The sequence below is a fragment of the Elaeis guineensis genome, chromosome 6, assembly GCF_000442705.2.
Source record: "Elaeis guineensis isolate ETL-2024a chromosome 6, EG11, whole genome shotgun sequence".
NCBI lineage: Eukaryota > Viridiplantae > Streptophyta > Magnoliopsida > Arecales > Arecaceae > Elaeis > Elaeis guineensis.
The window spans coordinates 73,144,269-73,288,447 of NC_025998.2; positions in this window are offsets into that span (position 1 = coordinate 73,144,269).

Sequence of the window (144,179 nt, forward strand, 5' to 3'; positions counted from 1 at the left end):
TTCGTAAAAATGTTGGGAGAAACTTTAGACTAAAGTCCAAGTCTTTAGTATTGTTGGTGCAAAAATCCGCTTGCGCCGGAGAAGCTGGAGTCGCGGAAGTCGCGGTCGCCGTCGGGACCTGCAAAGGAAGTCTAAACTGGAGGTGGGGTTGCTCCGGCAAGACTCTCCGACGCTCAAGTCAGTTCTCTGCCTCAACAAGAATGGAGTGCTCGAACGGAGAATTTAGCAGAGTTTTTAGATGAAAGATGAAAGCTTATCGAATAACGTATCTGGAGCCTCCTTTTATAGGCGGAGGGGGCAGTAGCCTGATAGCGACATCTGTAACCGTCTGGCAGTGGGCTGCCCAGGGTCAGGCGGAGTTTGCTGCGAAGAGTAGTGGAGTGGACCCGTGGCTATCATCGGGGTGTGCCACGTGGAGTCTGCCGTGGGGAGTAGAGCGGCGTTTGTTGTCGTGACTCGCCAGCGGATGGAAGAATCGTGCGGTATCCATCGCAGGAAGTGGAGCAGGATCGTGGCCGTTATTGTGGCCTGCCAGGGAGTAGTGGAGCTGCGCGAGATCCGTCGTAGGAAGTGGAGCAGTGCTGTGCCGTTACTGCAGCCTATCAGGGAGTGATGGAGCTGCGCAGAATCCGCCGTAGGAAGTGGAGCAGGATCATGGCCGTTATTGTGGCCTGCCTGGGAGTGCAGATCCGTCGGCTGAAGTTCGGCAACGGTCGGAGCTGATGACGGAGTCTGGCTCCCGTAGGAGTCCGGGCGGAGTCCTCCTTGCGGTTGGAGTCGTGGGCAGAGCCCGGCTCCCGTGGGAGCCCGGGCGGAGTCCCCTGCAACTAAAGTCAGGTGCGAAGTCCGGCTCTCGAAGGAGTCCGGATGGATCTTACCGGCAGTCGAAGTTGGCGATGGAGCCCGGCTCCCGTAGGAGTTCGGGCGGAGTCTACTTGGGCAGTTGAAGTTGTCGGTGGAGTCCGGCTCCCGTAGGAGTCCGAACGAAGTCTGTCTGCAGCCGTTGGAGTCGAGGATGAAGCCCGGCTCCCGTAGGAGTCCGGGCGGAGTCTTCCTGCAATTAAAGTTAAAGGCGAAGTCCGGCTCTCGTAGGAGTCTGGACAAGGCTTACCGGCAGTTGATGTTGAGGACGGAGCCCGGCTCCCGTAGGAGTTTGGGCGGAGTCTACTTGCGGTTGAAGTTGTCGGTGGAGTCCGGCTCCCGTAGGAGTCCGGATGAAGTCTGTCTGCAGCCGTTGGAGTCGAGGATGAAGTCCGGCTCCCGTAGGAGTCCGGGCAGAGTCTTCCTGTAATTAAAGTTAAAGGCGAAGTCTGGCTCCCGTAGGAGTCCGGACAAGGCTTACCGACAGTTGATGTCGAGGATGGAGCCCGGCTCCCGTAAGAGTTTGGGCGGAGTCTACTTGCGGTTGAAGTTGTCGGCGGAGTCCGACTCCCGTAGGAGTCCGGACGAAGTCTGTCTGTAGCCGTTGGAGTCGAGGACGAAGCCCGACTCCCGTAGGAGTCCGGGCAGAGTCTTCCTGCAATTAAAGTTAATGGCGAAGTCTGGCTCCAGTAGGAGTCCGGACAAGGCTTACCGGCAGTTGATGTTGAGGACGGAGCCCGGCTCCCGTAGGAGTTCGGGTAGAGTCTACTTGCGGTTGAAGTTGTCGGTGGAGTTCGGCTCCCGTAGGAGTCCGGACGAAGTCTGTCTGCAGCCGTTGGAGTCGAGGATGAATCCCGGCTCCCGTAGGAGTCCGGGCGGAGTCTTCCTGCAATTAAAGTTAAAGGCGAAGTCCGGCTCTCGTAGGAGTCCGGACAAGGCTTACCGGTAGTTGATGTTGAGGACGGAGCCCGACTCCCGTAGGAGTTCGGGCGGAGTCTACTTGCGGTTGAAGTTGTCGGCGGAGTCTGCCTCCCATAGGAGTCCGGACGAAGTCTGTCTGCAGCCGTTGGAGTCGAGGACGAAGCCCGGCTCCCGTAGGAGTCCGGGCGGAGTCTTCCTGCAATTAAAGTTAAAGGCAAAGTCTGGCTCCCGTAGGAGTCTGGGCGAAGTCCCCCTTGGGGTTGATTCTACTGAGGACTTCGGCTGTGGGTATTTTATACCCAACACCAGTCCCCCTACTTTCGAGTTTGAATTTCGAATGAAGGAAGTACAGAGAGATGGGCACAGCCGAAATCATCCCCTCGAATCCAGCGCACTGCCGCCCCCAGATATTTTGGCATTAAATGTGCGCGTGCTGGAGTCTTTTCGGATCGGGGCGATATGAAGGGACCCTTCGAAATTTTCGCCGGTACACTGGTCCAGGTACGGTGCCATAATGGCCCTACTGATCCATCAGTCGCTTTTAGCCGCCTGCCGGGGGGAGTGGGACACGTGCCGGGTGTGGACTGGCTTGGGGAGATTCGTGATCATTATGGCATCGGATCTCAGGGTCTATTTAAACCCATCTCCCACCTTTAGGTGCCCTATTCTATTCCAGAGTTTCTATCAGTGTCTGCCTTCTCTTCGAGAGCCCTGTTTCAGTGGGCATCTTCTCGAGCCATAGGTGTCTTCCAAATCGTCCCTGTCTTCATCCCTCTGGTCCCTCAGACCGATATAGGTTAGTTCCAGCACCTTCAACCTTCTTCCCATCGCCTAGGGACTTCTTCTCTGTCATTATCTTTTGCATTCCTCCAAGTTAGTTTCCTGTGGCCTCTCGCCCCCCATCCTGTCCGTCTTCTTAGGGACCTTTAGAGCCCTCCTTCGAAACTACCTGAAATGTCGTCTGGCTCTTCCGCTCCCTGCAGTTTCGGGAGCTCTTCTGCCTCAAACCCCCAGGTCCCCTGCTCTGTAGACGAACCTGCATCTGGGGCTGGGCTCCGCCAGATTTTTGCACCGGGCGCCATTCCATGTTCCCTGACCTTAGAGGAACTCCTTCTGATAAGGGTTCAGTATGGAGTTCCTCCAGAGTATAACCTGGAGCTGCATGGCCCTTCTGACCGGACCAGCACTCCCCCATCTGGTCATTTTTGTCTGTACCAGGAAGTGTTCCGCACCGGACTCCGGCTTCTGCTTCCCTCCTTTGTTGTTGCCCTCTTCCGCTTCTTAGACATCTCCTTGGCTTCCGTGGCCCCGAATTCTTTTAGGTTTTTGATAGGATTTCTCTCCCTTTGTCACGTAGTCGAGGTCCAACCGTCCCTCTCCCTGTTTAGGCACTTCTATACTTTTAAGCGCCATCCTTCGGCGAAGGACTGGTGGTACTTCTCCCCCCAGTTCGACAAGAAGGGGTTGCTGAAAGGTGCCCCTTCTTCAATCTACAATTGGAAGGGAAAATATCTCTTCATCCACTGCCCGACCTTGAGACTGGGCCTGCCCCCTTGGGGCTCTCTTAGGGATTTTGTCCGTCGGGCCCCCAGCCTGGGGGAGGATGACCTCCAGGCTGCCCGGAAGCTTCTAGCTTACTCCGCTCCTTCCCTTCCCAACCTTCTGAGGGAGCAATTTCTTTTCAACATCGGCCTGAGTCTCCAGGATCCAGCGAGTATTCATCTTTTACCTTATCTTCTCTTTTCATGCCTTTCTCCTTTTCCTTTCTCTTTTTACCTCTTCTTCCTTTTCTCTCTTTTTTCCCTTCGTTTCTTTCTTTCCCTTCCTTCTCTTTCTTCTTTTTTTTTTTTTTTGACTCTTGATTGATTGGTTTGCTTCTTTTTCTTCTTTTCTTTTCTTTCTCTCTTTTTCTCTCTTTTTTTTTTTTTTTTTTTTTTTAGGAATGGATGCCGAAGCAGCGCGGATGCTTGCCAAGGGCCTTAGGGCCCACAAGAGAAAGGGTGCTGCGACCTCTGGATCGGCGAAGAGGGCCAGGGCGGAGGAGTCGAGCTTAGCTGCACCCGTCTAGGTGGCCCCGACCATCGACATTCCCTCGGATGCCGAGCCAACGGCTCCCCGGGCCTCCTCGAGGAGTCCACCGACTGGGGCCCCCATTTTGGGGGTCCGCCCCACGGAGGTGCCCATAGCCGAGAGGAAAAGAAGGAAATCAGTGGCCCGCAGGGAGAGTAGCCGCCGAACTGCTGCGGATGAGTCCCTCTGCTCCGAAGAGGGGTCGGAGAATCCCTTCAATGATAGGGACTTGATCAGGCGGTTGATCGACGGTTGCATTCTGCCTGACATCATTGAGAGGATCGACCGCGCCGATCCTGAGCAGCGGGCCTGGGACTCCTTGGGGTCCTTTCTTGAGGTAAGCGAATCTTCATCTTCATGGCTATTCGGCCTTTGTTCTAATTCCCTAGCCGCCCTTGCAGATTGGGCACCAGCTCCTCGCCTATATCGAGGCGGCGAGCCGTGCGAGGAGGGACGTCCTCCAGGTGGAGGAACACTGTCAGGCCGAGGTTGCTCGCCTCCAAGCAAAGACGGCCGAAGTAGTCGCCCTCCAGGAGGCCCTAGAAAGAGAGAAACGAGCCCGGGAGGAGGAGAGGCAGACCTTGGAGGAATCGGCGAGAAAGGCGGAGGCTGAGGTCACCAACTTGATCGAGCAAACTCTGGTCCTGGTCTCGGAGGCCAGAGTCCTTGCGGTAGAGGAATTCAAGGCCTCCGCGGAGATGAGGGACCTGAAGGTCCAATTTGGCCAGGAAGCATTCATAAAGGGGTTCGAGCTCTGCCAAGAAAAGGTGGCCAGAAAATTTCCAGAGCTCGACCTCAGCTTCCTAGGCGAGGAGTCTGAAGATGAGATCGGTCCCTCGCCAGCCGCCGCTGCTGTCGCAGCCCCCTTGCCGGGGACGCCGAGTTCTCCACCCCCCACACCCGAGGTCTGAGACCTCCGATCTTGTACCTTTATTTCGTCATAATTTTTCTTTTCTGTTTGTCTTCAAAAATCATCCAATCAATAAAGTTGAACTTCTTATTGCGAACGGCTTCTCCTCCCCCCTCCTTCTCTCTGTTCTCCTTCCAGCAATGAGTCGTGCTTTGACGCTTTTGCCTTCCGATGGCAGTGTCCTGCAGAAGCACTCCCCCTGCCCCTGGGGGTCCCGCTGAAATCGATGATCCAGTGGCTGAAGAAGGAAGTCCTTCACCTGACAAAGAAGTTAAAGAAGATGGAAGGCGAGCTCCGCAGATTGAGGGAAGGTCATTCTGAAGCCACCACTGAGGCCGCCCACTTTCGGAATCTCCACGTGAAGGGGATCATGGAGTATAGCCGGAGGAAGGAGGACTTCGCGAAGGAACTCGAGGAATGCAAGAAGAGTGCCAGCGATCGAATTTGGGCCCAGGCCGCCAGGATCAGTGCCCTCAAGGTGGAACTGTCAGCTGCAAAGGGGAAGATCGGCCAGCTGGAAGGAAATTCATCCTGGCTCTTGGCTCGGGTCGACGGTGACCAAGAGTGGTCGAAGAAGGTCTCCGACCTTCAGCAGCGGCTTCAGGACGCCGAGGTGAGCCACGACGTGCATCGGGCTAGCTGGCGCAGGCAGGTGGAAGAATATAAAGGGAGATTCAGGGCGGCGGCCGATGAAGTCATCCGTCTCCAGAGGCAGCTGGCTAGTAGGGCACAGCTTACTTCCGCCCAAGATTCTGATGAGCTCCAAACCCTAAGAGGCACCGTTGAGGGGATTTTTGTCTCCCTCGGGGAAAAGATGGCTGAGCTGCAACAACTGAAGATCCAACTGGCATATGAGCAGCGGACCGTCGCGGATGCGGAGGCAGAATCCGAGGTCTTGAGGAAGAGGCGTCGAGAGGTGGAGGTCGAGAGCCAGCGACTTCGTCGGGCGCTCCAGGATGCGCTGCAGAAAAGGGGAGAGCTAGAAGAAGAAATTGAAAATCTAAGGCAGTCCTGGTTAAGGGATGGAGTAGATAATTCTAGGTCGGAGGGAGCAGGGCCTCCTTAGAGCTCTTTTCATCTTTCTGTCTTTTCATGTATTTACTTTCCTTTTTGTCGTTTTGCCTTTCTTTCCTTGGCCTTCCGGGCTTTGTAGCGTGTATATCGGAAATGGAATGAAAAGGGCATTTTGTGTTACCTCGTCCGCGCGTTGCACTAAATTGTCGTTCGCCAAACTTTTCTTGTCGTTTGACTTGTCTGATGTAGATGTCGTTGGGGGGGCACCCGATCGTCGATGCGTTAGCTCGCCTTTCTCGTCGTACATGGCCGCAAGCCCGAGCTTGGCTGTTCGGGCTCCGCATTATTTCGGAGATGTCGTTGTCTTCCTAACCGGTGTCGGAAGTCTTTTTAGAGGCCGGGGGTGTTCGGTAGGAACTCCCCGTTTCAGTCGGGACCAAGCCCTTTAGGTCTTTTGGTGCGGTTCATCCTTCATCTGTTCCCGTCGTAGTTCGTCATCCTTCCTTTTTAATTTTCCTCCTCTTCTCAGAGTGAGGGCCCTCCTCCCGCTTTTCGCGGGGTTGCATAGAAGCGAGGAGGTGCCGCTGAGGGGCTTTTTCCTTTCGTCCGATCTTGTTGGGCGGTCGGGTTTCGCCGCCATCAATTTTTGCTGCAGAAGTCGCGGGTGGAGCCCGACTCCCGTAGGAGTCCGGGTGGGGTCTTCCTTGGCGTCGTGGATGGAGTCCGGCTCCCGTAGGAGTTCGGGTGGAGTCTTCCTTGGCGTCGTGGATGGAGCCCGGCTCCCATAGGAGTCTGGGTGGAGTCTTCCTTGGCATCGTGGATGGAGCCCGACTCCCATAGGAGTCCAGGTGGAGTCTTCCTTGGGGTCGTGGACGGAGTCCGACTCCCGTAGGAGTCCGGGTGGAGTCTTCCTTGGCGTCGTGGACAGAGCCCAGCTCCCGTAGGAGTCCGGGTGGAGTCTTCCTTGGCGTCGTGGATGGAGCCCAGCTCCCATAGGAGTCCGGGCCTTCCACTTTGCTCGAGCCAGGGCGAGGTTCTCCTCCCGTTCCCGGCTTGGCTGTGGGGGCGCGTTAGGGCACTGTAAGGCCTCTCCCCTCATCCGGTCTAAAAGAATCGGGCCTTTGACTTTGCTCATGTCAGGACGAGGTTCTCCTCCCATTCTCGGCTTGGCTGTGGGGGTGCGTTAGGGCGCTGTAAGGCCTCTCCCCCCATCCGGTCTAAAAGAACTGAGCCTTTGACTTTGCTCATGTCTGGACGAGGTTCTCCTCCTATTCCTGACATGGCTGTGGGGGCACATTAGGACGTTGTAAGGCCTCTCCCCCCATCCGATCTAAAAGAACCGGGCCTTTGACTTTGCTCATGTCAGGATGAGGTTGTCCTCCTGTTCCTGACATGGCTGTGGGGGCACATTAGGGCGTTGTAAGGCCTCTCCCCCCATCCGATCTAAAAGAACCGGGCCTTTGATTTTGCTCATGTCAGGACGAGGTTCTCCTCCTGTTCCTGACATGGCTGTGGGGGCACATTAGGGCATTATAAGGCCTCTCCCCCCATCCGGTCTAAAAGAATCAGGCCTTTGACTTTGCTCATGTCAGGATGAGGTTCTCCTCCTGTTCCTGACATGGCTGTGGGGGCACATTAGGGCACTGTAAGGCCTCTCCCCCCATCCGATCTAAAAGAATCGAGCCTTTGACTTTGCTTATGTCAGGACGAGGTTCTCCTCCTGTTCCTGACACGACTGTGGGGGCACATTAGGGCACTGTAAGGCCTCTCCCCCCATCCGATTTTGAAATAGTCGGACTTTCATTTTAGGTATGTTAGGACGGGGTTCTCCCCCGTTCCCAACATAACTTTGCTTCAAGCGTTTGGAGGGGTCATATCCAGTCGTAACAAATCCACGCCAGATGGAAAGAGTACGTCAAGTAGAAAGAAATTTAGATTCAAGGTGAAATCATAAGTGATACATTTACAGATTTTTCGAGTTCCACGGTCGCGGGTGGTCCGCTCCTCCTTGAGGCCCTTTGATGATGGAGTCGATGGTCCCGATGGGAGGCCAGTCCCCGGGTTGCTCCTCCCTTCTTGGCGGTTCAGGCTGCGGAAGGGCCCTTGGCCGATCTCCTCTACCCTCAGGCCTGCGTCGGATGAACCTGTCGAGTGGACCTCGCCGAATGAGCTCCTTGATCTCGTCCCGGAGCTGGATGCATTCCTTTGTGTCGTGGCCGTGGTCGCGGTGGTAGAGGCAGAACTTGTTGGGGTTGCACTTCCCGGGGTGTGTGCGCATCCTCTCCGGCCAAGGGAGCTGCTCCCTGACTTCCATCAATACCGGGCCTTCGAGATGTTGAGGGGGGCGTAGTTGCGAAATCTCCCTGGAGGAGAACCCCATCGAACTCCGCGATCCGGGCTTCTCTGCCTGCACGCCCGAGGTGGAGTATGGGCGCGCTTATGCCCGGGAGGGGATCGAGAACGCAGCCGGGCTTCCTTTGGCCTTTTTTCAATTGCGGGCTTACTCGAGTCTCCCGCTTGCCGCTCCCTCGCCATCTCTTCATCCTTCATTTTGAAGGCTTCTTCCGCTTGGGCGTATCCTTTGGCCTGGGCCAGCAAATCAGCAAAATCCCTGGGATACTTCTTCTCCAGGGAGAACAAAAGATCATTCTTCTGAAGGCCACCCTTCAGGGCGGTCATTGCGACTGATTGGTCCAAGTTCCGAACCTCCAGCGCCGCGATGTTGAAGCGGTTGATGTAGGCCCGAATGGACTCCCCTTCCCTCTGCTTGATGTTGATGAGGGACTCCGAACCCTTCCGGGGGCACCGGCTGCTGACAAAATGGGCCACAAATTGGTGGCTCATTTGATCGAAGGAAAAGATGGTACCCGGTTTCAAAGTCGAGTACCAGTTCCTTGCCACTCCCTTCAAGGTGGATGGGAAGGCCCGGCATAGAATGGCATCAGGAGCACCGTGAAGTAGCATCATCGTCCGGAAGGCCTCCAGATGATCAACCGGGTCCGAAGTCCCGTCGTAGCTTTCGAACTGGGGAAGCTTGAAGTTTGGCGGGATCGGTTCCTGTATGATCATTTGGGAGAAGGGAGGGTCAGTACAAATATCCTCACCATAAGCAGGAGGCGCATGGTGGAGTTCTTCGATCCGCCGGTTCATCTCCTGGAGCCTCCGATCCAGGAAATCCTCTCGACTTTGAGTCTCGAGGGTCCTCTGGCAGAATGGGGGCAGGGATCTTCTAGGGGTGGAGTCGTGGTCTGATTGAGGGCTCTCTACCCTCGGGTTCATTTTCCCAGGAAGGACGGGGCGGCTGGCCCAGGTGGCCCGCCCCGCCGTCGGATTCTGGTGTTTCGGGGATGCCCTTTCCGGGCGTACCGATGCCTGCGGCTGCTGCTGCTGCATAGCTTGCACAGCTTCGGTGAGGCCTCTGACCTGCTGCGCCAGCAGGTCAAACTGCTCCGCACTGACCGCCACCGTCGGAGGAGGAGGAGGAGGTTGAGAAACAGGAGGGGAGGTCGGAGCCTGGGATCTGGCCGCAGAGGCCGTGGACCGTCACGTGGACGCCTTGCGAGGAGGCATCAAGTATGGATCCCGTGGGGGAAACAAGGAGTGGGTGTCGGAGGAGACGATCGGGGGCGGCTCCGTTGAACGTTCCTTCAAGAATAAGGGTACTGCGAAGACACAGGCCCTTCCTCTAGTGCCAATCCTGTTGGTGCAAAAATCAACTTGCGTCGGAGAAGCTGGAGTCGCGAAAGTCGCAGAAGTCGCGGTCGCCACTGGGACCTGCAAAGGAAGTCTAAACCGGAGGTGGGGTTGCTCCGGCAAGACCCTCTGACACTCAAGTCAGTTCTCTGCCTCAACAAGAATGGAGTGCTCGAACGGAGAATTTAGCAGAGTTTTTAGATGAAAGATGAAAGCTTATTGAATAATGTATCTGGAGCCCCCTTTTATAGGCGAAGGGGGCAGTAGCCTGATAGCGACATCTGTAACCGTCTGGCAGTGGGCTGCCCAGGGTCAGGCGGAGTTTGCTGCGAAGAGTAGTGAAGTGGACCCGTGGCTATCACCGGGGTGTGCCCCGTGGAGTCTGCCGCGGGGAGTAGAGCGGCGTCTGTTGTCGTGACTCGCCAGCGGATGGGAGAATCGCGCGGTATCCGTCGCAGGAAGTGGAGCAGGATCGTGGCCGTTATTGTGGCCTGCCAGGGAGTAGTGGAGCTGCACGAGATCCATCGTAGGAAGTGGAGCAGTGCTGTGACCGTTACTGCGGCCTGTCAAGGAGTGATGGAGCTGCGCGAAATCTGCCGCAGGAAGTGGAGCAGGATCGTGGCCGTTATTATGGCCTGCCTGGGAGTGCAGATCCGTCGGCTGAAGTTCGACAGCGGTCGGAGCTGATGACGGAGTCTGGCTCCCGTAGGAGTCCGGGCGGAGTCCTCCTTGCGGTTGGAGTCATGGGCGAAGCCCGGCTCCCGTGGGAGCCCGGGCGGAGTCCCCTGCAACTAAAGTCAGGTGCGAAGTCCGGCTCTCGTAGGAGTCCGGATGGATCTTACCGGCAGTCGAAGTTGGCGACGGAGCCCGGCTCCCGTAGGAGTTCGGGCGGAGTCTACTTGCAGTTGAAGTTGTCAGCGGAGTCCGGCTCCCGTAGGAGTCCGGACGAAGTCTGTCTGCAGCCGTTGGAGTCGAGGATGAAGCCCGGCTCCCGTAGGAGTCCGGGCAGAGTCTTCCTGCAATTAAAGTTAAAGGCGAAGTTCGGCTCCTGTAGGAGTTCGGACAAGGCTTACCGACAGTTGATGTTGAGGACGGAGCCCGGCTCCCATAGGAGTTTGGGCGGAGTCTACTTGTGGTTGAAGTTGTCGGCGGAGTCCGGCTCCCGTAGGAGTCCGGACGAAGTCTGTCTGCAGCCGTTGGAGTCGAGGATGAAGCCCGGCTCCCGTAGGAGTCCGGGCGGAGTCTTCGTGCAATTAAAGTTAAAGGCGAAGTCTGGCTCCTGTAGGAGTCCGGACAAGGCTTACCGGCAGTTGATGTCGAGGATGGAGCCCGGCTCCCGTAGGAGTTTGGGCAGAGTCTACTTGCGGTTGAAGTTGTCGGCGGAGTCCGGCTCCCGTAAGAGTCCGGACGAAGTCTGTCTGCAGTCGTTGGAGTCGAGGACGAAGCCCGGCTCCCGTAGGAGTCTGGGCGGAGTCTTCCTACAATTAAAGTTAAAGGCGAAGTCTGGCTCCCGTAGGAGTCCGGACAAGGCTTACCAGCAGTTGATGTTGAGGACGGAGCCCGACTCCCGTAGGAGTTCGGGCGGAGTCTACTTGCGGTTGAAGTTATCGGCGGAGTCCGACTCCCGTAGGAGTCCGGACGAAGTCTGTCTGCAGCTGTTGGAGTCGAGGATGAAGCCCGGCTCCCGTAGGAGTCCTGGCGGAGTCTTCCTGCAATTAAAGTTAAAGGCGAAGTCTGGCTCCCGTAGGAGTCCGGACAAGGCTTACCGGCAGTTGATGTTGAGGACGGAGCCCGGCTCCCGTAGGAGTTCGGGCGGAGTCTACTTGCGGTTGAAGTTGTCGGCGGAGTCTGGCTCCCGTAGGAGTCCGGACGAAGTCTGTCTGCAGCCGTTGGAGTCGAGGACGAAGCCCGGCTCCCGTAGGAGTCCGGGCAGAGTCTTCCTGCAATTAAAGTTAAAGGCGAAGTCCGGCTCCCGTAGGAGTCCGGGCGAAGTCTCCCTTGGGGTTGATTCTGCTGAGGACTTCGGCTGTGGGTATTTTATACCCAACAAGTATTAATAATTTATATACTAATAGAGGTCTGTTTTTCTTTTATGCAGCTATGGCCACTACCCTGTCGCTCCGGTCATTATTAGATAATGACAAACTCATGAGACCTAATTTCGATAGTTGGTATCAAAAATTAAAAATCGTCCTTGAGCATGAGCGAATCCTTTATGTAGTAATGGATCCGGCATCCAAGGAGCCAGCCCCGAACACTAGAGGGACGGTCCGAGATACTTACCAAAAGTGGCTCAACGATCGCACCACCGTTCGATGCATAATGCTAGCGGCAATGAATGATGAGTTCAACCACAGGTTTGAGAACGCCCAGCCACAGGAGATGCTTCAAATATTGAGTGACTCCTTTGGCACGCCTGACGACATTGAAAGACACAAAACTAGTTGTGCCATTTTCAATGCTCGAATGAGGGATGGGGCCTCAGTCATTGATCATGTACTATACATGATCGAAATGATTGAGCACCTAAGTAAACTGGGCTTTCCCCTACACAAGCAGCTCGGTAAGGATGCGATCCTTAATTCTTTGCCCAAGTCCTTCCTCCCCTTCCTTACTCATTTTCGAATGACAAAGCCTGCAGTGAACTACCACGGCTTGTTGGGGTTACTGCAGAACTTTGAGAAGGACCACCAGCTCCATAAGGAGTCGGTGAATGTCGTGGGAGGGTCTTCTTCTGATCGTCGACCCTTTAAGAAAGGGAAGAAGAACAAGAAGAAGAAGAATAAGAAGGTGCAGCCGCATGCTGGGATGTCTGCACAGGATCGGACCAAGAAGTGCAAGCCCGACCAGAGCCAGGCAGAGTGCTTCTTTTGCAAGAAGCAGGGGCACGAGAAGAGGAACTGTCCTCTATACATTGCCTCCTTGGATCCTAACAGGCTGAAGAAGAAGCAAGGTCATTATATGATAACATCTTACAACTTTTTCATTTATGATACTACTGCCTGGGTATTGGATACTGGAAGTCCTTATCATATTTGCAATTCGATGTAGGGTCTGCAGGTCAGTAGGAGATTTGATGACGGCGAGAGGTTCCTGAACGTTGGAGATGGAAGCAAAGTTCTAGTTCTAGCTTTAGGAATCATGAACCTTGTAATCAATTCTCATAATGTAATTCTGAGTGAATGTCACTATTGTCCAAATTTTTTATTAAATATTATTTCTGTAGGCCTTTTGGCCATTACGGTTATGAATTTTTAATAAAAAAAAATATTTGCAATATCATTTTGAATGGTGTTACAATGTTTGTTGGACAACTAAATAATAAAATTTACTTACTATCACAGCCTGTTAATGTAGTTCAAACCTCCGGTAAATGCCTTAGAATAGATAATGTGTCAGAAGTCTATCTTTGGCACTGTAGGCTAGGTCATATCAATAAGAACAGGATAAACAGGTTGGCTCAAGAAGGAATTCTTAAAGTTAGTGATTGTGAATCACTTTCAACCTGTGAGTCCTGTCTTCTTGAAAAGATGACCAAGTCACCTTTTACTGAAAAAGGTGAGCGAGCCAGTGAACTCTTAGGTCTGGTACATTCTGATGTATGTGGACCCATGAGCTCAAGTGCAAGAGGTGGATATTTCTACTTCATAACCTTTACAGACGACTTATCGAGGTATGGGTATGTCTACTTAATGAAGCATAAGTTGGAGTCATTTGAAATGTTCAAACTATTCCAAAATGAGATAGAAAAATAAACTAAAAAATGTATTAAAACTCTTTGATCTGATAGAGGAGGTGAATACCTTTCCAATGATTTTCTGATATATCTTAGGGAGAATGGGATTCTCTCTTAGTGGACACCTCCTGGAACACCACAGCATAATGGTGTGTCTGAAAGGAGGAATCGGACCTTGTTGGACATGGTTCGATCCATGATTGGGTTTGCTGGTCTGCCGATCTCTCTCTGGGGATATGCGCTCGAATCGGCTTGTTACCTTCTAAATAGGGTTTCGAGTAAGTCTGTAACCAAAATGCCATATGAGATATGGATAGGACAAAGCCAGTACTCTCACACCTTAGGGTTTGGAGGTGTCCGATTTATGTTAAACATTTAATTACGGACAAGCTTGGACCTAGGTCTGACAAGTGTAATTTCATAGGGTACCCAAAAGAGATCAAAGGGTATTATTTCTACCTAGCTGATGAGCAAAAGGTCTTTGTCAGCCTTAAGGCAATCTTTTTGAAAAAGAAGTTCCTTGGTGAAGGGACTGTTGCCTCTAAGATCGAACTTGATGAAGTTCGGCAGGTGGAAAAATCGACACAAGTAGCTGAACCTGAACCAGATTTGGTTAGATCAGATCCAGAGCCCATTGTTCCTGTACCCTTAAGGCGATCTGGTAGAGTACCACGTCAACCGGACAGATACTATGGTTTCTTGATCTGAGATGGCGATCCTGTCAAACTTGATGAAAATGATGAAGATTCGATCACCTACATGGATGCAATGTAGAGACCTGACTTTGAAAAATGGCTAGAGGCCATGAAATCCGAAATGGAGTCTATGAAGATCAACGATGTGTGGACATTGGTTGACCCACCCGAAGGAGTAAAATCCATAAGGTGTAAATGGGTCTTCAAGAGGAAGAGGGGCACAGACAGAAAGGTGGAAACCTATAAAGCCCATCTGGTTACCAAGGGATATCATCAACGTTATGGTATAGACTATGACGAGATATTTTCTCCTATGGCAATGCTCAAATCTATTCGGATTATGCTTCCGATAGCTGCCCATCTGGACTATGAAATCTGGCAGATGGATGTGAAGACAGCTTTTCTAAATGGAGAGCTGGATGAAGAGGTGTATATGATACAACCTGAAGGGTTTACATTCACAGAAGAGTCTAAGATGTGCAGGCTATAGAGGTCCATTTATGGACTTAAGCAGGCATCTCAGAGTTGGAACATACGTTTTGATAAGATGATCAAGACGTATGGCTTCGTTAAGAATGGAGAAGAGTCCTGCATTTATAAGTGGGCTAATGGTCTAGTAGTGATATTTCTTGTTGATAGCCTATTTCGCAAGTGCACGAAATCGCTCAAGTAATATAATGATAAATAAGAGATCGTTTCCACGAGGACTGAGTTTAATTACCAAAAATGAATGCTAATTTTACTAATATCTAAACGATCGAAACTGAATGACAGTGGAAAATAAAATTAACTCTAAAGAACTCAATGAAAGCTGAATCAAAATTCGATTGATAAAGCACTAGGGTATATCTGATTTCACTTGGACCAATTATCAATTCCAGCTATTCCGATTAATAATCCAAATTTAATTATTAATGCAAGGATAAATAATCCTAAATTATTTAATAATCTTTCTCGAGTCTTATTAAATATACTAATTAAAATCTATAATCTATCTTCCAATAGTAAAATAGATTTTAATTAGTTCAATAAGCACAGTGATTATTTTCAAGATCCCACAAGTCAAATCTTCTGCTCCCGCTCCAATTATTATTCCGATGATGTTTGTTATTAACTCCAATTTATAATCTTCCTTCCCAGTACCAATTATAAATCAAAATCAATCAAGTACCAAAGATAATAATACTTAAAAGCATTAAGTGCAAATAACAAACAATTGCATTAACAAAGAAAATTAATACAAGATTCTGAAATTGAAATTAAATCCAAGCTACATCAGGTACCCTAGCTAGAAATTTAACTTTTCATCATATCAAAATCAAACTCAAGTTTACTTGAATAAAACTCCAAAATCATCCTAACAATGAGTTCTAGAAAATAAATGCAAAGTAAACAAGAGAAAGAATTAAAAACTCTGAAGGAATTGCAGAGCCGAATGAATCCTCTCTTCAAATCTTCCAGATACTCCAAACTCTCCTTGCTTGATTTCTAGCTTTCAAAGATGATTCTCCTCCCCTCCTGCTGGTGTTTTAGGATCCTTAAATAGGGCTAGGGCTAGGGTTAAGGTGGTATTTTTCCCATGATTTTATTCTATATATCATTCTTTTTATTTGGTATAGAATCTCTCCTCCTTTGGATAGGCTTTAAGCAACCACCAGCCATCTACTCCTTATGCTGCCCAAATTTTTTGATTTTATTATGATTTCCATAGTAAAAGAAGGAAAGAAGGCATGGTTAATTAGAGGAGAAGAATTTCTTCCTTTCTGGGTCCACAAAATCTGCAAAACAAGGTAAGGTTTCGGCTGCCCAAATCAAGTTTTCCAAGAATTAGTTTCAATTCTTTCTCAGTTTGCTCCTCATGCAGAATTAGTTTGGACTCTGATTTTCTTTCATTTAATTCTTTCCAAGATAGCTCTTTGCCACCCAAAATTAGTTGCCATATCAGATCTTTGTGCCAAGAAACACTAAGAAGAATCTGGGTGTATCGGGTGTTTCTTGTTGTGTCCAACATTGTTACCAACTTCAACCTACTGTAGCCACCTCATCTGGAATCCAAATTTAATTCTGTAAATTATGTTCCTTTCTTGCTTCTCTCAAAATTCTGTGGATCTAATCTTGCTCAATTTGGGGTCTTGTAGCTTGCCTTTTAGGGGTCCTCACACCAAAATATCCAGAATTTAGATTGGTTGACTAGATGGGAGAGATTAACTGCTTGATTTATTTTCTGCATCTCTAATTTCTTTTCTGGCTGATGATGCCAAAAAGGATAAGGTGTGGGGTCCATTGATATCTTGATTTGGTTATTCTGCTTTGAGGTGGACTCTGATTTTGATGCAAGACCTGATAACTCTGGATGACAAACCCTGCTGAATCGGACTCAACCAATTTCACTTAATTTGACCTTTAAAATATGGTTAAGCCCAATTAGGTGTGACCTGGCTCAATTACCTGCAATTGACATAAAACATATCAGGTTCTTACATTTATTTAGTTAATTATTATATCAATTTTATCAAAATCATTAAAACTAATAATAATAATTACTATAAAAATGCAATACATCAAATACCCCCAAACCTAAGTTTTTGGTTGTCCCCAAGCAAAAGAAAAGTCCAAATCAAAAATGGAGAATCTCAAAAAAAATTAATGCTAAAAACTTTATTTAACATTAATATACTCAAAATCCATCTAGACACAAAGGAGTAATACCCAAATGCCATGGCTTAACCACCCCAACTCAAAATCGAAAGGCAAACCCACAAGCTAACTATTCCAAACTCATTCATACTCAAACAAAATTACGCACAATCAATAGCTACCCTGCTTCCTTTAGGTTTTAATAAAATAATTCGGTTCAAACATCCAATCCTGAATGCAAAATCCTATCAGCCCATCTCCACTAGTGCAAACAACGTACTCAAGAGATCAATAGGACTTTTTCGGATAAAAAAAAATGGAAAGCAAGCAACAAGAATGATGGTTATGGTCACATAAGTGAAAATAAATTAACCACAATAAATCAGAGCATACTCAATTACTTATGCTTTACATCCCTTCCTTTATTTGTTTTATTTTATACTTTTAGAACAGCCTATACACTTTGGCACTCTTCCTTAAGTCATCATTTGCCTTTTTACGCGAATACCGACATTGGTGATGAAGGCACCCGGTTACTCAGCAAGTCATATACTCAAAGTGCTTTGCATACTCATAATTCAAGTCACTGTTTGACGTAAAAGCAAACATGGGGCTCATGAATGCTCCTAGTTACTAGGCAACTTGAAACAGCGGAGTAGATTGTGCTTTTTTTTTTTTTCTTCTTCTTCTTCTTTTTTTTTTTTTTTTTTTTTTGAAGGGAAGGAAAACTAAAAATTCAGTATGCTCTAACCATTATAATCAATTTATTCTCAAAAAATATGAACAGTAGATATGAGATAGGATGAAAAAAAATACAAGGGGTCAAAAAGGATATGCCAAAGGAATGCCTATATCATTTCTCCCAAGTAAATTGTCTACATTTTATTGCAACAAAGCTCACAAATAGGATTGGCGAAGCAAAGTAACTATCTCCTATACGAGATTTTATTTAAGTATTTACAAGTTTAAAATAGTCAATCTCTGAATTTGACTTCCAAATTTAAAGCTAAGATAGCCAAACAATAACACAAAAGTAAAATTGTCCCCCTCTATATCCTTACAAGTGATCAATGAATCAACATTCCATTTTTTTTTTTTTAAATTTTATTAAAAAATAAAGATAAAGATGCAAACATAATGGCAATCCTATATTATTAACACGAAATGCTCATGCAAATGCACCCCCAAATCTGAATTGGACATTGTGCTCAATGACAAGATCATCATCACAATACATATCATAGCAAGGCATTCTTAAAGGTTAGGGGTACTCCCCTTTGTAGCGTCCTATGCGCTTGTGTGAGTTTGCAACTCGTCCTCAGTCATTTCATCTCTCTTATCTTCTTCAATGTGCCTACAAAAAGTGAACAACGTCCATTCAAACCTTGAAAATATAGTGAGGATTAAAATTGACTCAAAAAAATAAAAAAAAAATTGCTTGGGTTGCCTCCCAAGAAGCGCTAGTTTATAGTCGTTAGCTTGACTATCCCAATGCATTATGTCAGTGCTATGGAGGTTTTTGGTTGCTCAAATCCTCCATCTATGTATTCCTTCAACCTTTGCCCATTGACTTTGAAGGTCCTATCACCACTCTTCAGCTCAACAGCTCCATGTGGAAAAACTTGTATAATCTCAAATGGACCTGACCACCTAGACCGGAGCTTGCCTGGAAATAGCTTTAGGCGAGAGTTATACAGCAACACCTTTTGTCCTGCATGGAATTCACGCCTCACAATATGTTTGTCATGCCATCTTTTCATTCTCTCCTTGTAAATTTTGCATTTTCATATGCATGGAGGCGGAACTCATCAAGTTCATTAAGCTGTAATAACTTTTCTCCCCAGCAGCTTCCATATTGAAATTTAGCAACCTAGTTGCCCAGTAAGCTCGATGCTCTAGCTCCACAGGTAAATGGCATGCTTTTCCATAAACTAGATGATACGGAGACATCCCAATTGGCATTTTGAATGCTGTTCTATATGCCCATAACGCATCATCTAATTTTAGGGACCAGTCCTTTCTTGATGAGTTGACAGTAGTCTCCAATATTCTTTTAATTTCACGGTTGGAGATCTCTACTTGTCCACTTGTTTGAGGATGATATGGTGTTCCTACATGATGAGTAACACCGTATTTTATCAATAGAGAATCCAAATAACGATTACAAAAATGCTTACCTCCATCCGTGATGATAGCTCTTGGAATACCAAAGTGTGTGAATATGTATTTCTTTAAGAACTTGAGCACACTCTTGGCATCATTAGAGGGAAGTGCTACTGCCTCAATCCATTTGGATACATAATCCACCGCCACTAGGATGTATTGATTTGAATGAGAAGGTGGAGGCCCCATAAAATCTAATCCCCACACATCGAACAGTTCTACTTCAAGGATATTGGTTAGTGGCATTTCCTGTCTAAAAGAAATATTTCCAGTTCTTTGACATCGGTCACAAGAAGAAACAAAAGCAATAGCATCTTTAAACAGGTTAGGCCAATAAAAACCACACTGTAATACTTTAGCAGCTGTTTTGTTGGGTCCAAAATGGCCTCCACACTCTAATGAATGGCAGTGTTTTAAAATATTTTTAATTTCATCATCAGGCACACATTTCCTAATAAGCTGATCTGGACAATACTTATATAAATATGGATCCTCCCAAAAATAATATTTTGCATCATGTAAAAATTTCTTTTTTTGCTGGTAATTAAATTTCAGAGGAATAATATCACATGCCTTAAAATTAACAATATCACATACCAGGGTGTACTAGATGTGAGTAATGCAAATAATTGCTGATCAGGGAATGACTCATTAATGGGTACCTCAGTGTTCTCAATTTCTTTACTTAACTCTAACCGAGACAAGTGATCTGCTACAAGATTTTCTGCTCCTTTCTTATCCCTAATCTCCAAGTCAAATTCCTGCAATAAGAGCACCCAACGAATTAGTCTCAGTTTCGCATCCTTCTTTTCAAGTAAATATTTAATTGCTGAGTGATCAGTATAAACTATTGTTTTTGCTCCTATAAGATATGGCCTAAATTTATCAAAAGCAAAAACAATGGCGAGCAACTCTTTCTCTGTGGTGGCATAGTTCAACTGTGCATTATTCAGTGTTCGACTCGCATAGTACACCACATGAAGTCTATTCTCCTTTCTTTGTCCCAAGACTGCTCCTATAGCATAGTCGCTTGCATCACACATGAGTTCAAATGGTAGATTCCAGTCAGGTGCAGTGATGATAGGAGCTGAGATTAATTCTCTCTTTAATCTGTTAAAAGCAACCAAACACTCATCAGTAATTTTAAAAGGTGCATCCTTGATCAATAAATTACAAAGAGGTTTGGTAATTTTAGAGAAGTCTTTTATAAATCTTCTATAGAAGCCACATGCCCTAAGAAACTCCTCACTCCTTTAACAGATGTTGGTGGTGGTAATTTTTCAATGACCTCCACCTTTGCTTTGTCTACTTCTATCCCTCTAGATGAAATCTTATGGCCTAAAACTACTCCTTCCTGCATCATAAAATGATATTTCTCCCAGTTCAACACAAGATTAGTTTCTTCACAACGCTGTAGAACTTGGAAGAGGTTAGTCAAACACATATCAAAAGAAGGACCAAAATCTAAAAAATCATCCATAAAGATTTCAATAAATTTTTCAACCATATCAGAGAATATAGACATCATACATCTTTGAAAAGTTGCAGGTGCATTACATAACCCAAATGGCATTCTCTTATATGCAAATGTTCCATATGGACAAGTAAATGTAGTTTTTTCTTGATCCTCAAGTACATTAGGAATTTAAAAATATCCTGAATAACCATCTAAAAAATAGTAGAAGGGATATCCGGACAATCTCTCAAGCATCTGGTCAATAAAAGGCCAAGGAAAATGGTCCTTTCATTTGGCTTTGTTTAACTTCCTATAATCAATACACACACGCCAACCAGTGACTGTTCTAGTGGGTATCAGCTCATTTTTATTATTTGTAATAACAGTCATCCCCCCTTTCTTAGGAACTACTTGAACAGGACTCACCCAACTACTATCAGAAATAGGGTAGATAATTCCTGCATCAAGTAACTTCATTACTTCAGCTCTAACTACTTCCTTCATATTAGGATTTAACCTACGTTGATGCTCAATTGAAGGTTTGTAGTTTTCTTCCATTAAAATTTTATGCATGCATATACTGGGACTAATTCTTTAATATCATCAATAGACCAGCCTAATGCTCTCTTATGCTTTTTCAACACATGCAACAATTTTTTCTCTTGTTCAGTAGACAAATGAGCAGATATAATGACAGGAAAAATAGATGAGTCTCCCAAGAATGCATATCTTAAGTGAGAAGGGAGCTGCTTAAGCTCAAGCTTGGGGTTTGGCTTAGCCTCTACTGAATCCTGTATTTTCTCAACATCATTTAATACATCAACATGTGTTTATTTTTAACACCATCAATCAAGTCATATTCAGAATTGTCAATTATTTCACTAACAAATTTATTAATCATATCTAATCTAAAATATTCATCATTCTCAAGAGGATATTTAGAAGAATTAAGCATGTTAAAAATTACCTCTTCTTGTCCCACTCTTAAAGTAAGCTTACCCTCATGGACATCTATAAGTGCCTTGCCAGTTGCAAGGAATGGACGCCCCAATATCAAAGGAACCTCTCTATCTTCCTCCATATCCAAGACAATGAAATCCACTGGGAAGATAAATTTGTCCACCTTGACTAATACATCCTCCACTATGCCTTTAGGATATGTCACCGATCGATCAGCTAGTTGTAATGAGACACTGGTCGGTTTCACATCCCCTAGTCCAAGCTTCCTGAAAACAGATAAAGGCATTAAGTTAATGCTAGCACCTAAATCGCACAATGCTTTAGTGAATTCGATATTGCCAATATTGCATGGAATTGTAAAACTCCCTGGATCCTTTAATTTTGATGGCAACTTGTTCTGAATGATTGCACTGCACTCTTCGGTGAGCATGACTATCTCATGGTCCTCTAGCCTTCTCTTTTTGGAAAGGATGTCCTTCAAGAATTTGGCATAGCTAGGCATCTGAGCTAATGCCTCTGCAAATGGAATATTTATGTGTAGTTTCTTGAAGACCTCCAAAAACTTCAGAAAGTTCTTGTCATCCTTACTTTGCTTGAGTCTTTGAGGAAAAGGAACTGGTGGATTGTAGGGCTTTACTGGCTCTTCTTTTTCTCTTTTAGCTTCTCTTTGACCATAGTCTCTTCTTGAGTTTGTTCCTTTACTTGTTCTTTAACAGGCTCTTTCCCTTGTTGTTCCCCTAGTTGTTTTCCACTCCTCAAGGTAATTGTCTTCACATGCTCCTTCGGGTTCGTTTCAGTATTGCTAGGCAATGACCCTTGAGTTCTGTTAGCTACCATGTTGGCCAACTGTCCCATTTGTATTTCCAAGTTTTTAATAGCAGCTTGCTGGTTTTGAAAGTTTGCCTTAGTCTTACCCATGAAATTAGTAGTGGCCTTAGTGAGAGTTGCAACCAATTCTTCCAGATTAGACTTCTTTTCTTGCTGTGGAAAACCAGGTGGTCCTCTATTCTGATAATTTTGTTGTTGCTGTTGATTTCCCTAGAAAAAATTTGGATGGTTCTTCCAGGCAGGCGTGTAGGTGTTTGAGTATGGATTGTTCTGTTGCCTTCCTTGGTTTGCCACATATTGCACTTGTTCTTATACTGGAGGCATGAATGAGCTGTCAATCGGGCAATCTCGAGTAGCATGTTGCCCAGTACACATCTCACAAGTCTGCACACAAGTATTGACAGCATTAATAGATAAATGATCTAATTTTTTGAAAAGAGTGTCTACTTTTGCATTGAGTGCAGTAATAGCGTCTATCTCATGAACCCCAGCAGGTCTCCTCGCCATGTTTCTCTCATTGGGCCATTGATAATTGTTGTTGGCCATTTCCTCCAAAAGATCATAGGCCTCATCAAGCGACTTCCCCATCAATGAACCTCCAGCAGCAGCATCAATATTAATTCTGGTATGGTTGTTCAGCCCATTGTAGACGGTTTGCACAACCAACCATTTAGGCAGCCCGTGGTGTGGACACCTCCTAAGCAGATCCTTGAACCTTTCCCAGGCTTCATATAAGGTCTCCATGTCAAATTGCATGAAGGTTTGGATATCAGTCCTCAACTTGGCAGTCTTAGCAGGTGGAAAGAATTTTGCCAAAAATTTTTGTGCTAAGTCATTCCATGTGGTGATCGAGCCAGCAGGAAGAGACTGCAACCATGCTTTAGCTTTGTCTCTAAGTGAAAACGGGAACAATCTTAGCCGAATTGCATCATCTGACACTCCATTATGCTTAAGGGTATCACATATCTCCAAGAAGTTTGCAATGTGTGCATTAGGGTCATCATTGGGCAATCCTCCAAACTGAACTACTGTCTGGATCATTTGGATCAAAGCAGGCTTGATCTCAAAGTTGTTTGCTTGCACAGGTGGTCTTGTGATGCTAGATGAAGCTCCATTCACGGTAGGCATGGCATAATCCCGTAGTGCCCTGGGGTTTGCCTCTCTAGCAACCTCATTATTTCCTACTAGGATTACTTCTCTCCTTGGATCTTCAGCCATTTCTGGATCTACTTTTGCCTCAAATTTCTTCCCTTCTCTGACTGCTTTAATATTTTGTTTACAAGTGCGTTCAATTTTTTGACTTGAAATGGGGTTTGATTCAATTCTCACAAGTTGACTCGATTCTCTTTTCCAAATTGTAATTTTGAAAGATTATTATCTTTTTTTTTTTTTTTTAAGAAGAGAGAAGAGGAAAGAGAGAGAAATGAGTGCTAGAAATGAGTCCTAAGGAGTCCAAAATCTAGAGATGAAAGAGAAGAGTGTTTTAATTAGGTTTAAATTTTAATGGCAAACAAGTTAGCACAAAATGGACTTTCTATCCTAGGGTTAACCTAGATCTAGACAGCTCCTAACTGTTCCAAGATCGCCTTCAAGCACTCCAAGCCCAAAACTGACTAATTGTCTCAGCCAGGTAAGTGTAAGATGTGGGAGGTCCCCTGCTTGTTGCTTTCCTTAGACACCAACTGAGTTGGCCAGGTCAGACAACGGAACCAATTGAAAACCACCTTCTTAAACCACTTGCCTTAGACACCGAGCAATTAATCAATTCGAACCCGGTCTAACTTTAGGGCTTTCTTGTCCTATTAAGCTCGAATATCCTAGGACCAACGTTTAATTGATTTTAGATTAAGGTCTAGGTTATGCAGGATGAAGGATGTGATTTTTGGGCTAAGGAAGGGTGATCAAATCCCCACCTTATCTGATTAATGGGTTAAGTGCCCTTAAAGTTAATTATGGAGATGCAATGCAAAGAAACAAGATGTCCAATCAAGTTTGATTTTTTTTTTTTAATATTTTTGGTTATACTATATTAGTTAAGCGTTATGAAATGTCAGTGATTTTTTTTTTTAAATATCTAAAAAAATAAAATATCTAGATTACTAGTAAAATCAACTATTTTTGATATTAAAGCACCAGTCCCCGGCAACGGCGCCAAAAATTTGATAGCCTATTTCGCAAGTGCACGAAATCGCTCAAGTAATATAATGATAAATAAGAGATCATTTCCATGAGGACTGAGTTTAATTACCAAAAATGAATGCTAATTTTACTAATATCTAAATGATCGAAACTGAATGACAGTGGAAAATAAAATTAACTCTAAAGAACTCAATGAAAGCTGAATCAAAATTCGATTGATAAAGCACTAGGGTATATCTGATTTCACTTGGACCAATTATCAATTCCAGCTATTTCGATTAATAATCCAAATTTAATTATTAATACAAGGATAAATAATCCTAAATTATTTAATAATCTCTCCCGAGTCTTATTAAATATACTAATTAAAATCTATAATCTATCTTCCAATAGTAAAATAGATTTTAATTAGTTCAATAAGCACAGTGATTATTTTCAAGATCCCACAGGTCAAATCTTCTGCTCCCGCTCCAATTATTATTCCGATGATGTTTGTTATTAACTCCAATTTATAATCTTCCTTCCCAGTACCAATTATAAATCGAAATCAATCAAGTACCAAAGATAATAATACTTAAAAGCATTAAGTACAAATAACAAACAATTGCATTAACAAAGAAAATTAATACAAGATTCTGGAATTGAAATTAAATCCAAGCTACATCAGGTACCCTAGCTAGAAATTTAACTTTTCATCATATCAAAATCAAACTCAAGTTTACTTGAATAAAACTCCAAAATCATCCTAACAATGAGTTTTAGAAAATAAATGCAAAGTAAACAAGAGAAAGAATTAAAAACTCTGAACGAATTGCAGAGCCGAATGAATCCTCTCTTCAAATCTTCCAGATACTCCAAACTCTCCTTGCTTGATTTCTAGCTTTCAAAGATGATTCTCCTCCCCTCCTGCTGGTGTTTTAGGATCCTTAAATAGGGCTAGGGCTAGAGTTAAGGTGGTATTTTTCCCATGATTTTATTCTATATATCATTCTTTTTATTTGGTATAGAATCTCTCCTCCTTTGGATAGGCTTTAAGCAACCACCAGCCATCTACTCCTTATGCTGCCCAAATTTTTTGATTTTATTATGATTTCCATAGTAAAAGAAGGAAAGGAGGCATGGTTAATTAGAGGAGAAGAATTTCTTCCTTTCTGGGTCCACAAAATCTGTAAAACAAGGTAAGATTTCGGCTGCCCAAATCAAGTTTTCCAAGAATTAGTTTCAATTCTTTCTCAGTTTGCTCCTCATGCAGAATTAGTTTGGACTCTGATTTTCTACCATTTAATTCTTTCCAAGATAGCTCTTTGCCACCCAAAATTAGTTGCCATATCAGATCTTTGTGCCAAGAAACACTAAGAAGAATCTGGGTGTATCGGGTGTTTCTTGTTGTGTCCAACATTGTTACCAACTTCAACCTACTGTAGCCACCTCATCTGAAATCCAAATTTAATTATGTAAATTATGTTCCTTTCTTGCTTCTCTCAAAATTTTGTAGGATCTAATCTTGCTCAATTTGGGATTCTGTAGCTTGCCTTTTAGGGGTCCTCACACCAAAATATCCAGAATTTAGATTGGTTGACTAGATGGGAGAGATTAACTGCTTGATTTATTTTCTGCATCTCTAATTTCTTTTCTGGCTGATGATGCCAAAAAGGATAAGGTGTGGGGTCCATTGATATCTTGATTTGGTTATTCTGCTTTGAGGTGGACTCTGATTTTGATGCAAGACCTGATAACTCTGGATGACAAACCCTGCTGAATCGGACTCAACCAATTTCACTTAATTTGACCTTTAAAATATGGTTAAGTCCAATTAGGTGTGACCTGGCTCAATTACCTGCAATTGACATAAAACATATTAGGTTCTTACATTTATTTAGTTAATTATTATATCAATTTCATCAAAATCATTAAAACTAATAATAATAATTACTATAAAAATGCAATACATCACTTGTATTGTATGTGGATGACATTCTTTTAATTGGAAATGATGTCCCTGCATTATAGGGAATAAAGATTTGACTGTCGTCATAATTCTCCATGAAGGATCTCGGAAAAGCTTCTTACATCCTAGGGATGAGGATCTATAGGGATAGATCTAAAAGGTTGCTTGGCTTATCCCAGTCCATGTACATTGATACTATGCTGAAAAGGTTCAGCATGGAGAATTCCAAGAAAGGCTATCTACCAATAGGCCATGGAATTTCTCTCTCGAAGAGGGATTGTCCGACAACACCTCAAGAGAGAGAGCGTATGGGTAGAATTTTATATGCTTCGACAGTGGGATCTATCATGTACGTCATGACATGTACATGACCAGATGTAGCATACTCACTAGGAGTAGTGAGTAGATACCAATCTGATCTAGGGGAGAATCACTGGAAGGTTGTTAAAACCATCCTGAAGTATTTAAGAAATACTAAGGACCAGTGGCTTGTTTATGGTGAATTGGACTTGAGACTTATAGGGTTTACAGACTCTAGTTTTCAGTCTGATCACGATGACAGCAAGAGTGTGTTGGGATTTATTTTTACCCTTAATGGTGGGGCTATCTACTAAAAAAGTTTCAAGCAGCACACTGTGGCTGATTCAGTTTGTGAGGCGGAGTATGTCGCTGCATCAGATATTGCCAAAGAAGTGGTATGACTGAGAAAATTCATTATCGATCTCGGAGTAGCACCCTCCCTTATTGGTCCAGTTCTGTTCTACTGTGATAGCTCTGGAGCCATTGCTCAGGCGAAGGAACCAAAGGCACACCAGCGAACGAAGCATATTCTGCGCCGCTACCATCTCATCCGAAAAATCATGGATCGAGGTGACGTCGACCTTCAGAAGATCGATGGAAAGGAGAATCTGGCCGACCCATTCACTAAAGCCATTGCGGTGAAGGAGTTCGACGACTTCAAGTCGAAGATGGGTATTAGATACTGCACCGATTGGCTTTAGGCCAAGTAGGAGATTGTTGGGAATAGTGTCCCAAAGCCAATCGTCAGTCTGTTGACGGTTGTGCTTCTTTTTATATTAGTATATAAATTATAAATAAATAAAAATTATTTTGGTATTTTTCATCACAAATTATTTCATCTTCTAATGAACTCCTGTGTTGTGGTGAAGTTCTTAGGACTATTTAGACTCGACAAAGGCGGATTTATCGTTTAGTCCTTAAACCTGTTTGCGACCAAATGATACATTGTTACCAAGGACAACAACGTTTATCAAGCATAGGTCATTGTGTGCCATATGGGTTGGTTGTCCTCTTAACCAAGGAGTGTGGAGACACTGGTATGGCATATAGGTGAGATGTAAGGGTACATCTGCACTGAACGTGACCGACTCCGGAGCTATTTCTGCTATCAAGATTTGCTCTGATGGGATATAGGTATAACTGTCCCTCCGACCTGAGACCGCCACGGTGACTTGCAAGCAACTCACTGCACTTAGGCACTGGACTACCTGAATTTCTAATTTAGTGACGGAAGGATGCTGGGTGTAGTCAAGTACTTGACTTATTGGTGCATGTGTCAAGAAGGGATTGACCACTCCAGTTCAGGAGCTATGTACAGTCGTGTTTCAATTTAGCAAAATCTTGGCCAAGATAGTCCTAGTGAGGAGTCACAGGACTGTTTGAGTTGAGCACGATTCGGATGATCTAATCAGGGTTGACAGTTTAACCCTGAGTCATCCTAAACACATGGGTCAAAAGAAATGAATTATACAGTAACCATATTCATGTAGATTCTGAGTATTATAATTGTGACTATTCAACCTATCCGGACGTCGGATACCATTGCTAGATGGTCACTTCGATTAGTACAGGAATTGGTTCCTGTGCTACCGGCTTAGGTTCGAACCTGCGGGGTCACACACATTAGAGGTTCCTATCTGATCTGATAGCTGGTGAAGAGTCCTACATGTCTGAGATTCTGTGATCGAGAATCAAGATTCTTTGATCATGAGTTCCATACATTTTGGGTATCAGGGTCAAGAGTCCCACTGGTTTGGGACTTTTCGATCAGGATTTCATATCGATGAATTCTGATGCTCGATTGCCCATCAGATTTGGACTCAGTATTTATGAGAGGTTTAATTAGTGATTTGATCACTGATTAACTCAATTTGATTGAGTAATTATTTTTAGATCAAATCCAATTGAATTGGATTCAGTTGAGTTTGACCCGATTAGGTTAAGAGTTGACCTAATCGTCAGATGGTTTGGTCCCTAATTTGATCAGGGGTTGGATTTAGTCAATTCCTAATTTGATTAGAATTTTATTGAGCCTAATTAAGCCTAATTAAGTTGAGTTTAAATTAGTCTAATTGGACCTAGCTTATTTTAATTAAATTGGTTCAATTAGGTTAGTTTAAAATGAGAAACCACCTTGACCCAAACTCCCTGCGCCACCTCACTTCTTCTGCGCCCATTTGAATTCACGAGAAGGAACTTCTCATGAATTTTCTCCCACATAAAGGCCATCCCACACCCATCCTTTCTGCACCAAATGGATAGATAAAGATGATTTGTTGGCCATTCAAATTCAAATGAAGTTTGAATTTGAATGGGCAACCAACCAACTCCATGCGCCCCCTCTTATCTTGTGCGCCACTTTATTTACACAAGAAAGATTTTCTCATGTAAACTCTCCATGCACAAATAAAGCCACGCCCCTTCTCTTCTCATGCCCAAGTGGATAGGGATGAGTTGGTTTGCATTTGAATTCAAATTCGATTTGAATTCAAATGTGCAACCACTTATCTTTATCCTCTCACGCGGATAAGACACGTCTTGCGTTGTTTTAAAAAGAGGAGAAAGGTGGGGCGTTGTTGCCCAGCTATGCAACCCAAGAGGGGGGGTGAATTGGGTTTCTAAAAATTTTAAGCCCAACAGATAACTTATGAAGAACAAAACAATGGCTTTAAATCAATATTAATTAACTAAAGCAGTATTGCAAGGATATAATAAAGAAATAAGATAAAGCGATAAAGCACACCACAAACACAAGGATTTATAGTGGTTCGGTGCTAACCTTGCACCTACGTCCACTCCCCAAGATCCCACTTGGGAATTTTAATCCACTATCCTTTGTATTCAACCCGAATACAAAACGTCGGAAACTCCGACACTAGCTATCCCAAGCTAGAATACAAGACGTCGGAAACTCCGACCCTAGCTATCCCAAGCTAGAATACTTGTTTCCCGGGTACAAGCAAACCCAAAACACTCCGATTTCAGGTTCGGATCAACCTTTCCTTGTTTTGGAAATCCTCCAAAAACAAGAGCAAAAACTCACAAAGAGTAAGAATATTTAGAGCACAGATGAATACAATAACAGCTCCTTAAATGAGCAAATATAACAATAAAAGCTTTACTCAAATGAAGAACCCCTTTTTCAGATTTTCTCAAGATGAATGAACGGTTGAACGCTTGAGAAGAGGTTGATTGTTGATTGAAGATCTCTTGAAAGCTTTGAACGATCTCTAGATCAAGGTTGAAAACAATCGACTTGAAAGATTCTCTCTTTGAATGCTCTTGCTTTTCTTTTTCACAAACTCTCTTGAATATTGTGGATCCTCTCTCTTCTTCTTGAATATTTCGTTGATCTCAGATTTAGGATCCTCTCTTCTCTTTTGATCTCACGTTTGATCTCCCGATTTCCACACTTTTTCTTTGCAATTTGATCTGCTATTTAATCTGCAATTTCCTTTCACCATTTTAAGCATTTTATGGCATTAGTAGCAAGAGAAAACAATTTAGGCAGATAAAGAGCCGTTAGAGGATTTTTAGGAAGCATAAATGGCAATTAAAACGGGCAAAAAATTAGCCGTTGCTGACATTTCCCGTCGCAGGGGTCGACTCATGAGTCGACTCATGCATCAGGAGTCGACTCATGAGTCGACTTCTGTTGCAAAGACCAGAAACTTGGATTTCTGGATTTTTTGGCCCAAATCAGCAGAGGTCGACTCATGAGTCGACTCATGCCTTGTGGGTCGACTCATGAGTCGACTCACAGGTCGTGCCAAGCCAAAAATCCAGTGTGCCATGGGAATTTTTGCGTGCCATTCAGCTCATAGTGCCATGAGTTGACTCATGAGTCGACTCATGCACTTCAAACCTTCATAACTTCAAAAATATAAGTCCAAACACAATGAAATTTTCACCAATAGATTTCAAATCATTTGTTCTACCAAATGGTACTATCAAATCAGGATTTTAGTGAAATTACAATTTTGCCCTTGAAGAGCATAAGGACTTTTTCAATTGTTTGTATCCCTTCAATCTGCTTTGTAATCATCAAAATCAATCTAGGAGCAACAATCTCCCCCTTTTTGATGATGACAAAACATATGAACAAAAATGTTTATGTTAATGCATTAATTTCAAAAGAATCCATTATGGGTGTATATGCTTGAAAAGATTATGATTCTTTTGGCATGTAATATAAATGCAAAAATAGTTTGTCCATTTTCTTAAAGATTTGAAAAGGGTATTAGATCATTTTGAGTTCAAGATATTTCAGAGCAAGAGAAGATAAATAACTTTTTCTATGTATTAGAGCAAAAATAATTTTTACAATGATATCAGAAAAGATTTTATAATGTATCAGAGCAAGAAAATTTTTAATGTATCAGAGAAAATTTCATACAGTATCAGAGCAAATGTTATAATATTTTAGAGAAACCTTCACACTGTATCGGATCAAATGTTATCATGTATCAGATCAAGTTGAAAGAAATTGTAGGATGTATCAGAGTAAAACAAATTTCTTATTGATGTCTCAAGGTGAGTAAAATTTCAAAAGCAAGTTTGAATATCAGAGCATATATATAAAAAATACTTATTTGCATTGTACTCATGATTTTGCTTTTGATGGATTAAAGTTCTGTCTGATACCAAATTTCTCTGTCTGATACCAAATTTCGATACCAAAATTTCTCAAAGTTTTGTTTAATCTTTCAATCCTTGTTTTTGTCTAATTTCTCCAATATTTGTTTAATTTCTTCAATATTTGTTTTAATTTAATTTCTCTCCCTTTTTCTCATAATTTAGGGTTTTGCTTTTTGTTTAATTTCAATTTTTGTTTAATTTTAATTTCTCCCCCTTTTTGACATCATCAAACATAGTTAACTCTTTCTTTTCCTTTTCTAAAAATATTCTTTAATTTCTTCCTCTTTAGAGTTTTTCACAGATGTTTGCTCCCCCTTAATATAGCAATTATTAATAGCAAACAATAATAAGGAGAAGATAATATTTCAACAGATGTATCGGAGATTGAAATATAACCAAAATATAATCATTACAAAGAGGTAGAAATATAGGTAAAAGATGATTCCATTAATATCATAATTGTTTCAAAATATAAAATTCAACCAGCTAAATGGCCCCATGGTATAGATCTTAGAACAAGATACTGACTCCTAAGATCTAGATAAGTCAATGATCAGAGTCATCAGATATAGTATGAGAAGATGATGGATCAGAAGTGCGTCCTCTACCCCGTCTGCCTCTGCCACGAGCAGGAGAACGAGATGAACTGGGTGGCTGAGAACGCTGAGATGCTAGGGACTGAACAGAAAGGGTGAGTCTAATAGAATCAAGTACGTTTAGTGCTCTGGAAACAGATTGAAGTAGAGCAGTGAACTGGGTGGTAGCATGCTCACTCGATCCTCTGATCTCTTTCCTCAGTAGCTCATATCCACCTTCTAGTGCTCCTCTGAGCCTGCCAGCCTCTGCAGTGAGGTCTGTGATCTCAATGGTAGACTCCTGTGGCTGGGGATGGGCCAATGCAAGGACTTGCCCCTGCAAGTCAAGAACTCTGCCAGTAAGTCTCCAGACTATATCCTCAAGCTGCTGTATCCTGACGGACTGATCTGAAATCATCTGAAATATAGTGGAGATGTGGGGAGTAATGGTCTGATCAGAAGAAGTAGCTCCAGGTGCAAAAGAAGTACTACTCCACTGGCTAGACAACAAAGAAGCCACACGCTGAGATATATGCTCGATCTGATCGTCAGCCAGTCTGAACTCTGAATGAGGTGCTCTGCCCTCTGGCTGATACACTGGTGTGGGCATCCTAGTAAACTCAGAAGGGCCAGCCTCAGTATCATGAATGAACTGGGTATCTGGTGAAGCTGCCCTGAAATCATGTACAGGAGAAGATGGACCTTCTTCTTCTACTCTGCCTTCAGTTCTGTCTTCAGCTCTTTCCTCAGCTCTCTCCTCAGCTCTTTCTTCAGAGCCCTTGATCCAACCACCAACAGTCTTTGTAATTCCCATTCGGTGCAGGCTGTGTTGGTTGAAAGTGTCCACATGTGAGAGCTTGGTAGGTGTCTCCCCCTCACAGCTAACTCCAAACCTCCTAAAAACTCTAGTAAGGGCCATACCATAAGGCAAGTGTGCCTTGGATCTGTTCAAAGTTTCTCTCATGGCCTCTATCATAAGTGTAGGGAGGTTTAGGGGGGTCTGAGTGATGATATGAAACATGACACATACATCTCTGCCAGATAGTAAGTCATGTCTACCACTCCTAGGAAAGAATAGTTTTGTCACAATCTGATGCAGGACCCTCATCTCAATGGACAGTAGCTTTGCTTCCAATTTGTTTAAACTTCCTGAAAAATCTTCTCCTAAGATAATTCTGATCCCTTCTTCTTTAATTGGGAGTTCCATATATGAGTATCCTTCACTAGGCAACTGAAGTATCTCTCCCAATATCCTAGAATCCAAACAGATGTCAATCTCCTTTACAGTTGAAGTCACAGACCCGTTTCCATAATTTAGGTTCTGGTAGAACTCTCTGACTAGATCAACATAGGTGACTTCCTTAAGAGAGCAATAAAGTTCCCATCCTTGATTTTTGATCTTGGTAGCAAAAGTAAAGCCTTCTTTCTCAAAGAACCGAAAATCTATATTTTTCCCGGTTTCTACTTTTCTATCAGAAAGAAGATTTACACTGGGGCTTATGGAGGGTTGAGAGGGACCTTGAGCAGGTACTGAAACTGGATTGGGAACAGTGGAAGACTGAGCATGCCTTTTCTTTCGGACAATTTCCTCAGGCTCTCGGATTGATTTTCTTCTTTGGGGAAGTTTTATCTTTGGAGCCATATCCAATAAGGTAGCAGACAAGAAGACTTGAATTCAGTGGAGGAGGGATCACAAAAGAGTAAAGAAGAATTTTGGTGGAGAAAAGAAGTGGATTTTGAATGAACGGTGAAGTTCTAGGGCACGTTCCACCCGCGCCTAACACTGCGAGAAAACACAGAAAAATCCTTTTCAAGGAGGCAATTTTTGGTGGAGAGGAGGAGGGAGAATTGCCTCAGAATTGATCCTTGGATTTGGAGCAAAAAGAGTTGGAGAGGATGGCTTTCGGAAGGAAGACGACGAGAAGATGAGTCGTCTCATAAACAAGGTTTCCCGTTTTAAAAACAATGAACCCGATGGAAGTTGGTGGGATTTACAAGTTTGCCATTGAGTCGACTCATGGGGGTCGACTCATGAAGTTCAGAAAATCAGGAAAAATGCAAATAAATTCCAGAAAAATTCAAAATTTTGGGAGAAAGAATTTTGCTCAATGATAAGTTTTTAGAGTGATAAAACTGAGCTTTTGGAACCAGGATAGTTGTTGGAAATTGAGCTCTAAGAATATTTGATAATAATTAAGAGAAGTTTAGGCAAATGGATCTAGAATTCCTAGATTTCTCCTAATTTCACAGAATCTATCCTCACTAAGGGCCTTTGTAAAGATATCGGCTAATTGATTTTCAGTGCAAACATATTCAAGAATTATATTTTTGTTTTGAACATGTTCTCTTATGAAATGATGTCTTATCTCAATATGTTTAGATCTTGAGTGTTGTATTGGATTTTTAGATAGATTTATAGCACTTGTATTATCACATTTTATTGGTGTTTCATTAAGTTTGATTCCAAAATCTTCGAGTTGTTGCTTAATCCACAAGATTTGAGCACAACAACTTCCGGCTGCAATGTATTCGGCCTCAGCCGTAGACAGTGCCACCGAATTTTGTTTCTTGCTAAACCATGAGATTAGGTTAACTCCAAGAAATTGGCAAGTTCCACTTGTGCTTTTTCTATCTAATTTACATCCAGCAAAATCAGCATCAGAATATCCTAACAAATTAATTTGTGAGTCCTTAGAGTACCATAACCCTATAGTTTGTGTACCATTTAAGTATCTAAGGATTCTTTTAACAGCATTCAAATGAGATTCCTTAGGATTAGATTGATATCTTGCACATAAGCAAACACTAAACATGATATCAGGCCTACTTGCAGTTAAATATAATAATGAGCCAATCATACCTCTATAGTATTTTAAGTCTACGCTTTTACCTTCATCATCCTTGTCAAGCTTACTTGAGGGACTCATTGGTGTGCCAATAGGTTTGCAGTTCTCCATTCCAAATCTTTTGAGTAGTTCCTTGGTGTACTGGCTTTGGGTGATGGAGATTCCCTCTTTTGATTGTTTGATTTGGAGTCCGAGAAAGAAAGTGAGTTCTCCCATCATGCTCATCTCGAACTCTCCCTGCATAAGCTTAGCAAAGTCTTGACAAAGGGATTCATTAGTAGACCCAAAAATTATGTCATCAACATAAATTTGTATAATTAGCATATCATTTTGGTTTCTTCTAATAAATAGGGTTGTGTCTACATTGCCTCTTGAGAAACCATTATTTAGTAAAAATTTGCTTAGCCTTTCATACCATGCTCTAGGTGCTTGTTTTAGACCATATAAAGCTTTATTTAATCTAAAGACATGATTGAGAAAAGCATGATTTTCAAATCCAGGGGGTTGTTCTACATATACTTCTTCAGAAATATATCCATTTAAAAATGCACTTTTAACATCCATTTGAAATAGTTTGAATTTCATAAAGCAAGCATAAGCAAGTAGAAGTCTAATGGCTTCTAATTTAGCAACAGGTGCAAAGGTTTCATCAAAATCAATTCCTTCTTCTTGATTATATCCCTTAGCAACCAGTCTTGCTTTATTTCTAATTACATTTCCATGCTCATCTAATTTGTTTCTAAAGACCCATTTTGTGCCAATTATTGAATAATCTTTAGGTCTTTTCACTAAGGTCCAAACATTATTTCTTTCAAATTGACTGAGTTCTTCTTGCATAGCATTAATCCAGTTATGATCATTTTCAGCTTCTTCAAAAGTTTTAGGTTCAAGTTGAGATACAAAAGCACAATGATTAAGTACATCTCTAAGTGAAGAACGTGTTTTTACCCCATGCATAGGATCACCGATAATTAATTCCTTAGGGTGGTTGTGAACATACCTCCATTCCTTGGGTAAGTCATTTGTACCTTGAGGTTGTTCTTGAATTTCTTCACCTTTCTCATTTTGTTCATCTTCTTGATCCTTGTCTTCTGGAGTTGCTGAATCTTTTAGAGTGATCTCCTTCATACCTTCTATTAGTGGATCTGCATCATCAACACCCTCATTCTTCCTTGAAGGAAGATCGTTAGATTCATCAAAGACAACATGTATGGACTCCTCAACTACTAAGGTTCTTTTGTTGAACACTCTAAATGCTTTACTAGTGGAGGAGTAACCTAGAAGGATTGCTTCATCTGATTTTGCATCAAATTTACCAAGTTTTTCTTTGCCATTATTTAATACAAAACATCGGCAACCAAAAATATGAAAATAGGCAATATTTGGTTTTCTTCCTTTCCAAAGTTCATAGGGGGTTTTCTTTAAAAATTGTCTTATTAAAGCACGATTTAAAATGTAACATGCTGTGTTAATAGCTTCCGCCCAAAAATATTTTGGAAGGTTGCTTTCACAGAGCATGGTACGGGCCATTTCTTCTAAGGTTCTATTTTTCCTTTCAACTACCCCATTCTGTTGGGGTGTCCTAGGAGCAGAGAAGTTGTGGTCAATTCCATTTTCATCACAAAAATTTTCAAAGTCATGATTTTCAAATTCTGTTCCATGATCACTTCTAATATTTTGAATTGAAAACCCTTTTTCATTAGTGACTTTTCGATGAAATTTCGTGAAAATTTGAAAAGTTTCATTTTTGTGAGCTAAAAAGAAAATCCAAGTAAAACGAGAGTAATCATCAATTAATACAAATCCATATCGTTTTCCTCCTAGACTAGTGGTTTTAGTTGGTCCAAATAAATCCATATGTAAGAGCTCTAAAGGTCTAGAAGTTGAAATAGTGTTTTTGGATTTAAATGATACTCTAGTTTGTTTACCTAATTGGCATGCATCACAAATTCTATCCTTTTCAAAATTCAATTTTGGCAAACCGAGAACTAAATCCTTTTTGATTAATTTTGAAAGAGAATGCATGCTAATATGTGCAAGTCTACGATGCCACAGCCAACTAGTCTCATTTATTTTAGCATTTAAGGAAACTAGGCATTGCATGTCTAATTTAGTTAAATCATTCAAGTCTACCATATAAACATTGCCATGCCTATGTCCTATAAATTTAATGTCATCGTTAATAGGACTCGTCACAATGCATACAGATGATTCAAAACTTACTTTATACCCTTTATCACAGAATTGACTAATGCTAAGTAAGTTATGCTTTAAACCTTTAACAAGTAAAACATTCTCAATGTATTTGGAGGGAGTGATACCAATGTTACCTATCCCGATGATCTTTCCTTTGCCATTATCTCCAAAGGTGACCATCCCTCCATCCTTAGCATCAAGCGTGATGAATTGTGATTCATCACCAGTCATGTGTCTCGAGCATCCGCTGTCAAGATACCATTTCCTGTTTCCTTCTTGGGATGCTAGACACACCTGCAAGCACAGATCAAGTTTCTGTCTTAGGTACCCAAGCTTTCTTGGGTCCTTTCAGGTTAGTCAGAATGGTTCCTTTTGGAACCCATATTTTCTTTGTGTTTGCATATTTGTTAATAAGATATGTGTATGATTTATGTCCTATTCTTCCACATTTAAAACAAGTAATATTTGTAGGCTTTTTGCTTGAATAATTTGCATAAATATCCTTCAAAAATTTTTGTTTCTTCAGGGGTTTATAACCAAGTCCAGCCTTATCATATATAGCTTTCTGATTATCAAGGATCATATTTAGCTTGTTTGAACTTAAGGTGAACTTATCTACTATAGATTTCAGCCTGTTAATTTTATCCTTAAAGTTTTGATTTTCTTGAATCAATGTGAATTTTTCAATTGAAAGAATTTCAGCTTGTTTCACTAAGGACTGATTTTTCAATTTCAGCTCTTTGTTTTTCTTCCCTAGTTTCTTTAATTCATCAATTGAATCATAGAAAGCTTCATGCAATTCTTCAAAAGTAAATTCACTAGTGGATTCAGAAGTTACCTCATTTTCATGTGCCATCAGGCACAGATTGGCTTGTTCGGTTGAGGTTTCCTCGTCGGAGCTTGAGTCATCACTCGCACTCCAGGTCGCCATCATTGCCTTCTTTTTGAATTTCTTTGGACCTTTCTTCAATTGAGGACATTCGGATCTGAAATGTCCTGGCTTCTTGCACTCGTAGCATATAGGGGTTTGATCTTTCTCCTTTTCTATGCTTTGATCCCCTTTTGTAAATTTCTTTCTCATCCCCTGTTTCTTTTTTCTTAGAAACTTCTTGAATTTTCGGGTGATGAGAGCCATCTCCTCATCCTGATCTTCATCTTCAGAGTCATCTGTTTCATAATCAGGTGAAGTTGTGGATTTGAGGGCAATGGTTCTTTTCTTTTTGATTTCATCCTCTTGATGTTGCATCATGCTAAGTTCATGAGTCATCAAGGATCCAAGAAGCTCTTCTAGAGGTAGAGTGTTCAAGTCCTTTGCTTCTTGGATGGCAGTCACCTTGGCTTCCCAAGTTCTTGGCAGTGACCTGAGAATCTTCCTTACAAGTTCACTGTTAGTATAAGATTTGCCAAGACTCTTTAAACCATTGATTATATCAGTAAAGCGAGTAAACATAGCAGTTATGGACTCATCATGCTCTATTTTGAACAATTCATATTTATGTACAAGCATGTTTATTTTAGACTCTTTTACTTGATTTGTTCCCTCATGGGTGACTTCTAACCTATTCCATATTTCTTTAGCAGATGCACAAGTAGAAATGCGATTAAATTCACTAGCATCTAGTGCACAATAAAGAACATTCATAGCTTTGTCATTTAATTGTGCCAATTTCTTGTCAACCTCATCCCATTCTTTCTCGGGTTTGGTTGACTCCTCACCATCTATAATCTTGGTGGGTGTGTGAGGACCATTCACTATGATACTCCACATATCATAGTCGAGTGCTTGTATGAAAATCTTCATCCGAGCTTTCCAATAGGTGTAATTAGACCCATTGAAAAGTGGAGGTCGGTTTGTTGATTGCCCCTCAGCTAGAGAAGTTCCAACATGGGTTGCCATAGATCTTTGGCTCTTTGATTGTTAGATCAAAGAAGGGCTAGAGCACTGGCTCTGATACCACTTGTTGCCCAGCTATGCAACCCAAGAGGGGGGGTGAATTGGGTTTCTAAAAATTTTAAGCCCAACAGATAACTTATGAAGAACAAAACAATGGCTTTAAATCAATATTAATTAACTAAAGCAGTATTGCAAGGATATAATAAAGAAATAAGATAAAGTGATAAAGCACACCACAAACACAAGGATTTATAGTGGTTCGGTGCTAACCTTGCACCTACGTCCACTCCCCAAGATCCCACTTGGGAATTTTAATCCACTATCCTTTGTATTCAACCCGAATACAAAACGTCGGAAACTCCGACACTAGCTATCCCAAGCTAGAATACAAGACGTCGGAAACTCCGACCCTAGCTATCCCAAGCTAGAACACTTGTTTCCCGGGTACAAGCAAACCCAAAACACTCCGATTTCAGGTTCGGATCAACCTTTCCTTGTTTTGGAAATCCTCCAAAAACAAGAGCAAAAACTCACAAAGAGTAAAAATATTTAGAGCACAGATGAATACAATAACAGCTCCTTAAATGAGCAAATATAACAATAAAAGCTTTACTCAAATGAAGAACCCCTTTTTCAGATTTTCTCAAGATGAATGAACGGTTGAACGCTTGAGAAGAGGTTGATTGTTGATTGAAGATCTCTTGAAAGCTTTGAACGATCTCTAGATCAAGGTTGAAAACAATCGACTTGAAAGATTCTCTCTTTGAATGCTCTTGCTTTTCTTTTTCACAAACTCTTTTGAATATTGTGGATCCTCTCTCTTCTTCTTGAATATTTCGTTGATCTCAGATTTAGGATCCTCTCTTCTCTTTTGATCTCACGTTTGATCTCCCGATTTCCACACTTTTTCTTTGCAATTTGATCTGCTATTTAATCTGCAATTTTCTTTCACCATTTTAAGCATTTTATGGCATTAGTAGCAAGAGAAAACAATTTAGGCAGATAAAGAGCCGTTAGAGGATTTTTAGGAAGCATAAATGGCAATTAAAATGGGCAAAAAAATAGCCATTGCTGACATTTCCCGTCGCAGGGGTCGACTCATGAGTCGACTCATGCATCAGGAGTCGACTCATGAGTCGACTTCTGTTGCAAAGACCAGAAACTTGGATTTCTGGATTTTTTGGCCCAAATCAGCAGAGGTCGACTCATGAGTCGACTCATGCCTTGTGGGTCGACTCATGAGTCGACTCACAGGTCATGCCAAGCCAAAAATCCAGCGTGCCATGAGAATTTTTGCGTGCCATTCAGCTCATAGTGCCATGAGTTGACTCATGAGTCGACTCATGCACTTCAAACCTTCATAACTTCAAAAATATAAGTCCAAACACAATGAAATTTTCACCAATAGATTTCAAATCATTTGTTCTACCAAATGGTACTATCAAATCAGGATTTTAGTGAAATTACAATTTTGCCCTTGAAGAGCATAAGGACTTTTTCAATTGTTTGTATCCCTTCAATCTGCTTTGTAATCATCAAAATCAATCTAGGAGCAACAGGCGTGCATAAGAGAATTTTTTGGAGAGAAAGCCTGGGGCATGAGGAAGCCTTGTGCGTGAGGTGAAGGTCCAAAACCTTTCAAGAGAAAAAGAAAGAAAAGAAAGTAAAGTGGGCGTAGGGTTTTCAGTGAGTTCCCTAGGGTTTCAGCCTGGGGTTCGGGAAGTGAGAAGGTAAGCTACAAGTGTCGTGAGCCTACCAAATTTTAGAGAAAGCTTTATCAACCTCTCAAGCATACTTGCTAATAATCCAGAGCATCCAAAGAGTTGACAAACATCGATCGAAGGAGTTCGATCAGCATCGATCGTCGAAAGGACTCTACAACGAGCTAGCACTCGTGAGGAGCCGATCAGATCAGGAGCTTCGTGTGGATGATCCACAGAGGCCAGACATACTATGTGGCTATATTGTGATGATCAGATCCTTTCGACGGTGATCAGATTGCGGTGATCGACTACCCGCACAAAGGTATTGTGTTCTGAACACAGAACAGTAAATTATTTACTGTTCAAATTTGAATTTCAAATTTAAATGCATGCATGCTGTATATCATATTTAGATCCTAGTATAGGATAAATACATGTTAATTAATTAGATTAATTAATAATTTTCACTGTAAAATAGTGATTTTGAAAAAAAATAAAATTACCATTTTACCCCTGCACTAAAATTTCACTTCACATTCATCACAGTAACACCATTCATAATGATATCACAATAACTATTTTTTATTAAAATTTCATATCCATGTATAGCCAAAAGGCCTACAGAAATTATATTCAATAAGAACACGGACAATAGTGACATAATGATATCACAATAACTATTCTTTATTGAAATTTCATATCCATTTATGGCCAAAAGGCCTATAGAAATTACATTCAATAAGAACGATGGACAACAGTGTCAATCGCTTAATACAATGATAAAAGAATTGAAAATAAGCTTGATAATTCCTAAAGTTAGAACTAGAATTGATCTTCCACCTCCAACATTTAAAAATCTCTCATCATCCCCAAATCTTCTACTGACCTGAAGTCTCTTGACCAGCAACCACTTGCTTCTTTGCCTTACTTGGCTTGTTCGAATCAAGAGAACCAATGTACTGAGGATAATTTCTCTTTCAGTGATCCTACTTCTTACAGTAAAAATACTCTATCTGACTCTGATCAAACTTGAACTTCCTGATCTGACCGGGCTTAGATGCCCTAGCATGCTACACCTTTTTATTTTTATTCTTCATTTTTTCTTTCTTAAAGGGATGATGCCCTACTGAAGAAGATCCTCCCACTATATTCATCGGCTCCTTGTGGAGTCGATGATCCTTCTCAAAAGTCTACAACAACCTCAGTAAATCGTGGTAGTTGACCGCATGCTTACTCATTCTATAATGATTAAAGAAGGGGAGGTAAGACTTTGGCAGAGAATTCAGTATTGCATTTTTCTCCAGCTGCTCATGTAGGAAAAAATCGAGCTTGCTTAGGCGCTCGATCTGCTCGATTATACATAATACATAATCGATGACCGATGCCCCCTCCCTCATTTGAGCATTAAAAATGGCACAAGATGTTTTGGGTCTTTCAACGTCATCGAGAGTATCGAAGAAATCATTCAACACTTGTAACATCTCCTTCAGTTGAGCATCTTCGAACTTGCAGCTAAACTCATCATTCATGGCCACCCACATGATACAATGAACCATGGTTCGGTTGTTGAGCCACTTCTAGTAAGTATTTCGGGCCACACCATGGGCATTCGGAATGGGCTCCTCAGGTGTTGGATCTATAAGTACATACAAGATCCACTCATATTTCAGAATGATCTTTAATTTTCAATACCAACTATCAAAATTAGATCTCATTAGTTTATCACTATCCAATAGTGATCGGAGTGATAATGTAGTGGCCATAACTGAAAAGAAAATATGGATCAATTAGTATATGAATTAATTAAGCCTAAAGTTTGGACTTTAGTTTAAAAGTTCTCCCACTATTTTATACAAATTGATAGCCTCTACCTCCAATTCGAAGAATTATCTTAATTCCTTAAAGGGTACTAGAATCTACACAAACTGCACACGGGCCTGAGTGTGGCTCGATCAACTCTTGTGTACCTATGAGTAGGTTCTTAACTAATTATTTCACCAAACAACTTCTAGTATTAATTTCACCCCAGGTACCTCTTCAGCAGGTATGTGGCACCTCCACTGAAAGTCCTGACTAGGTCCAACCATTAACATGATAAAGTTTAGTGTATCTGACTAATGAATGATCAGACCTAAGTGTGGCTCACCAACTAGACCACCTATTAGAAAGTACAATTGAATCATCATATTAAATTTCAATAGTAGATAAGCACAAGGCGTGTGGCGACTCTAATGATTATCAAACTATCAGATCAATTATCATCTATTTTAATGGTAGGCTATGACTTTGTTATCTCCATAACATTATCATTTTAAAGACCTAATAATTTAGAGAATTTAGTTAATTATTTTAAAAAAGAGAAGAGATTAACCAGCAATCAAAAATTCTCTCACTGACTTTACCAAGTTATAAAGAGAATTAAAGATAGGCTGGTTCAAGGACATCTAGATCAATCATACTGATCAATCTTAATAGCATGGGTCAACTTGAATCACTAAGCGATCTAATCAAAACATAATTCATCAAGTTGGCCAGGTAAGTGAGATCAATGGGAGGGTCTACCAAGTTTGCCTTAGACACTATCGAAATGGTCAAGTAAGTGGATGCCAATTAAAAATCATCAATCAGAACTATTGGACATATTTTAGACACCAACTGATTAATTAGTTTTGATTTAATCAGCCTAATAACTCGAGCTCGACTGCTGAGCTATAAGTAGGTCCATTTAGTCTAATCAAAGACATTAACTTGACCAACTACAACTATTATATTTAATCTAAAAAAATTTTAATTTAATCTAATTCAACTTTTGATTAGATTTAATCAATTTTTTTAATTAATCCATATGACATTTGATTCTAATCCTAGGTCTAACCCAGTTAAAAGATCTGACTTAAGCTAACCCATTGCCCATGATTTATGAAATATCTTAGATCTTTGATTCTTAAATCTCGATCTCTTAATTTTTATAACTTAATTCTTAATTAAGTGTATAAACATTAGAAATTGAAATAGTTTCATAATATGAAATCCTTTTTAGATCTAATCTAAACATGATTTTACATAGAATAATTTCAGATTTGAACCTAAATTTTTATATCATATAAAACATTAATTTTAGATCCAAGAATTCATGAATTTTTTTTTCAAAAACATAGATCTGAATGTGAATAAAAATCTGGTTTTAAACTAATCTAAAATTTTATAAAAATTCTGTTCAAAATAGAATAAAAAATCATGCTTAAACAGATCTAAAATCTGTTCAAAAAATTTTTGCAAAATCTATTCGAAATAAATCTAAGACACATAAAATATTTTTTTAAAATAAATCTAAAAATCTGTTCAAAAAATAGATCAAAAATGAATGAAAAATTTAATCAAAATCGATTTATGATTTCAGATTTCAGTATAAAAAATCAGCACGTGTGATCAACAATTGATTAGATCTAAGATAGCTTATATCAGATCATGTGATGATTGATCGATTAATTTCAAATCTAATGTATCAAATATTAGATCTAAATTAATCTAAAATTATTTTACTATTTTTTTTTATGGGATATAATCACACGGTACCCCAACACGGTATAAGAGAACTCCATCGAATGAGAAGAGTGGGTCTTTAAACCCTATTTACTCTTATGACTAGAGACCTAGTGATCAACCCAATCTGAGTATTTGGCTACTCAAACATGTAATCTAACATGTCATATATGAAAGAAATTAAATTTTAGATCTAATATATATATAAATCATATCATAACGAACCTAGGCTCTGATACCATTGAAGGAAATGGGCAGGCATTTCAAGCATGCATTTAAAATTTTTTTGATGAAAGTAAACTAGATTAAGCAATTTAATCTACAAATCATGCTTTAGATCATATCTAAAAACACCTATGCTAGGATCTACGATATGATATATATAGCATATAAAATTTGAAATCTAAAATCAACAAGCATCGAACAAAATAATCCAGCAGTAGATCAAATCTACAATATCATCATTGAGTTCAAAACCTGATACCTGAGTGCAGATAGCTGATCACCATAACTAAAAATTATAGTAAAAAGGTCTTTTTAATTGCTCATAGCTGTACAGGATGTCCGACCTCTACAGAACGTCCACACGAAGTCTTGACGCTGATCGATTTCCTCAAGAGTGCTAGCTCTCGCATGAAAACTTTCTTGATTGCTGATCTCATTTCTTCTTCGATTCTCTCAGACACTTCCAGGAATAAGAAGGATACTTAGGATAAGGTAAGGTGGTGGAAGAAGAAGAGGAGAAGACTGTCTTAACTTTCTTTTCTCTCTTCCCATAAAACCCTAAATAGAACCCTAGGGTACCCACACTAGAAACTCACACCCAAGAGAAACCAGCTTTCCTCTGTTTCATGCACAGAAGACCCACCGCACTACCTCATGCCCCACCAAATTTTTCATGATGAAATTTGATATCTCACATAAAAAAAGTCAGCCCTTTAAAATTTGGACAAAGGGAGAGGTGGTTTGGATGAGATAGAGTTAGTTTGATTCAAAATCAAACCTAATTCAAAGTTGAATTCAAAATTCAATCTGAATCAAATTTGAACTAAGATAATCCCAACCACTTGGGCCTTATCCAAGGTGGGCAACCAGCATTTGAAAGGCATTCAAACCCTCATGCCAACTTCAAATCAGCGAGAGGAATGGCATGGGTTTGGGCGGTTGGCATAATGAGCAAGTCCAATCCATTTGGACTCAAGCTTGATCTAATTAGGTTCTCATCCAAATCTAATTTAGTTAGACCTAATTAAATAAGAGAACCTAATCCAATTAAGCACTCAACTAACTTAATTAAATCCTAATCTAATTAGAAGTTAATCAAGCTCAAGTCTTGATCAAATCAGGAATCAAACTCCCATAGAGATTAGGTTATCTTATAATCTAATCGGGTCAAACCTAATTGAATCCGATTCAATTAGACTTGATCCAAATCTTATTGCTTAATCAAATTGAGCTAATTGATAATTTAATTATTAATTAATCTTCTTATAATTTAATAATTATTTTACTATAACTTTTGCATAAGGTTAATCATCAATCATATTGATGATGATATCCTTGAATGATTCTCAATCATCGATCAGTCATTTGATCAGACAGAAATTTCTTTAGTGTATAACTCCATTGGTTCTAACCTAAGCTAGTAGTATAAGAATAAATTTTTATATTAATCAAAGTGACCATCTTGCAATGATACCCGATGTCCAGATAGGCCGAATGATTGTAAAGCAACATTTAAGAACCCTTGGCATATGGTTATCGTATAATTCATCCCTTTGACCCTCAGTGCCCAAGATGACTTTAGAGTTAAACTGTCAACCCTTAATTAGTATATCCATAATGTGTCTCAACTTCATAAATCTTGTGACTCCTCACAAAGACTATCCCGACCAAGATTTTGTTGAATTGAAACACAATGTAGCACTAACTCTAGAAACTAGGAGTGGTCAATCCTATCTCGACTCACATACTAACTTCATAAGTACTTATTGTGTTCAGAACCCTTCCATCATTAAATTATAAATTTAGATAGTCTAGTACCAAAGCACAGTGAGCTACTTATAAGTCATTATGGTGATCTTAGATCGGAGGGACACTTATATCTATATCCTTTGCGAGCAACTCTTGACAATAGAGTGCTCCACAGTTGGATCACGTTCAGAGAGTTGTACTCCTACATCTCACCTGCATGCCATATCAGTATCTCCACACTCTTTGGTTACGAGGATAACCAATCCATATGGTACATAATGACTTACACTTAATAAACGTTATCATCTTAGCTATAACGTATCGTTTGGTCACGAACAAGTTTAAGAACTATACGATAAATTTTTCTTTATCGATTGAAAAATAGTTTTAAAGATTTCATCATAACATAAGAGTTCAATAAAAAACATGCACAATTTATGATAAAAAATTAAATAATTTTTATTAATCAATAATTCATATACAATTTACAATGAGCCCAATCATCAATAGATTGCTGATTGGCTTAAGGATATATTTTTCAATAGCATGAGGCACGGTCACCATGTGATCCATGTGTCGTGCACACACAGTCCATGGCATGGAAGCATGGTGCAGGTGTTTCGCATAGTCTAGGAGGTATTTTGCATGGTCCAGGAGGTATTTCATATGGTCCACATGTAGGTGTGTGCAATCAGACAACTGCGAGCATATGTGGGGTTGATCTAGCAGCCAGAAGGATTTGAAGTCCTAACAGGAGTCGATTTTAGGACTTTTTAAGGGGGCCTAATGGCCTATGGGCAAGTAGTAATGGCTTAAAGCATGAGTAGGGGGTGTAGCCATAGCCAGAGAGTCTTTTTTGGAGGTTTTGAGAGCATTGTAAGGGTTTTTGTGCTTCTTATTAAGAGAGAGATTGATGTTTGAGGGTTGAGAGGATGTGATCTCCTCTTATATTTATTCTTTCTTTCATAGTAAAGCTTGCATGCCCCATGGAGGTAAGCCTTGGGCTGATCCGCATATTTGATCATGTCTTTATACATCTCTCTTTTTCCTTCCTATTGCGGTATCGACATTATCATCGATATTTGCAATCTTGAGTGGGGGATCCATGTTTCGTACTCGTGAGAGATCCTTAGACATTTTAGATATTATCATAAGATATGATGTTCAAAACAAATACCATGAATAAACATAAGAATATATATTTCATGTTAATTAATGCAAAATAAATCTTTCAAATATTCATATATACATACATAATCATAAATTTGATTTGAAACAAAATACATATAACTCAATAGCCTTAACCATAACCATAGTTATTTCTATGATAGGGCCCAGAATAGAGTGCCAACATATAATCCTCATTAGCAGGATCCAAAAATCAATGCACAGCCCCTATTGGTAGGGCCCAAAAACCAACATATAATCTCCACTGGCAGGGTCAAAACCCAACATATAATCCCTATTGGTAGGGTCAAAAAATCAAAGCATAACCCCTATTGGTAAGATCAGAATATAGTTAAGCTGAGAGCACAAAATTTAATCCGTATCAAACCACTTTTCCAACATAACATATAGATAGTGTTGGGGGTGATTTCATACTAGCTGAAGATATGAGGCATACGAGAACACGAAGGAAAGGTTGAGCTTTAGCCTCCATGCAGATCCTCAAATCCTATGACCATCAGGAATACATGATGATGAGCGGATAAAAAATAAATAATAAATAAATCTCTCCAGATGAGGAAAGAATAATAGTTGAATCTCATCAGATAAAGTAAGACTAACCACCTAATCCTTATTCCTTCTCACGGCTCTTCAGCCTCGCCTATGAATAAAAGTCTATAGGGGACCTCCAAGATATGAAATCTCTTCTCTCCCAAAATGTTTGCTCCTCTCTATTCTCTAGATTTCTGACTTGAGCATTGGAAGGTCCCCGTCGGACCCAACTTCGATCGAAGACTTATCTTACATGTCTTGTGACCACCGTCCTACCATCACTAGTTGACTCCAGCCAATCTGATCTAAGAATGGATTTCTATCACAACATATTGGCATTAGTGGAAAGCCTCGAGCCCATTTACAGGAAGGAGTGAGTATTTAATGAGAGGAGCTTACCAGATTTGATCATCCGTAGATCGGCTAGAAGCAAACCAAGACTGACCATATGCAAATCAGCCAACATCGATCAGGTTTGATTGCCTTCAAATCAACCAAATGCCGACTAGATTTGATCATCTCCATATTGGCCATACATCGATCAGATCAAATTAGATCAATTAATGCCCTCCAGGCTATCCTAATCAGGTTTAAAACTGGGGGGCTCCAGATAGGGAAGGAGGTCGTAACATCCAAAGAAGATTACAAAAATTCCTTGATTTTTGAATCATTTTTGTTTCCTTATCTATATTCAAAATTTAATTTGAGTTCTTAGTAGGATCTAAACAAGGAAGGAGATCGTGACATCCAAATCATGATCCAAACGACGAAGGATATCACAATATCTAGATAGAAAAGGATGATCTAAACAAGAAGGAATGCCACAGGATCCAGATAAGAAATAAAATTATAAAAATCACTTCGTCATGATAGATTTATGCTTTCTCATCCATGTTTTAGAAATTTTGGCTGGATCCTAATAAAAAAAATTATGATGGATTAAAATTCAAACAGAATCTGTCTCTTGAGATGACTAAAATCTTTCAAATTCTGCTCCTTAAATTGTGAGGGATCCATGTTTCCTCATCTTCAAAGACCTTCTAGAAGGACAAGCTCAAAGCGGGAGAGACTCCCACGACTCAGGACTCTCATGGTAAGAGGCTTTCGAGTTCCCATCCACTATTTTATTTTCTTTCCTCCTCGTAAAAAAATTATGTCTAAGCCAAGGTAAAAAAAAAATTCAATCAAAGCAAAGATCATACAAAGCCGATCCAAAGTCCAAATCAAAGTAGATTTAAAGACAAAATCAAGGCCAATCTAAAGCACAAATCAGGCCGATCTAAAGTCAAAAACAAGTTTGATCTAAAGTCAGAATTAAAGCAAATCTGAAGTCCAAATCGAAGCAAATCCAAAGGCAAAATCAGGGCCAATCTAAAGACCAAATTAGGCCAATCTAAAGTCAAAAATAAGTCTGATCTGAAGTTAGAGTTATAGCTGATCTGAAGTCCAAATCAAAGCAGATCCGAAGGCAAAATCAAAGCCAATCTAAAACCCAAATCAAGCTAATTCAAAGTCAAAAATAAGTCTGATCCAAAGTCAGAATTAAAGCTGATCCAAAGTCCAAATCAAAGCAGATCTGAAGGCTAAATCAATGTCAATTTGAAGCCAAAATTAGGCTGATCCAAAGTCAAAAACAAGTCTGATCCGAAGTTAGAATTAAAGCTGATTTGATGTCCCAGTCAAAGTAGATCTGAAGGTAAAATCAAGGCCAATCTGAAGTCCAAACAGGCTGATCCAAAGTCAAAAACAAGTCTAATCCAAAGTCAAAATTAAAACTGATCTGAGATCCAAATAAAAGTAGATCCAGAAGCAAAATCAAGGCCAATTTGAAGCCCAAATTAGATCAATCCGAAATCAAAAATAAGTTTGATTCGAAGTTAGAATCAAAGTCGATCCGAAGTTAGAATCAAAGCAGATCCAAAGGCAAAATTGAGGCCAATTTGAAGTCTAGATCCAGCCCAATCTAAAATCAGAATTAAAGGTCAATCTGAAGTCAAAATCAAGGCAGAACTAAGTTACAGAATAAGGCAAAATTGAAGCAAAAACATGTAGGATTCGATGAACACAATGGAAGCAATATGGATTGAAGGAAAGCAAGGGTAGTTCATGCATAAATTTTAAAAAATTTTCATATAGTAGAAGCAACTAGATTAAACTGTTTAATTAACCATGTGCTAGATCTGATCTACAACTACCTAAGCATGGATCTTATGACATAAAACATGCATGCATAATCTGAAAATAACATTAGAAAATTAGATCTAATCTAATTGTGATAGAATATGATTTCTATACCTGTGTGTGGGTTAAAATCTTTGCAATTGAATACTGAAGGTTTGTATGTTGCTTTTAGCCACACACGTATCTAACCTCTACAGGTATCCACATGAAGCATGATCAGATCGACATCTTTGGAGTGCTAGCTCCTTATAGAGGTCCTTTGTGGCTGATCAATAGAAGAAGAAGAGGTTAGTGGAAGAAGGCAAGGGAGAACTCCTATCTTGATTTTTCTCTCACCCAAACCCCAACTCCAAGGAAAAGGAACCCACACCCAAGAGACGAGACCTTCTCCTCTAATTTTCTTATGCTAAAACCCAGAGGAAACATCCCATAATTTTTTTTTTGATCACATCACAAAACCAGGCACCCCATTACCATCCTTTAAATAGGTGAGTTGGTTAGGGTTTGAAGAGTCCAAGAAGGATTGGACTCTAACATGAATTGCCTCCCCACCCTTCAACAGCACGCCTCTACATAACCTCACACCCCACTTATTTTTAATGGTGAGAAATCAGATTTCTCATGATGATTTCCTCCTTATTGTCGCACAAAAGAAGGGTCCAATAAGATAGGCGTGTAAGGAAGTAGGATGGGATGAAATCTTATCAAATAAGGAATGTAGTTTGAATCAAATTCAAAACTTCCATAACTAACCTATCCTAAGGGGCATAAAGAGGAGATTATCATGGATGGAGCATGCGTGAAGGGTGAGGGCATGAAAATATTTCATGCAAAGAAGTGGTGGGCGGCTTTCTTATGAGGTGGGGTAGTTGGCTCTAGGGATAGAAAGAGAATCCCAATCAAACTGGGAACTCTCTTGAATGCTTAATTAAATCCTAACTAATTTAGAATTTAGATGCACCCAAGAATAAATAAATTTCTAATCTAATTAGAAACTCAATTAGATCCTAATCTAATTAAAAAATAATTGAACCTGGGTCTTGATCAAATCAAGAATTGATCTCCCTTAGCGATTAGGTTATCTAATAACTTAATTGGATTAGACTTAATTGAATCCAATTCAACTAGCCTTGATCCAAACTTAATCACTCAATCAAATTGAGCTATGATGAACACATAATTTATAATAATAAAAGCACTAAATATTATAATATTTAATAATTATTAAATAAAATTTGATGCTTCTTGATATATTTTGCAGGTAATTAAGAGATTTGGCACATACAATCAAAGAGGACATAATTTGGCTCAAGATTGGAGTGAACAAAGCAAAAATCAAGTACCAAAGGGATAGCAACTAAAGCATTACATCAAGCCAAATAAATTTCAATTAAAGTCCAAATTTAATTCTAAGGAAGTGGGCCACATAAGCAGATAGCGGTCCATAAAGGCCCACAAAGGAAGGAAAGGAGGCCTGTCCATATGGCCATCTACAGGGTCGTCATGCGGCTTATAGGGCATGGCTCATAGAGGGCTTGAGAATGCAAAACTCGACGTGTTCCCCAGAAGTATTTAAGAGGCATCTTGGTGGTTCATAGGCCTCTTTATTCTTTTCTATGGAGAGAAAGGAGGGGGGCTGCCTCCTTTTCTTAGGTGTGGGTATCTCATATGGGGCATGAAGAAAACATGGTATATGGGGTTTAGGTGATTATGAGTTGGCTAAGTCCTATTCCAAATAGGACTCATGATTCTTGATCCAACTCTAACTAATTCTTGGATCCAATCCTAACCAACTTAGGAATTAGTTATAACAAACTAACTAATTAGGTCCTAGCCCAATTAGAAAATCAATTAGGCCCTAATCCATTTAGAAAATTAGTTAAATTAAGACCCCATCTGTGGGAAGCATTTTTTATTCAATAGAGCTTGATCCAATCAAGCCTATTATCCAATAAGATTTGATCTAATCAAATCTAAATCAAATTAAATTGAATCTTTTTCCACTAAATCTGATTTGCATCTCTAAGGTCAATTGGAAGAAACCCTGTTATCTATTAGGGCTTGATCCAATCAATCCAAAACAGATCTAATTGAATCCAATTCAATTAGATTTAATCTAATCTCCATTACTTAATCAAATTAAGTCAATTAATAATCAAATTATTAATTAATTATTTCTCTAATTTACCAACCATTAGTAAATAATTTATTACAATCTTTACATAGATTTAATCATCCATCATATTGATAATTAAATCCTTCAATGATTCATAATCATCGATCAGTCATTTGATCAGAAAGATACCTCTATGTGTGTGACCTCATAGATTCAAACCAAGCTGGTAGTATAAGACTATACTAATCGATGTAACCATCTAGTAATAAAACCTGATGTCTGGATAGGCCAAATATATACTCAGCAATACTCTAGAACCTACGTAGATATAGTTATCATATAATTCATCCCTTTGACTCTCGATGCTCAAGGATGACTTAGGATTAAACTGTTAATCCTAGATTAATGGTCCACATGGTATCTCAATCTTAAAAACCTGTGACTCCTCACTAAGACTACTTTGACTAGAGTTTTACTGAATTGAAACACAGTAATGCATCATCTCCAATTTTACTTGGAGCGATCAATCCTATCTTGACTTGCACTTAGACTTCACAAGTTCTTGACTGTACCCAAAAATTTTCAATCACCAAATTAAAAATTCGTATAGTCCGACATCAAAGTACAGTGAGTTGCTTGTAAGTCATCGAGGCAGTCTTAGATCAGAGTGACACTTATATCTATATCCCATCAGAGTAACTCTTGATACTAGAGTGCTCCAAAGTTGGTCATGCTTAGTAAAATATACTCGTATATTTTATCCATATACTATATCTGTGTCACTACACACCTTAGCTAAGAGCACAACCAACTAATATGGCATACAATGATTTACACTCAATACAATTATCATCCTTGTAACAATTATATTATTTGGTCGTGAGCAGAATTTAAGAACTATATGATAAATTCTTTTTTATCTTTTTAGAAGTAGCTCTCAGGGCTTTATCATAACACATGAGTTTTTTTTAAGAAGTTGTATTCCTTATTCTGAATCTGCTAGATATTTATCATTTTATAATTCATATACATGTATGGAGTACAATCATCTACAACTTAGATGATTGGTTTTAAAATATACTTTTCAACAACTCCTACTTTGACTAAAGCCAATCAGATTGGTATCAAATATCTATCTTCTATTTATGATCATCGAACTTCTTAGATCTGATTGCTCTAGTCAATGGATCAACCAAGTGAAGAAAAAATCGGCTTTTTTCTTGTAGGATCTTCTAGATCTAATGAGATCTGGGAAAAAATATTTCAAAAAAATTATCTTATGATATTTTAGATCTAATACCTATTATCTAATATTAAATCTAAAATTAAATCTAAAATTATGAGGAATAGAGAAATACCTCTAGGATAACTAGATTATCCAGTAGATGATCACAGCAATGCCCGAGGTTCTAAAATAGCCATGCAGTCATCTGACCTCTACTAGTATCCACTCAAGCAAGATCTGGATTGTCTTCTCCTCGCAAATCTTTACTCCAAAAATTAGATCTGAATCTGATCTGAAAGATCTTCAAAAGATATTCTGAAGCTGGAGCAGCAGCTTCTCGATAAATCTCTGCAGCCTTCTAATCAAAGAGCCACCACGCCTTGGGCAAACACCAGATGGATGCCCAACCTCTTGGATGTAAAGAGGGGAGAGAGAGGAGTAGAGGGGGTATAAAGAAGTGGAGAGGATTTAGGCTTTTGCTGGTTATTGAGCAGAGTCACTAAACCCTAAGCGCAGACAGGGTTTAAATACACCCTACTGCGCCATGCAGTGCCATATCATTCGACCTATCAAAAAATTCTAATTAATTCTGAAAAAAATTTGATTGGTGGAGTGATGTCATCTGATCATATCAAATAAGAATCCCCATGATTCCTCCTACTGTTGGCACCAACACTAGATAAGCACAGTGAGATTGGTGCCCCACAGTCCAAGTTGATCAAGGGATCAGAGTCCTCATCTCATGGGACTCTATCCTTATCCACTTGGGGCGCACGCCATATCTGATTATGGTACCCACTTTGAGGCCCAATTTAGTAGGTGGACACTTCACAAAAAATCTCCAATGACCTCTTGCCAAGTGGCCTTTAGTCCAAGATCCATGGATCAATGTTTGACCAATGTCCTAAAATGAAAATGGCAGGTGATAGGAATTAGCAGGTGTTGTCTTAAATTCATCTCATAAATTAAGACAAGTCCTTTCTGAGTTGGACTAGCTCCAGTCAGACTGTGAGAAACTTTCTCAAGATTCTCTGGGTGAGTCAAATCACATTGGACTCAGTCGAGATAGAAAAGATTACATGAGGAGAAAGTTAGGCTCAATCGTGTGCTAGCATGATTTTCTTAAACCTAATTGGATCTAATCCAAATCAATCGAACTGAGCTAGCTCAATTGATGACATCCAGACCCTAACTCTTGTTTGTGTGACCCAGTTAGGTTTATTTTCATATGGTAATGAGACATGTCGTGATCTCATCATCGACATCATCGAAACTCCTTTCGATAGACCAGAACTCTTCTGATTCAGACAATTAGAATGATCGATCATCAAGATCATTCTAATTGCTCTCAAAATCCATCAATGACACCTAGCAGTATATGATGGCAACCCATCAGAAATGAAGACGAACCTCTTGATGCAGCTACCTGTGTGATTGAGTTCTTCTATCATGAGTCTCGACTAAATTAGGGTTAAGGTGAACTCATCAAATCCAACATCAGTCATATGAATCAATCGATCGATCCAAGTCTGATGTGAAACCTTAATGGAAAACTCTTTTCTATTATTTCACTCTGCCATGGCCATGGGCTTAAGGACTCAATCTTTCGATCATCATAGGACTACTCTTATCTACCGAGGTTGATAGATCCCATCTTGGTGCAATCTGGTTCCTACAATGAATATGCTACAGCCAACATACACCTCAGGGTTTTGAATGGCTAGGAGACTGAGTTATGATGTAGTCAAACTATAACACACTCAAGATGAACTGTCGATGTACCTCAGATCAAAGAACTAGACACACAGCTGCAGCATCGAGCTAGTCATCGACGAGAAGGTAGACTTCCTTATGACTGCTCGAGGTGGTCACGCTCAGTACTCTCGTTCTCAATGAATACATGTACTCTTGCTTCGGTGTCTCCACATCGTAGACTCAAGATACATCTATAATAAAAAAATAATCATACACCAACCTTTTGGATCGATCACCATCCTCGTGATGATCCTATGGTCAGGAGCTGTTTATGAGTTAGTTATGTAAATTCATGCCTTAAATTTCTAACTCTTAAAAATATGAATTAACATTCCTACTAACTCAAAAGATGTATCACAGACATAATGTACACAATGTGATAGTAGAATAACCCTTTTATTCATTTATAGTCAAAATTATAAATTTGCCCTTACATTTGTACAGGAATATGTCAGCCAATCTAGCATCTAGGGCACATATCTAACAAACTCCCACTTGATCTAATGCCAATTGGCTACATATCTAAGTCCCATCTTCTCAAGGTGGGCTTTGATCTTCTGCTGGCTTAATGGCTTTGTCAATGGGTCTGCCACATTGTCTGTGGAGTCGATTCTTTTAATCTCGACATCACCTTTTTTGAGGTAATCACAGATCAGATAGAATCATCGCTCGATATGCTTGAACTTCTGGTGAGATCTTGGCTCCTTAGCTAGAGCTATGACGCCATTATTATCGCAGTAAAAAGGGATGGCATCTGATGACATCACTCCAGGCTCTGCGATAAACTTTTTGTATCAGAATGCCTCCTTCACATCTTCCAATGCAGCAATATACTCTCCCTTTATGGCGGAATCAGCAATCACCATCTGCTTGAAACTCTTCCAGCTAACAGCACCACCATTACAAATGAACAGACTCCCAAATGTCGACTTTCGATCATCTATATCAGACATAAAGTCTGAGTCTGTAAATTCCTAAACCTGGAGTTCTCCATTTCCAAAGACTAGAAACATATCCTTAGTGCTCTTCGCCTGGATTCGACTGATATCTGCTTGTGACACTCATAGCATGGGCTATATCAGGTCGTGTACATAGCATGGCATACATGAGGCTTCCTATTGTCGAAGCATAAGGGATCTTGTTCATGCGTTCAATCTCCTCAGGTGTGCTAGGGCACATCTTCTTGGACAGATGAATGCCATGTCTAAAAGGTACTAAACCTCTTTTGGAGTTTTTCATGCTAAACCTTTTTAGCACCTCCACTATGTACATCTTCTATGAAAGTCCAAGCATCCTATTTGGTCATATCTCTATAGACCTTAATACCCAGTATAAAGGATGCCTCTCCTAGATCTTTCATAGAGAACTCCTTAAACAACCATATTTTGACTGAGGTCAGCATGAAAATATCATTCTCAATCAGGAGGATGTCATCTACGTACAGTACGAGGAAGATAACTGCGCTCCCACTGACCTTCTTGAATACACATGGTTTTTCCTCATTCTTGATGAAACCAAACATTTTGATCACATCATTGAAACAAGTATTCCAGCTCTGAGATGCTTGCTTAAGTCCATAAATGGACCTTTGCAGCTTGCAGATCTTGTGATCATCATCACTAGATGTGAAACCAAGTAGCTGTTCCATATAGATATCTTCCTCAAGATATCCATTTAAGAATGCTGTTTTTACGTCCATCTACCATATTTCATAATCGAAATAGGCTGCAACAGCAAGCAATGTATGGATGGTTTTTAGCATGGCTATGGGCGAAAAGGTATCCTGATAGTCAATACCTTCGCACTAATTATAACCTTTCGCTATGAGCCTAGCCTTGAATATCTCCACATTCTCATCTGCACCTATCTTTCTCTTGAAGATCCATTTACACCTAATAGGTACAATACCTTCAGGTAGATCTACCAAGGTTCAGACTTGGTTTGAGTGCATCGAATCAATTTCTGATCTCATTGCCTCTAACCATTTCTCGGAGTTGATATCTGATATTGCCTCGTCATAGGTCTTGGGGTCATCACCATGAGCCCCATTTTTTGTGAGGAATATTTTCTCTACTTTCTCTTGTATAGTACCTAAGTACCTTTCAGAAGGATGGAAAATCCTAATCGATCTACTAGGTGGAAGAGGTTGTGTTAGGACTGGTTCTAATTGATTAGGTTCCTCAGGTTCTTTAGCTCGTTGCTCTTGGGAGACATTCTCCTTAAGCTTAATTATTCTTCCGATGCCACCATCTTGAATAAACTATTTTTCAAAAAAAATAGCATGTCGATTCACAATCATATTGTGATCTTCCGAAATATAGAAATAGTATCCTAATGACTCTTTAGGATATCCTATGAACCGAGCTCTAAAAGACCTGAACTCTAACTTGTCCGCCTGGTGTCTCTTGACATGAGCCGGACAACCCTAAATTCTGAGATGACTCAGACTTGGCTTCTTACCATGCTATATCTCATACGGTGTGGTAGGAACAGTTTTAGAGGGAACCCTATTTAATACATATATTGCTGTCATGAGACAATATCCCCAAAGAAACTCAGGGAGGTCCGTGAAGCTCATCAAGGAACGGACCATATCTAATAGGGTTCGGTTCCTCCGTTTTGAAATCCCATTGAGTTGTGACGTTCCAGGTGGAGTCCATTGAGAGACTATGCCATTATCCTTAAGATAGTCTAGGAACTCCTGACTAAGGTATTCACCTCCTCGATTTGATCGAAGAACATTAATGGGCTTTCCTGTTTGTTTTTCTACCTCATGTCTGAATTCTTTGAACTTTTCAAAGGCTTCAAACTTATGTTTCATTAGAAATACATATCCGTACCTAGACATATCATTGGTGAAGGTAATGAAGTAGATATAGTTGCCTCTAGCCAGCACATCAAATGGGCCGCATACATCTGTATGTACTAGGGCAAGTAGGTCTGTGGCCCCTTCCCCATGTCATTTAAAAGAGAGCTTGGTCATTTTGCCTTGAAGGTATGATTCACAAACTGGATATGACTCGAAAGTCAACAGACTCAATAGTCCAGATTTCTCTAATTTGTTAACCCTGTCTTCCGCTATATGACCTAGCCTTAGGTGCCACAGATACCTATCATTTAGACTATCCCTAGGCCTTTTAATTCCCATGGCATTCACATTTTGCTCGATATGAAATACAGATACATCAATATATAGCTGATAGAAACCATTAATAAGAAAATCATTTGCAACTTTATTATTTTCATAAAATATGTTACAATGGTTCTTGTAAAAGCTAATCACATAGCCTTCTTGTGCTAAACATGAAATAGAAATCAAATTCCTGCTTGCTGCAGGCATATAATAACAATCTCTAAGAACTAAATCTAATCCTAATGGTAATCACAGAGGGTAGGTTCCTACGGTCACAGCAGCAACTCTTGCTTCGTTCTCGATGCATAGGATCATATTCCCATCCCTCAGCCTCCTGCTCTCCTCAAGACCCTGCATAGAAGTGCACAAATGAGCACTAGAACCAGAGTCAAGTACCTAACTGGATGCAGAGGAAACTATAAGATTAGATTCTATAACGAGCATTCCTCCAGAAGGACCATTCTTCTTGTTCTTCAGGATGGCCAGGTACTGAGGATAGTTCTGCTTCCAAAGGCCGTCTGAATTGTAGTGGAAATATTTTTTCTTTTCAGCAGCCTTCTTCTTCGATTCCATCTTCTTCTTCTTCCCATCCACCTTCTGCTTCTTTGCAGACTTCTTCTTCTTTCCAAAAGGCTTTCTCTTGGAAGAATTCCACTCTATAGTAAGGACTGAGCCTTTTGAACCCTTCAAAGAAAGCTCAGCCGTAACCAACATGTTCATTAACTCAGCCAAGGTACACTGCATCTTATGCATATGGAAGTTCATGATGAACTAACCATATGCATCAGACAAGGATTGAAGGATCACATCAATCTGAAAATCTCTGTCTAAGATGACACCGAGCTTCTTAAGCTCCTCAAGGTCCTTGATCATTGTCAAATAATGATTTTGGACTGACTGCCCATCATGAATTTTAGTCTTAAAAAGCCTTTGGCAGACATGATACTTGGCTGCGCGACTTTGTTCACCAAACAACTCTTGTAGGTGAGCCAACATTTGGTGGGTAGTCATAATGTTCTCATGCTGGCGCTGCAAGTCATCAGACATGGCACCCAACATGTAGTACCTGACTTTGTTATCATCATCCGTCCACTTTTCTAGAGATGCTCTATGTTCAGTAGTCGGACGTGCTGGCATGGCAGGTGGGTCTTGGTCCAAGACATGAGTTAGTTTTTCAAAATCTAGAATAATTCTATAGTTCCTCAACCAGTCCTTGAAATTAGGTCCAGTCAATCTGTGGGTATCTAGTATTTTGGTCAAGGGTTTGGATGCAGACATGTTTCCTATAGAGAGTCAAGAGTTTCTAGTTAGATTTTGTAATCAGACTTAACCAATTTATTTAGGAGTTTTATTTTTAAATAAATTAAGCTCTCACTATTTTCTCAGATCCCTACACTCCCTAGGTAGAGATGTGAAAATCTCCCTGATTAGTGATTTTTAGTGGGTGGTGCGGTCTCACCGACTGGCTCACCACCTCACCTAACAGTTATTGGTGATGGGTCAACCGATGAGTGGACAACTCTTGTCCAATGATTCTCTAATCATGGTGCATCCAAAACTTGATCTCTAATTCATGAAGCTCACCGTGCTCGAAATATTGCTCCAATCCTTAGTTAAGTCAGACCCACCATTTGCATGAATTAGATTCCTGATTGGGTCCCTCACCATATCCAAAATATTGAGCACAACCCATCCTCTAATCCATAGCATCCAATGCCTAATAGACATGGTTGCATCATCCCGATGCAACTGAGCCACTGTAACTAGTCGAGAACAATCAACCCCAGGAAGGGCTTGCACATCCACAATGGTGGAAGACCTTAAAGTTAATATTTTCTTAGGAAGATTTGATTTAGGTCTCATTAAACTTGACTTGACATAGTCATAACAATTATGACTAACCTAGTGGCATAGATTAGCTCAAATTGTTAGCCACCTCAAATCAGAACTGGGTTGACACATATGGCCAGGTAAGTGAGATCGGTGGGAGGGATATGCCACTAACTTGACAAGAATGCATTCGAGTCGAGTAGCTCCCAATTAAAAATTGATTGGTCACATCTGCCCAACTTACCTTAGACACCAAATTATCGAACCAGAACTAATTGGGTTAACCTACAATCCAGGCTCTAACCACTGAGCTAAATTAGGTCTTAACTTGATCGAGTCACATATGAATGTGATTCAACCTTGACCTAGACTTAATCCTATTAGGCTGGTCAATTATTAGCTTTTATGATCCCACCTAACCAATTTTTGATTTAGTTTGATCAACCGCTAGACCTAATTGAGCTACCCAAGCCCGAACCTAATTTTATGAAAATAGTTTATATCTAAAATTCTCAATTTTAGACCTAATTTGATTTCATAGGCTTAATTTATTAATTAAGTCTTGGGTTCATAAACAAAACATGTAAAATAAATTCTAAGATTTCTGGATCTAGGATTTTGCAGAAAAGTAAATTTTGATTTCTGATTAAGGATGAACACGTAGCACCCCTACATGCCATAAGAACACCCCATTAAATAGAAGGAGAGGGTCTTAAACCCTACTTTGTTCTTATGACCGGACGGCCATGAGGAACACCTTAATCAAAAATATTAATTTAACTACAAAACTAGTTAGATCTAAGTTACATATCACATATATAATTTCAGATCTAACTTATACATGCTTTGCATGCATCTCATGTATTAAAATCTGATCTAATTAGCATGCTTTCAGATCTGATACATCACATATAACATCTGAAAAATAAGATTTAAATTAAACTATTCAATATAAAATCTATTCTAGACAGTTATTAGAATAATTCTATAACTAGTCTAGGCATGCAACAGATCAATCTTTTGTATTAATTAAATTTTTATTTTTTATTTTCTGATCTCAATATAATATTTATAATATCAAAAAATTAAAGAATAAATTAGATCAAATTTATATTTTAATCATATTAAAATATAAAACTATAAGACTATTCATAGATTAAACTACTCCTAGTCTACTAGTCATGTATCTCATACATGTTAGATCTACTTAGATTTAGTTTTAAATTTTTTTTTGATTTCAGATCTTATCACATCTGATGTGATATCTAAAATTCATTAATATCAGATAAATAAAAATAAAAATTAGATCTGAAATAGAGCCATCAACCTGACTCTAATACCAGTTGAAGGAAAAACTGGCTTTTTCCTTGTAGGATCTTCCAGATCTAATGAGATCTGGGGTGGAATATTTCAAAAAATTATTCTACAATATTTTAGATCTAAGATCTATTAGATCTAATTCCTATTATCTGATATTAAATCTATAATTAAATCTAAAATCATGAGGAATAGAGAAATACCTCTAGGGTAACTAGATTACCCTGTAGATGATCGTAGCAATGCCCGAGGTTCTAAAATAGCTATGTAGTTGTCTGGCCTCTACTGATATCCACTCAAATAGAATCTGGATCATCTTCTTTTCATGAATCTTTACTCCAAAAATCAGATCTGGATCTGATCTGAAAGATCTTCAAAGATCTTCTGAAGCTGGAGCAGCAGCTTCTCGACAAATCTCTGTAGCCTTCTAATCAAAGAGCCACCACACCTTGGACAAACACCAGATGAATGCCAAACCTCTTGGACATGAAGAGGGGAGGGAGAGGAGTAGAGGGGGCATGGAGACGTGGAGAGGATTTAGGCTTTTTCTGGTTATTGAGTAGAGTCACTAAACCATAGGTGCAGACAGGGTTTAAATAGACCCTGCTGCGCCATGCAGTGCCACATCATTCGATCAATCAAAAAATTTTAATTAATTCTAAAAAAAATTTGATTGGTAGAGTGATGTCATCTGATCATATCAGATAAGAATCCCCATAATTCCTCCTACTGTTGGTGCCAACACTGGATAAGCATAGTGAGATTGGTGCTCCACAGTCCAAGTTGATCAAGGGATCAGAGTCGTCATCTCATGGGACTCTATCCTTATTCACGTGGGGCGCATGCCATATCTGATTATGGCACCCACTTTGAGACCCAATTTAGCAAGTGGACACTCCACAAAAAATCTCCAAAGACCTCTTGCCAAGTGGCCTTCAGTTCAAGGTCCATGGGTCAACGTTTGACCAATGTCCTAAAATGGAAATGGCAGGTGATAGGAATTAGCAGGTGTTGTCTTAAATTTATCTCATGAATTAAGACAAGTCCTTTTTGAGCTGGACTGACTCCAGTCAGACTGTGAGAAATCTTCTCAAGATTCTCTAGGTTAGTCAAATCACATTTGGCTTAGTCGAGATAGAAAAGATTATACGAGGAGAAAGTTAGGCTCAATCATGTGCTAGCACGATTTTTTTGAACCTAATTGGATCTAATCCAAATTAATCGAACTGGGCTAGCTTAATTGATGACATCCAGACCTTAACTCTTGTTTGTGTGACCCAGTTAGGCTCATTTTTGTAGGGTAATGAGACATGTCATGATCTCATCATCGACATCACCGAAACTCCTTTCGATGGATCAGAACTCTTCTGATTCAGACAATTAGAATGATCGATCATCAAGATTATTCTAATTGCTCCCAAAATCCATCAGTGACACCTAGCAGTATATGGTGGCAACCCATCAGAAATGAAGACAAACCTCTTGGTGTAGCTACCTGTGTAATTGAGTTTTTCTATCATGAGTCCCGACTGAATTAGGGTTAAGGTGAACTCGCCAAATCCAATATCAATCATATGAATCAATCGATCGATCCAAGTCCGATGTGAAATCTTAATGGAAATTTTTTTTTTCATTATTTCACTCTGCCATGGCCATGGGCTTAAGGACTCAATCTTTCAATCATCATAGGACTACTCCTCTTATCTATCGAGGTTGATAGATCCCATCTTGGTGCAATCTGGTTCCTACAATGAATATGCTACAGCCAACATATACCTCAGAATTTTGAATGGCTAGGAGATCGAGTTATGGTGTAGTCAAACTATAACACGTTCAAGGTAAACTGTTGATGTACCTCAGGTCAAAGAACTAGACACACAGCTGCATCATCGAGCTAGTCATCGATGAGAAGGTAGACTTCCTTATGACTGCTCGAGGTGGTCACGCTCAGTACTCTCGTTCTAATGAATACCTGTACTCTCGCTTCAGTGTCTCCACACTGTAGACTCAAGACACATCTATCCTAAAAAAATGATCGTACATCAATCTTTCAGATCGATCACCATCCTCGTGATGATCCTATGGTCAGGAGCTGTTTATGAGTTAGTTATGTAAATTTATGCCTTAAATTTTCAACTCTTAAAAATATGAATTAACATTCCTACGAACTCAAAGGATATATCATAGATATAATGTACACAATATGATAGTAGAATAATCCTTTTATTCATTTATAGTCAAAATTATAAATTTGCCCTTACATTTTACATGACTGTGTCAGCCAATCTGGCATCTAGGGCACACATCTAACACCAAGTTCTCCTTTCAGATGATCTTCCTAAGGTCGACTTTACCTCAATCTTTTTAGATAAGATGATTATAGTGCAGAAAGTATTTAGTTCTTAGATGGAACATCAGTTCTTCAGCTTGAGCTATAGCTCCAGTACTATTGTTATTATAGAAAGATTGGACCATCAACGAAGGATGCCACTCCAAGCTCACTGATGAACTTTCATAACAAACAACTTCTTTACTAGCATCAAATGTTACAAAGAACTTTGTATCGCAAATAAAATTGGCTACTGAATACTGCATGAACCTTTCCAATATGTCGCTCTTCCTTTTAGCATAAAAATATAATCTGACATAATTTATCATTTCAATCCGACTAAAAATTAGAATCAATATTCTATAAGTTTTAAGTTAGATTCTGTTAGAAAGCATTGGTTTCGTATATGTAGTTTAAAAATTTTATAAATACTTTGTGTAGTGGAAGTGAATAAATTAAAATTTTCTTAATTTGATACATGTACCAGATCAGATCTGAAAACCATACTTAGGATCTTGATATGAACATGTGATCTTGATCCGAATTTTGAAAAAAATAAATAAATCATCAGTAAAAGAAAATCGAAGATCTAATCTTCATACCTTTGGATCTTACGGATGTCAGGGGTTCTAATCGTAGCTGCACACATATCCGACCTCTATTGGTATTCATAAAGAGATCTTTAATCAGAGTATCGAGATCACTGATATGCTAACACCTTTCTCGCTCCTCAACCTTGGATTTGAATCCTCTTCCTACACTCAAAGAAGATGAAGGCTACACAAACTCTTTTATACAGATCTGACGGGATCTGAACTAGATCACCAAAAAGAAAAGAAGAAGCTTTCTTCTTCTCTCTCTCTCTCTCTCTCTCTTTCTCTCCTTAGATCCGATCATATCAGATTTTTTTGGTGTTGGGGTGAAGCAAGAAGGAAGAAGGAAGAAGAGGCATTAAGGACCACATGCATGACAAGAAAGGAGTGCTTGATATATCTTACATGCACACCCTCTCCCTCACATTTTATTTTTGTCACACAAAACAATAATCCCATGCCCAACCACTCCCTAATGCCCTAATAGATTTGATCTAATCTGACCTTGGGCGTTAATATCAAAAGGAAGGGATAGGACGCGTTGAGATAGGAGAAGTGGCAAGGAGGTTATCTCACGCACAACTTAGCGCGCGCCCTCTTTTCTCAAAATTTTTGTCACACAAAATTAATATTTCGCACCCAAAACTAATCCTCATCTTATATATTTCTCCTTTTAAATCATATTCAAAAGGAAGGATGAGTCAAAGGGGAGAGAATCCTAGATAAGGTGGGCCACCAACTATTGGCATTTCCTTATCTTTCACGCATGCAAAAAGAAAAGGGAGAGCATCTCCACGTGCGCCCTCTCTCTTTCTACATGAGATTTGGAGAGAGAGTCTTAAAAAAATCTGGACTCTATGAGTCATAGTTGATTTGATTCAAATTGGATCTTAATTGGGTTCAAAATTGAATCTGAATCGAATCGAATTTGGAAAGCTTATTGGGAAATGTGTCCCAAAACCAATCATTAGATGATTGTGCTCATCTTGTAAATTATATATAAATTTTTATTAATAAAAATTATTTGATATTTTTATTACAAATTATTCATCTTTGAACTCTTGTGTTGTAATGAAGTCTTTAGGACTATGATTAATCGACAAAGAAGGATTTATCATTAAGTCCTTAAAAATATTCACGATCAAACGATACGCTATTATTAGGATAATAGCGATATCAAGTGTAGATCATTGTGTGCCATATGAGTTAGTTATCCTCTTAATCAAGAAGTATAAAAATACTATTATAGCATACAGATAGAATATTGGAGTACATTTGCATCGAATATAATCATGTACCGAGCACTCTATTGTCAAGAGTAGCTCATGAAGGGTATGGGTATAAGTATCCTTCCGATCTGAGACCACCACGATGACTTGTAAGTAACTTACTATATTTTAGTATCAGACCATCTAAGTTTCTAACTCAGTGATAAAAGATTATTGGGTGTAGTCAAGTACTTATCAAATCGGTGTGTGAGTCAAGATGGAATTGATCCCTCTAAATTAGTAGGAGATATGTATCAGTGTATTTCAATTTAGCAAACCCTTAGCCAGGATAATCTATGAGATAGATTTGAAAGATTGATATACAATGTGATTGATTAAATTAGAGTTGACAGTGAAACTCAAGGTCGCCTTGAGTATTTGGATCGAAGGGATAAATTATACAGTAACTATACGCTAGTAGGTTTTAGAAGGTTGCTTTGCAATACTTTGACCTATCCAATCATCGGGTCATCATTGCTAGATGGTTACATCGATTGGTATAGAAAGTTATTTCTATACTATCAACTTAGGTTCGAATCTATGGAGACACATGCATTAGAATATTTGGTTAGATCTGATAGCTGAAGAGTCCAATTAGATTGTGACTCTGGTGAAGAGTCCTACTCGGACTAGGACTCCAGGGGAGAGTCCTACTAGGATTGAGACTCTATTTTTTTTAGAGAATTAATTAGTAATTAGATTATTAATTGACTTAATTTAATTGAGTAAAAAGCTTTAGATTAAGTCTAATTGAATTATATTCAGTTCGACTCTGATTGGGTTTGATATAATCGAGCCCGATTACAAGGGAACTTTGATCCTGATTCGATCAGAGTTTTGACTCAGCTAATTCCTAATTGAGTTAGAAATTTGATGAGATATTCAGATGTTTAATTGGATTAGATTCATTTCTATTAATGGGTTCAATCCAAATTTGATTTGGATTAGAATCAAAATTGAAAATGAAGAGTCCTTATCAACTAGGACTCTATCCTTATCTTTTGCACCACACTTGGATCCATACCAATTTCTCCATGCCTAATTAGATTTGGGTTGTGATTTTTGGCATAATGATAGAGGGTCCAAGAAGAGTGGGCGGCAATAGCTGATGAGTCATAATATTATCTCTTGCCTAATTCAAATGCGATCCAGATTAGAGATAAGAGGTAAATTAGGAAAAAGATTTTTCATACAAGAAAATTTGTTGGTGCTATATTGATTTTTTTCTATTTTTTTTGGAGAGTTTTTAGGTGTGTGAGATACTAGATCTCCCTCCCCATGCCAACTCTTTAATTTAGAAATTTTTGGATGCCCAAAAAGGTTTGTGGCATGGTGTATATGTTGCCCTTCCTTGGATGAAACCCTAATTCCAAGTCTATATAAAGGGGTCTTCTCTCCTTTGGTATGATGCATGATCATTCCCTTGGTGTTTTTTATTTCTAGAGCCTCTTCTCTTCCTCCTCTATTCCTTCTCTTAATCTTCTCTTGCTTTGGAGTGTCTAAGATACTTGAAGAAGAAGGAACAAATCAGCTGTCGAAGTTGCTTGCAGGCTAACACCTCCAAGTCGCTGATCTATGCCTGTCTTCATGTGGATCTTTCTATAGAGGCCAGACAACTCCGTGTGGCTGTGACTGATCTAAAGAATATCTTCTCCAATCATTGGATCAGAGAAGATCAAGATCAAATTTGTTTGACAGTGATCTCTAACTTATTTTGATTTCTATGGTAGATCTAATAGTTAGATCTAGAATTTCAGCATCGATGAGATCAATGCAATTTTTATTTTCAAATCTAAAGTACATATTTTCATATCAAAGATCATGATGTGGTAGTCTAAGATAGAATATTATATATGTAAATAAGATTAAATCATTTAATCTATTATTTTTACTACATAAAATTTTAAAATTACATGTACTTGACTATCGTATATTTCCTTCAACTGGTATCAAAGCCGTGTTGTTTTGATGTGAATTAATATGATTTTATATCTATTTTTTTATTCTTTTATCTGATTATTTATGATTTAAATTAGATATAAATTAGTTTATTTTTAGATCTGATTATTATTTATTTAGATTAGATATTTTGAGTAGCAAAGTACTCGGATTAGGTAACCACCAGACCGTCCGATCATAGGAACAAGTAGAGTTTTATGACCCTCTCCTCTCATTCAATGGGGTGCTCTTTATGATGTATAGGGGTACCATTATGAGGTCCCATATAGAAGAAAGTAAAAAGAGAAAACTTACTTTCTTGCAAAACCTTAGATCTTGAAACCTCTAGGTGTTGTTGTATGTGATGCAAGTTACGAAGATGGTTAGTTACATCTAATCTTGATTAATCAAAATTATTTTGATTTAAAATAAAAAAAATATATTTGATTTTAAAAATTTTATGATTTGATGTAAAAAATTTACATGAAAAAATTATTTTCAAAATTTTAACCATGTTAATGCAAAATTTAATTAAGAATTAAGTGTTAAATCCAATAGATCTAGAATTGTGATTTAGACTTTGCATAAAATATGGGGCATGGATTAGCTCAAATCAGGTCCTTCTCTTTAATTGGGTTGGACCTAAGATTAGAATCAAAGAATTGATTGACCATGTAGAGAAATTGATTAAGTCGAACCAAATGTTGAATTAGATTAATTAGGGTTTCTCTAATATAATAGTTGTAGATGGTCAAGTCCATGTCTTTGATTAGACCAAATGGACCTTGATTGTGGCTCAATGGTTGAACCCGAATCATTAGGTTGGTCAAATCAAAATTAATTAACCAATTGGTGTCTAAGATAAGTTTGGCATTTCGACCGATGGTTTTTAATTGGGAGTGGCTTTTCTGGCCATTTTGATGGTGTCTAAGGCAAGCTTAGCAGATCCTCCCATCGATCTCACTTACTTGACCAATTTGGTGAATTAGATTTTGATTAGATCGCTAGGTGATTTGAGTTAGCCCATGCTATTAAGATTGATTAGTGTGACTGATATAGGTGCCAGTTCAATCAGCATGACCTAATCCGATTCAATGACTTGATGAAGTCAGTGGGAGGATTGTGGTCTACCGATTGATCTTTTCTTCTCTCTTTCTCTCTAAACTGACTAAATTCTCTAAATTATTAAGTCTCTAAAATGAGCTAGTTATGGTGATAACTAGATCATAGCCTCCTATTAAGGTGAATGGTAATGTGTCCATTATTTATAATTGACATTACAGGCACCATCCGTCTAGTGTTCACTTTGAATAATAAAATTATCATTCATCATATGATGACTCTTTGAACTATCTAATGATGGTTGGGTTGATCGAGCCATCCTCAGACCTGATCACTCATTAGGTAGAATCACTGAGTAGGTTCATGTTAATGGTTTGACCTAACAAAAATTTTCAGTGGAGGTCCATCGCCTATTGAAATAAAATCTGAGGCTAAATTAAATACTAGAAGTTGTTTGAAAAAATAATTAGTTAAAAACCTACCCATAGGTGCATATGGGTTGATCGAGCCACCCTCGAGCTTCTATGTAGTCTGTGCAAATTTTAGTACCCATTAAAGAATTAACATAATTTCTTGAATTAGAGGTAGAGGCTACTAATTCGTATAAAATAGTGAAAAAACCTTTAAACTAAAGTCCATATCTTTAAGATCAACAAATTTATATACTAACTAGATTTTGTGTTTTCTTTGTATATGCAGATATAGCCTCAAACTTGTCGCTTCGATCACTGTGGGACAGTGAGAAGCTTATCGGATCGAATTTTGATAATTGATATAAAAAATTAAAGATAGTTTTGGAGCATGAGAGGATCATTTATGTGATAACGGATCTGACACCTGAGGAGCCTGCTCTCAATGCCTGAGGTATAGTCTGAGATACTTATTTGAAGTGGCTCAACAATCACACCATGATTCGTTGTATTATGCGGGCCTCTATGAATGATGAGTTCAGTCGAAAATTTGAAGAGGCTCAATCAGAGAAAATGCTTCAAGTATTGAGGGATTCCTTTGGTACTCCTGACGATGTTGAGTGGCATAAGACTAGTTGCATCATTTTCAATACCTAGATGAGGGAGGGTGCATCTGTCACCGATCATGTATCGTACATGATCGAGCAGATTGAAAAACTAAGAAAACTTGGCTTTCTCTTACATGAACATTTGGCAAAAGATATGATCCTGAACTCCCTACCCAAGTCTTACATGCCATTTCTTAGTCATTTCAGAATGATGAAGCCTGTAGTCAACTACTATAGTCTGTTGGGGTTGCTACAGACTTTTGAGAAAGATCACCAGCTCTACAAAGAGACGGTGAATCTAGCGAGAGGATCTTCTTTGGATAGTCATCATCCCTTTAAGAAAAAAAAAGAAGAAGAATAAGAATAAGAAGGTGTCTAGTGCAGGGAGTCAGTTCCAAAAATCTAAGTTCAAGCTGATCAAAGTCAGGTAGAGTACTTCTTTTGCAAGAAGCAGGATCATTGAAAGAGGAATTGTCTTCAATATATTGCTTTCCTTAATGTAAATAGGCCAAAGAAGAAGAAGCAATCAGTTGCTGGACAAGGTACTTATGTGATAACACCTTGTAACTTCTCTTTTTTTGATACAATGACCTGGGTATTGGATACCGACAGCCCTATTCACATTTGCAATTCATTATAGGGTTTTCAGGTCACTAAGAGATTTGGAGATGGTGAGAGATTCCTGAATATTGGAGATGGAAGATCAGTTCTAGTTCTAGCTTTAGAAATCATCAAGCTTGTATTCGAGTCTCAATACATTGTTCTTAATGAGTGTCACTATTGTCCTAGTTTTCTTTTAAATGTTATTTCTATAGGCCTTTTGGCTAATTTTAATTATGAAATATCAATAAAGAAAAACTTTTGTGATATCATTATGAATGGTGTTACAATTTTGCATGGACAGTTGAACAATGGTATCTATATTGTATTTAGGCCTAATGTAATATACATTTTAAATAAACGTCTTAAAATAAATGATGTCATGGATGCCTACCTTTGGCATTGTAGGCTAAGTCATATCAACAAGAACAGGATGAATAGGTTAGCTCAAGAAGAAATTTTTGATAAAAATAATTATGAATCGTTATCTATCTGTGAGTCTTATTTGCTTGGAAAGATGATCAAATCACCTTTTACTAGAAAAGGTGAACGAGCCAGTGATGTGCTGGGTCTGATACATACTGATGTATGTGGATCCATGACCACATATGCTAGAGAAGGATATAGTTATTTCATTACATTCACAGATGACCTATCTAGGTTTGAGTATGTCTACTTGATGAAACACAAGTTGAAATCATTTCAAATGTTCAAATGATTTCATAATAAAGTAAAAAAATAAACTAAAAAAAATATTAAAACTCTTCAGTCTGATCGAAGAGATGAATATCTCTCTAGTAAATTTCTGACATATCTAGGAGAGAATAGAATTCTCTCCCAATGGACCCCTCTAGGGACACCACAGCATAATGACATCTCAAAAAGGAGGAATCAAATCTTGTTGGACATGATTCAATCTATGATGAGATTTTTGTTGGAAATTATGTCTCAAAGCCAATCGTCAGTCTTTTGATGATTGTACTTATCATTATAATTATATATAAATTATTGAATTAATAAATATTATTTAAATTTCTCATCACTGTGTACATCTCATTTTGAACTCTTATTATATGATGAAGTCTTTAGGACTATTTGATTTGATATATATATCGTTTAGTCCTTAAATCTTAAGTTCATGACCAAATGATATACTATTATTAAGATGATAGCTATATCAAGTATAGGTCATTGTGTGCCATGTACGTTGGTTGTCCTCTTAATCAAGGAGTATGGAGACACTGGCATATCATGCAAGTGAGACGTAGAAGTACATTCCACTGAACGTGACCAATTGCTGAGCACTCTGCTATCAAGAGGAGCTTGCGAAGGATATGGGTATAAGTTTTCCTCCGACCTGAGATCACCATGGTGACTTACCAGCAACTCACTATGCTTTGGTGCTGAACTATCTAAATTTTTAATTCAGTGATGAAAGATTTTTGGATATAGTCAAATACTTGCAAAGTTAGTGTGTGAGTCAAGATGAAATTGATCCCTCCGAATAAGTAGGAGTTAATATATCAGTATTTCAATCCAGTAAAATCTTAGCTGAGGTAATCCTTGTGATAGATTTTGAAAATTAAAATATAATGTGGATGACCATATCAGGGTTGGTAGTTAAACTCTAGGTCATCTTGAGCATTTGAGTCAAAAAAATGAATTATACGGTAACCATATGCCAATAGGTTCTTGAATGATGCTTTGCAATCTTTCGACCTATCCGGACGTCGAGTATCATTTCTAGATGGTCACTTTGATTGGTATAGAAAAATTATTTTTATACTACTAGCTTAGGTTCAAACTTATAGGATCACACCCAAAACAAGTTTCTGACTGATCATATGGCTGATCAATGATTAAAAATTATTTCAGGATAAAACAATCAATTCGATTGATGATTATCCCTATGCAAAAGTTGCAATAAATCAATTTGCTAATTATTAGTGAATTATAGGAGAATTGATTAGTAATTAGATTGCTAATTTACTCAATTTGATTGAACATTGAGGTTTGGATTGAATCTAATTGAATTAGATTCAATTTAGTTTGACTCAATTAGGTTATGAGATAACCTAATCGCTAAGGGTGTTCGATTCTTGATTTGATCAGGACTTGAGCTTGATTAATTTTTAATTTGATTAAAATTTGATCAAAGCTATTTTCTATCTAATTAAATTAGATTTAATGGTCAAATTAGGTTTAACCTAATTTGGTTGGGTTAAGATCTAATTGGATGAGAAAAATAATTCAAATTCAAATTCCTTGCACCTCCTTTATCAGTGCCCTCTTATTCTTCACATGAGAAATATTTTATGTGATTTTTTTATACTTAAAAGCCTTTTTTATATCCTTATCTGATTTCTTTTAAACTAAAAATTGGTTGGTTTAAATTTGAGTTGAAATTGATTTGAATTTGAATGAAAATCTAGAGTCCAAATTGAGTTGGACTCTCCTCTTCATGCCACCACATTTCTCCATGCATAAAGTATTTTTGTATGAGATTTTTTGCACCATTCTGATATTGGTCAACCCCTCTATAAGTTTATAAGATAAAGATAAAGTTTATTTTAAAATTTAATTCAAATTTGATATGAATTGGTGATAAGGATCAACCAACATTTGAATTTGAACCGAAACTACCTTATTCTTATCCTTATCTTCCATGGGATGCCAACCTTAAAAGGGGATCAATTTTATGTGAGATTAGAAGTGATTTTTGGCATGAGAAATCTAAGAGAAAAAATGTAAAAGGTTGAGAGTGGGTTTGGCTTTCGTGCATGAGAAACAGAGGAAGTGTTCTTCCTCTAGGGCATGTGCTGTGGGTTCTAGGGTTTCATCTCTAGGCTTTGTGAGAAGAAAAATATAAGAGTGAGTCTTGTCTAATCTTCCACACCACCATCTCCTCATAAAACTTCATCTTCTAATCCAGAAGTATCCAGGAGATCCGAAGAAAGGAGCTTGGATCGGCCATCCAGAGCCTTTAACGTGAGCTAGCACTCTTGCGAAGGAAGATTCAATCAGAGCTTTGAGTGAACGATCTGTAGAGGTCGGACAACCTATGTAGCTGCTCGATATTAGTGAGAGCTTCATACCATTGCTTACCAGTAGCAGAGATCATCGACCCATGAAAAGGTGATGAGTTCTGAACTTTAATGACATAATCTAAAAGTTAGATCAGATTCAGGGCATTGATGTGATCGCTGCGGTTTTCTATTTTATATCAAATTTGATATGTAAATTTTTTATGTCATAGATCCTTAATGGTAGTTTAGATCTAATCTAAGGTATGTTTAGAAGATTAAAATATTTATTTTTTTATTATTTTATCATAAAATTTTAAAAATGCATGCTTTGAACTACTCATTTTATTTCAGATGGTATCAGAGCAAGGTTTCTTATGACATAAATTTTTTGTATATAATCTAATTTTAATTATTTAGATTAGATCTAAATAGTTAATTTTGAATCTGAGTAGTATAGTAATCTAATTGGATAGATCCTCGTAGCCATCCAATCATAGGAGAAATCAGGATTTCACTATCTTATTTATCCATTCAATGGGATCTCCTATGGTGTGTAGGGATACTGTGTGGTTTTTTCCATGATGATGAATAATGAAAAAAATTTTAAAATTTTATTTTAGATCTAAAATAATATATATTAGATCTAAAATTAGAGTCTTGATCATTAGATGATTGATTATAAAAATATTTTATAAAATTAAAAACTATTTTTGAACACCAAACTTGAACCTATATCCATCTAAAACTTAATTAAGAATTAAGTGATCTAGATTCGAGAATCAAAGATCTAAGGCATTAATTTCATAATTCATAGGTTAATGGGTTAGTTTGAGTCAAATCCATTTAATTGGGTTAGATCTAGGGTTAGAAATCATTGATAATGGACCATGTTAGTAATTGATCAAATCTAATTAAAAGTTAATTCTGATTGGCTCAATTTCTTCTCTTGATCAATTTCAATAGATGTAGTTGATCCAGTTCATATCTTTGATTAGACCAATATGGACTTTGATCGTAGCTCTGTGGTCAATTCCAAGTCTATAAGTTGATCAAATTAAAAATAACTAACCAGTTGGTGTCTAAGGTAAGTATGGCAGTTTTGATCAGTGGTCATTAATTGAGAGCTACTCGCATAGATTGAGTCTATATCGAGTTAATGGCATATCCCACCCATCGATCTTACTTACCTTGCCAACATGATGAGTTTGCTTCTCTAATGTTTGTCTTCTTTTAGATTTTAGATCATGGTAGCATATTCATGTCAAGATCCTTACTATAATTTTCAAATCAGATCTGGTATGTAAATAAATTAAAATATTTTAATATTTTTATTTTTACTGCTTAATATCTAGAAAAAAATTTTAAACGATATGTATGAAACTATAGTAATTTTTTAATAGTGGTATCAGAGCTAGATTCTAATACAATCATGAAAACCCCTCAGATCTGAAATTTGATTTATAAAAATCTGATCTGAAGGTTAGTTTGATGATCTACTCTTTCTGAATAAGGTTACTCTGGCATAACCCTGTTATACTAAACGATTATCTTAGAACAATGTAGAACATCGATTAAGATTAGATCTGAATTTTCTACATACTGTAATATGATTATAAGATTATTTTGAATCTAAAATTATTTAAGATCTGAAATAAATCATGAGTTATTTAGATCTAAAATTAGTTTTAGATCTGAATATATTAGATAAGATTTAATTTGGATCTAGTATGATTGTTGAAATTTTTTTTACATGCATAGATTCAAAATTATTATTCATATGTTTGACATGTGAAAGATAATTAGATCTGATTTTTAATTGATTACATATGTGATATATAAGATTAATCTCTTAATAGCTTAGTAGTCAAATTGGGATAATCACCATGGCCGTCCGATCATAAAATGATGAAGAGATTAAAGTCCCTCTCTTACCCATTCGATAAGTTCTCTCTTATGATGCGTAGGAATGCCGACTGTGATGTTTCCCATGAAGATGAACAATGAATGAAAAAGTTTATATGATACATGTCTTGGATTTAAATCAGATTATGCATGTATTTTTATATATTTTAGATCACTAAAATATTATATTTGATATATTGCTTCGACACATGATTTAAAACTTGATTTCTGCAAAACACTAGATCCAAAATCCTAGGTTCTGTTTGCATGAAAATATGAAACTGTGACTGGTATGCTTGTGGAGTCGACTCGATTCTCAATTGGGTCGACTCAAGTGGTTGATGAGTTGACTCATTTTTGTTGGAGTTGACTCATGATCCTGGTGTTGGGAAATGTGTCCCAAAAAGCCAATCGTCAAGCTGTTGACAGTTGAGCAACCAAGTATTGTAATTGATTTGTTAATAAATAAAATATATTTGGCATTTTCATCATAAGCTTTCATCTTCCAATGAACTCCGTTGTTATGATGAAGTCCTTAGGACTATTTAAGTTTGATAAAGAGAGGATTTATCGATTAGTCCTTAAAACTGTTCACGACCAAATGATAGGCTGTTAATAAGGACGACAACTTCTATCGAGCATAGGTCGCTGTAGGCCATATGGGTTGGTTGTCCTCTTAACCAAGGAGTGTGGAGACACTGATATGGCATACAGGTGAGATGTAAGGGTACATCGTCATTGAACGTGACCAACTCCAGAGTATTCTGCTGTCAAGAATATCTCTGATGGAATATAGGTATAAGTGTCCCTTAGACTTGAGATCGCCTCATTGACTTGCAAGCAACTCAGTGTGCTTTGGTACTGGACTAACTGAATTTCTAATTCAGGGATGGAAGGCTTCTAGGCATAGTCAAGTACTTGCAAAGTCAGAATGTGATCGAGATGGGATTGACCACTCCAAGAGTTGGAGAAGAATGAGTCACTGTATTTCAATTTAACAAAACCTTGGCCAGGGTAATCCATCAGATGGATTTGATATTTTGAAATACAATGTGGACAACCTGATCAGAGTTGACAGTTGAACTTTGGGGTGTCCTATGATCATTTTGGTCAAGGGGATGAATTATATGAAAACTATATCCGCATGGGTTCTAAGGATGTTGTTCTACACATTCGACCTATCCGGTCGTCGGGTACCATTGCTAGATGGTTACTTCGATTGGTATAAAAATTTATTCCTGTGCTACCGGCTTAGGTTCGGACTTATGAGATCACACACATTAGAGTTCATGATCCAATCAGATGGTTGATCAACGATTAAGAATCGTTCTAGAGTTAAATGATCAATACGATTGACATTTAACCCAGTGTAAGTATTGCAGGAGGATCGATTAGCAATTCGATTGCTAATTGGCTTAATTTGATTAAGCCAATGGGCTGAGATTAAGTCTAATTAAATATAATTTAATTAAATTTATTTTGGGCTTGATTGGATCAAGTCCAATTGGTTTATTGGATAAGCCAAGTGCAAGGAAAAACTAGTCCTAGTTCAACTAGGACTTGGGTCAATCTAATTTTTAATTTGATTAGAAAATTAAATCAGATTTAAATCTAATTTAATCTGATTAAATTAAGTTTTTAATTGGGTTAAGATCTATTTTAATTAGGTTGATCAAATTTTGATTTGATTTGGTTTGGAAAACCAAATTAAAACAAGTCATAAGATAGAATCCTAGTAAGACTAGGATTCCACCTTACGCCACATAAGCCTTCCCCATGCCCTCTCTCTTATTCAACGCCAATCTCCACTTATTTTGTGCGATAAAAGCCCTCTCCTAGGTCTCTCACATATTCACAAAAGGTTTTCTCTCTTCTTTCTTACATGGAAGGTGGTTTGGATCAAATCAAAAAGGAATAAGTTTGGATTTCGAATTCTATGAGATAGAGTTTTAGAAATCCAAAACTCTTTCAATTTTGCACCGAATTTATCCAAATTTTTTTTGTAATTTTTGTGACTTTTAGGATACATATTGTGTACCCTTTTCTGGTGATCCATGCATGAAAATATGGAGGAGGTGCTCAAGAGTTGGGTGCCCCTTAACTTGCCATGTTTGGATAAGCCTTGACTAGGTATTTGACCTAGATAAGGACTCTATCATATCTCTCTGTATAAAACGAATTTATTCATGAAATTTTAGACGTAGATAGATATTTAAGAGACCTTTGTTCCATCTAAAAATTAGAGAGAAAAACTTTTGGATCGTGGAGATATAAAAGATGCAAGTTAGGGTGTCTAGAGAGAAAAACGTGAAGAAGAAGAGGATCTTCTTCTAGGGTTTTTTGTTTTCATATCTTTCCTCCCTCCATCTTGAGTTTCCTGAGAATGTCTCAGATCTGAAACTCTTCCTTTTACTTTCCATCTTTAGAAGAGTCCAAATCAAGAAGAAGGAGGCACCTGATCAACCATCAAAGAAGGATCAGCGCAGTACTAGCATACTGTGATGATTTCCTGAAGCAGGACTTCTGATCGAGATTCGTGGGCTCGTGTGGATGACTCCTAGAGGCCGGACGCGTGTGCGGCTTGCAACATCATCTTTAAGCCCGGATCAGTGAGGTTAGAGCATCTAACTTGCAAGGTAATAAATCTGATCTATTGTTTAATACATACATTAGATGTGGTATAGAAACATGTTGATATGATCAACATGTAGTTCATGCTATATTTATATATTTTAATTTTTGATTAATGCTATGTAATAATCATATAATAATATCTTAGATCTAAGGATTCTCTAGTTTTAAAAAATAAATTTTGATTTATTTTAGTCTTCCGCTGTATGATCTTGAAAAAGTTTCAAGATCTAACCCTGAAACCCTAGATCTGGTTCCAACAATTGGTATCAGAGCCTAGGTTCTTTATTACATGATTATTTATACACGCTTAGATTATTTCTTAGATTAGATCTAATTTATAATCTGATTATTAAATCTAAAATTAAAATTTTAGATCAATCACGAACTGCAAGGTTGTCCTACTGTAAGGTTTACCCCTTACAGTGCAAAGGTTGTCCTAGTTTGTGTAGATCTATCTTTAATCATAAATTTGTTAGATATAATCTAGATTAAATTTATGATTTATTAGATTTAAAAGATGTTTAAATCTAAAATAAAATCTCTTTGTTTATAATTTTTGTACAAAGAAATTGTTTAAAGTTGAAATTGTTTCAATTACATGAACCTGTTTAGATTAGATTTAAAGTAGTTTCATGTTTATTTCACTTGTATCTTGATTATGAATCAAACATGCAATATCGTTGGTAGAATCATATTATAAAATTATTTTATAAATATGAAAATTATTTTTTGAAAAGCCAAACCCAACCCTCAGCCCAAAACTTAATTAAGAATTAAGAATTTATTTGATTAGGTTCTAGGATTGTGAATTGAAGAACCTAAGACACAAATCATAACACATTGGGTTAATGGGTTAGTGGGAATTAGGTCCATTAATTGGGTTAGACCTATGGTTAGATTAAAGATGGACTTAATTAGAGAATTGACTAAATCTAATCAATTATTGTCTTAGATTAGGTCAAGGATTCTCTAGATCAATTACAATAGTTGTAGTTGGTCAAGTCCATGTCTTTAACGAGAACCAAATGAACTTGATTCTTGGCTAAGCGGTCTAGCACGAACTGTTAGGTTGATCTAATCGAAACTAATTAAACCAGTTGGTGTCTAAGGTAAACCAGATCGATGGTTTTTAATTGGGAGCCCGCTTACCTGGCCATTTTTGATGGTGTCTAAGGCAAGCTTTAGCAGACCCTCCCACTGATCGAACTTACCTGGCCTCTTGGTGAAATTATGTTTTGATCGGATCACTTGACTATTCGAGCTGACCCATGTCAGCTAGGTAAATCAGTGTGACTGATTTAGGTGCTCCTAGACCAGCCCTTTTAATGGTCTCCCTTAAGCTGGCTTGGTGAAGCTAGTCGGAGGATCATGATAAGCTGGTTCATCTGACCTCATCCTCTACATTATTTAAATCCTCTAAAATTATTAGGTCCTTAAAATGATAAAGTTATGGAGATAACTGAGTCATAGCCTCCCATTAAGGTGTTTGATAATGAGTCCATTAACTCAATAATCATTGCAGACCCAAAGGCCTGGTGCTTGTTGACTAATGGAATTATCACTCATCATATGACGACTTGGAAGTGTCTCTCTAATGGTGGTTAGGTGAGCCAACCAAAGTTGGGCTTAATCATTTGTTGGTTAGATACACCAAGTATGATCATGTTAATGGTTGGACCTAACCGATCCTTACAGCGGAGGCCAAAGCCTACTGATTAGGTTTCTGGAGCAAAATTAAAATTACTAGAAATTATTTAGAGAAACAATTGGTTATGAACCTACCCTTAGATGTACATGGGTTGGCCAACCAAAGTTGGGCTTGTGTACAGTCTAAGTAGATTCTAGTACCCACTAAGGAATTAGGGTAATTCCTCGAATTGGAGGTAGAGGCTATCAATTCGAATAAAATAGTGGGAGAAACCTTTTGATTAAAGTCCAAATCTTTAGATTTAATGAATCAATTACTAATTAGGTTATGGTTCTCCTTTGTGCAAATATGGCCACTTTCCTAATGCTCCGATCATTGTTGGACAATGATAAGTTGGTCGGACCCAACTTCGGTAGCTGGTACCGAAAGTTGAAGATAGTCCTGGAGCATGAACAGATCCTATATGTGATAATGGATCCTGCACCTGAGGAGTCAACTGTGAATGCACGTGGAACAGTCAGAGATACTTACCAGAAGTGGCTCAGTGACTGGACCACGGTGTGCTGTATCATGCTGGCTGCCATGAGCGACGAGTTCAGTTGCAGATTCGAGATGGCTCAGCCAAAGGACATGCTTCAAGTGTTGGAGGATGCCTTTGGCACACCCGATGACGTAGAGAGGCACAAGACTAGTTGTGCCATCTTCAATGCCAAAATGTGGGATGGTGCCTCTGTCACTGATCATGTATTGTACATGATCGAGCTGATGGAACGATTGAGCAAGCTCGGCTTTCCCTTGCATGAGCAGCTTGGAAAAGATGCAATACTGAACTCGCTGCCCAAGTCTTATCTCCCATTCCTCACTCATTATAGAATGACAAAACCTGAAGTAAACTACCACGGGTTACTGGGGTTGCTTCAGAACTTTAAGAAGGATCACCAGCTCCTCAAGGAGTCGGTGAACTTAGTGGGAGGTTCATCTTCTGGTTCTCGACCTTTTGAGAAAGGGAAGAAGAACAAGAAGAAGAAAGTGAAGAAGGTGAAAGTTCAGGCTGGGACATCAGTGCAGAGCCAGACCAAAAAGATTAAGCCCGATAAGAGTCTATTCAACTGGCAAGCACCCTAGATTAGATAGTGTGTCAGATATCTACTTATGGCATTGTAGGCTAGGTCATATAAACAAGAACAAAATAAACAGGTTGACTCAAGAGGAAATCCTCGAAGTCAGTGATTGTGAATCACTTCCAACCTGTGAGTTCTGTCTTCTTGGTAAAATGACCAAGTCATCTTTTATTGGAAAAGGTGAGAGAGCTACTAAGCTCTTGGGCTAGTACATACTGATGTATGTGGGCCCATGAGCACCAGTGCTAGAGGTGGATATTTTTACTTCATAATTTTTATGGATGACCTATCCCGATATGGATATGTCTATCTGATAAACTTAAGTCGGATTCATTTGAAATGTTCAAACGATTCCGAAGTTAAGTAGAAAAATAAACTGGAAAGAGTATTAAAACTCTTCGATCTAATCGAGGAGGAGAATACCTTTCTAGTGAGTTTCTCACATATCGAAGAGAGAATGGGATTCTCTCCCAATGGACTCCTCCAGGAACACCACAGCATAATGGTGTGTCTGAAAGGAGGAATCGGACTCTGTTAGACATGGTCCGATCCATGATGGGTTTTGCTAGATTACTGATATCTTTCTGAGGATATGCACTCGAATCGGCCTGTTATCTGTTAAATAGGGTTCCAAATAAGTCTGTAATTAAGACTGCATATGAGATATGGACGGGACGTAAGCCAGCACTTTCACACCTTAGGGTTTGGGGGTGCCCGACCTATGTCAAACGATTAGTCACAGACAAACTTGGACCTAGGTCTGACAAATGCTCATTCATAGGGTACCCCAAAGAGACAAAAGGATATTTTTTCTACCATGTTGATGAACAAAAGGAGTTCGTCAGCCTTAAGGAAATCTTTTTAGAAAAGGAGTTCCTTGGTGAAGGACCGTTGCCTCTAAGGTTGAACTTGATGAAGTTCAACAGGTAGAAGGACCGACACCAATAGCTGAACCTGAGTCGGATATGATTAGATCAGATCCAGAGCCCAATATACCTGCACCATTAAGGCGATCCGGTAGAGTACCGCGTCAGCCAGACAGATACTACGGTTTCTTGGTCCGGGATGGTGATCCCATCGAACTTGATAAGAATAATGAGGATCCGATCACCTATATGGATGCAATGCAGAGACCTGATTTCGAGAAATGGCTTGAAGTCATGAAATCCAAAATGGAGTCCATGAAGGTCAATGATGTATGGACATTGGTTGACCCACCTGAAGGGGTTAAACCCATTGGGTGTAAATGGGTCTTCAAATGGAAGAGGGGTGCAGACGGAAAGGTGGAGACCTATAAAGCCCGTCTAATCGCCAAGGGGTATCATCAACGTTATGGTATTGACTATGACACGAGATATTTTCTCCTGTGGCAATGCTCAAATCCATTCGGATAATGCTTGCAATAGCTGCCCATCTGGATTATGAGATCTGGTAGATGGATGTAAAGACAGCTTTCCTGAATGGAGAGCTGACTGAAGAGGTGTATATGATACAACCTGAGGGGTTTACATCCACAGATGAGTCCAAGGTGTGCAAGCTTCAGAGATCCATTTATGGACTGAAGCAAGCTTCTTGGAGTTGAAACATGCGTTTTGATAAGGTGATCAAAACGTATGGCTTCATTAAGAATGGAGAAGAGCCCTACATCTATAAATGGGCAAATGGTCCAGTTGTGGTATTCCTTGTCTTGTATGTGGATGACATTCTCTTAATCGGGAATGACATCCCCGCATTACAGGGAATAAAAGTTTGGTTGTCATCACAGTTCTCCATGAAGGACTTGGGTGAAGCATCCTACATCCTAGGGATGAAGATCTATAGGGATAGATCTAAAAGGATGCTTGGGTTATCCCAGTCCATGTACATAAGATACTGTGCTGAAGAGGTTCAGCATGGAGAATTTCAAGAAGGGCTATCTACCGATAGGCCGTGGAATTTCTCTCTCTAAGAAGGATTGTCCGACAACTCCTGAAGAGAGAGAGCGTATGAGTAGAGTCCCATATGCTTCAGCCGTGGGATCTATCATGTACGCCATGACATGTACAAGACTAGATGTGGCATACTCACTAGGAGTAGTGAGTAGATACCAATCTAATCCTGGAGAAAATCACTGGAAAGTGGTTAAAGCCATTCTTAAGTATTTGAGAAATACTAAGGACCAATGGTTGGTTTATGGCGAGTCAGATCTGAAACTTGTGGGGTTCACAGACTCTAGCTTTCAATCTGACCATGATGACAGCAGGAGCGTGTCGGGTTATATCTTTACTCTGAATGATGGAGCCATCTGCTGGAAGAGTTTCAAGCAGCATACTGTGGCAGACTCTGTTTGTGAAGCGGAGTACATCACAGCATCGGATGCCGCGAAGGAAGCTGTGTGGCTGAGAAAATTCATCAACGAGCTTGGAGTAGCACCCTCCCTCCATGGTCCGGTCCTGCTCTACTGTGACAGCACTGGTGCCATAGCTCAGGCGAAGGAACCCAAAGCACATCAGCAGACGAAGCACATCTTGCGCCGCTTCCACCTGGTCCAGGAGATCGTGGATCGAGCTGACGTCGACCTTCAGAAGATCGATGGAAAGGAGAACCTAGCCGACCCCTTCACTAAAGCCCTGGTGATAAAGGAGTTCGACAACCACAAGTCGAAGATGGGTATTAGATACTGTGCCGAGTGGCTTTAGGACAAGTGAGAGTTGTTGGAAAATGTATCCCAAAAAGCCAATCGTCAAGCTGTTGACGGTTGAGCAACCAAGTGTTATAATTGATTTGTTAATAAATAAAATATATTTGGCATCTTCATCATAAGCTTTCATCTTCTAATGAACTCCGTTGTTATGATGAAGTCCTTAGGACTATTTAAGTTCGATAAAGAGAGGATTTATCGATTAGTCCTTAAAACTGTTCACGACCAAATGATAGGCTGTTAATAAGGACGACAGCTTCTATCGAGCATAGGTCACTGTAAGCCATATGGGTTGGTTGTCCTCTTAACCAAAGAGTGTGGAGACACTGGTATGGCATACAGGTGAGATGTAAGGGTACATCGTCATTGAACGTGACCAACTCCAGAGTATTCTGCTGTCGAGAATGTCTCTGATGGGATATAGGTATAAGTGTCCCTTAGACTTGAGATCGCCTCAGTGACTTGCAAACAACTCACTGTGCTTTGGTACTGGACTAACTGAATTTCTAATTCAGAGATGGAAGGCTTCTGGGCACAGTCAAGTACTTGCGAAGTCAGAGTGTGATCGAGATGGGATTGACCACTCCAAGAGTTGAGAAGAATGAGTCGTTGTATTTCAATTTAGCAAAACCTTGGCCAGGGTAATCCATCAGATGGATTTGATATTTTGAAATACAATATGGACAACCTGATCAAAATTGACAGTTGAACTCTGGGGTGTCCTATGATCATTTTGGTCAAGGGGATGAATTATATGAAAACTATATCCGCATGGGTTCTAAGGATGTTGTTCTACACATTCAACCTATCCGGTCGTCGGATACCATTGCTAGATAGTTACTTCGATTGGTACAGAAATTTATTCTTGTGCTACCGACTTAGGTTCGGACCTATGAGGTCACACATATTAGAGTTCATGATCCGATCGGATAGTTGATCAACAATTAAGAATCGTTCTAGGGTTAAATGATCAATACGATTGACATTTAACCCAGTGCAAGTATTGCAGGAGGATCGATTAGCAATTCGATTGCTAATTGGCTTAATTTGATTAAGCCAATGGGCTGAGATTAAGTCTAATTAAATATGATTTAATTAGATTTATTTTGGGCTTGATTGGATCAAGTCCAATTGGTTTATTGGATAAGCCAAGTGCAAGGAAAAACTAGTCCTAGTTCAACGAGGACTTGGGTCAATCTAATTTCTAATTTGATTAGAAAATTAAATAAGATTTAAATTTAATTTAATCTGATTAAATTAGGTTCTTAATTGGGTTAAGACCTATTTTAATTAGGTTGATCTAATTTTGGTTTGATTTGGTTTGGAAAATCAAATTAAAACAAGTCATAAGATAGAATCCTAGTAAGACTAGGATTCCACCTTGCGCCACATAAGCCTTCCCCACGTCCTCTCTCTCATTCAATGCCAATCTCCACTTATTTTGTATGACAAAAGCCCTCTCCCAGAACTCTCCCACGTTCACAAAAGATTTTCTCTCTTCTTTCTTACATGGAAGGTGGTTTGGATCAAATCAAAAAGGAATAAGTTTGGATTTCGAATTCTATGAGATAGAGTTTTAGAAATCCAAAACTCTTTCAATTTTGCACCAAATTTATCCAAATTTTTTTTGGAATTTTTATGGATTTTAGGGTACATATTTTGCACCCTTTGTTGGTGATCCATGCACAAAAATATGGAGGAGGTGCTCAAGAGTTGGGCGCCCCTTAACTTGCCATGTTTGGATAAGCCTTGACTTGGTATTTGACCTAGATAAGGACTCTATCATATCTCTCTGTATAAAATGAGTTTATTTGTGAACTTTTAGGAGTAGATATAGATTTTAGAGTCCTTTGTGTCATCCAAAAATCAGAGAGAAAATCTTTTGGATTGTGGAGATATAAAAGATGCAAGTTAGGGTGTCTAGAGAGAAAAATGTGAAGAAGAAGAGGGTCTTCTTCTAGGGTTTTTTGTTTTCATATCTTTCCTCCCTCCATCTTGAGTTTCCTGAGAGCATCTCAGATTTAAAACTCCTCTTTTTACTTTCCATCTTTAGAAGAGTCCAAATCAAGAAGGAAAAGGCACCTGATCAACCATCAAAGAAGGATCAGCGCAGTACTAGCATACTGTGCTGATTTCCTGAAGCAGGACTTCTGATCGAGATTCGTGAGCTCGTGTGGATGACTCCTAGAGGTCGGATGCATGTGCGGCTTGCAACATCATCCTTAAGCTCGGATCAGCAAGGTTAGAGCATCTAACTTGCAAGGTAATAGATCTAATCTATTGTTTAATACATACATTAGATGTGGTATAGAAACATGTTGATATGATCAACATGTAGTTCATGCTATATTTATATATTTTAATTTCTAATTTAATGTTATGTAATAATCATGTAATAGGATCTTAGATCTAGAAATTCTCTGATTTTAAAAAATAAATTTTGATTTATTTTAGTCTTCCACTGTATGATCTTGAAAAAGTTTCAAGATCTAACCCTGAAACCCTAGATCTGGTTCCAACACCTGGTAGGTCAGCTCATTTGCTGATGAGCCGACTCAATTGTGCAGGCTGAATCTACAGGTTTCTATTTGTCTCAATGTGTGCCTACTCACTATGACAAGTCGATTAGTGTACCAGAGTGAATCAACTCGATTTTGCAAACAGTGATATTGTATGAGATACAATAAAATAGTTTTGATTAGAAATTATTTTGAGATCTAAATTTAAATCCATGTACATAATACACTTAATTGAGAATTAAGATTCAAAATTATAAGATCTAAAATTACAAATTTAAGATCTAACTTTTAATGCATAAAATATGATCTTTGGGTATGGGTTGAACAAATTAGGTTTAGAGACTAAACTACAACTAGGGTCATTGATTAGATCAGGTTGGAACCCTTTTCGATTTTGAGCAACTTCGAACCTAATCAAGAGTTGATTGGAATTAGGTCAAAGGGGCTCAAAATTGAATTTAGTTGTAGTTGGTCAAATTGATTCACATGTGATGTGAATTGATTAAGTCAAGATCGAATTTGGCTTAGTGGTTTGAGTCCGGATCTATAGGTTAACCTAATTAATTCTAATCAACCAACTTGGTGTCTAAGGCAAGTCTTAGATTGTGGTTCTTTATTTGGTTCCGTTGTCTGACCTGACTAATTTATTGATGTCTAAGAAAAATAATGAAGGGACCCCCACTCATCTTCACATACCTAATCATTTTGGAAGATTATGTTTTGTATTAGGTTACTTGTTGATCTGAGTTCACCCATACCGACTAGGTTGGTTAGACATAAAATATGCTGATCCAAACTAGATTAGTCATTATATTAAACATATGTGACTAATTAGAAGAGACCTGAACCCAAATCTTCTCACTAAATATTAAGTCTACTAGTCTTCCATCGTTGTAGAGATGTGGGTGCATTTTTTGACATTGATTGTTCTCAACTAGTTACAGTGGTTCGGTTGCATCAAAAAGGCACAATCACTCTATTGGCATTAGATGCTCAAGGTAAAGATGGGGTTGGATCCAATAACTATTAGGTGAGGGACCCAATGATGGCTTTGCACTCACTGGTGAATGATGGTTTGGATCTAAGTAGGAAATATGCCAATAATTGTTAGGTGAGGCCACAGGACTTAGAGACCATTCGCTGCAACATGCTTGGAGAAGCATCTGGATAAAGAGTTATCCATACATTGATATATGTATCACCAATAACTGTTAGGTGAGGTACCGTACATCGATGGACCACAGCATCTACTAGAACCACTTATCACATTAGGGTTTCTGTTTCTCCACTTGAGGAGTGTGAGAGACTCAAAAAATTAAAAGAATAGTGCTCTACAAGCCAATCACATAGAGATGCGATGAGACATTTCTTTATTATCTTTCTGCTTATTTGCATGATATTAGTTATTTTATCTATATGAGGTATTATATTTTATCATTTGCTGCATCATTTTTATATGATCATAATAAATCTCATAGATTAGGGCAATGATTTTAGGTCCATGATAAGATCATACCAATGAGATCTAAAATCTTGATAGCCCTACTCTAAAATATTTTCAGTCGTTGGATCATCTAGTCGGAGATCAATGACTTCAATAGGACTGGTACATCCTATGTATGCTCATGGAGATAGTTGTTGATCTCACAACCACTTGTGTAGTGACACTAATACAAGAATGTAGGTGATCATTAGAGAATGAGTTCACTAAACTGACCCATAAAATAACATCTGATGGAGCCTTACAGCATGTCAATGATGGTTCTTCAGTGGGAGTGGTCCTGTGATCCTTTGACTTAAGATCACCATGATACCTTGTGTACATGGATCCTTACTTTAGTTTATTCTCTAGCACACCACTTTGAGATGTGTGTGAGATATTCTGGGTATCACAAAAATATGCATGGAGGTTGTGAGTGGTCAATAAAAAATCAATCACTCTTTGTAGGAGGAGAGAACATCCTATGTGCTCTCATAGGATGGTGACTCTGAGAGTCTCTGGCCAAAGCAGAGATGAACAGTAGAAATAATTTCTATTGATTCATCAATTGAGTCATCATCATCAGATTGAGATACATATGATTAGATATTTGGATTTGACATATTTCTATATCCATGGCCTTTTCGGGATGTTGTATGATCGAAAGATTGAATTGCACGGTAACTCACCACGGAAGGATAATTTTGATATTTTTATCAAATTTTAAATCTTTTGGATAGTCATGACACATTACTAGATGTCAATCTAGACTTGTGAACTCTTCAAAATCAAAAAAATTTAATTTAAGAATCAATTAAAAAGAGTCCCAGTTGATTGAGACTCTCAAGCTGACCTAATCCAATCAGATTAAGATTTCGTCGAGTTCTGGATCCACTGCTGGCTATATTTGGAACACAATAGATCACACACAGTAGAGATTTTATCTTGATCTAATCAATTTAAATTTATTATAAATTCAAAGGGTTAATTAAATTATTAGCACATGAATTAACCCAAGTTTCTAATTGAGTTCAGTGCAAAGATATTTGTGCAAACCTAATCTTGTTGCCTTGACCTAATGTGATTAGGTTTGAACCATTTAATTTATGAGATAGTTTTATCTGATTTTATGGAAGTGTTCCACGTGGAATCAGCCTCCTCCACGTCAAAAACCACACACATAAAAATTGTTGGCATCATATTTATTTTTGGTGTTAAGGAGAGGAGACCTTCTCTTCCACTCTTCTTAATTATCTTACATGTTCCATGCATTCCTTATTTTTGTGCACCATCAGATGGTGCCTTGGGATGTGGGATGTGGAAGAGGAGAGGGAGTCCTTCTCTTGGAAGGAACTTCATGCCAAAAATAATAAGAGATGCCCCATTTATGGCATTGAAATGGAGGAGTCCATTTCAATGTGGACTCTTGTTTCCTTCCATTAAATTTCTATGCATTTATTAATTCCACGAAACATCAGATGTCTCTTGAGATTATGGGTGCAGAAGCAAAAGAAGAGTCCTTCTTTTGGAAGAAGTTTGATTGCCATATGATAATGGGGTGCCACATTTTTTGATGTATATATAAGAGTCCTTTATGTTTTGGACTCTTGACTTTCCCATGCCAATCCATCTCCCACGGCCATTTTATGGCATTCACATTTTGTTTGGCAGAGGAAGAGTCCTTCTACAGATGAAAGACTTCATTTTCCACATCTTAACTCAGGGATTCTATGCTGAAAATTACTTGATGAAGTGTAATAATTAAGGGACGCCAAGAGTTGGCGTCCCATGGGATGCCCCCTTATTCCCTATATAAAGGGGGCGCTATTCCTTGTTTGGACATCTCTTTTTGGATGGTTTAGGTGTGAAAATGAGAGGATAAAGACAAGGAAAAAGTTTAGAAAAAATGTAAGAAGAAAAAGAGAGAAAATGGAAAGGAAGGGAGAAAAAAATTGGAAAGCATGTGATGCTTGTCCAAAAATTAGGTTGTTCAAGTGTTCAACATCTGATTTATTTTTGTGTGGTGTGATACTTTGGAAAAGAATTCTTAAAGTGGTTTTAGTGGAGGTCATGAAGACACATAAGCAATGGTGCATAGTATTCTTGCGAAAGATAATCGGCAGCGCACTTGCGAAGAAGGCTGCAGCACCATGACGAGTTGGGAATAGCCCTGATCAAATTTGTGTGGATCACCGTTGGAGGGCTTCTGCTTTGGAGTCTCATGAAAATATCAAAATCATTAGTTCATGGTCTTTATGGTGGTATATGACTTTTGATCTTCTCCTCATATGCTTTATTTTGTGGTTTGATTGTAATCATCAAGGGGTTCTTAGGATTTCTGAGTTCTGGTGGTTGTATTTAATTGTTAAATCTTATTTTCAAATATTAAATGCATAATAAAATTTTTGAAATCAATATTTTGCTGCATCATCGAAACCCAATAGTGATATCAGAGCCACCTTTGATTGATTCAATCAAAAGTTTATGTTATTTTTGTGATATGGATTTGATCCAGTTCAAACTTTGTTAAAATCAATTTTTTTGATTGATGTTTAGTTGATGGTTTTGATGCATTTTTATAAATGATAAAGTATTATCAATTCATGATCAAACTTTGAACATAAAATTTTATGGTTTATAAACTTGTGTGACAAGTTTAATTTAGATCCTATGATCTATTTTTTGATGGAATTGAAATCCAGTGCATGTGATGCGTGGGGGCCTTGGAATGCTGCATATGGATGTACATTGCCATGGATTAAGATTTATACATTTCATGCATTTACTTAAGATCTAAGGGCCGACCACCATGCTATTAGGCACTCATCTTTGTGGGTCGACCATCTTGATTTTTACCCGAGGCATGCGTGGGGCCAAAAAATTTTTATCATGGATAAGATGCATCAGATATCGATTAGAATTTTTGCCGATGGATTTATTTAACTATAATTCATTGTTCTAATGTGATTAGAGTTTAATGATTATAGATTAAATCAATATCATAGTTTTAACTTGATTAGAAGTTATGTTTAATTTTGGTTAATCAAATTTATCATTTGCCTAATCGGATTAGAGTTTGAGTTATGGATGATCGAATCTGAGTTAACCTAATTGAATTAGGTTTAACCTAAGAATTGATCAACTCAACTTAAATGAATGAAAATTGATTAACATAAAAGTTAATATTTGGGTCAAGTGTTGACCCTAAATTAAAAACCCTAGATAGATCATATGCCCATAATTTTGAATATCTTTATTGACATGAGTTTGAATGATATCGCAATTGAAATAACATATGTTATAATATTTTATAATTGTTATAAAATGCTATGTTGATTTGTCATGGACTATAGAACATCCATATGATGGATATATGCATGAATGCTTACATGCTAGTTAATTATATAATGCATTTGCAAGAGTTGCAATTAGGGCTGGATGTCCCTGATGTATTATTAGCTAAACCTCTCTTTTCTATATTTCTAACTGTTGATTAAAATTTTTACATAATGATGTAAAATTATAAAAAAAAAATTATTTGAGAATAGATTAAAATTGTTTCATTCTATTTTCAAATAAAGATCAAGCATTCATGGTTGTCTTCATGGTAATGAAGACTGAACTACCAGGCTTCTGGTGAGCATAGGCGCATTAAGATTGACCATGAGATGGTTCAATCTATGATGCACCTAGGGTTAGACCCTTAGATCATCCTATAGCTCGGATGATTTTTCAAAGTCCATAACTATTTATTTTTCTTGATCTGCTCATATATGCTGGTAGTTAGTATTTGAATTTTCATAGCATATGATGCATGATTAAATGTTTAGGATGTGCATGAGACCTAAGTCTCTCATGTAAATTATATTAAGTCATAATGGTGAAGTGTTAAGAATACTACCTATGCCTTCCTTCATGCTAAGTCACTATTATGTCAAGAACCATAGTAGGCTTGTTGTGCTATCCACAAGACTTGCTGTTGGGACTGACTTAATACTGTCTTAGTGCATAATGAAGCTAATGATATTTAGCTCATACTAGGTCAATAGAGTATGTTAAGAACTGTAGTGAGTTTGTTGTGCTATCCACAAGGCTTGCTATAGTGATTGGTATGATGTTGACTTAGTGGTGCTTATGGAATATTCTAGTAGTGTTGTCTTGTTGTGCTATCCATAAGGATAGTATTATTCAGGTATGACCATATAAGATTGAAGGGTATGACTTGACTAAAATACTATAGTTTGTTGTGCTATCCACAAAGCTATAAGTATTTTAGAGGTAAAAGTTATGTTGAGAGTTGTATAAGATGAAATTAGTAAAGAGTTACTTGTCCTTGAACTCATAGGAGCTTGTTGTGCTATCCACAAGACTTTTTATGAGGTATTAAAATCTCAATCCCACTAAGAAAGTTTATGATAATGTTCCTCGATTTAATACTTGAGAGCTATGAAATTCGTTAAAATAGTGAGAGACACAATTAGATAAAATCTTCGTCTAACTTGTGCATGTCATCATGAGTAGTTCCTTTTATATTCTTATATTCACATTTGCATCTTTACATTCACTACTTAGGATATTTTTAAATTTGACTGAATGTCATCGTATGGTTGAGGAAAAGAAGGTGAAGATTATCTTCACTAAGGATATCTATATCGTTATAGCATCGATAAGCAATAAATTGTAAGAATTATCTTGCAAATGTGAAGTAGTAGCCGGATGCAAAAGTTGCATCTGCTAATTGTTTGTATGTGATACAAATTAATAATTCATTGAGTATTTTAGCTTTAAAATTTTTAAGGTATATGATACCTTATATAGGTTCTGCTTATGCAAAGTGTTGCAAGACCTATAAAGCTGAAGTGAGGTAACTACTTACTTTTGACACTAATAGATAGTCCATTGATGCTAAGGTTGTAGAAACCTATTTATTTAGAAACTAGTAGACCATTATTTATTAGAAATATTATTTCAATCCCTATGTTATTGTAACATAGATTTGAAATTAATGTTAAGAGTAAAAGTTACTCTTCCTTTGATAAATTTTATGGTTATGCTCTTATATTTCTGTCACTCAATGATATTCTTCATGTTGATGAGAATAAGAAATAAGTATGTGATGGTCACATATCTTAGGGCAAGGAAGGTATTAAGTTTTGAACATATGGATGTTCGAAGGCTAATAATATCTCAATCCAGAGATGGACACTTCATATATGATATAATATATTCACTAAAATGCTTCACAAAATATTATTATCTCTTTCTGGAGGTATATCTCAAAAATTGCTGTATGAATTAGATACTATAAAAATTTGTTACGAGCACTCCATATGAGATATGAAAAAGGCAAAAGGCAGGTTACCCAACTTATGTGAAAAGGGTTGATGTATATAAGTTTGTGCTAGAATAGATTTTTATAAGTATATAGGTTATTTTAAAAGAATAGTATGTGATACTATATCTACCATCCTATTTGACAAAAGGTGTTTTGTCAGGAGGTATGCTACCTTTTAGGAAAAAATTTTTTTCTAAAAGTGGATTGTGGGAGGATAATTGAACTTAAGAAGTTCAAGACCTATAAACTATCCTATCTTAACCTGTGGAGTGTCCACAAGTTAATCCTCAACCAGATGTGCCCAGTGATAAGGCACAACCATGATACATGCCTCCTCACCGAAAGGTCAATCCGAGTGAGTAATGTACGACTCAAAATATGGGTTTGTCATTGTGAATGGCAGTACACCATACATCATTGTGAATGATATTTTACTTGACCCATTTAAAGATTATTATGAGTAGAGACTCTAACAACTGCCCTGAAATCTTATCATCTAAAATGGACTCCCTGAACATCAACCAAGTATGGACTATGATTGAAGCACCTATAGGTATGACCCAATAGGTTGCTGTCAAGGATATCTATTTGGATTTTTGCTATTGCTATGCACCATCTAGAGAAGTTGTCTCTAGTGGGAGGGCAAATGCTTTTATGAATTCAGGTAGTTTATGAGGAGTAGATACATCTATTTTTTATGGGATAGTCAAAATATTTGACTTTATCAAATATAGATAAACCATATGTGTGTGCAAAAAGACAAGTGAGAGTTCCACTAACTTCTTGGTTAAGTATGTGGGTGACATATAGTATATTGGGAAGGCAGTCCTGATATTGTACTCGATCAATGGTTTGCTTATCACAGATGTTTTCATAGAATAGACTTAGATTAAGCATTTAATATACTTGGCATCTATAAAGATAGTGTTGCCCAGCTATGCAACCCAAGAGGGGGGGGGGTGAATTGGGTTTCTAAAAATTTTAAGCTTAACTTATGACTTATGAAAAATATTTGGCAATAGCTAAATGAATATGGAGAGTTAAATTAATTCAGGACTAATGGCTAAAAGCAAGAATGCAAGAAAATAATGAAGAGTTAAAGGGAAGCAAATATGCACACCACAAACAAAAGGATTTATAGTGGTTCGGTGCCAACCTTGCACCTACATCCACTCCCCAAGCTCCTACTTGGGAATTTCAATCCACTAATCTTGTATTCAACCCGAATACAAACATCGAAAACTCCGACTCTAGCTATTCCAAGCTAGACCACTTATTTTTCGGATATAAGCCAACCCAATACACTCCGATTCTAGGTTCGGATCAACCTTCCCTTGTTTTGGAACCCCTCCAAAACAAAAACAATCACTCAAACTGAGTAAAATAATTTATAGCACAAGCAAGTACAGAGAAAGCTCCTTTAATGAGTGAATGTAACTTTAAATACACCTTACTCAAGAGAAGAAGACCCTTTTCGGATTTTCTCAAAGTGGTTGGAGACTTGAATGTGCACTTGAGGAGTTGGTGAGCTTGATTTAAAGGCTTCTTCAAAGCTTTGAATGAACTCTTGATTAGGGCTGAAAAGTTGGCTTGAAAAATCCTTTTTCAAAATCTCTCTTTTGAATGCTCTTGAATGGTCTCTTGAATGCTCTTCTTAACTCTTCCAAAACTTCTTTTGTTTCCCACCTTTTGGATCCTTTTATAGCTTTAAGAAATAGAGGAAAACATTCTAGGCTGAAAAAGAGCCGTTAGACCACATTAAATGAGCATTAAAAGCACTTAAAACGGGTTAAAAACTAACCGTTGCGGAGAAATCCTGTCACAGGGGTCGACTCATGGGTCGACTCATGCCTGGGGGTCGACTCATGGGTCGACCTCTGTGGAAAAACGTCACAGAAGGGAACAGGATTCATTGTTCTGTAAAACTGGCAAAAAGACCCGCAGAGGTCGACTCATGAGTCGACTCATGCCTTGGGGGTCGACTCATGGGTCGACTCACAGGATTTGCCAAGTCTGTGCCGGCCAAAAAATTCAGCGTGCCAGTCATCTCATGTGCCATGAGTCGACTCATGGGTCGACTCATGAATTTCAATCATGCATATCTTTCAACATACAAGTCCAAAATTAATAAATTTTTCACCATTGGATCACAAATCTTTTATTCTATCATTTGATATCATCAAATCAGGGTTTTGGTAAAATTACCATTTTGCCCTTGAGGAGCAAAAAAGGCTTTTTTTAAGTGAGAAATATTCGTACCCCTTTAACCGCTTTGTAATCATCAAAATCAATCTAGGGAACAACAATCTCCCCCTTTTTGATGATGACAAAACATTTGAACAAAAGTATTTATGAATCAATGAGCATAAATTTTCAAAGGAATGAAATGCATTGTAGGTAGTTTTGAAGATAAAAAGGAAATTTACTACTAACTAATAAGTCCATTTGCTTGAAAAGAAGATTGATTTTTTTGGAATGTGAAACATGTGCTCATTAGCATAAGTAACTTGCCCATTGCTTAATGATTTGAAAATTTGCTCATTTGATTATGTGATTTAGGTGTTAGAGAGAAAATTTATTTTTGTTATCAGAGCAAGTTGTATCTTGAAAAATTTTCTCATTCTTATTTGATTATTTAGTTTTAGTATTAGAGCAAGTTTAATAATTACGTGTACCAATGCATGTCTAAGAATTGATTGTTCAGTATATCAGAGCATGTCAAATTTTAAGATGTATCAGAGCAAGTCTAATTTTAACGCATATCAGAGCATGTCTAGGAAGTATTTTAAAGGTTGCTCATTTGCATTGTACTTAGCAATTTACTCATTGTATTTGTAAGTCATTTAATAATTTTGCTTTTGATATTGTTCTTTAATTTCTCCCCAATTCATTCATTTTATTTTCAAGTCTTTTAATAATTTATAATTTTGCTTTTGATATGTTTCTTTTTCTTTAATTTCTTCCCAATTCATTCATTTTATTTTCAAGTCTTTTAATAATTTATAATTTTGCTTTTGATATGTTTCTTTTTCTTTAATTTCTCTCCCTTTTTGACATCATCAAACATTGTTAGCTCCCCCTCTTTCTCTGAATACGTTTTCTCTTTACTGTTTCTTCAAACTTCTTGTGCTAATCATTAATGTTTGCTCCCCCTGAATACTGCAATCATTAACCAAAAAATGCCATAGATTACCATAGATATGAATTATTAACAAAGAGAAGACATATAATCAAGAGATGATTGACATCATAACAAAGAGTAGATATATAATTAAAAGATAATTGATACCATAGTTGTTTCAATACATATTCCATAAAAGTCAACCAGTTAATATCATTACATGGCCTAAAAGATAGATCCTAGAAAGAACAACACTTAGGATCTAGTAAAGATCATGACTAGATGGATCGGAGTCATCAGAGATAGGGTGAGGAGATGATGGATCTCGACCAAGAGCACGTCGTCTACCCCGTCTGCCTCTGCCACGAGTGGAGGTGCTGGCACGAGCAGGTGAGCGAGATGAACTAGGAGGCTGAGAACGTTGAGAGGCCAAAGACTGGACTGAAAGAGTGAGTCTAATGGAATCAAGAACGTTCAGTGCTCTCGAAACAGACTGAAGCAGAGCAGTGAACTGAGTAGATGCATGCTCACTCGAGCCTCTGATCTCTCTCCTCAATAACTCATAACCACCCTCCAATGCACCTCTGAGCCTGCCAGCCTCTGCAGTAAGGTCTGTGACCTCAATAGTGCTCTCCTGTGGCTGAGGATGGGCCAAAGCTAAGACTTGCCCCTGCAAGTCAAGAACTCTCCCAATCAGTCTCAAAATGCTGTCCTCGAGCTGCTGAATCCGAATAGACTGATCTGAGATCAACTGAAATACAGTGAAGATATGGGGGATCAAGGTCTGATCAGATGAATCTAATGATGTGGATCCCGGTGCAAATGTAAAAGTGCTCCACTGACGAGAAAGCAAGGAAGCCACATGCTGAGAAATCTGCTCGATCTGATCATCAGCCAATCTGAACTCTGAAGGAGGTGCTCTGCTGTCTGGCTGCTGAACTGGTGTGTACCTCCTGGCAGAATCTGAAGGGCCAACCTCTGGATCTGAAACAAACTGGATATCTGGAGATGCTGCCCTGAAGTCATGGAGAGGAGATGAGGGACCTTCTTCCTCAGCTCTGTCTTCTACTCTGTCCTCAGCTCTTTCCTCAGAACCCTTGATCCAACCACCATCAGTTTTAGTAAATCCCATGCGGTGCAGAGTGTGTTGGTTGATGGTGTCTGCGTGAGAAAGCTTAGCAGATGCCTCCCCCTCAAAACTGACTCCAAACCTCCTGAAAACTAGTGTGAGAGCCATACCAAAAGGCAGATGTGCCTTGGATCTGTTCAGTGTCTCTCTCATGGCCTCAATCATTAAAGCAGGGAGGTTTAATGGGGTTTGAGTGATCACATGAAATATTATACAAATATCTCAGCCAGAAAGGAGGTCATGCCTACCACTCCTTGGGAAGAAAAGCTTTGTCACTAATTGATGTAAGATTCTCATTTCAATTGACAAAATTTTGGCTTCCAATTTATTCAAACTTCTCGAGTAGGTTCCTCCTAGAATTACATTGATCCCCTCTTCCTTCACTGGGAGTTCCATGTAAGAATATCCCTCACAGGGCAAATGTAGTATCTCTCCCAAAATAATAGGATCCAGACAGATATCAACTCCTTAACTGTAGAAGTTACTGTTCCATTGCCATAATGCAGATTTTGATAAAATTCTCTAACCAAATCTACAAAAGTAACTTCCTTGAGAGAGCAGTAAAAACCTCAACCCTGGTTTTTTATCTTTGTCCCAAAGGAGAAACCTTCTTTTTCAAAGAATCTAAAATCCACATTCTTGCCGGTTTCAACCTTCCTATCAGATAGAGGGATTTTGCTAGGGCTAAGGGGAGACTGAGAGGGACCTTGAGCAGACACTGAAGCCAGAATGGGAGCAGTGGAGGATTAAGCAGCTTGCCTTTTCCTGCGGACGCTTTCTTCCAGCTCACAGACCGATTTTCTTCTTTGAGGGAGCTTCATCTTTGGGGCCATTCTTACCACAAGAGCAGGCAGGGAGACTCGGAGGATCAAATGGATGAGTAGAAGGAGGGTTACAAGAGGATGAAAAGGGATTTTGGCAGAGAGAAGAGACGGTTTTGAGAAGAACGGTGGAGGCTAGGACACGCTCCAACCGCTTCAATCAAGGGAGAGAGATGCGAAAAGCTCCTTTCCCAGGCGGTGATTTGAGGTAGAGAGGAGAAGGGAGAATGTTCTTGGGTCAAATCCTAGTTTTGGAGAGAAAGAAGATGAGGATGACGGGTCTTGGAGGGAGGAAGATGAAGAGAATAGAGGGTCGGCTCATGAACAGGTTTTAAGATAAAATGGAATGAGCCCGTGGGATGTTGGCCAAAATTACAAGTTTGCCAATGGGTCGACTCTAGGGAGTCGACTCATGAATCACAAAAATTCAGAAAAAATATGAATAAATTCCAAAAAAATTTAGAATTTTGGGAGTAGGAATTTTGCTCAAAGACAGGTTGTGAGAATGATAATCTTGAGCTTTTAGGACCAAGAGAGATGATGAAAATTGATCTCAAATCGATTCCTTGGAAATGGAGAAACACTTAGGTATAAGGATCAAGAATTCCTAGATTTCTCCTAATTTCACAGAATCTATCCTCGCTAAGGGCCTTTGTAAAGATATCAGCTAATTAATTTTTAGTGCAAATATATTCAAGAGTTATATCTTTGTTTTGAACATGTTCTCTTATAAAATGATGTCTTATTTCAATATGCTTAGACCTTGAATGTTGAATTGGATTTTTAGTTAGATTTATGGCACTTGTGTTGTCGCATCTTATGGGTGTTTCATTAAGTTTGATTCCAAAGTCTTCGAGTTGTTGCTTAATCCACAAGATTTGAGCACAACAACTTCCGGCTGCAATGTATTCGGCCTCAGCCGTAGACAGTGCTACTGAATTTTGTTTCTTGCTAAACCAGGAGATTAGGTTAACTCCAAGAAATTGGCAAGTTTCACTTGTGCTTTTTCTATCTAATCTACATCCAGCAAAATCAGCATCTGAATATCCTAATAAATAAATTAGTGAGTCCTTAGAGTACCATAACCCTAGATTTTGAGTACCATTCAAGTATCTAAGGATTCTTTTAACATCATTCAAATGAGATTCTTTAGGATTAGATTGAAATCTAGCACACAAACAGACACTAAACATGATATCAGGCCTACTTACAGTTAAATATAATAGAGAGCCAATTATACCTCTATAGTATTTTAAGTCTACACATTTACCTTCTTCATCCTTGTCAAGCTTACATGAGGGGCTCATGGGTGTGCCAATTGCTTTGGAGTTCTCCATTCCAAATCTTTTGAGTAATTTCTTGGTGTACTTGCTTTGGATGATGGAGATTCCTTCTTTTGTTTGTTTGATTTGGAGTCCGAGGAAGAAAGTGAGTTCTCCCATCATGCTCATTTTGAACTCTCTCTGCATGAGCTTAGCAAAGTCTTGACAAAGAGATTCATTAGTAGACCCAAAAATTATGTCATCAACATAAATTTGTATTACTAACATATCATTTTGATTTCTTTTAATAAAGAGGGTTGTGTCTACATTACCTCTTGAAAAACCATTATTTAGTAAAAATTTGCTTAGCCTATCATACCAAGCCCTAGGTGCTTGTTTTAATCCATATAAAGCTTTATTTAATTTAAAAACATGATTAGGAAAAGCATGATTTTCAAATCCCGAGAGTTGTTCTACATAGACTTCTTCAGCAATATATCCATTTAAAAATATACTTTTGACATCCATTTGAAATAATTTGAATTTCATAAAGCAAGCATATGCAAGTAGAAGTCTAATGGCTTCTAATCTAGCAATAGGTGCAAAGGTCTCATCAAAATCAATTCCTTCTTCTTGATTATAACCTTTAGCAACCAATCTTGCTTTAGTTCTTATTACATTACCATGTTCATCTAATTTGTTCCTAAAGACCCATTTTGTGCCAATTATTGAATAATTTTTAGGTCTTGATACTAAAGTCCATACATTATTTCTTTCAAATTGATTAAGTTCCTCTTGCATTGCATTAATCCAATTATGATCATTTTCAGCTTCTTCAATAGTTTTTGGTTCAAGATGAGATACAAAAGTACAATGATTAAATACATCTCTAAGTGAAGAACGAGTTTTTACCCTATGCATAGGATCACCAATAATTAACTCCTTAGGGTGATTGTGAACATACCTCCATTTTTTGGGTAAGTCATTTGTACCTTGAGGTTGTTCTTGAATTTCTTCACCTCTCTCATCCTGTTTGTCTTTTTGTTCCTCATCCTCTTGAGTTGTTGAATCTTTCAGAGTGATCTCCTTCATTCCTTCTATTAGAGGATCTGCATCATCAACACCCTCATTCTTCCTTGAAGGAAGATCGTTAGATTCATCAAAAACAACATGTATGGACTCCTCTACTACTAAAGTTCTTTTGTTAAAAACTCTAAAAGCTTTACTAGTGGAGGAGTAACCAAGAAAGATTGCTTCATCTGATTTTGCATCAAATTTACCAAGTCTTTCTTTATCATTATTTAACACAAAAAATCGGCAACCAAAAATATGAAAATATGCAATATTTGGTTTTCTTTCTTTCCAAAGTTCATAGGGGGTTTTCTTTAAAATTTGTCTAATCAAGGCATGATTTAAAATGTAACATGCTGTGTTAATTGCTTCCGCCCAAAAATATCTTGGAAGGTTGCTTTCACAAAGTATGGTACGGGCCATTTCTTCTAAGGTTCTGTTTTTCCTTTCTACTACCCCATTTTGTTGGGGTGTCCTAGGAGCAGAGAAGTTATGGCCAATTCCATTTTCATCACAAAAGTTTTTAAAGTCTTGATTTTTAAATTCAGTTCCATGATCGCTTCGAATATTTTGAATTGAAAATCTTTTTTTATTAGTGACTTTTCGATAAAATTTAGTGAAAATATGAAAAGTTTCATCTTTGTGTGCTAAAAAGAAAACCCAAGTAAAATGAGAGTAATCATCTATAATTACAAAACTATATCGTTTTCCTCCTAGACTAGTGGTTCTAGTTGGTCCAAATAAGTCCATATGCAAAAGCTCTAAAGGTCTAGAAGTTGAAACAATATTTTTGGATTTAAATGAAACTCTTGTTTGTTTACCTAATTGGCATGCATCACAAATTCTATCCTTTTCAAAATTTAGTTTTGGCAAACCAAGAACTAATTCTTAATTAATTTTGAAAGAGAATGCATGCTAATGTGTGCAAGTCTGCGATGCCAAAGCCAACTTGACTCATTAATTTTAGCATTTAAGGATACTAGGCATTGCATGTTTATTTTGGCTAAATCATTTAAATCTACCAAATAAATATTACCATGTCTATGTCCAATAAATTTAATACCATCATTAACAGGACTAGTTACAATGCATACAGACGATTCAAAAATAACTTTATATCTTTTATCACAAAATTGACTAATACTTAGTAAATTGTGCTTTAAACCATCTACTAACAAAATATTTTCAATGTATTTGGAGGGAGTGATACCAATGTTACCTATACCGATGATCTTTCCTTTGCCATTGTCTCCAAAGGTGACCATCCCTCCATCCCTAGCATCAAGCGTGATGAATTGTGATTCATCACCAGTCATGTGTCTCGAGCATCCACTGTCAAGATACCATTTCCTGTTTCCTCCTTGGGATGCTAGACACACCTGCAAGCAAAAGTCAAGTTTTTATTTTAGGTACCCAAGCTTTCTTGGGTTCTTTTTGGTTAGTCATAATGGTTCCTTTTGAAACCCATATTTTCTTTATAGTTGATTTTGCAGATTTGTTAGAGAAGCAAGTGTATGATTTATGTCCTACTATACCACATTTGAAACAAGTAATATTGGTAGACTTGTTACTTAAAGAGTTTATATAAATATTTTTCAGATATTTTTGTTTCTTCAAGGGGTTATAGCCAAGTCCAGCCTTATCATACATGGCTTTTTGATTATCAAGAATCATATTGAGTTTATTTGAACTCAAGGTGAACTTTTCTACTATTGGTTTTAGCTTGGCGATTTCATTCTTTAAGCTTTGATTTTCTTGAAGCAGGGTGGATTTTTCAATTGAAATATTTTCAGTTTATTTCAATAAAGATTGATTTTTCAATTTTAGTTCTTTGTTCTTCATCCCTAGTTTCTTTAATTCATCAACTAAATCATAGAATGCTTCATGTAATTCTTTAAATGTAAAGTCACTAGGGGTTTCGAAAATTACCTCATTTTCGTGTGCCATAAGGCACAGGTTGGCTTGTTCGGTTGAGGTTTCCTCATCGGAGCTTGAGTCATCACTCGCACTCCATGTGGCCATCATGGCCTTCTTCTTGAACTTCTTGAGACCTTTCTTCAGTTGTGGGCATTCATATTTGAAGTGTCCCGACTTCTTACACTCGTAGCAAATAAGGGGTTGGTCTTTCTCTTTTTCTTTGCTTTATTCCCCTTTTGTGAATGGCCTCTTCCTCATCCCCTGTTTCCTTTTTCTCAAAAAATTCTTAAATCTTCGGGTGATGAGTGCCATCTCTTCATCCTATTCTTCATCTTCAGTGTCATCAGTTTCTTCATCTGGTGGAGCTGTGGATTTGAGGGCAATAGTTCTTTTCTTTTTGACTTCTTCCTCTTGATGTTGCTTCATGCTTAGCTCATGAGTCATCAAAGATCCAAGAAGCTCTTCTAGAGGTAGAGTGTTCAAGTCCTTGGCTTCTTGGATGGCAGTCACTTTGGCTTTTCAAGTTCTTGGCAAGGACCTGAGAATCTTTCTTACAAGCTCACTGTTAGTATAGGACTTACCAAGACTTTTTAAACCATTAATGATATCAGTAAAGTGAGTAAACATTACAGTTATGGACTCATCATGCTCTATTTTAAACAATTCATATTTATGCACAAGCATATTTATTTTAGATTCTTTTACTTGATTGGTTCCCTCATAGGTTACTTCTAACCTATCCCATATTTCTTTAGCAGATGAGCAAGTAGAAATGCGATTAAATTCATTTGCATCAAGAGCACAATAAAGAATATTCATTGCTTTAGTATTTAATTGGGCCATCTTCTTATCAACCTCATCCCATTCTTTCTCGAGTTTGGTTGATTCCTCACCATCTATAATTTTAGTGGGTGTGTGAGGACCGTTCACTATGATACTCCACATATCATAGTCGAGTGCTTGTATGAATATTTTCATCCGAGCTTTCCAATAGGTGTAATTAGACCCATTGAAAAGTGGAGGTCGGTTGGTGGATTGCCCCTCGGCAAGAGAAGTGCCGACGTGGGTTGCCATAGATCTTTGGCTCTTTGATTGTTTAGATCAAAGAAGGGCTAGAGCACCGGGCTCTGATACCACTTGTTGCCCAGCTATGCAACCCAAGAGGGGGGGGTGAATTGGGTTTCTAAAAATTTTAAGCTTAACTTATGACTTATAAAAAATATTTGGCAATAGCTAAATGAATATGGAGAGTTAAATTAATTCAGGACTAATGGCTAAAAGCAAGAATGCAAGAAAATAATGAAGAGTTAAAGGGAAGCAAATATGCACACCACAAACAAAAGGATTTATAGTGGTTCAGTGCCAACCTTGCACCTACATCCACTCCCCAAGCTCCTACTTGGAAATTTCAATCCACTAATCTTGTATTCAACCCGAATACAAACGTCAAAAACTTCGACTCTAGCTATTCCAAGCTAGACCACTTGTTTTCTAGGTACAAGCCAACCCAATACACTCTGATTCTTGATTCGGATCAACCATCCCTTATTTTGGAACCCCTCCAAAATAAAAACAATCACTCAAACTGAGTAAAATAATTTATAGCACAAACAAGTACAGAGAAAGCTCCTTTAATGAGTGAATGTAACTTTAAATACACTTTACTCAAGAGAAGAAGACTCTTTTCGGATTTTCTCAAAGTGGTTGGAGACTTGAATGTGCACTTGAGGAGTTGGTGAGCTTGATTTAAAGGCTTCTTCAAAGCTTTGAATGAACTCTTGATTAGGGCTGAAAAGTTGGCTTGAAAAATCCTTTTTCAAAATCTCTCTTTTGAATGCTCTTGAATGCTCTCTTGAATGCTCTTCTTAACTCTTCCAAAACTTCTTTTGTTTCCCACCTTTTGGATCTTTTTATAGCTTTAAGAAATAGAGGAAAATATTCTAGGCTGAAAAAGAGCCGTTAGACCACATTAAATGAGCATTAAAAGCACTTAAAATGGATTAAAAACTAGCCGTTGTGGAGAAATCCCATCACAGGGGTCGACTCATGGGTCGACTCATGCCTGGGGGTCGACTCATGGGTCGACCTCTGTGGAAAAACATCACAGAAGGGAACAGGATTCATTGTTCTGTAAAACTGGCAAAAAGACCCGCAGAGGTTGACTCATGAGTCGACTCATGCCTTGGGGGTCGACTCATTGGTCGACTCACAGGATTTGCCAAGTCTGTACCGGTCAGAAAATTCAGCGTGCCAGTCATCTCATGTGCCATGAGTCGACTCATGGGTCGACTCATGAATTTCAATCATGCATATCTTTCAACATACAAGTCCAAAATTAACAAAATTTTTACCATTGGATCACAAATCTTTTGTTCTATCATTTGATATCATCAAATCAGGGTTTTGGTAAAATTACCATTTTACCCTTGAGGAGCAAAAAAGGCTTTTTTTAAGTGAGAAATATTCGTACCCCTTTAACCGCTTTGTAATCATCAAAATCAATCTAGGGAACAACAGATAGGTGTAAGTGGATGCAGGACTTGTCCCAGTCTAGGTACATAGAATTTTATGTTGAAAGGGTTCAACAGGAATGGGTGTAAAGGTGTTTACTTACCCATATATTCAATGTACCAAGCCTGATATGAATTATGCCTTGTGTATAATCATTGATTTTGAGCTGATTCATGATAGGATCTTATTAAAATTATGAAAAGTATTCTCATAGTACTTGAGAAATACTAGAGGAGCAGTGAATTGAAAGAGTTCTAAGCAGCAAACTGTATTTGACTCAGTTAATTGCTGTTAGTAAAGATTGCTAAGAAAAGTTGCTTGATGAAGGATTTATCATTAAGTTGGATGTCATCTCACAGAGTACCCACGCATATCCTAGGCACTTTCACCTCATGATATGATCATAAAATGAGTTAATATTAAAGAATAGTATAATAGGATCAGTTCACTAAGCCTTACACAACAGCAGTATAATCGCCACCCTGATTGCATAGACATCAGGTATAGGGACAATTGACTTTAGTACAAGTGGGAGATTGAAAGAATAGTACTTGTTCGGTATAAAATACCCACAGCCGAAGTCCTCAGCGGAATCGACTACATGACAACCACAAGAAGACTTCGTCCGGACTCCTACGGGAGCCGGACTCTGCTAACAACTACAACCGCGAGCAGACTTCGTCCGGACTCCTATGGGAGCCGAACTCCGCCGACGACTTCAACAAGTAGACTCCGCCTGGGCTCCTACGGGAGCCGGGCTCCGTCCTCGACAATGACTGCCGGTAAGCCCCGTCCGGACTCCTACGGGAGCCAGACTTGGCCTTTAACTTTGATTGCAGGAAGACTCCGCCCGGACTCCTACGGGAGCCGAGCTTCGTCCCCAACTCCAGCGGCTGCAGACAAACTTCGTCCGGACTCCTACGGGAGCCGAACTCCGCCGACGACTTCAACAAGTAGACTCCGCCCGGACTCCTACGGGAGCCGGGCTCCGTCCTCGACAACGACTGCCGGTAAGCCCCGTCCGGACTCCTACAGGATCCAGACTTGGCCTTTAACTTTGATTGCAGGAAGACTCTGCCCAGACTCCTACGGGAGCCGGGCTTCGTCCCCAACTCCAGTGGCTGCAGACAGACTTCGTCCGGACTCCTACGGGAGCCGAACTCCGCCGATGACTTCAACAAGTAGACTCCGCCCGGACTCCTACGGGAGCCGGGCTCCGTCCTCGACAACGACTGCCGGTAAGCCCCGTCCGGACTCCTACGGGAGCCGGACTTGGCCTTTAACTTTGATTGCAGGAAGACTCCGCCCGGACTCCTACGGGAGCTGGGCTTCATCCTCAACTCCAACGGCTACCGACAGACTTCGTCCGGGCCCCTACGGGAGCCAGACTCCACCGACAACTCCGACCTCAAGTTGACTCTGCCTGGACTCCTACGGGAGCCGGGCTCCATCCTCAACCTCAACTGCTGGTAAGCTGTCCGGACTCCTACGGGAGCAGGACTTCGCCTTTAACTTTGATTGCAGGAAGACTCCGCCCGGACTCCTTCGGGAGCCGGGCTTCGTCCTCGACTCCAACGGCTGCAGACAGACTTCGTCCGGACTCCTACAGGAGCCGGACTCCGCCCTCAACCTCAGCTGTCGGTAAGCCTTGTCCGGGCTCCTACGGGAGCCAGACTTTGCATCTGATTTTGATTGCAGGGGATTCCATCCAGACTCCCACGGGAGCCGGGCTCCACCCATGACTCCAACCGTAAGGAGGACTCTGCTCGGACCCCTACGGGGGCCAGACTCCGACCGCTGCCGAACTTCAGCCAGCAGATCTGCGCTCCCAGGCCACTATCATGGCCACGATCCTGCTCCACTCCCTGCGGCGGATTCCGCGCAGCTCCACCACTCCCTGACAGGCCGCAATAATGATCGCAGCACTGCTTCACTCCCTATGACGGATCCCACGCGGCTCCATTACTACCTGACCAGCCACGATAAATGGCCAAGATCCTGCTCCACCTCCTGCAACGGATACTGCGTGATTCTCCCATCCACTGACAAGTCACGACGACAAACGCCGCACCACTTCACGCGGCAGACTCTACGTGGCACGCCCCAGTGATAGCCACGGGTCCGTTCCACTACACTTCGCAGCAAACTCCGCCTGACCCTGGGCAGTCCACTACCAGACGGTTACAAACGTCGCCATCAATCCGTTGCTTCCTTCGCCTATAAAAGGGGGACCCAGATACGTTATTCGATAAGCTCATTTCTTATTTCAAAACTCTGCTAAATTCTCCGTTCGAGCACTCCATTCTTGTTGAGGCAGAGAACTGACTTGAGCGTCGGAGGGTCTTGCCGGAGCAACTCCACCTCCGGTTTAGACTTCCTTTGCAGGTCCCGGCAGCGACTGCGACTTCCCCGACTCCAGCTTCTCCGGCGCAAGCAGATTTTTGCACCAACAGGATTGGCGCTAGAGGAAGGGGTGAACCCTCGCAGTACCCTTGTTCTTAAAGGAGTGTTCAACGGAGCCGCCTCCGATCGTCTCTCCGACACCCACTCCTAATTTTCCCCCACGAGATCCACGCTCGATGCCTCCACGCAAGGCGTCCACACGACGGTCCACGGCCTCCGCGGCCAGATCTCAGGCTCCGGCCTCCCCTCCTATTTCCCAGCCTCCTCCTCCTCCTCCTGTGGCGGCGGTCAGCACAGAGTAATTTGACTTACTGGCACAGCAGGTCAGAGGCCTCATCGAAGCTGTGCAAGCAATGCAGCAGCAGCAACCGCAGGCGTCGGCGCACCCGAAAAGGGCATCCCGGAATGTCAGAACCCAGCGGCGGGGCGGGCCACCTGGGCCAGCCGCCCCGTCCTTCTCGGGAAAACAAATCTGAGGGTAGAGAGCCCTCAATCGGACCACGACTCCACCCCTGGAAGATCCCTGCCCTCGTTCTGCCAGAGGACCCTCGAGACTCGAAGTCGAGAGGATTTCCTGGACCAGAGGCTCCAGGAGATGAACCGACGGATTGAAGAACTCCGCCACGCGCCCCCCGCTCATGGTGAGGATATTTATACTGACCCTCCCTTCTCTCAAATGATCATGCAGGAACCAATCCCGCCAAACTTCAAGCTTTCCCAGTTCGAAAGCTACGACGGGACTTCGGACCCGGTTAATCATCTGGAGGCCTTTCGGACGATGATGCTGCTTCACGGTGCTCCTGACGCCATCTTATGCCGGGCTTTCCCATCTACTTTGAAGGGAGCAGCGAGGAACTGGTACTCGGCTTTGAAGCCGGGTATCATCTTTTCCTTTGATCAAATGAGCCACCAATTTGTGGCCCATTTTGTCAGCAGCCGGCTCCCCCGAAAGGGTTCGGAGTCCCTCATCAACATCAAGCAGAGGGAAGGGGAGTCCATACAGGCCTACGTCAACCGCTTTAACATCGCGGCGTTGGAGGTCCGGAACTTGGACCAATCAGTTGCCATGGCCACCCTGAAAGGTGGCCTTCAGAAGAATGATCTTTTGTTCTCCCTGGAGAAGAAGTACCCCAGGTATTTTGCCGATTTACTGGCTCGGGCTGAAGGATACGCCCGAGCGGAAGAAGCCTTCAAAATGAAGGATGAAGAGACAGCAAGGGAGCGGCAAGCGGGAGATTCGAGTAAGCCCGCAGTTGAGAAAAGGCCAAAGGAAGCCCGGCCGCGTTCTCGATCCCCTCTTGGACATAAGCGCGCCCATACTCCACCCCGGGCACGCAGAAAGAGAAGCTCGAACCGCGGGGTTTGACGGGGCTCCCCACCAGGGAGATTTCGCAACTACGCCCCCCTCAACGCCTCGAAGGCCCAGGTATTAATGGAGGTCAGGGAGCAGCTCCCTAGACCGGAGAGGATGCGCACACACCCCGGGAAGTGCAACCCCAACAAGTTCTGCCTCTACCACCGCGACCACGGCCACGACACAGAGGAATGCATCCAGCTCCAGGATGAGATCGAGGAGCTCATTCGGCGAGGTCGACTCGACAGATTCATCCGCCGCAGGCCTGAGGGTAGAGGAGACCGGCCAAGAGCCCTTCCACAGCCTGAACCGCAGAGAAGGGAGGAGCAACCCGGGGACCGGCCTCCCATCGGGACCATCGACTCCATCACCGGAGGGCCTCAAGGAGGAGCGAGAAAACTGTAAATGTATCACTTATGATTTCACCTTGAATCTACTTTCCTTTCTACCTAACGTGCCCTTCCCACCTGGCATGGATTTATTATGACTGGATATGATCCCTCCAAAAACAAAGCCATGTCAGGAACAGGAGGAAAACCTCGTCCTGACATGAGCAAAGTCAAAGGCCCGGTTCTCTTAGATTGGATGGGGGGAGAGGCCTTACAACACCCTAATGTGCCCCCACGCCATGTCAGGAACAGGAGGAGAACCTCGTCCTGACATGAGCAAAGTCAAAGGCCCGATTCTCTTAGACCGGATGGGGGGAGAGGCCTTACAACGCCCTAATGTGCCCCCACAGCCATGTCAGGAACAGGAGGAGAACCTCATCCTGACATGAGCAAAGTCAAAAGCCCGGTTCTTTTAGACCGGATGGGGGGAGAGGCCTTACAACACCCTAATGTGCCCCCACAGCCATGTCAGGAACAGGAGGAGAACCTCGTTCTGACATGAGCAAAGTCAAAGGCCCGGTTCTTTTAGACCGGATGGGGAGAGAGGCCTTACAATACCCTAATGTGCCCCCACAGCTATGTCAGGAACAGGAAGAGAACCTCGTCCTGACATGAGCAAAGTCGAAGGCCCAGTTCTTTTAGATCGGATGGGGGGAGAGGCCTTACAGTGCCCTAACGCGCCCCCACAGCCAGGCTGGTAACGAGGGGAGAACCTCACACCGGCTCGAGCAAAATGGAAGGCCCGGACTCCTACGGGAGCCGGGTTTCGTTCACGACGCAAAGGAAGACTTCACCCGGACTCCTACGGGAGACGGGTTCTGCCTACAAGGAAGACTTCACCCGGACTCCTACGGGAGCCGGGGTTCCGCCTACAAGGAAGACTTCACCCGGACTCCTACGGGAGCCGGGTTCCGCCCGCGAGGAAAACTTCACCCGGACTCCTACGGGAGCCGGGTTCCGCCCGCAAGGAAGACTTCGCCCGGACTCCTACGGGAGCTGGGTTCCGCCTACAAGGAAGACTTCACCCAGACTCCTACGGGAGCAGGGTTCCGCCTACAAGGAAGACTTCACCCGGACTCCTACGGGAGTCGGGTTCCGCCCGCAAGGAAGACTTCACCCGGACTCCTACGGGAGCCGGGTTCCACCCGCGAGGAAGACTTCACCCGGACTCCTACAGGAGCCGGGGTCCGCCTACAAGGAAGACTTCACCCGAACCCCTACGGGAGTCGGGTTCGGCCTACAAGGAAGACTTCACCCGGACTCCTACGGGAGCCGGGTTCCGCCTACAAGGAAGACTTCACCTGGACTCCTACGGGAGCCGGGTTCCGCCTACAAGGAAGACTTCACCCGGACTCCTACGGGAGCCGGGTTCCGCCCGCGAGGAAGACTTCACCCAGACACTTACGAGAGTCGGGTTCCGCCCGCAAGGAAGACTTCGCCCGGACTCCTACGGGAGCCGGGTTCCGCCTACGAGGAAGACTTCGCCCGAACTCCTACGGGAGCCGGGTTCCGCCTACAAGGAAGACTTCACCCGGACTCCTACGGGAGCCGGGTTCCGCCCGCAAGGAAGACTTCACCTGGACTCCTACGGGAGCTGGGTTCCACCCATGAGGAAGAGTTCACCCGGACTCCTACAGGAGCCGGGTTCCGCCTACAAGGAAGACTTCACCCGGACCCCTATGGGAGCCGTGTTCCGCCTACAAGGAAGACTTCACCTGGACTCCTACGGGAGCCGGGTTCCACCTACAAGGAAGACTTCACCCGGACTCCTACGGGAGCTGGGTTCCGCCCGCGAGGAAGACTTCATCCGGACTCCAACGGGAGCCGGGTTCCGCCCGCAAGGAAGACTTCGCCCGGACTCCTACGGGAGCCGGGTTCCGCCTACAAGGAAGACTTCACCCGGACTCCTATGGGAGCCGGGTTCCGCCTACAAGGAAGACTTCACCCGGACTCCTACGGGAGCCGGGTTCCGCCCGCAAGGAAGACTTCACCCGGACTCCTACGGGAGCCGGGTTCTGCCCGTGAGGAAGACTTCACCCGGACTCCTACAGGAGCCGGGTTCCGCCTACAAGGAGGACTTCATCCGGACCCCTACGGGAGCCGGGTTCCGCCTACAAGGAAGACTTCACCCAGACTCCTACGGGAGCCGGGTTCTGCCTACAAGGAAGACTTCACCTGGACTCCTACGGGAGCCGGGTTTCGCCCGTGAGGAAGACTTCACCCGGACTCCTACGGGAGTCGGGTTCCGCCCGCAAGGAAGACTTCGCCCAGACTCCTACGGGAGCCGGGTTCCACCTACAAGGAAGACTTCGCCCGGACTCCTACGGGAGCCGGGTTCCGCCCGCAAGGAAGACTTCACCTGGACTCCTACGGGAGCCGGGTTCCGCCCGCAAGGAAGACTTCACCCGGACTCCTACGGGAGCCGGGTTCCGCCTGCGAGGAAGACTTCACCCGGACTCCTACGGGAGCCGGGTTCCGCCTACAAGGAAGACTTCCCTCGGACTCCTACGGGAGCCGGGTTCCGTCTACAAGGAAGACTTCAGCCGGACTCCTACGGGAGCCGGGTTCCGTCTACAAGGAAGACTTCAGCCAGACTCCTACGAGAGTCGGGCTCCATCCATGACTTCTGCGGCAAGGGTTAATGGTGGCGAAACCTGGCCGGCTAACAAGATTAGATGAAAGGAAAAAGTCCCATCCCAATGATGTCAACATCAGGCAAGTCAGATGGCAAGAAAGGTTCGGTAGACAGCGATATTAGTGCAGCGCACGGACGAGGTAATGCAAGACACTCTTTTTATTCCATTTCCGATATACACACTACAAAGCCAGGAAGGCCAAGGAAAGAAGGGCAAAACAACAAAAAGGAAGTAACTACATGATAAGATAGATAGACAAAAAGAGCTCTAAGGAGGCCCTGCTCCCTCCGACCAAGAGTTATCTATTCCGTCCCTCAACCAGGACTGCCTCAGATTCTCTATTTCTCCTTCTAGCTCTTCCCTCTTCCGCAGCGCATCCTGGAGCGCCCGACGAAGTTGCTGGCTCTCAGCCTCCGTTTCTCGATGCCTCTTCCTCAAAACTTCGGACTCCGCCTCCGCGTCTGCGACGGCCCACCGCTCAAGTGCCAGTTGGATCTTCACTTGTTGCAGCTCGGCTGTCTTCTCCCCGAGGGAGACAGAAATCCCTTCAATAGTGCCTCTCAGGGCTTGGAGCTCTTCAAAATCTTGGGCGGAAGTAAGCTGTGCCCTGTTAGCCAGCTGCCTCTGGAGACGAACGACTTCATCGGTCACCGTCCGGAATCTCCCTTTATACTCTTCCACCTGCCGGCGCCAGCTAGCCCGCTGCACGTCGTGGCTCATCTCGGTGTCTTGAAGCTGCTTTCGAAGGTCGGAGACCTTCTGCGATCACTTCTGTTCATCATCGACCCCGGCCAAGAGTCGGGATGAATTTCCTTCCAGCTGGCCGATCTTCCTCTTCGTAGCTGACAGTTCCACCTTAAGGGCACTGATCCTGGCTTCTTGAGCCCAAATACGGTCACTGGTGCTCTTCTTGCACTCCTCGAGTTCCTTTGCGAAGTTCGTCTTCCTCCGGCTGTAATCCGTGATCGCCTTCACATGGAGACTCCGAAAGTGGGCGGCCTCAGCGGCGGCTTCAGAATGGCCTTCTCTCAATTTGTGGAGCTCGCCTTCCGTCTTCTTCAACTTCTTCATCAGGTGAAGGACCTCCTTTTTCAACCGCTGGATTGTCGATTTCAGCGGGACCCCAGGGGTAAGGGGAGTGCTTCTGCAGGGCACTGCCATCGGAAGGCAAAAGCATCAGGGAGCGACTCATTGCAAGGAGAAAAGCAGAAAGAAGAAGGAGGGGGAAGGAGAAGCCATCCACAACAAGAAATTCGACTTTATTGATTGAATAATTTTGAAGACAAATAGAAAGAAAATATTGCGACAAAATAAGGGCACAAGATCAGAGGTCTCAGACCTCAGGGGCGGGAGGTGGAGAACTCGGTGCGGGGGGTGCGACCGTAGTGGCAGCAGACGAGGGACCGGCCTCGTCTTCAGACTCCTCATGGAAGCCGAGGTCGAGCTCGGGGAATTTACTGGCCACCTTCTCTTGGCAGAGCTCGAACCCCTTGGTGAACGCCTCCTGGCCGAACTGGACATTCAGGTCTCTCATCTCCGCGGAGGCCTTGAATTCCTCCACCGCAAGGGCCCTGGCCTCCGAGACCAGGACCGGAGTTTGCTCGACCAAATGGGCGACCTCGGCCTCCGCCTTCCTCGCCGACTCCTCCAAGATCTGCCTCTCCTCCTCCCGGACTTGCTTCTCTCTTTCCAGGGCCTCCTGGAGGGCGGCTACTTCAGCCGACTTCGCTTGGAGGTGGGCAACCTCGGCTTGGCAGCGTTCCTCTGCCTGGAGGATGTCCCTCCTTATGCGGCTCACCGCCTCGATATAGGCGAAGAGCTGGTGCCCAATCTGCAAGGACGGATAGAGAATTACGACAAAGGCTGAGTGACCGTGTAAATAAAGATCCGTTTACCTCGAGGAAGGACCCCAAAGAGTCCCAAGCCCGCTGCTCAGGATCGGCGCGGTCGATCCTCTCCACGACGTCGGACAGGATGCAGCCGTCGATCAACCGCCTGATCAAGTCCCTATCGTTGAAGGGATTCTCCGATCCCTCCTCGGAGCAGACGGACTCGTCTACAGCAGCTCGGTGGCTACTCGCCCTGCGAGCCATCGATTTTCTCCTCCTCCCCACGGCGGGCACCTCCGTGGAGCAAACCCCCGGAGCGGGGGCCCCAGTCGGCATGATCGCCTTCACATGGAGACTCCGAAAGTGGGCGGCCTCAGCGGCAGCTTCAGAATGGCCTTCTCTCGATTTGCGGAGCTCGCCTTTCGTCTTCTTCAACTTCTTCGTCAGGTGAAGGACCTCTTTTTTCAACCACTGGATTGTCAATTTCAGCGGGACCCCCAGGGGCAAGGGGAGTGCTTCTGCAGGGCACTGCCATCGGAAGGCAAAAGCATCAGGGAGTGACTCATTGCAAGGAGAAAAGCAGAAAGAAGGAGGAGGGGGAACGAGAAGCCATCCACAACAAGAAATTCGACTTTATTTATTGAATAATTTTGAAGACAAACAGAAAGGAAATATTGTGACAAAATAAGGGCACAAGATCAGAGGTCTCAGACCTCAGGGGCGGGAGGTGGAGAACTCGGCGTGGGGGGTGCGACCGCAGTGGCGGCAGACGAGGGACCGGCCTCGTCTTCGAACTCCTCAAGGAAGCCGAGGTCGAGCTTGGGGAATTTGCTGGCCACCTTCTCTTGGCAGAGCTCGAACCCCTTGGTGAACGCCCCCTGGCCGAACTGGACATTCAGGTCCCTCATCTCCGCGGAGGCCTTGAATTCTTCCACCGCAAGGGCCCTGGCCTCCGAGACCAGGACCGGAGTTTGCTCGACCAAATGGGCGACCTCGGCCTCCGCCTTCCTCGCCGACTCCTCCAAGATCTGCCTCTCCTCCTCCCGGGCTTGCTTCTCTCTTTCCAGGGCCTCCTGGAGGGCGGCTACTTCAACCGACTTCGCTTGGAGGTAGGCAACCTCGGCTTGGCAGCATTCCTCCACCTGGAGGATGTCCCTCCTCATGCGGCTCACCGCCTCGATATAGGTGAAGAGCTGGTGCCCAATCTGCAAGGACGGATAGAGAATTATGACAAAGGCCGAGTGACCGTGTAAATAAAGATCTGTTTACTTTGAGGAAGGACCCCAAAGAGTCCCAAGCCCGCTGCTCAGGATCGGCACGGTCGATCCTCTCCACGACGTCGGACAGGATGCAGCCGTCGATCAACCGCCTGATCAAGTCCCTATCGTTGAAGGGATTCTTCGATCCCTCCTCGGAGCAGACGGACTCGTCTACAGCAGCTCGGTGGCTACTCGCCCTGCGAGCCACCGATTTCCTCCTCCTCCCCACGGCGGGCGCCTCCATGGAGCGAACCCCTGGAGCGGGGGCCCCAGTCGGCGAGCTCCTCGAGGAGGCCCGGGGAGCCACTGGCTCGGCATCTGAGGGAATGTCGATGGCCGGGGCTGCCTGGACGGGCGCAGCCAAGCTCGTCTCCTCCGCCCTGGCCCTCTTCGTCGATCTGGAGGCCACCACGCCCTTTCTCTTCTGAGCTCTCATGCCCCTGGTGAGCATCCGCGCTGCTTCGACGTCCATTTTTAAAAAAAAAAAAAAAAAAAGAAAGAAAGAAGAAAAAGGAGAAAAAGAAGCAACACCGAACAATCAAGAGTCAAAAAAAAAAAAAAAAAAAGAAAGAAAAAAAAAAGAAAAAGAAGAGAAGGGGAAGGAAAAAGAGGTAAAGAGAAGAAGAGGAGAAAGGCAAGAAAAGAAAAGATAAGATGAATACTCGCTGGATCCTGGGGGCTCAGGCCGATGTTGAAAAGAAGCTGCTCCCTCAGAAGATTAGGAAGGGAAGGAGCGGGATAAGTTAGAAGCTTCTGGGCGGCCTGGAGGTTGTCCTCCCCCAGGCTGGGAGCCCGGCGGACAGAATCCCTCAGAGAGCCCCAAGGGGGCAGGCCCAGTTCCAGGGTCGGGCAGTGGACGAAGAGGTATTTTCCCTTCCAATTGTGGATCGAAGAAGGGGCGCCTTTCAGCAACCCCTTCTTACCGAACTAGGGGGAGAAGTACCACCAGTCCTTCGCCGAAGGATGGCGTTTGAAGGTATAAAAATGCCTAAACAAGGAGAGAGACGGCTGAACCTCGACTACGTGGCAGAGGGAGAGAAACCCTATCAAAAACCTAAAGGAATTCGGGGCCACGGAAGCGAGGGAGATGTCCAAAAAGCGGAAGAGGGCAGCAACAAAGGAAGGAAGCGGAAGCCGGAGTCCGGCACGGAATGCTTCCGGGTACAAACAAAAGCGACCGGGAGGGGGAGTGCTGGCCCGGTCAGAGGGGCCTGGTAGCTCCAGGTCGTACTCTGGAGGAACTCCATACTGAACCCTTATCAGAAGGAGTTCCTCCGAAGTCAAGGAACATGGAATAACACCCGGTGCGAAAACCAGGCGAAGCCCAGCCCCAGACGTGGGTTCGTCCACAGAGATAGGGACCTGGGGGTTTGAAGCAGAAGAACTCTCGGAACTGCTGGGAGCAGAAGAGCCAGAGGACATATTGAGTAGTTTCGAAGGGGGGATCTAAAGGACCCTAAAAAGATGGACCGAAAGGAGAACGAGAGGCTGAAGACTAACTCGGAGGGATGCACAAAAGTAATGACGAGAAAAGAAGCCCCTAGGCGGTGAGAGGAAGGTTGGCACTAACCTATATTACTCTGAGGGATCTGAGGGACGAAAAATGGGAGGCACCTACGGCTCGAGAAGACGCTCACTGAAGTAGGGCTCTCGAAGAGAAGACAGACACTAGTGAGAACTCAGGAACAGAGTAGGACGCCTAAAGGTGGGAGGATGGGTTTAAATAGACCCTGGGATTCGGCGCCATAATGATCGCGAATCCCCCCAGGCCGGTCAGCATCCGACACGTGTCCCACTCCCCCTGGCAGGCGGCTAAAAGCGGCTGGTGGTTGGCAGGGTTATAATTGCGCCGTACCTGGGCCAGTGTACCCACGAGAATTTTGAAGCGTCCCCTCGTACCACTCCAATTCGAAAAGACTCCAGCACGCGCACATTTAATGCCAAAATATCTGGGGGGGACAGTGCGCAGGATTCAAAGGAACGGCTCTGGCTGTGCCCATCTCTCTCTCTGTACTTCCTTCATTTGAAATTCAAACTCGAAAGTGGGGGGACTGGTGTTGGGTATAAAATACCCACAGCCGAAGTCCTCAGCGGAATCGACTACATGACAACCGCAAGAAGACTTCGTCCGGACTCCTATGGGAGCCGGACTCCGCCAACAACTACAACCGCGAGCAAACTTCGTCCGGACTCCTACGGGAGCCGAACTCCGCCGACGACTTCAACAAGTAGACTCCGCCCGGACTCCTCCGGGAGCCGGGCTTCGTCCTCGACAATGACTGTCGGTAAGCCCCGTCCGGACTCCTACGGGAGCCGGACTTGGCCTTTAACTTTGATTGCTGGAAGACTCCGCCCGGACTCTTACGGAAGTCGGGCTTCGTTTCCAACTCCAGCGGCTGCAGACAGACTTCGTCCGGACTCCTACGGGAGCCGAACTCCACCGACGACTTCAACAAGTAGACTCCGCCCGGACTCCTACGGGAGCCGGGCTCCGTCCTCGACAACGACTGCCGGTAAGCCCCGTCCGGACTCCTACGGGAGCCGGACTTGGCCTTTAACTTTGATTGCAGGAAGACTCCGCCCGGACTCCTACGGGAGCCGGGCTTCATCCCCAACTCCAGCGGCTGCAGACAGACTTCGTCCGGACTCCTACGGGAGCCGAACTCCGCTGACGACTTCAACAAGTAGACTCCGCCCGAACTCCTACGGGAGTCGGGCTCCGTCCTCGACAACGACTGCCGGTAAGCCCCGTCCGGACTCCTACGGGAGCCGAACTTGGCCTTTAACTTTGATTGCAGGAAGACTCCGCCCGGACTCCTACGGGAGCCGGACTTCATCCTCGACTCCAACGGCTACAGACAGACTTCGTCCGGGCCCCTACGGGAGCCGGACTCCACCGACAACTCCGACCTCAAGTTGACTCCGCCTGGACTCCTACGGGAGCCGGGCTCCGTCCTCAACCTCAACTACTGGTAAGCTGTCCGGACTCCTACGGGAGCCGAACTTCGCCTTTAACTTTGATTGCAGGAAGACTCCGCCCGGACTCCTACGGGAGCCGAGCTTCGTCCTCGACTCCAACGGCTGCAGACAAACTTCGTCCGGACTCCTACGGGAGCTGGACTCCACCCTCAACCTCAGCTGTCGGTAAGTCTTGTCTGGGCTCCTACGGGAGCCGGACTTTGCATTTGATTTTGATAGCAGGGGATTCCACTCGGACTCCCACGGGAGCCGGGCTCCACCCACGACCCCAACCGCAAGGAGGACTCTGCTCGGACCCCTACGGGGGCCAGACTCCGACTGCTGCCGAACTTCAGCCAGCAGATCTGCGCTCCCAGGCCACTATCACGGCCACGATCCTGCTCTACTCCCTGCGGCAGATTCCGTGCAGCTCCCCCACTCCCTGACAGGCCGCAGTAACGATCGCAGCACTGCTCCACTCCCTATGACGGATCCCATGCGGCTCCATTACTACCTGACCAGCCACGATAAATGGCCACGATCCTGCTCCACCTCCTGCAACGGATACTGCGCGATTCTCCCATCCACTGGCAAGTCACGACGACAAATGCCGCCCCACTTCATGCGGCAGACTCCACGTGGCATGCCCCAGCAATAGCCATGGGTCCGTTCCACTACACTTCGCAGCAAACTCCGCCTGACCCTGGGCAGTCCACTGCCAGACAGTTACAAACATCGCCATCAATCCGTTGCTTCCTCCGCCTATAAAAGGGGGACCCAGATACGTTATTCGATAAGCTCATTTCTTATTTCAAAACTCTGCTAAATTCTCTGTTCGAGCACTCCATTCTTGTTGAGGCAGAGAACTGACTTGAGCGTCGGAGGGTCTTGCCGGAGCAACCCCACCTCCGGTTTAGACTTCCTTTGCAGGTCCCGGCGGCGACCGCGACTTCCCTGACTCTAGCTTCTCCGGCGCAAGCAGATTTTTGCACCAACAGTACTCTACAAATCAATCATATGGGCATGCAATGAAATATTTATTTATTATCTTCCTGCTCATTTATATGACATTAGTTATTTTATCTACATGAGGTATTATGTTTTATCATTTGTTGCATCATTTTTATATGATCATGATAAACCCCATAGATTAGGGCAATGATTTTAGGGCTATGATGAGATCATGCCAGTGAGACCTAAAATCTTGATAGCCCCAATCTAAAATATTTTCAATCGTTGGATCATTGAGTCGAAGATTGATGACTTCAGTAAGATTGGTACATCCTAGATATGCTCAATAGAGAGGGTGGTTGATCTCACAACCACTTGTGTGGTGACACTAATATAAGGATGTCAGTGCTTATTAGAGAATCAATTCACTGAACTGATTCATAAAAAAATATCTGATGGAGCCTTACAGCATGTCAATAGATGGTTCTTCAGTGGGAGTGGTGCATGTGATCCTTTGACCTGAGATCACCATGGTACCTTATGTGCATGGACCCTTACTTTGGTTTATTCACTAGTACACCACTATGAGATATGTGTGAGATATTCTGGGTATGGCAAAAGTGTGCATGGAGGTTGTGAGTGGTCAACAAAAAATCGATCACTCCTTGTAGGAGAAGAGAACATCCTATGTGATCTCATAGGATGGTGATCTGAGAGTCTCTGATCAGAGCAGGGATGAACAGTAGAAATAATTTCTACTGATTCATCAACTGAGTCATCATCATCAGATCGAGATACATATGGTTAGGTATTTGGGTTTGACATATTTTCATACCTATGGTCTTTCAAGATGTTGTGTGATCAAAAGATTGAATTACACGGTAACTCATCACAGAAGGATAATTTTGATATTTTTATCAAATTTTAAATCTTTTAGATAGTCATGACACATTGCTTGATATCAATCTTGACTTGTGAACTCTTCAAAATTAAAAGAGTTTAATTTGAGAATCAATTAGGAAGAGTCCTAGTTGATTGAGACTCTTGAGCTGACCTAATCTAATCGGATTCGGATTTTGTTGAGATTTTGGATCCACTGCTGGCTAGATTTGGAACTTAATGGGTCACACATAGTAGAGATTTGGTTTTGATCTAATCAATTTGAATTTATTATAAATTCAAATGGTTAATTAAATTTCTAGCACATAAATTAACCCAAGTTTTCAATTAAGTTCAGTGCAAAGGTGTTTGTGCTAACCTAGTCTTGTTGTCTTGACTTAATGTGATTAGGTTTGAACCATTTAATTTATTAGATAGTTTTATCTACTTTTGTGAAACTGTTTCACATGGAACCATCCTCCTCCACATCAAAAACCATATGCATAAAAATTGTTGGCATCACATTTATTTTTGGTGTTAAGGAGAGGAGTCCTTCTCTTCCACTCCTCTTAATTCTCTTACATGTTCCATACATTCCTTATTTTTGTGAACCATCAGATGAAACTTGGGATGTGGGATGTGGAAGAGGAGAGGGAGTCCTTCTCTTGGAAGGAACTCCATGCCTAAAATAATAAGAGACACCCCATTATGGCATTGAAATGGAGGAGTCCATTTCAATGTGGACTCTTGTTTCCTTCCATTAAATTTCTATATGTTTATTAATTCCACGAAACATCAAATGTCTCTTGAGATTATAGGCACAGAAGTAGAAAGAGAGTCCTTCTTTTGGAAGGAGTTTGATCACCATATAATAATGGGGAGCCACATTTTTTGATGTATATATAAGAATCCTTTATGTTTTGGACTCTTGACTTTCCCATGCCAATCCATTTCCCAGGGCCATTTTATGGCATTCACATTTTTTCTGGCAAAGGAAGAGTCCTTCTGTAGATGAAAGACTTCATTTTCCACATCTTAACTCATGGGATTCTATGCTAAAAATTACTTGATGGCATGTAATAATTAAGGGACGCCAAGAGTTGTCGTCCCATGGGATGCCCCCTTATTCCCTATATAAAGGGGGTGCTATTCCTTGTTTGGACGTCCCTTTTTAGATGGGTTTAGGTGTGAAAATGGGAGGATAAAGGCAAGGAAAAAGTTTGAAAAAAATGTAAGAAAAAAAGGAGAGAAAATGGAAAGGAAGGGAGAAGAAAATTGGAAGGCATGTGATGCTTGTCCAAAAATCAGGTTGTTCAAGTGTTGAACATCTGATTTATTTTTGTGTGGTATGATACTTTGGAAAAAAGTTTCTAGAGTGATCCTAGTAGAGGTCATGAAGGCATACAAGTAATGGTGCATCATGTTCTTGTGAAGGACAATCGGCAGCGCACTTGCGAAGAAGGCCGCAGCACCATGACGAGTTGGGAAGGGACTTAATCAATCCTGTGTGAATCATCATTGGAGGACTTTTACTTTGGAGTCTCATGGAGATATCAAAATCCCCAGTTCATAGTTTTTATGGTGGTATATGATTTTTGATCTTCTCCTCATATGCTTTATGTTGTGGTTTGATTGTAATCATCAAGGGATTTCTAGGGTTTTTGAGTGCCAGTGGTTGTGTTTAATTGTTAAACCTTGTTTTCAAATATTGAATGCATGATAAAATTTTTGAAATCAATATTTCACTACATCACTAGAATCCAACAAAAATTAGTGGGAGCCTTTGTTTGTTTCTAAAATCTCTAAAACAAACTATTAAAAGTACAATCATCTAATTCAATCTTTACTTTCTATGATCAAGTCTTCAGCTTCCAACCTTTTAGCTCGAATCCTAGATATCAACCACTTAACTGAAATCAATTATATATTATGACTAAAAAATCTAAGAATAATTCTTAATTTTTAAAAATTAAGCCATGATTCTTGATCAGATTAACCCAATGTCATCAACTTGTCCAATCCATAGTCAACAAGCTTTACTGGACAAATGGTTGGTCATTGACAATTAGGTTAGGTATGATAAATTGGACTTCATAGTTGATGCAATCCAATATATGCATAAGGATATGTAGACTATCAATGACATGTTGATTCATCTATAATAGTTATGAGATGATCAGAGTCGCACAGTGCATGAGATGCATGATGGGCAGTTTGTCCATTATCGATGATCAAAGACATTGAAGAACTTGAAAAGCTCGACATGACTATGCATAAGAAATTGCTCATAGATTTGATCCTGCAATCTCTGATTCATATAAATAGTTTATGAAACTATTATATGAATAAATATTATAGTACCTTAACTAAACTGATCAATATGCTGGTAACTAAAGGACCTTGAAAAGTTCAGAGGTACATACATGAAGAACTTAAAAAAATATTGACATGCCTTTAGATGGTATGTCGAATTGCTAAAATTTGATCTTATATTTTTTTTCTTTTTCATTAGACTCTAGTGCATATTACACACTTTAATATAGGGTCTAAAGAAAAAAGAGAACTGAGAGAAGGTGAAGTGACTCTTTTGAGTCAGCAATGGTGCAAAAATTGCACTAGGCCATGGGCACTTACTCTCGGTGATTACCGTTTAGTTTTAATTCTTTATCATTTGTATGATGATGCAATTGTGAATTTATTTGAGCAAATAGTGAATATCATTGGGTCTGAGAGATCTAGAACCAAATAACCTGAATTATACAGATGGCTCTTTTGGCTAGGTCATGTATGAGAGAAGAAATGATTTGTCGACCGGAGAAAATAGGCCTTTGGGCTCATTGATTATTAAGTCATATCTAATCTGTGAATAATCTCTTTAAGGATTAATGATCAAGCTATCCTTTGTTGGTCAAAGGGATAGGACCACTGAGATACTTACTCTAGTACACATATGATGTGTATGGCCCATTTGATGAGCCAGACTAGGAGGTTATCACTACTTCATCACCTTTACGATGAGCAGTCATGGTATCAGTATGTATGTAAGATACAAATCTGAAAGATTTTAAAAAGTTTAAAGAATTCAGATGTGAAGTAGAAAAGGATCAATCAGAAAAATCCTAAAGGTACTTTGATTAGATCGAAGATGCAATACTAAATAAAAAATTTATCGATTATCTAAAGAGAATGGCATAATTTCATGATGGAATTCTCCTTGTACACCTTAGCTCAATAAGGTATCTGTGAGGAGTAATGTGCTGTATGAGATATGGTCCGATCCATCATGAACATCACTAGTTCAACTATTGTTTCTTTAGGAACAAAGTTTAATTTTTAAAATTTAAATTAGGTTTCTTCTAAAATTGATTTCACCACATCATATGAGATATGATATGATGGACAAGTTAGAGGATATGTCTGTGAGAACTCATTTATGGGGTACCCCAAAAGGGTTTGGGATGTTACTTTCTCTTTCCGATGGTTCACAATGTGATTATGAGCAATTATACTATTTTCTTACAAACAGTGGGAGGAGAAACTCAGAGAAAGTCTTTAAAGAACAACGAGTCACAAGACCTGTACAACCTATTTAAGATGAGTTAGTATATGTAGTACATCCTCCATCTCATAGATCTAGTAGAATTTTTCATTCTTTAGAAAGGTACTTGGTATTCTTACAAAAAATTTAGAGAAAATATTTTTCAAAGGAGATTGAGAACATAATGATGATCCCAAAATCTATAATGACGTGATATGAGGAATCATGTAGTTACATAAAGATCAGTAGGAGGGTCCCATGCTGATATCGGTTATGATGTGGTTACATATAGAATTTTTTTTTCAAAGACCTAGGTCAAATATTCTGAAAATAAATGTCTATAGAGATAGATCCTAAAAGGTGTTTGGTTTTCACAGACAAGTACATAGAAGAGATGCTGAAAGGGTTTAGTGTTGAAACCTTCAAGAGGGATCCATTATCCTCTTGGGCATAGGTGTATGCCATGCTATGTACTCAACTTGGTATATCTTGCTGTGAAAGCCACGAGCAGATATTAGTCGAATCTAGGCTGGGGTATTGGATTGCTATGAAAATATCTCTAAGTACTTAAGAAGTACTCAGAGATTATTCTTCATCTTTGAAGAAGGATTGAGCTAAGAGTGGGAGGATACATTGATTTTGATGGTAGAATATCTACATCATCATGTATTCTTGAGTTTTGTTGGTTCGGTATGTTGGAAGGGTTCCAAGCAATCGACCAACGGAAGCTGAATATGCTATAGATGTACAGGATGCATTCTGGTTCTTATGATGGTTGCAAAACTAAATGTCATATCATTAGATGCTTTGACATAGTACTGTAAAGATAATGGTCTATAGCCCTTGCTAAGGAGCCAAGTTCTTACCAAAAGTTCATGCACATAGAATAGGGATATACGCGATTACCTCAAGTAGAAATATATTGAGGTATAGAGAGTAAACTCCACATAGATGTGGTAGGCCCGAGTCACTTAGCCAGCTAAACACCAAAGTCTATCTTCAGAAGATGGGACTCAGGTATATGGCAAATTGGCTTTAGTTTAAGTGGGAGTTTGTTAGATGTGTGTCCTAAAAGCCAATCTTGACTGACACATACTTTTTTATAGGGCATATTTTATACCTGATAGGCAGTCTTTAAAATCAATCATATCATATGTGTCCATGATTTATCCTAAAAATTAACAAAGATGATTTTGTATATTCTCAAGGTGTTAAAAATTTTAGACATACATCATTAGTGGTTAATTTCTAAATACTCCCGATCAAAGGATTATCACGGAGGACAGTGATCAATCCATTCAAGATCGATGCACAGATCACCTCCCTTTAGGATAAATGAGTCTTGAGTTTATGGTGTAGAGACACTAAGGTGAGAGTACAGATGGTTGTTAGAGAATAACTTACACTAAGCATGACCAACACGAGAAATCACTTGGATGTCTACTCACTCGCAGTGATTTTTTTGATGCTGCTGTGGTGTAACTGATCCTTTGACCTATGGTGTGTTGGCAATTTGCAACGAGGCTACTTAGTTTGACTGTACATTTTCTTGATCCCTAGCCATTCAGATCCCTGTTGTGTATGCTGGCTATTATAGATTCACGTTCACTGTTTGGAGTAGGATGCACCTAGATAGAATCTATCGACCTTGATAAAAGAGAAGAAGTCCTATGTGATTCACAAGATTGAATTCAGAAAATCTTTGGTCAGAGTAAGTGTGAATACTAAAAAAAAAATATTATGAAATTTACAGATGAACTCGAGTCGAGCCAATCTACATATGACTAATAATGGGATTTGATAAGTTCTCTATGATCTCCGTCAAGTCGGGACTCACGATAGAGGAATTATATCACACGATAACTACACTAGGGGTTCATCTTTTTTGTTCTGCTATGTTGCCAGTACTTACTGCTAGACATTACTGGTAGATTATGAGAACTCACTAAGATTATTTTCGGATCAACGATCTTTACTAAGGTGAGTTGGAATTATTTTAGTCCATCGAAAAGAGTTTCGATGATACTGTGATAGAGATCACAGTATGTCCCACTACCAGACAGAATAGAACTTGAGGGGTCACAAAAAAAAGGAGTATGATCTAATCAATGACTTGGATCATATTCAAATTATCAATCGGATTGATAGTTTGAATTTTAAAAACTGCTAATTTGTAATCATTACAGTTTTGATAGCTGCTAATTGTTAGTGTAGAGACTTAATTATAAATGTTATAATTTTATTGAGGTTGATTAAATCATGAATTAAGTCTAAATTAATTTAAATTTAATTTAATTTAATTTAATACTAATTTGGTTCAATCATCCAAATCAGAGTTGGATTTCAAGCTTGATTGGATTAGGCTTGACAGCCTTTCGAATTCGACTCGATTTAGATTCGATTTGAATCCAATTAAGATCTAACTTGAATTAGAAGAATCATGATTCAGAGAGCCCAGGTTTCCTAAGATTCTCTCCCCAGAATTCACCCCAAGAAGGGGAGGGCACGTGTTGAAATGTGCCCCTTATTTCTTCTTGCACGCGTGAAGGAGAAGGGGTGCCAACCTTATCTGGAATTTTTTTTTTTCTAAATTTTTTTTTATTTGAATATGATTAAAAATAAGATAAAAGTCTATCTGATTGGGGTATGGAAGAATTATTTTTATGTGATAAAAATTTGAGAAAAAGTGGACATGCGCTAATTGTGAGAAGAGATTTCTTTCTTGCAACACAACATTATCTCAACGCCCTTCCAATCATTGATTTGATTTTGAAGGCCTTAAATTAAAAGAGATTAGATCTTTTGGGCATTAAGAAGGGTTTGGGCATGAGATATTTGTGGGTTGGTGTGACAAAAATAAAAGGAGAGAGGTGGCGTGGGTGAGATAAGAGGAGGGTCTTTTTTCTTACCGCATAACCATCATCCAACGCCTCCTTTCTTTCTCCCCATCATCCCCAACACCCAGATCTAATAGGTGATCAGATCAAAGAGAGAAAAAGAGAGAGAAGAAGTGAAGAAGAAGGATTCTTTTTTTCTTTATGGTGATCTGGTTCAGATCCCGTCGGATCTGCATGAAAGAGTTCATGCAACGATCTCCTTCTTCGAGATCTAGAAGAAGAGATCTAGATCCAAAGTTGAAGAGCGAGAACTATAAGGTAGTAGTACATCGATGATCTTAATGCTCTGATCAGACATCTCTGTCTAGATATCAGCAGAGATCGGATGCATGTACGGCTATGATCAGAACCCGAGACATCCACAGGATTCAAAGTATGGAGATCTGATTTTCATTTGTTTCTCTAACATTTGTCTTCTTTTAGATTTCAGAACATGGTAGCATCTTCGTGTCAAGATCCTTGCTATAATTTTTAGATCAAATTTGGTACATAAATAAATTAAAATATTTTAATTTATTTACTTTCACTGCTTAATGTCTAGAAAATTTTTTTAAACTATACGTACGAAATTGTAGCGATTTTCTAGCAGTATGCCTTGACTCATGGGTAAGTAATCTTTATTACTCCCATCCATACTAAATCTTTTTAGCATAAGATCTATGTACCTGGATTAGGACAAGCCTAATATCTGAAAAGAATATGCCCTACAAGCCAATCAAAATTTGTATTTTGATGGATTTTTCTTATAATCTTCCATACTCATGTATTGACTCTTTAAATAATAAAAGATATTTTTCATCATATGTTGCATCTTACTTTTGTAATGATTATGATGAACTCTATAAATTAGGATAATAGATTTAGGATTATGATGAGATCATACCTATGAGACCTAAGATCTTAAAAATCTTGATTTAAAATATTTCTAGTCATAGGAGCATTGAGAAGGGGATCAATGTTCCGGATAGACTAGCACTTCCTATGTATACTCGATGGAGAGGATGGCTAATCTCATATGCCACTTGTATGAGATATTAATATAAGAAAATGGGTGCTCATTAGAGAATGAGTTCATTGAATTGATCCGACTTAAGAAACATCTTATAAAATTTTCTTACCTATCAAAAGATATTTTCTTATAGTGGGAGTTGTGCATATAATTCTTTGACCTAAGACTACCATAGAACCTTATATACATGAATCTATATTTTTTGATTCATACTCATTCATGACTTAGTCATGTATGGAGTGTTCTAGATATGGTAGAATGTGTATGAAGATTGTGAGTAGGTCAACATAGAATCGATTACTCCTAGTAAAAGGAGATCGCATCCTACTTGCTCTGATCGATTGATGATTCAGAAAGCGTTTGATCAAAGTAGAATAAAAATTAGAAAGAGTTTTTAATATTTCATTAATTGAATCATTATACAAGATTGAGAGAAATATGAGTATAATATTGGATTTGACATCATTCCATATCCAGAGTCATATTCGGGGTGTAGGAAGATTGCATGATCAAATTGCACGGTAACTTTTCATGGAAGGGTATTTTTAGTATTTCTACTAAAATTTTATATTTTTTAAGTAGATATGATACATTGTTAGATATCAATCTTGTCTTATGGATTTTATCAAATTAAAGAGTTTAATTCAATCATCAATTAGAAAGAGTTCTAATTGTTGAAATCGGGTTTGTTCGATTGGATCTAGATTGGTTACATTAAATTCTAATCAAATCAAATCGACTTGCACTCAGACCTATTACTATCTAGATGTAGAACCCAATGGGTCACACACAAAAAAAATTAATCAGGGGTCTAATTGGATTAGATCATATTTGCAAAATTGACACGCTAACACATGTAGCAAAAATTAGCTCCCTGTTTCGAATCAGGTTCAAAATTGATTCCAGATTGGGCTAATTAAGGCCAAATTAATTCAAACCAATTTAAGGTTTGAGTTGGGTCGACCTTTATCTATATGTACCAAAAATTTGGAGTTAGAAAACCAAGTTTTCATGAGTCAAAAATTTTTCTTGTGTGTGGGTGAAGTTTTTGTGTGCAGAAATAGCTTTCACATCCCATGAGATGGGATGCCTCATCCTCGAGTTTATCCAATGTTTCATGATGAAATAAATTTTTGACTGATTTCTAACTTAATTTTAAGCATAAAAGTTTTTTTTGAAGTTAAAATTCTTTCTAGTTTAAACGTGAAAATTTATCAAAGTTGGAAATCCTGTCAGTCTGATCCATGTGCCTGACCAAGAGTCCAACTTGTGAAGCACTCTAACCCATTTGTCACACCACTTCTTAATTTGATATTTTTTTCACACTATTTTGATGTTAGTGCCTTCATTTTTGGCCATTTGATGGATAAAATTGCACTAATGAGTGGTGGAGAAAAATTATTCCATAGGAAGCTGCGTGATGCATCAGAGAATCATTGAGAAAAATATTTCGAAGAGTCCTTCTGCGCGAAGCATCTCTTGGATTTTTTTTGATGATTGCCATATATCAAAATCTTTTAGATGGGCATGCAAATTTATCAAGAGGTGTGAGATTTTCTGATGGATGTGAGATGGCATGTGGAAGAGCGTGAATAATTCCTGAAGATAACCCGTCACTAAGTATTTAAAAGGGGGTGTGTTGGGGGATTAGATTCATTCAGATTTCTAATTCTTCTTTTCTTTCTAACATCCCCTTCCTATTATCCAATTAATCCCTTCCTTCTCTTGTTAGGACAAGTCCAAAATAGTAAAGATAAGTCTGATTTTAGAACAAGAGTCTAGGAAGAGAATTAAAGAAGATAAGGAGAGAAGAAAGGTAGGGATAGGAAGGCTAGGAGAAGAGAAAGAGGGTCTTGAAGTCCTAGTGTCCAAGAAAATTCTCAGAGTGAGAAATTTGGAGAAAAAATTATCTCAAAGAGTTGGTGTCCTGATCATAGCCCTGTGTGGATCACCGTTGGAGGGCGAACATTTGGGCGCCTGGTGGAGGTTCTGTCGGAATTTGGATTAAGTACTGCAGGTATTCTTCTATAGCTTAAATTTAATTTTAAATTTATATTATATATGATTGTTAATCATCAAGGAGATGTTGGTTTAAGATTTTTATATTTAAGATTTTTTAATTTAAATTTTGAAATCCATTATGCTTCCACTGTGTATGCCCACCCTAAAACCCTACAATGGTACCAGAGCCGGTCTTGTTTGGTTCAATCATATATACATAATGTTTATGTGATGCATAGTATGATTTATACTATAGAATAATTTATATCTTCTATTATGCTTTCATATGATGATATGAAATAATGCATGTATGATTCACCACTTCATCATCCTGACATAAGGTTGTCCTAGCATAACAGGATTATGCTGCAAGGTTGTCATAGGATGATGAATGTTCATATGTTATACTTGCACATATAGAATATTTTAATACTAATACATAAATTGGTATTATATAGTTAGAATAAGCATGAGACCAAATAATAGCTCTCATTAAAAATTATATTAATTGGTAGTCATATGCAACTATGGGTTAACCAATTCTTGATCAATTGGTGTCTAGGAAAGTACTATAGGTAATTTTTTAATTGGTTTCGTTGTCTGATCTGATCAATTTATTGGGGTCTAAGGAAAGTAACAAGGAGACCTCCACCTTACTTACCTGACCAATTTGATTAAGCGATCTTGATATTGAAAAATCCTAATGTTGAAAATACTACTAAGGACCTTCCTTCATGCTAGGTTAATGTTACATCATGAACTATGGCTAATTTATTGTATTAATACAAGGTTTGTCAGAAAGATTGATATAACATAATCCTGGTGCATAGAAGATGCTTACGGTAATTTTGAATATACTACTTTGTTGTGTTAACACAAGGGCAGTTATATTAGAATTTGACTGTATTGAAATGAAGGGTCTAATTTAACTAAAACATTATAGCTTGTTGTGTTAATACAAAGCTAATAATATCTTAGAGGCTAAGATATGATATTGAGAATTACATTATATACAATTGAAAAGAGTTTTCTACCTATGAACTCATAAGAGTTTGTAGTGTTAACACAAGATCATTATGAAGAATTAGAATCTCAATCCCACTAAGATAAATATGAAATATATCTCGTTCATTATAGTAGAGGGTTATGATGTTCGATAAAATAGCAAGAGGTATAATTAAATCTAAAGATCTTATTTAATTATATGAGTCAACATGAGTTATTTGCTTATATAATATTCTTTAATTATTATAGATTAAATTCTACAAATGGCATCTTCACTATCATTGTGAGAAATTTTAGATTCTAACAAGTTGATCAATCTCAATTATATAGACTAGTTGAAGAGTTTAAAGATCGTACTCACTTAGAAGAAGCTCTCATATATTCTTGACATCCCTCAAGAGATTGGGTATGATGCCACAGAGGAGGAGGTATCCACATACAGGATATGGAAGAATGATAGTTTGATTGTCAAATGCATCATACTGGCCTCTATGAACAATGAGTTACAGAGGCAGTATGAGAGTATGGATACTCAATTCATACTCTTCAATCTTAAAGAGTTGTATGGAGAATAGAGTAGGACAGGTAGATATGAGATATCTAAGCAGTTATTCTGTGCTAGAATGACTGAGGGATCATCCGTACAAGATCATGTCCTAAAGGTCATTGATCTGATTACTAGATTGAGTCAACTAGGTTTTATGATGGATGGAGAATTAAGTCAGGATTTGATCCTACAATCTCTCTCTGAGTCATTCGCTCAGTTTGTCATAAACTATCACATGAGCAAACTGAATACCTCCTTGCCTAAGTGGTTGAATATGCTTAAGATAATTGAGAGTCATATTAAGAAAAAAAAGGCTCCACTTCTTCTTGTGGGTAAAACCTCTAAGAAGAAGTCAGGTTTTAAGGGTTCAAAGAAAGCACTGAATCCTAAGGGTGGCAAGATGAAGAAGGAGAAGAAAATCTCAGGACAGGGTATCTGCTTTCACTGTGGTAAGGAAGGACACTGAAAAAGAAATTGCAAGTTATATCTTGCAACTATAAAGGCTGGTGCAAGTGACGCACTAAAAGGTATGTATGAGATACATACAATTTTGTCATTAAGTTCTTTCAATTTAGATTCTTAAGTATTGGATATTGCCTACGGTTCTCATATCTGGAAATCATTGCAGGGACTGCAGAATATTAGAGTACTGAAGAAGGGTGATTTCAAGCTCTACGATGCTGAAGGAGAGTCCATCCAAGCAGAGACTGTGAAGATATATATGTTAAAGTTACCTTCTGAGAAGATCTTAGAGCTAGAAAACTATTATTATACGCCTAAGATTATTAGAAATATTATTTTTATATCGTTGCTTTTGCAACGAGGTTATGAAATAAATGGAAAGAGCAATAGTTGCTCAATTTTTTTTTCTAATAATTTTTTTTATCATGGTGTTATTAATAATGGTCTTTTGATTCTATCTAATGATAATGCTTTTTATATTGATGAAAGTAAAAAGTGAAAGAGAGAAGAGTTAAATAATACTTTACTTTGGTATTGTTGACTTGGTCATATAAGTGAGACAAGGATTAATAAGTTATGCAAAGAAGAGTTCTCTAATCCTTATGATTATGAATCATTAGGTACTTGTGAATCTTCTCTTATTGAAAAAATGACTAAGACTCTATTTAGTGGACATGGAGAAAGGACAAGTGAGTTATTAGGACTTGTACATACTGATGTATGTGGTCCTATGATAATAAAAGCTAGAAGAGAATACTCTTATTTTATAACATTCACTAATGATTTATCTAGATTTGGATATGCGTATCTTATGAAACACAAATCTGAAGCTTTTGATAAATTTAAAGAGTATCAAAGTATGGTCGAGAAATAAATTGAAAAAATATTAAAATTCTTCGATCTGATCAAGGAGGAGAATACTTATCAAATGAGTTTCTAGATCATCTTAAAGAAAATAGAATTCTCTCAGAATAGACCTCTCCCTATACACCACAGCTAAATAGTGTAGCAGAAAGGAGGAATCGCACTTTATTAGATATGGTGCGGTCTATGATGTACCGTACAGATTTACCTATTTCTTTCTGGTGATATGCCCTAGAAACTGCTGTCTATATTTTGAATAGAGTACCTTCAAAATCTGTGCCAAGCACTCTATATAAGATATAGAGAGGAAAGAAGCCTAACCTTAAGTATCTTAAGATATGGGACTATCCAGCTTATGTTAAAAAAAATTTTAGACATAAGCTGAGTGCTAGGACAGATAAATACTTGTTTGTAGGCTATCCTAAAAAGAGTATAGGATACCTCTTTTACCATCCTACTGAACATAAGGTATTTGTCAGTAAATATGCTACTTTTATGAAAAAAAGTTTATCCTATAAAGAGACAATGGAAAAAAAATTGAACTTGAAGAAGTTCAAGACCTACAAATGCAAGCACAAGATGATCCTCAATCAAAAGTATCCATTAATGAAGTACAATCATAAAATACACCTCTCCGAAGGTCGGATAGAGTGTGGAATGCTTCAATAAGATATGGATTCATTATTGAGAATAATGAAGCCAACATCATTAAGAATGATGAACTTTTGACCTATACGGAAGCCATCATGAGTAGAGACTCAAACAAATGGCTAGAGACTATGAAATTCGAAATGGACTCCATGTACTCCAACCAAGTATGAATTTTGGTTGATGCACCAGAAAGTGTGACCCTTATTAGATGCAAATGGATCTATAAGAAAAGATTAGAGCAGATGGTCAAGTTGAAACCTATAAAGCTAGATTGGTAGCTAAAGGTTTCAGGCAAAAATAGGGTATTGATTATGATGAAATATTTTTACCTGTTTCCATGCTCAAATCTATATGGATTATGCTTATAATAGCAGCATACCATGATTGTGAGATTTGGCAAATAGATGTGAAGACTGCCTTTTTTAATGGTTATCTTGAGGAAGAGGTTTACATATCTCAGCCTGAAGGATTTGTCTCAAAAGGAGGAGTAAATTAGGTATGCAAGATTAAGAAATTTATTTATGGATTAAAGTAAGCCTCAAGAAGTTGAAACATCCAATTTGATGTTACAGTCAAAGAATTTGACTTTATCAAAAATATGGATGAACCTTGTGTATACAAGAAGACTAGTAGGAGTGCCATTATCTTTTTAGTTTTATATGTGGATGACATACTTCTTATTAGAAATGATATCCCAATATTACAATCGGTCAAGACATGGATATCAAGTAAATTTTTCATGAAGGATTTGGATGAAGCATCCTATATACTAGGTATAAAGATCTATAGGGATAGATCTAAGAGGATGTTAGGCTTGTCCCAATCCAAGTACATAGATTTAGTGCTAAAAAGGTTTAGCATGGATGGGAGTAAAAGAGGTTACTTACCCATGAGTCAAGGTATACATCTCTCTAAAAGGATGTCTCCTAAAATACTGGAAGAGAGAAATAGAATGAGTTCTATTCCTTATGCTTCGATAGTAGGGTCGATCATGTATGCTATGCTATATACTAGGCCTGATGTTGCCTATGCTTTAGGCATAGTCAGTAGATTTCAGGCTGATCCAGGAGAGAATCATTGAAAAGTAGTAAAAAATATTTTTAAGTACCTGAGAAGGATTAAAGATATTTTTCTGATATATGGAGGATATGATCTAAAACTAGAAGGTAATTCTGACTCTAGTTTTCAATCAGACCCTGATGATAGTAAGTCTACTTCAGGATATGTCTTTACTCTTAATGGTGGAGCTGTTAGTTGAAAAAATTTCAAGCAGCAGACTATAGCTAACTCAACCACTGAGGCAGAATATATAGCTACAAGTGAAGCCACTAAGGAAGCTATCTGGATGAAGAAGTTCATCACTAAATTAGGTATCATTTTTGAGATTAAGAATCCAGTACCATTTTACTGTGATAATACTGGAATAGTTGCTCAAGAAAAGGAACCAAGATCTCATCATAAATTCAAGCACATTCTAAGATGCTTCCATCTGATTCGTGAAATAATCGAAAGACAAGATGTTGTCATTGAATGAGTAGAAATAAAGAATAACATAGCAGACCCATTCACTAAGGCTCTACCATAGCAGCAGTTCGATTGCCATCTCGATTGTATGGGGATAAAGTATAAGGGTGATAGGCTTTAGTACAAGTGAAAAATTGAAAAGAATATGCCCTACAAGCCAATCGAAATTTATACTTTGATGGATTTTTCTTGTAATCTTCCAGACTCATGTATTGACTCTTTAAATAATAAAAAATATTTTTCATCATATGCTACATCTTACTTTTGTAATGATTATGATGAACTCTATAAATCAGGGTAATAGGTTTAGGGTTATCATGAGATCATACCTTTGAGACCTAAAATCTTAAAAATTCTGATTTAGAATATTCCTAGTCATAGGAGCATTGAGAAAGAGATCAATATTCCGGATAGACTAGCACTTTCTATGTATGCTCGATGGAGAGGGTGGCTGATCTCATATGCCACTTGTGTGAGACACTAATACAAGAAAGTAGGTGCTCATTAGAGAATGAGTTCACTAAATTGATCTAACTTAAGAAACATCTTATGGAATTTACTTACCTGTCAAAAAATATTTTCTTATAGTGGGAGTTGTGCATATAATCCTTTGACCTGAGACTACCATAGAATATTATATACATGAATCCATATTTTTTGGTTCATTCTCGTTCATGACTTAGTCATGTATGGGGTGTTCTGGATATTGTAGAATGTGTATGAAGGTTGTGAGTAGGTCAACATAGAATCGATCACTCCTGATAAGAGAAGATCGCATCCTACTTGCTCTGATCAATTGATGATTCAGGAAGCCTTTGATCAAAGCAGAATGAAAATTAAAAAAAGTTTCTAATATTTTATTAATTGAATCATCATATAAGATTGAGAGAAATATGAGTATGATATTAGATTTGACATCATTCCATATCCGGAGTCATATTCGGGGTGCAGGGAGATCGTAGGATCAAATTGTATGGTAACTTTCCACTGAATGATTTTTTTGGTATTTCTACTAAAATTCTATATCTTTCAGATAGATATGATATATTGCTAGATGTCAATCTTGTCTTATTGTTGAAATCAGGTTAGTTCGATTGAATCTAGATCGATTAGATTAAATTCTAATTAAATTAAATTGACTTACACTCAGACCCATTGCTGGCTAGATGTGGAACCCAATAGGTCACACACAAAGAGAATTGATCAGGGGTCTAATTGGATTAGATCATATTTGCAAAATTGACATGCTAACACATGTTGCAAAAACTAGCTCCCTATTTTGAATTGGATTTGAAATTGATTCCAGATTGGGCTAATTAAGGCTAAATTAATTTAAAATAATTTTAGTTTTGAGTTGGGTCGGCTCTTAGCTATATTTACCAAAAATTTAGTGCCAAAAAACTAAGTCTCTAAAAGTCAAAAATTTTTCTTGTGCATGGGTGCAGTTTTTGTGCGCAGAAACAGCTTTCACATCCCATGAGATGGGATGCCTCATCCTTGAGCTTATCCAATGTTCCATGATGAAATAAATTTTTGAGTAATTTTTAGCTTAATTTTATGTAAATTTTTTTTTTTAAAGTTAAAATTCTTTCTGATTTAAATGTAAAAATTCATCAAATTTGGAAATCCTGTTAGTCTGATTCATGTGCCTGACCAAGAGTCCAACTTGTGAAGGACTCTAACCCATTTGTCATGCCACTTCTTAATATGAGATTTTTTTCACACCATTCTAATATTAGCACCTTCATTTTTAGCCATTGGATGGATAAAATTGTGCTGATGGGTGGTGGAGAAAAACTATGCCATAGGAAGCTGCGCGACTCATCGAAGAATCATCAAGAAAAATATTTCGAAGAGTCCTTCTGCGCGAAGCATCTTTTGGATTTTTTTTTGATGATTGTCATATGTCAAAATCTTTTATATGGGCATGAGAATTCATCAGGAGGTGTGAGATTTTTTGATGGATGCAAGATGGTGCATGGAAAGGGTGCGAATAATTTTTGAAGGCAACCCGTCTCTAAGTATTTAAAAGAGGTTGCATCGGGGGATTGGATTCATTCAGATTTTTAATTTCTCTTTTCTTTCTAACATCATCTTACTATTGTCCAATTAGTCCCTTCCTTCTCCTTTTAGGATAAGTCCAAAATAGTAAGGACAAATCCAATTTTAGGATAAGAATCTAGGAAGAGAACTAAGGAAGATAGGGAGAGAAGAAAGGTAGGGATAGAAAGGCTAAGAGAAGAGAAAGAGGGTCTTGAGGTTCTAGTGTCTAAAAAATTTCTCAGAGTGAGAATTTTAGAGGAGGAATAATCTCAAAGAGTTGGTGTCCTGATCATAGCCCTGTGTGGATCACCATTGGAGGGCAAACATTTGGATGCCTTGTGGAGGTTCTGCCAGAATTTGGATTAAGCACTGTAGATATTTTTCTATAGCTTGAATTTAATTTTGAATTTATATTATATATGATTGTTAATTATCAAGAAGATACTGATTTAAAGGTTTTATATTTAAAATTTTTTAATTTAAGTTTTAAAATCTATTATGCTTCTACTATGCATGCCCACCCTAAAACCCTACAACATCCTCTTAAATCTATCCTTGTAGATCTTTAAACCTAGTATATAAAATGCTTCGTCCAAGTTCTTCATGAAAAAATTACTTCATAGCCATGTCTTGACTGATTGTAACATTGGGATATTATTTTCAATGAGAAGTATGTCATCCACACATAAAACTAAGAAGACAATGGCACTCCCACTAGTTTTTTTGTACACATAAAGTTTATCTATATTTTTGATAAAGCCAAACTCTTTGACTATAACATCAAAGCAGATGTTCCAACTCCTCAAAGCTTGCTTTAATCTATAAATAGATTTCTTAGACTTGCATACCTGATTTATTTTTTCTTTTGAGATAAATCTTTCTGACTGAAACATGTAAACCTCTTCCTCAAAATAGCCATTAAAGAAGGCGGTCTTCACATCCATTTGCCATATTTCATAATCATGGTATGCTGCTATAGCAAGCATAATTCATATAGATTTAAGCATGGCAATAGATAAGAATATTTCATCATAATCAATATCCTATTTTTGCCTAAAATCTTTAGCCACCAATCTGACTTTATAAGTTTCAATTTGGCCATCTGCTCCAATCTTTTTCTTATAGACCTATTTGCATCCAATAGAGGTCACACCTTCTGGTGCATCAACCAAAGTCTACACTTGGTTGGAGTGCATCAAGTCCATGTCAGATTTTATAGCCTCTAGCCATTTGTTTGAGTCCCTACTCATGACAACTTTCATATAGGTCAAAGGTTCATCATTCTCAATGATGTGGGCTTCATTATTCTCAACATTGAAACCATACCGTAGAGGTACATTTTGTACTCTATCCAACCTTCGAAGAGGAGGTGTATTTTGTGGTTATACCTCATGAATGGATACTTCTGGTTGAGTATCTTGTGCTTCTATTTATAGGTCTTGAACCTTACCAAGTTCAATATGCTTTCCATTGCTCCTTTCTAGGATAAACTTCATTTTCATAAAGATGCTTACTGATAAAATTTTTTTGTTTAGTAGGGTGGTAAAAGAGGTATCTCATACTCTCTTTAGGATAACCTACAAATAAGTATTTATCTACCCTAGCACTCAGCTTATGTCCAAAATTTCTTTTACATAAGCCGAACAGTCTCACATCTTAAGATACTTAAGATTAGACTTGTTACCTCTCCATATCTCATATGGAGTGCTTGGCACAGATTTTGAAGGTACTTTATTCAGGATATAGATAGCAGTTTCTAGGACATATCCTAAAAAAAAAATAGGTAAGTCTGTAAGGCACATCATAGACCGCACCATATCTAATAAGGTGCGATTTCTCCTTTCTGCTACACCATTTAACTATGGTGTATAAGGAGGGGTCCATTCTAAGAGAATTTTTTTTCTTTAAGATATTTCAAAAATTTACTAAATAAGTATTCTCCTCCTCGATCAGATTGAAAGATTTTAATATTTTTTTTAGTTTATTTTTTGACCATACTTTGATACTTTTTAAATTTATCAAAGACTTCGGATTTGTGTTTCATAAGGTACATATATCTAAATTTAGATAAATCATTAGTGAACGTAATAAAATAAAAATATTCTCCTCTGACTTCTGTATCCATAGGACCATATACATCAGTATGTACAAGTCTTAATAACTCACTTGTCCTTTCTCCATATCTACTAAATAGAGTCTTGGTCATTTTACTCATAAGACAAGATTCATAAGTTTCTAATGATTCATAATCATAAGGATCAAAGAACTCTTTTTTGTATAACTTGTTAATTTTCATCTCACTTATATGATCAAGTCAACAATGCCAAAGTAAAGTATTATTTATATCTTTTTTCTTTCATTTTTTGCTTTCATCAATATAAAAAATATTATCATTAGATAAAACTAGAAGACCATTATTAATAATGCTATGATAGAGAATTTTATTAGAAAAAGAAATTGAGCAACTATTACTCTTTCCATTTATTTTAAAATCTCGTTACAATAGCAATGGTACAGGAATAATATTCTTAATGATCTTAGGCATATAGTAACAGTTTTCTAGCTTTGAGATCTTTTTAGAAGGTAACTTCAATATATATGCCCCTACAGCTTCTACTTGGATGGACTCTCCTCCAACACCATAGAGCTCGAAGTCATCTTTCTTCAAAACTCTAATATTCTGCAACCCCTACAAAGACTTGCATATATGAGAACTATAGGCGGTATCTAATACCTAAGAGTCTGAATTAAAAGAACTTGATAATAAAATTGTATGTATCTCATACAAACTTTTGGTGCATCACTTGCACCAGCCTTTACAATTGCAAGATAAGACTTGCAATTCTTTTTTTAGTGTTCTGCCTTGCTACAGTGAAAGTAGGCACCTTGTGTGGAGACTTTCTTCTCCTTCTTCTTCATCTTACCACATTTAGGGTTCAATGCTTTCTTTGAACCCTTAATACCTGATTTCTTCTCAAAGGTCTTACCCATAAGAAGAACTAGAGCCTTTTCTTTTTTAATGTGATTCTCAGCTATTTTAAGCATGTTTAATAGCTCAGGAAAAGAGGTATTTAGTTTGTTCATATGATAATTCATAACAAACTAAGTGAATAATTCAGAGAGAGATTGCAGGATCAAATCCTGACTCAATTCTTCATCCATCATAAAATCCAATTGATCCAATCTAGTGATCAAGTCAATGACCTTAAGTACATGATCTTGTACGGATGATCCTTCAGTCATTTTAGCATGAAATAACTGCTTAAATATCTTATACCTAGCAGTCCTCTATTTTTCATACAACTCTTTAAGATTGAGGTGTGTGGATTGAGTATCCATGCTCTCATACTGCCTCGATAATTCATTACTCATAGGGGCCAGTATGATGCATTTGACAGTTAGACTGTCATTCTTCTACATCCTATATGTGGATACCTCTTCCTTAGTGGCATCATCCCCAACCTCTTATAGTTTCGGGACATCAAGAATATAAGAGAGCTTCTCCTAAGTGAGTATAATCTTTAAATTATCTAACTAGTCCACATAATTAAGATCGATCAATTTATTGAAATCTAAAATTTCTCGTAATGATAATAAAGATGTCATTTATAGAATTTAATCTATAATAAATAAAAAATATAATATAAGCAAACAACTCATGATGACTTACACAATTAAATTGTTGGAAAGCGTAAGCGATTTCATGCATGTATTTTAAATTTTTTTTAAAAAATTACAATGGAAGATCATTAGATTAATTAAATTTATCTAACATATATATAATCTAATTATCAAATCAATCTACTCTAGGATCTATGACATGATATGTCGCATATAAAATCTAAAATAATCTGAAGACAAAATCAGCATGATGCATGTGAGTAGTAGATCACATTTATTTCTAATCTAAGTTCAGAACTCGATACCTGAGTGTCGGTCGATGATCTCCACTGCTAAGAGATATGGTAGAGAGGATCTTTGTTGGTTGCTCACAACCACACATGCATCCGACCTCTACAAAAAATCTACTCGAAACTCCGATCTAATTGGCCTTCTCGAGAGTGCTAGCTCGCATGAAGACCTTCTTTTTGGTCGATCTGGATTCTTTCTTCAAATCTCTAGAATCTTTTTAGAGATTGAAGATAAACTTCTGAAGGAGATGAAAAAGTAAAAAAAAAGATAAAGAAGAAAATAATTTTTTTAAAATTTATTCTCTCTTTCCAAACCCTTAGAACCAAAAATCTGATATTAAGATTTTTGCACATACCCCAAGAGAAAGGACCCTCTTCTCTATTTTTCATGTCATGAACCATGTCCAAACTTTCTTCACATGAAGATCTTTCTTATGGTATCTTACACATATAAAAGCAACCACAAAAACCCCTTTTATAGGCATATAAGGAGGTGGGGTGAAGAGTCCTAGTGATCCTGGACACTTATAGGATTCGGCCTCCCTTCACAATTCCATATCCCTTCACAATTCCATATTTTTCTATATTTTTTTATAGTAAATCAATTCTCTAAATGATCTCCTATAAAAAATATACTCAAAATATCACACATATAAGGAGAAAGAAATTTATTGGCATGGAGAGGTTGATTTAGATGAGAATAGATTTTCCTAATATGGAAAATTTTGAAATCTAAAGAATCTTTCTTTTATCAAAATTAAATCAGATTTGGATGTCAGATAGAAAAGAAAAAAGACTCTTTGGTATGAAAAACTCTTATACAAAATAATTTTGTGTGTTGAGATATATGGCATGCAAACTGCATTGATGCAAGAGAGAAGAGTCCTATTCCAATAAGGACTCTTAATTTCTTTATTTGAATCCAAACCAAATCACATCTGGTTTAGCCCAAATAAAATATATAAAACTTAATCTATTTAGATTCATAAATTTTTAATCAAATTCTAATCAAATTAAAAATTGATTGAATCAAAATCCTAATCAAATCAGAGATAATTTTTTTTTAGCGATTAGGTCATCTCATAACCTACTCGGGTCAAACCTAATTGAATCCAATTCAATTAGATTTTATTTAATCCTCTTTACTCAATCAAATTAAGCTAATCAATAATTTAATTACTAATTAATTCTCTATTAATTCACTAACACTTGATGAATTAATCTATTATAATTTTTGCATAAGGTTAACCATCAATCGAATTGATAATTAAGTCCTTGAATGATTCTCAATCGTTGATCAGTCACATGATCAGTCAGAAACTTCTTTTGAGTGTGACCCCATAGGTTCAAATCTAAGCTGGTAGCATAGGAATACCTTTCTGAATCAATTGATGTAACCATCTAGCAATGATGACCCGACATCTGGGTAGGTCGAATGATGACGAAGCAACATTCAAGAACCTATTGGCATATGGTTAGCGTATAATTCATCCCTTTGACCCTAATGCTCAAGGATGACCTAAGATTTAATTGTCAATCCTAAATAAGTCATACACATTATATTTTAATTTTTTTAAATCTATTACATGGATTACTCAGGCTCAGATTTTGCTAAATTGAAATACACTGATGCATATCTCCTACTAATTCAGAGGGGTCAATCCCGTCTTGACTCACGCACCGACTTGATAAGTGCTTGATTGTATCCAAAAATTTTCTATCACTAAATTAAAAACTTAGTTAGTCCGACACCAAAATATAGTGAGTTGCTTGTAAGCTACCATGGTGAACTCAGGTCGGAGGGACACTTATGCCCATACCCTTAATAGCAGAGTACTCCATAATTGGTCACATTCAGTGATGATGTATCCCTATATCTCACCTGCATGCCATACCAGTATCTCCATACTATTTGGTTATAAGGATAACCAATGCATATGGCACACAATGACCTACACTTGATATCGCTATCATCCTAGTAATAGCATATCGTTTGGTCACAAATCAGTTTAAGGACTATGCAATAAATCTTCTTTTATCGATCAAAGTAGTCCTAAGGACATCATCACAATATAGGAGTTCGTTAGAAGATATAATCTTATGATGAAAAATATCATATAACTTTTATTATTGATCAATTCATTATATATATAATTAGCACAATCGTCAAATGATTGACTTTAAGACACAACTCTCACTTGGACAAAAATCAATCAGTATAGTATCATATACCCATCTTCGATTTATCATCTCAAAACTCCTGGATACCAAGGCTTTAGTTAATGGGTTGGTCCAGTTCTCCTTTTCATCGATCTTCTAAAGATTGACGTCACTTTAACAGATTTTCTAAATAAGGTGGTAGCAATGCAGAATGCTTGGTAAGCTATTGGGATGCCACTCCTAGCTTGTCAGTGAATCTATACAATTACATAGATTCCTTACAAACATCGGATGCTGCAATGCATTCAGCCTCGTAATTTAAATTTGATTATATTTTTCTACTTGACATCTTTTCAGTAGATTGCTCTATTATTTAAGATAAGGATGTATTTCAATATGTTCTTGTTATTATTATATCCAACTAAAAATTGGAGTCATACTCCACATGTTTTAAATTAGATTTTCTATAATCGAGTCACCGAACCTTAGTATTTCTCAAATACTTAAGGATGACCTTCTAGTGATTCTCACTTGGATCTTGTAAGTATCCACTCACTATCGTAGTGAGTATACCATATCCAATCTCATACATGGTGTAATGATAGAATAAATTCTACACATAAATATCCTATGTATGTTGGACTGAAAAAACCCAAGCAGTCTCTTAGATCTATCTCTATAGATCTTCATCACTGGGATGAGAGATGCTTTTCTCAAAGTCCTTTATGAAGAATAATAATAACAACAAAACTTTTATTTTCTATAATGTAAGGAATGTCATTTTGATTAAAAAAAATTCATTCATATATAAGATAAAAAATATACTCATAGAACTATTAACCCATTTGTATTTGCAGGATTCTTCTTCGTTCTCAATGAAGTCATGCGTTTTGATCACTTATCAAAATGCACGTTCCAACTCTAAAATATTTAGCATTACCATAGAAAAAAATATCTTGTTATGGTCAATATCATAATATGGATAATATTCTTAGGCAACCAGATGAGCTTTATAGGTCTCCACCTTCTCGTCTGTGCTCTATGATCTTATTGAAGATCCACTTATACCCTATGGATTTTATACCTTCGAGTAGATCAACGAGTGTCTATACATCGTTGATCTTTATAGACTTCATTTTGAACTTTATGGCTCCAAGCCATTATTTGGAGTCAAACTTCTATATGGCATCCATGTAGGTGATCAAATCCTTGTTGTTGTCATCAAGTTCAACAGGATCACGTCCCAGAACTAAATATCGAAGTATCTATCCGACGGACGTGGTACTCTACCAGATCTTCTTAATGGTGCCTTTATAATGGATTCTAAGTTTGATCTGATCAAATCTGATTCTATGAGTTTACTAGATTGTATCAGTTCTTCTACCTATCAAACTTCATAAGTTTCATATTAAAGGCATCAGTACCTTCATCAAGGTACTCCTTTTCTTAACAGAAATGTCGAACAACTTTTGCTCTTTAGCAAGATCAAAGTTATATCCTCTAGATTTTTTGAAATTATCCTGTAGAATAATATATGTAGGATGAAGATCTAAGCTAATCGATCTGCAAATGCTCAACATAAAATAAATACTCTTAAATCCTAAGGTAAGAAAGTATTGGCTTATGCCTAGTCCATATCTCATATGGAGTCTTTGCGATTGATTAATTTAGAATCTAGTTCAGAACATAACAAGTAGTCTCAAGAGCATAATCTTAAAAGAAGACTGACAGACTTTTAAACTCCATCATGAATCGAACTATGTCTAACAAAGTTGATTTCAACAGGAGAGAATCCTATTCTTTTCTAGATATGTCAAAAACTCACCAAAAGAGTATTCTCATCTTTGGTCTAACCAAAGAGTTTCAATGCTCTTTTCAATTCATTTTTTTTATCTTATTATGAAATTATTTAAATATTTTAAATAATCTAAATTTATGACAAACATGTTCGTAAATCCAATACATCAGTATGTATCAGATTTAGAATATCATTGGCTCGTTCACCTTTTCTAACAAAAGATGACTTGATCATCATACTAAAGAGATAGGATTGATAGGTTGACACTGATTCACAATCATTGACCTCAAGAATTATCTCTTATGATCCTATTCTTTTTTATATGATCGAGCTTAAATTACCAAAGGTAGGTTTTCATGACATTATCTACTTTAGGGAGTTTGTTTGATTGTGTATAATACAATAACAGGCTATAACTATTCATAAATATTATTTTTTAATTATCCACATGATTTTGACATCATTCATAATGAAATCATAAAATCATTAGACAATAGTGACAATCACTAAAATGATATTGTTGGAATTGAAAGTAAGCTCGATGATTCCTAAAATTAAGATTGGAATATAACTTTCAACTCCAATGTTCAGGAATCTCTTACTATTTTTAAACTTTCTACTAATCTGAAGTTGTTGCAATAGTTTGCATAGACTTTTGATATCCAATATCTAGGCAGTAGCATCACAGATAGAGAAATCATAAGGTGTTATCATATAAGTACCTTGTTCAGCAATTTTTTGTTGATTTCTTAGCCTATTTAGGTCAAGAGACTCTGTCAGACTAGGTTAATCTTAGACTCTTTTATCAGTTTGGACTTATTAGCCCAAGCATGACTCTTTGCACCTTTTTTTTCTTTTTTTTTCCTCAAAAAATTATTGCCATACTGAAGGTACATCTTCAGAGGTATGAAAAAACTCCTTCAATATTTAAAAAATTTTCTCTCACTGAACATCATAGAATTTATAACTAAATTTAAGTTCTTTGCTGCTCTCAATAACACCACATGATGATATGATCATTTGGCCACTTCTGATAAGTGTCTTTGATCACATCATATGTGTTGGATGTAGAAGCTTCAGGTGCTAGATCCATAATTATATTTAAGATATATTCGTACTCTAGAACTATTTACAATTTTTGATACTAATT